This window comes from Bos grunniens, chromosome 10, assembly GCF_055505025.1.
Source record: "Bos grunniens cultivar Pamir isolate PY7600 chromosome 10, Bosgru_T2T1.0, whole genome shotgun sequence".
Taxonomy (NCBI): domain Eukaryota; kingdom Metazoa; phylum Chordata; class Mammalia; order Artiodactyla; family Bovidae; genus Bos; species Bos grunniens.
The window spans coordinates 77212456-77317406 of NC_141174.1; the positions used below are offsets into that span (position 1 = coordinate 77212456).

General features: G+C 45.3%; 6 protein-coding genes, 1 long non-coding RNA gene and 1 pseudogene across 27 annotated transcripts; 5 read left to right on the forward strand and 3 right to left on the reverse strand.

Annotated features, from left to right (window-relative positions):
- The first annotated feature begins 6877 nt into the window (after positions 1 to 6877).
- METTL17 (methyltransferase like 17) lies at positions 6878 to 13203 on the forward strand. 4 transcript variants are annotated; one of them, XM_086322167.1, is made up of 14 exons: positions 6878 to 6975; positions 7124 to 7277; positions 7364 to 7498; positions 8338 to 8448; positions 8703 to 8784; positions 9087 to 9160; positions 9620 to 9714; positions 10042 to 10112; positions 10300 to 10407; positions 10682 to 10750; positions 11450 to 11500; positions 11725 to 11817; positions 12042 to 12226; positions 12301 to 13203. In XM_086322167.1, the coding sequence occupies exons 5-14, from the start codon at positions 8731 to 8733 to the stop codon at positions 12401 to 12403; spliced, it is 903 nt and encodes a 300-aa protein (XP_086178293.1). In that variant the 5' UTR covers positions 6878 to 6975; positions 7124 to 7277; positions 7364 to 7498; positions 8338 to 8448; positions 8703 to 8730; the 3' UTR covers positions 12404 to 13203. The 4 variants fall into 4 exon arrangements, with proteins under 4 accessions (XP_086178293.1, XP_086178292.1, XP_086178295.1 ...); XM_086322166.1 differs by having other exon boundaries at positions 8370 to 8448; XM_086322169.1 differs by lacking the exon at positions 8703 to 8784.
- On the forward strand, positions 12301 to 37364 carry SLC39A2 (solute carrier family 39 member 2). 3 transcript variants are annotated; one of them, XM_086322172.1, is made up of 4 exons: positions 12301 to 13518; positions 35089 to 35219; positions 35453 to 35503; positions 36450 to 37364. In XM_086322172.1, exons 2-4 carry the CDS (start codon positions 35157 to 35159, stop codon positions 37080 to 37082), a joined length of 747 nt encoding a protein of 248 aa, XP_086178298.1. In that variant the 5' UTR covers positions 12301 to 13518; positions 35089 to 35156; the 3' UTR covers positions 37083 to 37364. The 3 variants fall into 3 exon arrangements, with proteins under 3 accessions (XP_086178298.1, XP_086178296.1, XP_086178299.1); XM_086322170.1 differs by lacking the exon at positions 12301 to 13518 and adding an exon at positions 32668 to 34898; XM_086322173.1 differs by lacking the exon at positions 12301 to 13518 and having other exon boundaries at positions 35134 to 35219; positions 35458 to 35503.
- Positions 37365 to 44722: 7358 nt separating this feature from the next.
- Positions 44723 to 53477, reverse strand: NDRG2 (NDRG family member 2). Of its 15 annotated transcripts, none has more exons than XM_086322178.1 (17): positions 53446 to 53477; positions 51748 to 51814; positions 50951 to 51031; positions 50568 to 50609; positions 50077 to 50182; positions 49698 to 49818; positions 49454 to 49516; positions 48523 to 48583; positions 48243 to 48329; positions 48006 to 48062; positions 47737 to 47840; positions 47226 to 47270; positions 46887 to 46938; positions 46452 to 46499; positions 46161 to 46196; positions 45956 to 46007; positions 44723 to 45713 (listed from the first exon to the last, which is right to left on the reverse strand). In XM_086322178.1, the coding sequence occupies exons 3-17, from the start codon at positions 51023 to 51025 to the stop codon at positions 45547 to 45549; spliced, it is 1116 nt and encodes a 371-aa protein (XP_086178304.1). In that variant the 5' UTR covers positions 51026 to 51031; positions 51748 to 51814; positions 53446 to 53477; the 3' UTR covers positions 44723 to 45546. The 15 variants fall into 15 exon arrangements, with proteins under 15 accessions (XP_086178304.1, XP_086178306.1, XP_086178309.1 ...); XM_086322180.1 differs by having other exon boundaries at positions 53418 to 53477; XM_086322183.1 differs by having other exon boundaries at positions 53192 to 53477.
- Positions 53478 to 53567: 90 nt separating this feature from the next.
- TPPP2 (tubulin polymerization promoting protein family member 2) lies at positions 53568 to 59364 on the forward strand. Of its 2 annotated transcripts, XM_086322194.1 has the most exons (5): positions 54859 to 55088; positions 55203 to 55319; positions 57416 to 57651; positions 57898 to 58051; positions 59084 to 59364. In XM_086322194.1, exons 2-5 carry the CDS (start codon positions 55284 to 55286, stop codon positions 59270 to 59272), a joined length of 615 nt encoding a protein of 204 aa, XP_086178320.1. In that variant the 5' UTR covers positions 54859 to 55088; positions 55203 to 55283; the 3' UTR covers positions 59273 to 59364. The 2 variants fall into 2 exon arrangements, with proteins under 2 accessions (XP_086178319.1, XP_086178320.1); XM_086322193.1 differs by having other exon boundaries at positions 53568 to 55319.
- Positions 59365 to 60254: 890 nt separating this feature from the next.
- RNASE13 (ribonuclease A family member 13 (inactive)) lies at positions 60255 to 61657 on the reverse strand. The gene has a single exon (XM_086322198.1). The coding sequence runs from the start codon at positions 61655 to 61657 to the stop codon at positions 61196 to 61198; it is 462 nt and encodes a 153-aa protein (XP_086178324.1). The 3' UTR covers positions 60255 to 61195.
- Positions 61658 to 72557: 10900 nt separating this feature from the next.
- Positions 72558 to 73865, forward strand: RNASE7 (ribonuclease A family member 7). The gene is made up of 2 exons (XM_086322197.1): positions 72558 to 72695; positions 73211 to 73865. Exon 2 carries the CDS (start codon positions 73251 to 73253, stop codon positions 73719 to 73721), a length of 471 nt encoding a protein of 156 aa, XP_086178323.1. The 5' UTR covers positions 72558 to 72695; positions 73211 to 73250; the 3' UTR covers positions 73722 to 73865.
- A 2297-nt stretch (positions 73866 to 76162) lies between these two features.
- LOC147365001 (uncharacterized) lies at positions 76163 to 92256 on the reverse strand. The gene is made up of 5 exons (XR_015135077.1): positions 91968 to 92256; positions 89240 to 89333; positions 82167 to 82308; positions 81328 to 81522; positions 76163 to 80392 (listed from the first exon to the last, which is right to left on the reverse strand). It is a non-coding gene; the product is annotated as an uncharacterized LOC147365001 (long non-coding RNA).
- An 879-nt stretch (positions 92257 to 93135) lies between these two features.
- Positions 93136 to 93754, forward strand: LOC147365002 (ribonuclease 7-like; annotated as a pseudogene).
- Positions 93755 to 104951: the final 11197 nt, after the last annotated feature.

Consider the following 104951-nt stretch of genomic DNA (forward strand, 5'->3'; position numbering starts at 1 on the left):
TCCTAAAGTAAATCAACCCTGAATATTCATTGGAAGGACCGATGCTAAAGCTGAAGCCCAATACTTTAGCCACCTGATGCAAAGAGCCAGCTCATTGGCAAAGACCCTGAGGCTGTGAAAGATTGAAGGCAGGAGGAGAAAGGGGCAACAGAGTATGAGATTTTGGGGCTGGATGGCATCACTGACTCAATGGACATGAGTTTGAGCAAGCTCTGGGAGATGGTGAAGGACAGGGAAGCTTGGAGCACTGCGGCCCATGGTGTCACAAAGAGACGGACACAACTTGGCGACTGAACAACAGCAACAACAAGGCCCTGCACTCCCTTAATCTTGTCTCAAACGGTCAGTCTCCTAATCTTGAGACTAGCATCTCTGGTCCTGTTAATATTGCTTCAGGGGGTTTCTTGATTGTTCCTCCTTTGGTTAGCAATTGTTTGAATCTGCCATTTGGAACTCAAGGAAGACATGGGGCTGGAATCTTGCCTATAAGGAATGGGAGACAGAAAATGCTTCCATGCCTAGGAGCCCCATACGGTTTCACTCAGTTTACCCACACATCTTGGATATTTCTCAAACTAATTCAGCAGGGCATATTTTAACTAAGAAAAGAAAATCCTTCTATTGAGGCAATTAAATACCGCAGTGAGATCCCACTTTCATTACCATGATAACCAGGGACAGTGCAAGAGGAAGAATGACACGGCCTTTGGCATCAAGACTATGGCTTGAGACCTCCTATGTAGCCTGCATCAGTGAGTTGTGTGAGGATAAATTATTTATCAAATCTGGGCAAGACAGAAGTCATATATCATAAGATGAAAAGTTAGTGCAGTCATCATCAGGTGGCTCTACTGGCTTGATAAGTAAAATCAAAGATATGGGGGATTATATCCAAGGAGAAGTAGCTAAACTACCACATTCTATTTTTAACCATAGTTCATAAGAACTCCCCTAATTTCTTTTGAAGTTATTTCAACAGTATCACTTACTTCTAAAGGAAAACAAAGGACTAATGCAAAGCATTAATTGGTACTGATGCCAAAATCTTGGCTCTCCATGCACAGATGTCCAATAGAAATATAGAGATAGAGTTATAAAGAAAAAAAGATACAGTGGCTTTATTTCCCTGCCAGGCAAAGAAGGAACACAGTAGGTTAGCACTTCAAATACTGTGCTCTCCTCCCTGGGGAATAGGGAGAAGTCTTATAGTCAAGTAAGTGATAAGGATCAAGGCAGTGACCGGTTTGCATTCTTCTAATGGGTTGGTAGTGAGGTAAGGATGAGTCAACATCATCAGCCTTCCAGTTCCAACTGGTCTGAGGTCTACGTGCTTCTTATCTGGGCAGCATACCATTGCTGATAGTTAACTTCTTCCTCTGGGAGGGGGTTTCAGTATCTGCAAAACAACTCAAAGATATTATTGTGTGTATCCTCTGATGGGGAACCAGGACCCTTCCCCAAGGCTGCACTATTGTTTCTCTTGACTATTTCTCCCTTGTCTTGCATCTTCTCCCTTCCCTAATTAGTAACTGCTGGATCTGGCCATTGAAACTCAGGGAAGTTCATGGAGGCTGAATGAAGGCTATTTCCTATAATCAAAGAAATTGGGGACACAGAAAGGCTTTCTACCCAGGAGTCCCATAGGGCCCTGCTCAGCATCAGTATTTGTTATTGCTTAGTGGCTAAGTTGCAAGCTGAAATCAAGATTGCCAGGAGAAATATCAATAACCTCAGATATGCAGATGACACCACCCTTATGGCAGAGAGTGAAGCAAAACTAAAAAGCCTCTTGATGAAAGTGAAAGAGGAGAGTGAAAAAGTTGACTTAAAGCTCAACATTCTTGCCTGGAGAATCCCATGGACAGAGGAGCCTGGTGGGCTGCCGTCTATGGGGTCGCACAGAGTCGGACACGACTGAAGCGACTTAGCAGCAGCAGCAGCAGCAGCAGCAGCAGCATTCAGAAAACTAAGATCATGGCATCTGGTCCCATCACTTCATGGGAAATAGATGGGGAAACAGTGGCAGACTTTACTTTTTTGGGCTCCAAAATCACTGCAGATGGTGATTTCAGCCATGAAATTAAAAGACGCTTACTCCTTGAAAGGAAAGTTATGACCAACCTAGATAGCGTATTGAAAAGCAGAGATATTACTTTGCCAACAAATGTCCATCTAGTCAAGGCTATGGTTTTCCCAGTGGTCATGTATGGATGTGAGAGTTGGACTGTGAAGAAAGCTGAGTGCTGAAGAATTGATGCTTTTGAGCTGTGGTGCCAGAGAAGACTCTTGAGAGTCCCTTGGACTGCAAGGAGATCCAACCAGTCCATCCTAAAGGAGACCAGTCCAGGGTATTCATTGGAAGGACTGATGCTGAGGCTGAAACTCCAATACTTTGGCCACCTCACGTGAAGAGTTGACTCATTTGAAAAAACCCTGATGCTGGGAGGAATTGGGGGCAGGAGAAGAAGGGGACGACAGAGGATGAGATGGCTGGATGGCATCACCGGATGCACATGAGTTTGGGTGAACTCCGGGAGTTGGTGATGGACAGGGAGGCCTGGCATACTGCGATTCATTGGATTGCAAAAAGTCAGACATGACTGAGTGACTGAACTGAACTGAGTGGCTAAGTTTTGTCCAACTCTGCTGACAAGGGAAGGAAAGAAAAAGGAAGGGAAGGGAAGAGGAAGGGAGGGTAGGAGAGGGGAAAGCTACAGGCTGGCTCTCTAAGGGCACAGCTGAAACAACAGCTTGGAGGGAACATTCTGAAAAGATGGGGTACCATCCTTCAGGATGCAGTGTACATATTGAATCAGAAAACTCTAAATAATACCCCAATATGATGATTACATAGGTCTGATAACCAAGGAGTAGAAGCAGGAATGGTTTCCTTTACCATCACTCCTTCTGACCCATGGAAATTTCATGCTTTCATCTCTGTAATGCTGGGCTCTGTCAAGTCAAAGGTTCAGGTCCCCAAAGAGGATGCATTCTTGTCAAGGGATATATCGAGGGTCTCACTGAACTACAATCTACAGCTGCTGCCATAACACTTTGGATTTCTTAGGTCTAGGGAGCAGAAGATGAGGAGTTACCGAACTGTCAGGGCTGCTCCTGCTGCTGCTGCTAAGTCGCTTCAGTCGTGTCCGACTCTGTGCGACCCCATAGACAGTAGCCCACCAGGCTCCCCCGTCCCTGGGATTCTCCAGGCAAGAACACTGGAGTGGGTTGCCATTTCCTTCTCCAATGCATGAAAGTGAAAAGTGAAAGTGAAGTTGCTCAGTCGTGTCCGACTCTTAGCAACCCCATGGACTGCAGCCCACCAGGTTCCTCCGTCCATGCGATTTTCCAGGCAAGAGTACTGGAGTGGGGTGCCATTGCCTTCTCCACTGTCAGAGCTAAGTAACAGTAATTAGAAGGAAGAGGTAGGACTCTTTTTTACACAATGAGAGCAGAGAAGAATTCATGCAGTGCTGGGAGCCAACACGGGAGTTCACACCCATGACAAGGTCGTGCGGGAGAGCCCTGATGGGCAAGGCGAGTCAGGGCTCAAGGGCGCCCCCTCCTGGACCTGCCCAAGCATCTACCCCAAAACCAGAATCTGTCTGTTTTACTATTTTATGACTTTTACCAACTCCCCTGACATTAAGGGGGAGCTATCCCTGACCACCTTTCTCTAAAGAAAATCAATTTAGACCTCTAGTTAATAATTCTCCTGGGCATAATAGGAGTGTTTCAATTCAAACCCCTCTGATGACTTTCTAGCTTGCCTGACAGGTTTGTTCAGATTCACAGCCTCCCAACCACAAGAGGCATGGGAAGCTTAAGATATTCTAGCAATGCAGAGCTTCTCAGAGAGTTAAAATTGTTAGAATAGAACTAGTAGAGGATTTCTTTGTTGAGCTAATGCTTGCTGCCAAGTTTTCATATCCCTTACCTACTGTGTCCCTGGGAGTGTATTGATTAATATAGTTGGTGTATAGAAATGTAAGTAGTAGCTTTAATATTTGTAACCTTGGACCCTTGAATTAATTCTTTTCTTGTTATAGCCCACCACACTTTTGCCCTATAGGAATGCAACTTTATCTAATGCTTTTGGAGGGTGGCGCCTGACTTTAGAATAATCACCTTTAGAGAAAAATAAGTTTTCTGAAGAAAGGTTCATAAAATGTTAACAAGCCTCCTGGCCAGAAGATGATGTAAGTCACCTAAAGCTTTTGCATATGATAAGTTTGCAGAAAGAAAGCCTGGCTTCGATAAGGATCAAGGACTGCTGACCTTGCATGACTCTACGCCCCCCCAACTCCCATTATCCTCTATGCACAACTTAAGGTATAAAAACTACTTTGGAAAATACAGTGTGGGCCTTGATCATCAGGCTTGGTCTCCCCATGTCATTCTTTCTCTTTCCTTTTCCTTTTCAGGCTGATTCCCTGGAGCCCAGAGGCCCTCTGCGTTCACTTTCTTGCCTGGGCTTCTAAGACCCACTCGAGAAGGTGCCTAAGGTGGGGCATCTTCCACGATTCGAGAGGGCGCCTGCAGCCTACGTGAACAGAGCAAGTCCCGTGCTGAGGCTTTATTGGCTTTCTGCGTAAACCAAGGAATATCAGCCTCTTTTCTCTCCTCTATTTTCTTAACTGCAAAATTCTTTCCTTATCTCTTTCTCTATTTCTCTTAATTGCCAACGCCATCCTCCCAAGGGAATCCCTGGATCCAACCAAGGCTGGACCCCAGCAATGCAAAACCAAAGTGATCTACTTGGGTGCTTCCCAGAATTCCCATGTAACTGTGAGGCTATATGTACTACAATGTCAGCTGGGGAAAGATATGACTATCAAGGGTTTGGACCATTCAGGATAGAGGGTTTGGGTTCTAATACCAGACATGCCACTGTCACAGCTGAGGGCAAGGGGGAATGAGAATTAATGTAAAGGAAGGAGAGGATAACTTCAGCCCTGAAATCAACCACAGTAACAGTGACTATATTTTCCCTCTCTTTCTTCCAAATTTCTCTTCAAAAACGGAGTCCCATATAAGGCTTGAAGGAATCGTCTCTTGAACCTATCAAAGCAGATCTGTGTGGTTCTAGGGCAAGTGTGAAAATGCACTACTCAGATCTCCTGCTGTAGTAATCATAATTAACTGATGACCCCAACTGCTAGCCTGTGAATCTGATATGCTTCTTATGGGCTGCTCTCAGACAGTGACTGAGTGTAGCTCGGATACTAAGTCAGGCCTATTTCTCAGGAAGCACAACTTCTCTGATAGCCACCTTGAGCTCAAAGACTCTCCATTAGCCTGGCTGAACCTTTTTAGAACTGTGCCTATCCAACCTGTTTTCTTTCCCTCCGTCTTTCACAGAGGTCAGACCTGCATCGCAGACTGTGATGAGTTGTGAATTAACTTTTATTTGGGGGCAAAATGAGAACTTAGAGGCCAGGAGACAGCATTTCAGATAGCTCTGAGAAACTGTTCTGAAGAGGCACGAGGCAAGGTCCGTATATATGTGATTTTGGTGAAGGAGGGGGAATACAAGCAATCAAGCACAAATTTTTGCAAAAGGTTGTTGCTAGTCATGTGAAGGTTACTGCTAGTCATGGGGAGCAGACATCACCATGAACGATGTTGGTGCTTTTCTAAATACGAGAAGATGCAAAAATTGGGCTCATGAAAATCATCTCCTGAAAACATATGGACTTTCTGCCAGTTTTCCCCAGAGCACAAAATGCCTCATTCTTGATCTCCATCCTGAAATCCTTTCAGAGGATGCTACCGGTCAGCAGCTACAGCAGGTCATAATTTAATCCTCATAGATGTAGATGGTGGCGGTGGTTTAGTTGCTAAGTCATGTCTGACTCTTGCAACCCCATGGACAGTAGCCTCCCAAGCTCCTCTGTCCATGGGACTCTCCAGGCAAGAATACTGGAGTGGGTTGCCATTCCCTTCTCCAGGGTATGTTCCCAACCCAGGAATCGAGCCCAGGTCTCCTACATTGCAGGCAGATTCTTTACCAACTGAGCTACCAGAGAAGCCCCCAGATAGAAAGTACCAATTTGTCATCAGCACTTGACAAATTGACACTTGCTAACTTGCCTTTTAAGTACCAATACTACCAGCAGAGCATATGTGTAAAGGTGAAGATCAGACTTAGATTGCCAAGGTTTAGAACTTGTTCTCACCTAACAAGCTCTTGGATCTCAAGCAGAATATTTAGCCACCTGAACTTTCACTTTCCTTGGGTGCAAAATCTATCCTTTAGAAGTATGGGGACTAAATAAGGTAGTACCATACCTTATTTATACCTGCCACACTACCTGTCACATAAGGTTCTCATGGTAGCTATTTACCTGGTTTAAAAGTACTGGTTTAATATTAAGAGAAACTAACAAGTAAGAAACATTATTATCTATTATTCCATCAATTTCGTCTCCTAAATCTGGTTTCCTTGTTCATCTTCCCATTACTGCAGTCTCTCCATTCCACACGGGAGGTAAAAACTCCAAGAATTCAGTGTTCTCCAGAAGGTAAAACAAAGAACACTGGTAGTTAATACAAACACAAATTCTTGGCCTTCCTGTGACGCGTTTCTGGGGAATCCAGCATAGGGCCAGCCCATACCTATCTAACCCCGCCCCTCCGATTTCTGGAGGCGGAGACAAATCACGACGCAGCGTGGAAGTCACCTAGCTTCCGGCTGGCTACGCTGGAATTGAGGTGCACAAACGGCCTCCAAGGCGATATACAGATCGATTGTTTATTGGCTACTAGCAAGCACTCGTTCTCCGCATTGGCTGTTGCTGCGCGGCGCCAATGTTCGCGCAGGATGTTCGCTGCAGCTAGTGAGAGTGACAGACTCCGCACCTAAATTTCCGGTTCCGGTTCACCGCTGGCTCCATGGCGACCGGGAGAGGGTCGCGGTATCTGCTGACAATAGGCAGATGGCGCCGCAGTTTTGGAATAGCTCCCCAGTTCCGAGTGAGTACCTATTTTCCCTGCTTTCAAAAGAGGCTGTGGATCTCAAGAACAGCTCCTCTCCGAGGAGGTGCGCTTTCGGCAGTTCCTCCTTTAGCCAGTGCCCGCAGCCATCCTCTGTGCCCCGCCATTAGCTTTTCTTTTTCTGCAGGCGCTTGCTGCCCTCGTGCCCGGCGTATCCCACGTGGATAACAAGTCCGATTTCCTGGGGAAGAGGCCCCATCGCCGGCACCCTGGAATCCTGCAGCTGTCATGCGTGCGGCTGCCGCAAGCATTGGCCGAAGCCGCGCAGTTACTGCTGCTAGGTGAGTAAAGGTGGGAAATGGAAGCTCAAGAAGCGGAGATTGGGCCCTGCGTACAAGTGATTCCTCTTTGCATCTTTGGTCCATAGGGAGCGCGATGCCCAATATGGAGAAGCAGGTGCAAGCCCTAACCAATTATCTCTGGAGCCGGCATTTACCTGTAGAGCCAGAGGAGCTACAAAGACGGGCAGTTCTTCTTGAGAAAAAAATCCTGGAAAACGCAGGTGGGTCTTAAAAATAAAGAGTAAGCCAAATAGAAAGAGCAGAGAGAAATGAAGAGCGAGTAATAATTCTGCAGCCTCTTAAATAAATACTGCAGTTTCTTATTTGACTTTCTAACCAGAGTAGTTATTCATAATGTTGCCTTTCTAAAAGAAGATAGGTAATTTCAGAGATTGCCTACTAAATTCAGGGCTTTAGTAAAGGTCAATGAGTGCTTCAGTCTACTGTTGAAATTTAGATCTTTTTTTTTTCCTCAAGTCCACTGGATTAAGACCGTCTAAGTTTTTGTTCAGGTAAAATAAAGTCCCTCTCCAGTACTACAGGGAAAGGAGAATTCGTTTGTCAAGTTATTTTCATGATTGTGAATTCCTTCCTATTAAGAGGCCTGCCTTTTGTTCATCTTGTATTCCCTGAACTTCTTGTAGTACCTGGTTCATAGTAGGCACTCCGTAGGTAAAACAGTACTGAACTGAACACAATTGTAAGACAAGTTTTTCAAGCCCCTTTCCTTCCTATAGGAACTTTGGAGACATCACATTATTAAATTTGGGGGAATTGAAGAAATCTACAAAGTACTGTCTTTATCCTATCCTTTAACTTTTTATTACACTTGCTTTTAATACAGAACAAAACCTGTGAGATAGAGTTGGTTGAATTGAAAGAACTGCTGTTAGAGGCAATATATTATCTGATATACTATGGTGGTGGTGGTGGTCATTATTATTCTTACCTGAAACTCTTCTCTAGTTTCGCTTCTCTCTTAAGCATTTTCCATGTGGGAACTGGTGGGGAATGGCAGGCAGTAAATTCAGATATTGTATCTGAGCCCTGTTCTTCCTAGGTCCTTACTTCCAGTCCTTGTTCTTACCCCAGACTCATGTCAGACAGAGAAACATCATGAAGAAATCCTGCATGCCTTGCGCAGAACTACCTATCATTGGCAAGAACTGAGGTAAGGGAGACTAAAAGGGCTGCAGGAGAAGGAAAAGTTTGGCTTTTGAGAAGGAGAGTTGGGGAAATACAATTACACCATTTAGTGTTTGAAAAAGTAATCTGGTTTGTAAGCCTCCCTAAGACGTTTCTGTGTTGATCAGTGAAAGGGTTGAGCTGGAAGAGCCCTTTGCAAAGATTTCATTTCCTAAAAGTCTGGAGGGTAGCTGCAGGATAGAGGTTAATTCCCAGTGGTATGTCTGATTTTTCTGGCAGCTACAGTGAGGGACTGAGCCTGGTGTATATGGCAGCAAGATTGGATGGTGGCTTTGCAGCAGTTTCCAGAGCTTTCCATGAGGTGAAATTCCCTCAACTTCCAACCAGAAACTTTTTACTATCAGTTCCCTTCTTCATAAAGTAATCTTCTGGGACAAGATTCTTGGGACATTACATGTGCATTTTTTTCGAGAGGTTGTCTTTATCGTCTGAAAGGAATTTTTGACCCAAAAAAGGTTTAGAATCACTGTTCTTAAGAGCTACACTGAATCTTAAAAGACATTCATGTCTCATTTCCTCTGTTGCGGTCCCCTAATTCATGTTTACCAAGACCCTAAATGTATGTCTGTCTTCCCCACTGTGGGGTATTGAATATTTCTTCAGATCCAAGCTCGCCTTCCAGAGTTCCAGCCACAAACCTTGATGGACTTTGGCTCAGGTACTGGCTCTGTCACCTGGTGAGTATCTTTCTCTGTGTCTGTCAGTTCCAACTCTATAGAGAGCTAGAGCTAGCTTATACCACGTCAATATCAAGAGATTGGAGAACCAAAGGAAGAAGAGGAAAATTGGGAACTGATGTGTTTCTTCCCTCAGATTAGACAAGGCATGAGAAGGTATATAAATTAGGGTCAGAACTTAAATGTCAAGTGAAAAAACCCACATTAAGAAGGATAAAAAAGGAAAGGAATTTGATCTCGGACAGGGATTTACGTATCATCAAGATTTTTGTGTGTGTGTTCATGTAGTTTTTGAGTCTTCTAAAGAGTTGTAGATGAAACAAGAAAATAAGATTGCTAGTTTTTCTAACTATTTTAACATAGCACTCTGTTTCCCCAAGGTTGGGTTAGGGACAGAGGGATCTCTTGTAGGGATAACTTTGTCATGAGAACGTGATGATTTATTTTTTGCCACTTTAGGGCTGCTCATAGTACTTGGGGCCAGAGCCTACGGGAGTATATGTGTGTGGACAGCTCAGCTGCCATGTTGGAATTGGCAGAAAAGCTGCTGAAAGGTGAGGACAAAATGTAAGGAAGGGCTTTTCCAAAGTTTAAGGCGTTTGTAAAGCAAAGGAGTACCAGAAAGGGTATTTTATTGGGGAGTAGAGGAGAGGCTTGAAAGTTAAAGATGTGTCTGATGCAATGACCCTGTTAAAGATGCTGGGGGCCTCTGTTGGACTGTGGATGGGTAGGGTAAGAATAACAGGACAAATGACCCAATATTCCCCCTGCCCTTTTTTTTCATAGTTGTCTACTCTGTTGCATCTCCTCCTCAGCTAGCATTTTGTCCCTTCAGTTTCTACCCACACTCACAGTTGCCACATCTCTACTTTCCTCCACAGGTGGTTCAGGATCTGGGATGCCTTGTGTTCCGGGTGTCTTTTTCAGACAGTTTCTACCTGTATCACCCAAGGCAAGTGGCGGTGTTTAAAGTATGCCAGATGTGGAGTATGCAGATGGAAAACTGGCCCTGGCTTTACAACCTAGCATTCTGTTAGAAAGTAAAAGAAAGCAGAAGAAATTTAATGGGATAGACCTTTGTTGTACTCTTTAAAAGAGGGAGATGTCAGGTCGGTCGTTTTCCTCGTCTTGTGCACCAGGTACAATTCGATGTGGTGGTAGCAGCCTTTTCTCTCAGTGAGCTGCCCAGCAAGGCCGACCGCACTGACGTAGTCCAGACCTTGTGGTGCAAGACAGGTCATTTTCTGGTAAGTGGAAGCCCCTTTATCCCTTCAAGTTTTTAAGCAGCTTCATGGGTTTGTTTCATGCCTTTCCTTGTCCCCATTGGAGCTTGTCTTCATTTTTAAGCATTTTCATCCTACATAGATCCCTTTGTCCCTCTTTTCAGGTCTCCACCTACATCATATATGTAATACCCGTTTCATTTAGAATCCCTATTCTATTTGGGAATGCTCTTCCAGAGCTACTGACATTTATGTTTTCATGTAATTCGAGGCTTCTTACTTCCCCTTTTATAATCAGGTATTGATAGAGAATGGAACAAAAGCTGGGCACTCCCTTCTCATGGACGCCAGGGACCTGGTCCTTAATGTAAGGTTCTTTCTCCTTCTTTCACCTTACCCTCCTTTCCCCACTTATTCTCACCAGTTCTTGGCACTCCCTTGAAAACTGAAGGGACTCGCATATAGTAATAAGGGTGACTCTGGAGATAGTAGGCACATGAAGTCATGATATAGGGTAGTAGTTGGCAAACTCCAGCCTATGGATCAGATCCAGCCTGCCACCTGTTTTTATATGAGCAGTGCTTATTTGTGCATCTATAACCATGTGTCTGTGGCTATACATCTGTTGCGTGTGGCTATTTTCACCATACAGATAGCAGTAGGAAACAGATTTTGCCTAGTCTCTGGACCTTAAAAATTTTTTTTTTTTGCCAGCCTCTGATCCAGGGCACTTCTGAGCCAAGAACCTTATCTGTTTAGGACCATATGAACCAGTGTATAATCGCAAATTTCATTGTCTTGAAATGGGATTTTTTTTTTTGAGAGTGAAGGTTACTGACAAGGGAGAGCACCATACTATGTGCCAAGTTTCTGCCTTTCTCTTGCTGCAAAGAGAAAGTTCTTTGTTTGGAGTATTAGAGAAACAGCCAGCTTAATTCAAAGAACATAGTTAATAATTACCATAATTGAATGTTAGAGGAGTGCCCAATTTATTGAGTGCAGAGATTGAGTTAGAACAGACCCCTCAGCTCAGCCTAAAATTTTTTTTCATTTCCTTTGATTTCAGGGAAAAGAAAAGTCACCTTTGGATCCTCGACCTGGTTTTGTCTTTGCCCCAGTGAGTATTACTTCTGCCTTTCCCAGCAAGCAAAGATCTGAACTCAGGAAAAGAGAGCTAACCACCATCCTCTACTCTTGATTCCTCCTTAGTGATTCCCCTGGCTTGCCCTTTCGCCTGCTCTGTGCTCCCTTATCCCTAGCCCTTCTTAACTCTATTACTCATAGTTTCTAGGTTTCATGATTGTGGTTCTTTTGTCTTACCTCATGTCTTTGTGTTCACAGTGTCCCCATGAACTTCCGTGTCCCCAGTTGACAGCCTCTAAGCCCCTGGCCTGTAGCTTTTCCCAGGCCTACTATCCCATCCCCTTCAGCTGGGTATGTACTCTGAGAATACTGTGGTAGGGAGAAAATAGCCTGGGAAAGCACAGTGAAAAAGATTCAGAGATGGGAGGATTTGGGAAATTCCAGAGAATGCTTAGAGATTTTAGGGTCTGAATGTATATGACTTATAGAAAATGAGAAGAGTCACAGGAATGAGGTTGGAAGAAATTTTTTTCCCTCATCTTTTCCCGCAAGCCATCTCTGTATCCTTGTCTTAGAACAAGAAGCCGAAGGAAGAAAAGTTCTCCTTGGTAATCCTTGCCCGAGGATCTCCAGAGAAGGCTAATCGCTGGCCCCGAATCACTCAGCCTGTTCTTAAACGGCCACGCCATGTGCATTGCCACCTGTGCTGTCCAGATGGGCATATGCAGCATGCTGTGATCACAGCCCGCAGACATGGCAGGTGTGGAGGTGTGACCAGAGTTGGTGGGAGGTAGGGAGAACCTGCAGCCCACATTGACCCTCTCTTTTCTGTAGGGATTTGTATCGCTGTGCCCGGGTCAGTTCCTGGGGAGATCTTTTACCTGTGATCGCACCATTGGAACTTCCTCCATCTGCTCAAGATGCCCCTGAGAGTTGACACAGATGTGTGACAAGTGTTTTCTTCTATCTTGATGGCCGAGGCGGAAGCTACCTGGTGTCCAGGATGGGAGTGCTATTACTGTTACGGCAAAAAAAAACTAGTTCAAATATCCTCCATTGTAGTAGACTGTATTCTTTGAGCTTACTCGGCCATCCTCTCGTGTCAGGGGACATTCAACTTTAAGGGATCCAATATGTTGCATTTTCTTTCTTTGTGTGCCATTTGTCAAGGACTCTGTTCCTTATCAGTTCCTGGGATACAGGAACGAGTAGAGCTGTACGCAATTCTCAGGACTGCTGGCTGCGGCTGCGGCTGCTGCTGCTGTTGAGTCACTTCAGTCGTGTCCGACTCTCTGTGACCCCATAGACGGCAGCCCACGAGGCTCCCCCATCCCTGGGATTCTCCAGGCAAGAACACAGGAGTGGGTTGCCATTTCCTTCTCCAATGCATGAAAGTGAAAAGTGAAAGTGAAGTCGTGTCCGACTCTTACCAACCCCAGGGACCGCAGCCTACCAGGCTCCACCATCCATGGGATTTTCCAGGCAAGAGTACTGGAGTTGGATGCCATCGCCTTCTCTGTCTCAGGACTGAGATCATGGGAAAGAGCACCTGCTTGGATTCCCTTCAGTGACTCTGTTCAGTGACTCTGTTCAGTGACCTTGTACTTATTAGACTATCCATTTTGTTGCAACTGGTGGAATTTCATTCTTTTTAACAGCTGAGTAATCATTTTACTGAAGATATATAAGCATGCATTTCTTACAAGCATGCTAATAAAATACCCTTGTTCCACTAGAGACTTGGGTCCCCCGCGTCCTTCTTTCTGTCTCCAGCTACTTCAGAGCGTGGAAACCTAACGAACTCACTTTCTCGCCCGGGCTTTCAAGACCTCCTTGAGAGGACACCCTGTGCCTTCGTGAGTGGTACAAGTCCTGTGTATGGGCTTTATTGGTTTTCCGCGTAGCCCGAGGGATATTGCTCTTTCTCTTTCTTTTTGTCGACTCCAGTCCCCAGGTCCCAGTCTGTAAAAGACCGCAACAAATGGCACCCGAAACGGACATGGTATTCACCCTTGGCAAACAGGACGGAGTGACTGGGACCTACGGAGGTTGGTAAGTGCGGGGTTATGGGACAAACAGCTGGAAAGCCTCACCATTTTTCTACTTTACTTCATCATTTAAAGTTCAAGGACTTCTGGGTTTGTGTCAACTTATAATTTGGCACCGGGTCAAAGAGAATGTTGGAACGAGCCACTAAATGGGGGAAAAATATTCCAATAGATTTCTGGCCCCTATGGACTCTCATTAAAGCTGTGATTCTGCCATTTCAAGATAATTCTAGCCCTCCTGATATTCGACAATAAGCGGAACGCTTGTTACATGAATATGAATTAGATGATGAAACTTTTCAAAAGGCCCAATTAGAACATAAAATATTTCAGAATTTTCCTACTAGCCCTGTTCCGGCAGCCCCAAGTGCTCCTCCTCTCGCAGTAGACACAAAACCGAAAGTCCCTTCAATTCAAGGACAAAATGACTCTGACAATGACTCTTCTGAGGCTCTCTTTGACACTAAAGCTGATAATGGTTTTTTGGATAACAACGATAAGCCTTTAGCACGCACTCGTATTTATGAGAAAAAACTATCTACTCATTCTCCTTCACGACGGAGGCTCTCTGAGTTGCTGGCTTTGCAATCTTGAGTCTCTGAGGCCAATACAGGCTTTTCCTATATTAAGAAATGTTAATGCCCAGGGGCAAATAATACCTCAATATGAAGGCTTTGATTTTTCTCACAGGCAACAAATGAAAAAGGCTGTAATTATGTATGGCCCTCATTCACCTTTTACTAAAGAACTTTTAAACACTATGGCATCTTCTATTGGAAATTTTGTTCCTTATGATTGGCAACTTTTGATAAGGGCTCTTCTTAAACCAGGAGAATATTTTCAATGGACAATGTGGTTTCAGGATATGGCCCAAGATGGTGCCAATTCTAATGCTCAAGCTGGCACTCTCCAAAACCAAATTACTCTTGAAATGTTAACCAATACAAGGCAATATGATTCTATAGAAGCTCAAATACAAAGCCCTCCTTGGTGGAAAACTATCTTGACTATAATAATTGTAGTCATCTTATTCTTGCTGTTTGCTTTTTATATCAGTAACTGTATAATGAACTTTGTATCTAAGTGGCTTAGGCATTTAAGTTACAAATGATTGTTCATGCTCCTGCAGTTTCCACTGCCTCAGGGCCCCTGGATCAGAGACCCTCAATATGAGGATAAGGAGACTGTATTGCCTCAACAATTTAGGGTCTACACCCCTTCCCAGCAGGAAGAAGTTACAGAACAATTTCTTCACCCCTTTCCCTGGCAACCATATTCTCCTAAAAGCAGGACGAAATGAAAGAATTAAAGCTTAGGCAAGCAATCCAGGGCCTTTTAAGGAAGAGACAAGCATTCTCACTCATGTTTTCCTTAAGCCTTGTGCAACAATGTATGTTGCCAGAGAACTGACCTTTCTTTAGGTCCAGAGCTAATGATTACACAGCACAATGTCTTACTCATGGAAATGCTTTTCCTAGGCCCTATGTTAATGATTTGAATTATAACAAATCTTTCCTGGGAACCTATATCTCAAGACTTGTACCCCTGATTACACAGCAACAATATATCTTGCCCAGAGACTTTGTCTGGAATCTGTTCTCCCTGGCTAATCTTGTGCCAAAGTTATCTCAGGATATATGTCTTGCTGCTGCTGCTGCTGCTGCAAAGTCACTTCAGTCGTGTCCGACTCTGTGCGACCCCAGAGACAGGAGCCCACCAGGCTCCTCCGTCCCTGGGATTCTCCAGGCGAGAACACTGGAGTGGGTTGCCATTTCCTTCTCCAGTGCATGAAAGTGAAAAGAGTGAAGTCGCTCAGTCGTGTCCGACTCTTAGCGACCCCATGGACTGCAGCCTACCAGGCTCCTCCATCCTTGGGATTTTCCAGGCAAGAGTACTGGAGTGGGGTGCCACTGGGAAAGGGCCTAATAGAACTCTTAAAATGTTGAGGTATTCTTTTCATCTATTATCAGCAGCTAGTTGAGAAATATACAAGGTCCCACTTAAACTAATGAGGCAGATACCCTTTCTACCCCCACAAACCTTCGACCTTTTACTTGGCCAATCTAGTTTGACTTCTAAAAGAATTACTGTTCACCCTAGAATAATTGATTTAGATTATAAGGGAGAAATTCAAATTATGATGTCATCTCAGATACTATGGCAATTCAAAAAGGGGGACAAAATTGCCCAGCTGCTTCTTTTACCTTGACAGATGGACTTGGCAATACAGATCAAAAATAATCCTTATGGACATCAATAATATCTGAATATGCTCAACCAAATATAAAAATCAAAATTAATGGCAAAAGATACTAGATCCAATATTACTGTTATTTTCAAATATTTATGGCCCAAATCTTGGCCGATGCAGAGAATTTCTTGCCAAATTACAGGAATTTCTCAAACCAAAATAACAAGAACTCTATCAAAATACTCAAATTTATCCTTGTGAGGGACTAGAAGGCCAACCGGCAACATTACAACCTTATGTGATAGATGCAACCCTTAATTTAATACAGATTTACTTATACAATGGCAAGCACAAATATATATTCCACATTTTTCCTAGGGGCCACTGCTCATTTAACAAACAATGCAATTATTAAAATAATTTGGAAGAATGATGACCCTATGTGGACAGATTGAAATTAAAACATATTGAGGAATCTTATTCCCCTTGGAACTCTCTCACTTTTGTTATAAGAAAGAAATCTAACAAATGGCATATCTTAACAGACCTTAGAAAAGTTAATGCAATATGAAACCTATGGATGCATTACAACCAGGAATTGTATCACCTACCACTATTCCTCAAAACTGGCATATTATTATTACAGATTTATCAGATCAGATCAGCTGCTCAGTCGTGTCCGACTCTTTGCGACCCCATGAATCGCAGCACGCCAGGCCTCCCTGTCCATCACCAACTCCCGGAGTTCACTCAGACTCACGTCCATCGAGTCAGTGATGCCATCCAGCCATCTCATCCTCTGTCGTCCCCTTCTCCTCCTGCCCCCAATCCCTCCCAGCATCAGAGTCTTTTCCAAGGAGTCAACTCTTCGCATGAGGTGGCCAAAGTACTGGAGTTTCAGCTTTAGCATCATTCCTTCCAAAGAACACCCAGGGCTGATCTCCTTCAGAATGGACTGGTTGGATCTCCTTTGCAGTCCACGGGACTCTCAAGAGTCTCCTCCAACACCACAGTTCAAAAGCATCAATTCTTCGGCACTCAGCCTTCACAGTCCAACTCACATCCATACATGATCACAGGAAAAACCATAGCCTTGACTAGACGAACCTTTGTTGTCAAAGTAATGTCTCTGCTTTTGAATATGCTATCTAGGTTGGTCATAACTTTCCTTCCAAGGAGTAAGCGTCTTTTAATATCATGGCTGCAGTCACCATCTGTAGTGATTTTGGAGCCCAGAAAAATAAAGTCTGACACTGTTTCCACTGTTTCCCCATCTATTTCCCATGAAGTGATGGAACCGGATGCCATGATCTTCGTTTTCTGAATGTTGAGCTTTAAGCCACTTTTTCACTCTCCACTTTCACCTTCATCAAGAGGCTTTTGAGTTCCTCTTCACTTTCTGCCATAAGGGTGGTGTCATCTGCATATCTGAGGTTATTGATATTTCTCCTGGCAATCTTGATTCCAGCTTGTGTTCCTTCCAGTCCAGTTCAGCGTTTCTCATGATGTACTCTGCATATAAGTTAAATAAACAGGGTGACAATATACAGCCTTGACGTCCTCCTTTTCCTATTTGGAACCAGTCTGTTGTTCCATGTCCAGTTCTAACGGTTGCTTCCTGACCTGCATACAAATTTCTCAAGAGGCAGATCAGGTGGTCTGGTATTCCCATCTCTTTCAGAATTTTCCACAGTTTATTGTGATCCACACAGCCAAATGCTTTGGCATAGTCAATAAAGCAGAAATAGATGTTTTTCTGGAACTCTCTTGCTTTTTCCATGATCCAGCGGATGTTGGCAATTTGACCTCTGGTTCCTCTGCCTTTTCTAAAACCAGCTTGAACATCAGGAAGTTCACAGTTCACATATTGCTGAAGCCTGGCTTGGAGAATTTGGAGCATTACTTTACTAGCGTGTGAGATGAGTGCAATTGTGTGGTAGTTTGAGCATTCTTTGGCATTGCCTTTCTTTGGGATTGGAATGAAAACTGACCTTTTCCAGTCCTGTGGCCACTGCTGAGTTTTCCAAATTTGCTGGCATATTGAGTGCAGCACTTTCACAGCATCATCTTTCAGGATTTGAAATAGCTCAACTGGAATTCCATCACCTCCACTAGCTTTGTTCGTAGTGATGCTTTCTAAGGCCCACTTGACTTCCCATTCCAGGATGTCTGGCTCTAGGTCAGTGATCACACCATCGTGATTATCTGGGTCGTGAAGCTCTTTTTTTGTACAGTTCTTCTGTGTATTCTTGCCATCTCTTCTTAATATCTTCTGCTTCTGTTCAGTCCATACCATTTCTGTCCTTTATCGAGCCCATCTTTGCATGAAATGTTCCTTTGGTATCTCTGATTTTCTTGAGGAGATCTCTAGTCTTTCCCATTCTGTTGTTTTCCTCTATTTCTTTGCATTGATCACTGAAGAAGGCTTTCTTATCTCTTCTTGCTATTGTTTGGAACTCTGCATTCGGATTGCTTTTTTACTATACCTTTACACCCTCTAGACCGAGAGAGATGTACTTTCTCTCTTCCTTATCCTAATCACACCAGGCCTCATAAACGATACCAATGGACTGTATTGCCTTAGGAATGATGAATTCTCCCACCATGTGCCAATACTATGTAGCCAAAGCCCTTGAACCTACAAGAAAACAATTTCCTAACTTTCTTGTTATTCATTATATGGATGATGTATTGTTTTCAGCTCCATCTGTTTTAGAAACTCAACACATGTTCTATACAGCTCAACAATGCTTGAAAGACTGGATTAATCATTGCCCCTGAAAAAACAAACCTCTACACATTACCATTACTTAAGATTTGATATTAATACACAACATATTACTCCCCAACTAAAACAGATTCGTACTGATAAATTATCAACCTTGAGATTTTCAAAAACTTTTAGGTGATATAAATTGGATTAGACCCTCTTTCAGTTCAGTTCAGTTCAGTTCAATCACTCAGTCGTCTCCAACTCTTTGTGACCCCATGAATCGCAGCACGCCAGGCCTTCCTGTCCATCACCAACTCCCGGAGTTCACTCAGACTCATTTCCATCGAGTCAGTGATGCCATCCAGCCATCTCATCCTCTGTCGTCCCCTTCTCCTCTTGCCCCCAATCCCTCCCAGCATCAGAGTCTTTTCCAATGAGTCAACTCTTCGCATGAGGTGGCCAAAGTACTGGAGTTTCAGCTTTAGCATCATTCCTTCCGAAGAAATCCCAGGGCTGATCTCCTTCAGAATGGACTGGTTGGATCTCCTTGCAGTCCAAGGGACTCTCTAGAGTCTTCTCCAACACCACAGTTCATAAGCATCAATTCTTCGGTGCTCAGCCTTCTTCACAGTCCAACTCTCACATCCATACATGATCACAGGAAAAACCATAGCCTTGACTAGATGGACCTTTGTTGTCAAAGTAATGTCTCTGTTTTTGAATATGCTATTTAGGTTGGTCATAACTTTCCTTCCAAAGAGTAAGCGTCTTTTAATTTCATGGCTGCAGTCACCATCTGTAGTGATTTTGGAGCCCAGAAAAATAAAGTCTGACACTGTTTCCACTGTTTCCCCATCTATTTCCCATGAAGTGATGGAACCGGATGCCATGATCTTCGTTTTCTGAATGTTGAGCTTTAAGCCACTTTTTCACTCTCCACTTTCACCTTCATCAAGAGGCTTTTGAGTTCCTCTTCACTTTCTGCCATAAGGGTGGTGTCATCTGCATATCTGAGGTTATTGATATTTCTCCTGGCAATCTTGATTCCAGCTTGTGTTCCTTCCAGTCCAGTTCAGCGTTTCTCATGATGTATTCTGCATATAAGTTAAATAAACAGGGTGACAATATACAGCCTTGACGTCCTCCTTTTCCTATTTGGAACCAGTCTGTTGTTCCATGTCCAGTTCTAACGGTTGCTTCCTGACCTGCATACAAATTTCTCAAGAGGCAGATCAGGTGGTCTGGTATTCCCATCTCTTTCAGAATTTTCCACAGTTTATTGTGATCCACACAGCCAAATGCTTTGGCATAGTCAATAAAGCAGAAATAGATGTTTTTCTGGAACTCTCTTGCTTTTTCCATGATCCAGCAGATGTTGGCAATTTGACCTCTGGTTCCTCTGCCTTTTCTAAAACCAGCTTGAACATCAGGAAGTTCACAGTTCACATATTGCTGAAGCCTGGCTTGGAGAATTTTGAGCATTACTTTACTAGCGTGTGAGATGAGTGCAATTGTGTGGTAGTTTGAGCATTCTTTGGCATTGCCTTTCTTTGGGATTGGAATGAAAACTGACCTTTTCCAGTCCTGTGGCCACTGCTGAGTTTTCCTAATTTGCTTGTATATTGAGTGCAGCACTTTCACAGCATCATCTTTCAGGATTTGAAATAGCTCAACTGGAATTCTATCACCTCCACTAGCTTTGTTCGTAGTGATGCTTTCTAAGGCCCACTTGACTTCCCATTCCAGGGTGTCTGGCTCTAGGTCAGTGATCACACCATCATGATTATCTGGGTCGTGAAGCTCTTTTTGGTACAGTTCTTCTGTGTATTCTTGCCATCTCTTCTTAATATCTTCTGCTTCTGTTCAGTCCATACAATTTCTGTCCTTTATCGAGCCCATCTTTGCATGAAATGTTCCTTTGGTATCTCTGATTTTCTTGAAGAGATCTCTAGTCTTTCCCATTCTGTTGTTTTCCTCTATTTCTTTGCATTGATCACTGAAGAAGGCTTTCTTATCTCTTCTTGCTATTTTTTGGAACTTTGCATTCAGATGTTTATATCTTTCCTTTTCTCCTTTGCTTTTCACTTCTCTTCTTTTCACAGCTATTTGTAAGCCCTCCCCAGACAGCTATTTTGCTTTTTTGCATTTCTTTTCCATGGGGATGGTCTTGATCCCTGTCTCCTGTACAATGTCACAAACCTCATTCCATAGCTCAGTAATGCTGAGGAAGCTGATCGGTTCTATGAAGACCTACAAGACCTTTTAGAACTAACACCCAAAAAATATGTCCTTTTCGTTATAGGGGACTGGAATGCAAAAGTAGGAAGTCTAGAAACACCTGGAGTAACAGGCAAATTTGGCCTTGGAATACAGAATGAAGCAGGGCAAAGACTAACAGAGTTTTACCAAGAAAATGCACTGGTCATAGCAAACACCCTCTTCCAACAACACAAGAGAAGACTCTATACATGGACATCACCAGATGGTCAACACCGAAATCAGATTGATTATATTCTTTGCAGCCAAAGATGGAGAAGCTCTATACAGTCAGCAAAAACAAGACCAGGAGCTGACTGTGGCTCAGACCATGAACTCCTTATTGCCAAATTCAGACTGAAATTGAAGAAGGTAGGGAAAACCACTAGACCATTCAGGTATGACCTAAATCAAATCCCTTATGATTATACAGTGGAAGTGAGAAATAGATTTAAGGGCCTAGATCTGATAGATAGAATGCCTGATGAACTATGGAATGAGAATTATTTATACTCCCCTCTTTTCATCCTCCCATGGGACTTCTTGCCCAACAAGAACACCCAATAGAATGAATCTATACCCATTTTAGAGGAATAAAGTCACTTACACCCTACCTTGATTTAATTGCTCTAATTATCAATGGAAGAAATAGACCTAAAACTCTAATTGGCTCTGATCCTCATAAAATTATAATACCTATTAATAAATCTCAATTTGAGAATGCATTACAAACCTACTGATTTCCAAATAGCTTTTCTGCAATATTTTGGAGAATTTTCATTTCATTATCCTTCTAACAAGCTCTGGAATTTCTTCAAAAATACTGAATTTATTATCTCTCACATTATCAGCTTGCAGCCTATACCTCAAGCTGATATTTTCTATATAGATGGGACTAAAAACTCCAAAGCTTCATTCTGGTCTCTCAAAGAACATAAAATTTTTTATACTAAATTTCATTCTGCTCAACAAAATGAATTATATGCTCTTATTCAAGTTATTCACCTTATCCCATTAATATAGTCTCTGACTCCTTATATTCAGCTTTTTTATTAAAAAATATAGAAACCTCCACTATAAACTCCAGTCAACCTATTATTCAACAACTTTTTTTCGAACTACAATCTATTATTAGAAACTGCACTTCTCCTATTTATATTTCCCATATTCAAACACATTCCTACCTTCCTGGCCCTATGACTCATGGTAATGAACAAGGTGATAAACTTATTTGTTTTGCTACTCCCGAGGAACAACGTGCTCTATTACACAATAATGCTGGCTCCTGGCACCAAATTTGGAAAATTCCATACCGACAAGCTAAAGAAATCATTAGTAATTGCTCTACTTGTAAACCCTTACATCTTCGACCCATTACACAGGGTGATAATCCTCGAGGATTACAACGCAAAGAATTATGGCAAATGGATGTAACTCATTGCCCTGAACTTTCTCCATCTTCTTTCCTATATATCTGTATCAACACAAATTCTTCTTTTATATAGGCCATACCTCTTCAAGGTCAGGCTACACAGCACGTTGTAACTCACCTTTTTTAGCTTGTTTTGCAGTAACGGGAACTCCTATAAAAACAGACAATGGCCCTGCCTATATTTCTAGGCAATTCAAACAATTTTTTACAATCATTTTCTATTAAGCACGTTACAGGTATTCCTTATAATCCACAAGCACAAGGCATAGTTGAACGAGCACATCACACACTGAAACTACAAATAAAAAAGTTTAAAAAGGGGGAATACACAAGAACACTTCTATCTTCCTTATCCAAAGCAGACTTTACTAGATTTCAATGTAAGATGTTATTTAAACCTATAACTATTGTTAATACAGCTTTATTTGTTTTAAATTTTTTATTTTTTTAATTTAAATTTATTTATTTTAATTGGAGGCTAACAACTTTACAATATTGTATTGGTTTTGCCATACATCAACAGGCACGGGTGTACACATGTTCCCCATCCTGAAGCCCCTTCCCACCTCCCTCCCCGTACCATCCCTCTGGGTCATCCCAGTGCACCAGCCCCAAGGATCCTGTATCCTGCATCAAACCTGGACTGGAGATTCATTTCTTATATGATATTATACATGTTTCAATGCCATTCTCCCAAATCACCCCACCCTTTCCCTCTCCCACAGAGTCCAAAAGACTGTTCTATACATCTGTATCTCTTTTGCTGTCTCACATACAGGGTTATTGTTACCATCTTTCTAAATTCCATATATATGCATTAGTATACTGTATTGGTGTTTTTCTTTCTAGCTTACTTCACTCCGTATAATAGGCTCCAGTTTCATCCACCTCATTAGAACTGATTCAAATGTATTCTTTTTAATGGCTGAGTAATACTCCATTGTGTATATGTACCACAGCTTTCTTATCCATTATCCATTCATCTGCTGATGGACATCTAGGTTGCTTCCATGTCCTGGCTATTATAAACAGTGCTGCGATGAACGTTGGGGTACACGTGTCCCTTTCCCTTCTGGTTTCCTCAGTGTGTATGCCCAGCAGTGGGATTGCTGGGTCATAAGGCAGTTCTATTTCCAGTTTTTAAGGAATCTCCACACTGTTCTCCATAGTGGCTGTACTAGTTTGCATTCCCACCAACAGTGTAAGAGGGTTCCCTTTTCTCCACATCCTCTCCAGCATTTATTGCTTGTAGACTTTTGGATTGTAGCCATTCTTCACGCCATGTGAGACTGGCATGAAATGGTACCTCACTGTGGTTTTGATTTGCATTTCTCTGATAATGAGTGATGTTGAGCATCTTTTCATGTGTTTGTTAGCCATCTGTATGTCTTCTTTGGAGAAATGTCTGTTTAGTTCTTTGACCCATTTTTTGATTGGGTCATTTATTTTTCTGGAATTGAGCTGCAGGAGTTCCTTGTATATTATTGAGATTAGTTCTTTGCCAGTTGCTTCATTTGCTATTATTTTCTCCCATTCTGACGGCTGTCTTTTCACCTTGCTTATAGTTTCCCTTGTTGTGCAGAAGCTTTTAATTTTAATTAGGTCCCATTTGTTTATTTTTGCTTTTATTTCCAATATTCTGGGAGATGGGTCATAGAGGATCCTGCTATGATTTATGTCGGAGAGTGTTTTGCCTATGTTCTCCTCTAAGAGTTTTATAGTTTCTGGTCTTAAATTTAGATCTTTAATCCATTTTGAGTTTATTTTTGTGTATGGTGTTAGAAAGTGTTCTAGTTTCATTCTTTTACAAGTGGTTGACCAGTTTTCCCAGCACCACTTGTTAAAGAGATTGTCTTTTCTCCATTGTATATTCTTGCTTCCTAGTCAAAGATAAGGTGTCCATAGGTGCATGGATTTATCTCTGGGCTTTCTATTTTGTTCCACTGATCTATATTTCTGTTGTTGTGCCAGTACCATACTGTCTTCATGACTGTGGCTTTGTAGTAGAGCCTGAAGTCAGGCAGGTTGATTCCTCCAGTTCCATTCTTCTTTCTCAAGATTGCTTTGGCTATTCGAGGTTTTTTGTATTTCCATACAAATTGTGAAATTATTTGTTTTAGCTCTGTGAAAAATACTGTTGGTAGCTTGCTAGGGATTGCATTGAATCTATAGATGCTTTGAGTAGTATACACATTTTCACTATATTGATTCTTCCAATCCATGAACATGGTATATTTCTCCATCTATTAGTGTCCTCTTTGATTTCTTTCACCAGTGTTTTATAGTTTTATATATATAGGTCTTTAGTTTCTTTAGGTAAATATATTCCTAAGTAAGATGTCCTTTTCATTATAGGGGACTGGAATGCAAAAGTAGGAAGTCAAGAAACACCTGGAGTAACAGGCAAATTTGGCCTTGGAATACGGAATGAAGCAGGGCAAAGACTAACAGAGTTTTGCCAAGAAAATGCACTGGTCATAGCAAACACCCTCTTCCAACAACACAAGAGAAGACTGTACACATGGACATCACCAGATGGTCAACACTGAAATCAGATTGATTATATTCTTTGCAACCAAAAATGGAGAAGCTCTATACAGTCAGCAAAAACAAGACCAGGAGCTGACTGTGGCTCAGACCATGAACTCCTTATTGCCAAATTCAGACTGAAATTGAAGAAAGTAGGGAAAACCACTAGACCATTCAGGTATGACCTAAATCAAATCCCTTATGATTATACAGTGGAAGTGAGAAATAGATTTAAGGGACTAGATCTGATAGAATGCCTGATGAGCTATGGACGGAGGTTCGTGACATTGCACAGGAGACAGGGATCAAGACCATCCCCATGGAAAAGAAATGCAAAAAAGCAAAATGGCTGTCTGGGGAGGCCTTACAAATAGCTGTGAAAAGAAGAGAAGCGAAAAGCAAAGGAGAAAAGGAAAGATATAAACATCTGAATGCAGAGTTCCAAAGAATAGCAAGAAGAGATAAGAAAGCCTTCCTCAGCGATCAATGCAAAGAAATAGAGGAAAACAACAGAATGGGAAAGACTAGAGACCTCTTCAAGAAAATCAGAGATACCAAAGGAACATTTCATGCAAAGATGGGCTCAATAAAGGACAGAAATAGTATGGACTGAACAGAAGCAGAAGATATTAAGAAGAGATGGCGAGAATACACAGAAGAACTGTACAAAAAAGAGCTTCACGACCCAGATAATCACGATGGTGTGATCACTGACCTAGAGCCAGACATCCTGGAATGGAAAGTCAAGTGGGCCTTAGAAAGCATCACTACAAACAAAGCTAGTGGAGGTGATGGAATTCCAGTTGAGCTATTCCAAATCCTGAAAGATGATGCTGTGAAAGTGCTGCACTCAATATGCCAGCAAATTTGGAAAACTCAGCAGTGGCCACAGGACTGGAAAAGGTCAGTTTTCATTCCAATCCCAAAGAAAGGCAATGCCAAAGAATGCTCAAACTACCGCACAATTGCACTCATCTCACACGCTAGTAAAGTAATGCTCCAAATTCTCCAAGCCAGGCTTCAGCAATATGTGAACTGTGAACTTCCTGATGTTCAAGCTGGTTTTAGAAAAGGCAGAGGAACCAGAGGTCAAATTGCCAACATCCGCTGGATCATGGAAAAAGCAAGAGAGTTCCAGAAAAACATCTATTTCTGCTTTATTGACTATGCCAAAGCCTTTGACTGTGTGGATCACAATAAACTGTGGAAAATTCTGAAAGAGATGGGAATACCAGACCACCTGTCCTGCCTCTTGAGAAATCTGTATGCAGGTCAGGAAGCAACAGTTAGAACTGGACATGGAACAACAGACTGGTTCCAAATAGGAAAAGGAGGACGTCAAGGTTGTATATTGTCACCCTGTTTATTTAACTTATATGCAGAGTACGTCATGAGAAACGCTGGACTGGACTGGAAGGAACACAAGCTGGAATCAGGATTGCTGGGAGAAATATCAATAACCTCAGATATGCAGATGACACCACCCTTATGGCAGAAGGTGAAGAGGAACTCAAAAGCCTCTTGATGAAGGTGAAAGTGGAGAGTGAAAAAATTGGCTTAAAGCTCAACATTCAGAAAATGAAGATTATGGCATCCGGTCCCATCACTTCATGGGAAATAGATGGGGAAACAGTGGAAACAGTGTCAGACTTTATTTTTCTGGGCTCCAAAATCACTGCAGATGATGACTGCAGCCATGAAATTAAAAGACGCTTACTCCTTGGAAGGAAAGTTATGACCAACCTAGATAGCATATTCAAAAGCAGAGACATTACTTTGACAACAAAGGTTCGTCTAGTCAAGGCTATGGTTTTTCCTGTGGTCATGTATGGATGTGAGAGTTGGACTGTGAAGAAGGCTGAGCGCCGAAGAATTGATGCTTTTGAACTGTGGTGTTGGAGAAGACTCTTGAGAGTCCCTTGGACTGCAAGGAGATCCAACCAGTCCATTCTAAAGGACATCAGCCCTGGGATTTCTTTGGAAGGAATGATGCTAAAGCTGAAACTCCAGTACTTTGGCCACCTCATGCGAAGAGTTGACTCATTGGAAAAGACTCTGATGCTGGGAGGGATTGGGGGCAAGAGGAGAAGGGGACGACAGAGGATGAGATGGCTGGATGGCATCACTGACTCGATGGACATGAGTCTGAGTGAACTCCGGGAGTTGGTGATGGACAGGGAGGCCTGGCTTGCTGTGATTCATGCGGTGGCAAAGAGTCGGACATGACTGAGTGACTGATCTGATCTGATCTGATTCCTAAGTATTTTATTCTTTTCATTGCATTGGTGAATGGAATTGTTTCTTTAATTTCTCTTTCAATTTCTCATTATTAGTGTATAGGAATGCAAGGGATTTCTGTGTATTGATTTTATATCCTGCAACTTTACTATATTCATTGATTAGCTCTAGTAAATTTTTTAAACTTACCACAGGGAGATATCTTAACAAGAGCAGAAAAACATTTTGAAGGATTACAGGATACCTCTCCTCCTCTGCCCATTTGGTATCAAGACGGGCTGACTAAACAATGGAAATCTGGGAAATCTTACAGGGAAAGGGATATGCTTGTATTTCTCCAGATGGATCCAACAAACTCAATTGGCTTCCTCTTCGGAAAATCCGCCCCAGGGGAGCCTCCAGTATTCAAAATAAAGACAAAAAGACAAAACCCCCAGGAGGAAGAAATTCCAATACAGGCCATGGCTGCTCTAAAACTCTCCAAGAAGCACCGCCCTCGATGTCATCAACCTCATGATCTCCTGTCACTGCTCCTGCTAAGTCACTTCAGTCATTTCCGACTCTGTGCTACCCCAGAAACGGCAGCCCACCAGGCTCCCCCGTCCCTGGGATTCTCCAGGCAAGAACACTGGAGTGGGTTGCCATTTCCTTCTCCAATGCATGAAAGTGAAAAGTGAAAGTGAAGTTGTTCATTCATGTCCAACTCTTAGTGATCCCATGGACTACGGCCCACCAGGCTCCTCCATCCATGGGATTTTCCAGGCATGATCTCCCTACTTGGGGACAAATAAAAACCCTTACTAATCAAGCTGAAAATCTGGTTTCTCAACAGGAAATGCCTCAGAATCCAGAAAATATTTTTATTGCTATGCTTGCTTTGCTTGCTTTTGCTTCCCCTGCTCACGCTGAATTAATTAATCATACTTACTGGGCCTATATACCCAACCCCCCTTTACTGCAGGTTATAAAATGGACAGATAAAGGACCAATCATATCCACTGATGACTCAGTACATATGCCTCCTCCTTGGAGCTTGGAGGGGCCTTCTCATCCTGAGAAAAAAGGAAGACTAATTAATATTTCTCTAGGGTATGAAGTCCTTCGTCTATGCATGGGTCCAAAAGAATTATGCATTAACTTTAGCTGACAAACATGGGCTTTCATTCTGCCTCCAAAGAAGAACTTTTGGACATTGCTTGGACAGTTTACTGCCCTTTCTTTCTATGAGAACCATGTCAACACTACTGAAACTCTAGGGAAAAAACAAAAATCATTATGTAAAGGATTTACATATAAAAACTTTAAATATACTCCTATTCATTGGGACAGATGTCAGGCTAAATCAGGAAAATTAATGTTTGTGGCCAATTACACCATTGATTGGATGCAATCTCAAAAATGACAGAATGATCTCTGTTCGTTTCCAAGGCAAACCATTCAATATCACAGTAATCCAAGTCTATGCCCCAACCAGTAACGCTGAAGAAGATGAAGTTGAACTGTCCTATGAAGACCTACAAGACCTTCTAGAACTAACACCCAAAAAAGATATCCTTTTCATTATAGGGGACTGGAATGCAAAAGTAGGAAGTCAAGAAACACCTGAAGTAACAGGCAAATTTGGCCTTGGAATACGGAATGAAGCAGGGCAAACACTAATAGAGTTTTGCCAAGAAAATGCACTGGTCATAGCAAACACCCTCTTCCAACAACACAAGAGAAGACTGTACACATGGACATCACCAGATGGTCAACACCAAAATCAGATTGATTATATTCTTTGCAGCCAAAAATGGAGAAGCTCTATACAGTCAGCAAAAACAAGACTAGGAGCTGACTGTGGCTCAGACCATGAACTCCTTATTGCCAAATTCAGACTGAAATTGAAGAAAGTAGGGAAAACCACTAGACCATTCAGGTATGACCTAAATCAAATCCCTTATGATTATACAGTGGAAGTGAGAAATAGATTTAAGGGACTAGATATGATAGAGTGCCTGATGAACTATGGACAGAGGTTCGTGACATTGCACAGGAGACAGGGATCAAGACCATCCCCATGGAAAAGAAATGCAAAAAAGCAAAATGGCTGTCTGGGGAGGCCTTACAAATAGCTGTGAAAAGAAGAGAAGTGAAAAGCAAAGGAGAAAAGGAAAGATATAAGCATCTGAATGCAGAGTTCCAAAGAATAGCAAGAAGAGATAAGAAAGCCTTCCTCAGCAATCAATGCAAAGAAATAGAGGAAAACAACAGAATGGGAAAGACTAGAGATCTCTTCAAGAAAATTAGATATACCAAGGGACATTTCATGCAAAGATGGGCTCAATAAAGGACAGAAATGGTATGGACCTAACAGAAGCAGAAGATATTAAAAAGAGGTGGCAGGAATACACAGAAGAACTATACAAAAAAGATCTTCATGACCCAGATAATCATGATGGTGTGATCACTCACCTAGGGCCAGACATCCTGGAATGGGAAGTCAAGTGGGCCTTAGAAAGCATCACTACAAACAAAGCTAGTGGAGATGATGGAATTCCAGTTGAGCTATTTCAAATCCTGAAAGATGATGCTGTGAAAGTGCTGCACTCAATATACAAGCAAATTAGGAAAACTCAGCAGTGGCCACAGGACTGGAAAAGGTCAGTTTTCATTCCAATCCCAAAGAAAGGCAATGCCAAAGAATGCTCAAACTACCGCACAATTGCACTCATCTCACACGCTAGTAAAGTAATGCTCCAAATTCTCCAAGCCAGGCTTCAGCAATACGTGAACCGTGAACTTCCGGATGTTCATGCTGGTTTTAGAAAAGGCAGAGGAACCAGAGGTCAAATTGCCAACATCCGCTGGATCATGGAAAAAGCAAGAAAGTTCCAGAAAAACATCTATTTCTGCCTTATTGACTATGCCAAAGCCTTTGACTGTGTGGATCACAATAAACTGTGGAAAATTCTGAAAGAGATGGGAATACCAGACCACCTGATCTGCCTCTTGAGAAATTTGTATGCAGGTCAGGAAGCAACCGTTAGAACTGGACATGGAACAACAGACTAGTTCCAAATAGGAAAAGGAGTACATCAAGGCTGTACATTGTCACCCTGCCTATTTAAATTATATGCAGAGTACATCATGAGAAACACTGGTCTGGAAGAAGCACAAGCTGGAATCAAGATTGCCAGGAGAATATCAATAACCTCAGATATGCAGATGACACCACCCTTATGGCAGAAAGTGAAGAGGAACTAAAAAGCCTCTTGATGAAAGTGAAAGAGGAGAGTGAAAAAGTTGGCTTAAAGCTCAACATTCAGAAAATGATCATGGCATCTGGTCCCATCACTTCATGGGAAATAGATGGGATAACAGTGAAAACAGTGTCAGACTTTATTTTTTGGGCTCCAAAATCACTACAGATGGTGACTGCAGCCATGAAATTAAAAGACGCTTACTGCTTGGAAGGAAAGTTATGACCAACTAGATAGCATATTCAAAAGCAGAGACATTACTTTGCTAACAAAGGTCCGTCTAGTCAAGGCTATGGTTTTTCCAGTGGTCATGTATGGATGTGAGAGTTGGACTGTGAAGAAAGCTGAGCACCGAAGAATTCATGCTTTTGAACTGTGGTGTTGGAGAAGACTCTTGAGAGTCCCTTGGACTGCAAGGAGATCCAACCAGTCCATTCTAAAGGACATCAGCCCTGGGTGTTCTTTGGAAGGAATGATGCTAAAGCTGAAACTCCAGTACTTTGGCCACCTCATGCGAAGAGTTGACTCATTGGAAAAGACTCTGATGCTGGGAGGGACAGGGGGCAGGAGGAGAAGGGGACGACAGAGGATGAGACGGCTGGATGGCATCACTGACTCGATGGACGTGAGTCTGAGTGAACTCCGGGAGTTGGTGATGGACAGGGAGGCCTGGCATGCTGTGATTCATAGGGTTGCAAAGAGTCAGACACGACTGAGTGACTAAACTGAACACCATTGATTATTGGGGACCCCATGGTATGTAGTTGTCTAACTGCTCAGATGATATTAACACCACTGTATATGATTATACTACTCAAGTAGCATAAAAGGTTACTAATACTACAATGGACTTCATTGTATTAACAAAGGACCCTTGGGTGGCTTGACGGTGGAATGGCACCCCCTCGACCTCGAATCATCCTCAATAAACGGATTGGGCCTGAACAATGGGACATCTGGAAACTTGCCACAAACACCAAAGAACTTGGAACTTGGACTGGATATTTTATGGGGACCAGTCATAGTCATAGTAACTATTTCTTTCATTATAATCATTCATATTTCATACAAGCTTGTGTTCCCCTTCCTTTTGTTATAGCTATAGGGAACTTGCAGTTTAATAAGACTTTATGTTTTGTGCCTTGTATAGATTGCAAATTATATGCTTGTTTTAATTCCTCTGTCTCTTTGAAAAATGAATCCCTTTTGATTCTTCATTTGTGACGTAATCTATGGTTGCCAATAGATCTCCAATGACCCTGGGAAGAGGGTCCCATGGCAGGATTTGCCTCCCAGCTACTTACTAAATCACTTCGATGATCTAAACAATTCATTGGATGGTTAATTCTTGGCATTTGGGGATTAATGGCCATTTGCACTACTGCCGCTGTTGCAGGCATTGCTTTACAAACCTCAATTCAAACACACAACTTTATTCAAAATTGGACCAAAGATGCTCATACTATGTGGACCATTCAGACTCAGGTAAATGAGGAAATTCAAGATGAAATACAAGAAATAAAAAGAGCCATCCAATAAGTTGAAGATCAATTAATAGATTTGCAAAAACAAGCTATACTAAAATATAACTGAAATTCTACTCAATTTTGTATGACCCCTGTTCGGTTCAACTATAGTGCCTACAATTGGGAACAAATCAAATTTCATTTGCAAGACTTACATGATAATGCTTCCTTAAATGTACAATTATTACCAAAAGAAATCTTTGAAACTTTCTCTAACAGTCTACCCGCTTTCAAAAATCTGGAAACCTTAGCTGAACAGCTAGCTGATTAATTATCTGGGCTAGACCCTCGAGGATGATTTCAAAGCATTATACATAGTATTGGATCTGGAGCTATGACACTGATAATTATCCTGATGGTTATATTTGTAGTATACCAATGCCTTTCAACTAAAATTGTTCAAACTAAACAAACTCATTTCGTCAGGGTCTTTTTCACAAAAGTATCTACAGTCACCCCGAATTATGAAAAAATTAAAAAAGGAATTGTCAGGGGACGGTCAACTTTAAGGGATCCAATATGTTGCATTTTCTTCCTTTGTGTGCCGTTTCTCAAGGACTGTCTGTTCCTTATCAGTTCCTGGGATACAGGAACGAGTAGAGCTGCATGCAGTTCTCAGGACTGAGATCATGGGAAAGAGCACCTGCTTGGATTCCCTTCAAGTGACTCCCTTCAGTGACTCTCTTCAGCGACCTTGTACTTATTAGACTATCCTTCCAACTGGTGGAATTTCATTCTTTTTAATGGCTGAGTAATCATTTTACTGAAGATATATAAGCATGCATTTCTTATAAGCATGCTAATAAAATACCCTTGTTTCACTAGAGACTTGGGTCCCCTGCGTCCTTCTTTCTATCTCCGGCTACTTCTTCAGAGCATGGAAACCTACTGAGCTCACTTTCTCACCCGGGCTTTCTGACCTCCTTGAGAGGACGCCCTGTGCCTTCGTGAGTGGTACAAGTCCTGTGTATGGGCTTTATTGGTTTTCCACGTAACCCAAGGGATATTGCTCTTTCTCTCTTTTTCTCTCTTTCTTTTCGTCGACTCCAGTCCCCAGGTCCCGGTCTGTAAAAGACTGCAACACTCTCACAGCTGCTTTTCTTTCTTAATTGCACTTCTCAAATGATTGCCTTCTAGCCAGAATTGTGCTGTGCACCTGGTGTTTACTTCTCCAAGAAAACACTCCCTAAAACTCCCTTCCCTTGTGAGCATCATTCATTCCAGAAAGAAAGGTCATGCGTGGTGTGATCATCTCAAGGACCACCAGAATCAGTCCCAGGAGCACCTAACACCAACTGTGACAATTTTGAAAATTTCTGAAGTGAAGAATGCAAGCTTGATCTACCCTGATCCTTATCTATGGTCTTGGTTTCCACCCTCAAACTATAAGACCCCTTGCTGTTCTCTTTCGAGGGAAGGCACAGTCTGTAGGACATTAACCTGCAGTGGCCTCCTTTGCCTGGCACAATAAAAAAAACTACTCTTTTATACTTCACCCAAAACTGTCTTTATGTTTCTGTTCACTCTGGTGAACAGAGATGAGTTTCAGCAACAGTACCCCTATATACCTGTGTTCACTTGAAGCTTTAATAATAATAAAAAGTTTTCAAAGAATGGAAAGGAATCTTGCGATTTCTTAAAAGGTAGAGAGGTCTGTTGTCATGGCCTATCCTATAATGAAGAGAATCCTCAGATTTTCAGTGGTCCCCACATAAGTCTCCAGCTCATCCTGTCCTGGAAGAATCCTGCTGCTTCCACCAGATAATGGGGGGAGGGGGGATGGGGAAAGTCACCCCCAGCTTCCTGAGAACTGGCTTAACAGGTCTCAGGATTGTTAGGCAGTCCACCTGAACAGGGTAATCAACAGCTGCTTGGCTTCTATTTTTTTCTGCCTTCTCCCCTTTCAACTTTCTCAACTCACTCATAGTTAACCCCATACACATTTGCCTCAAGAGTCGGTTCCCCTCAGGCCTCAATGTTCCATCTCCATCTTTACATGTCCAGGCAGGAGCCTTCAGTATACCTGGTTCGTTTCTGTTTTCCTCTAAGCCTTGCTGTTTCAGAACTAGAGCAACTTTCTTCATCTTAAAACTCTCGTTCCCTTTTCTATAATTTATATCAGGAAAAAGGCATAGTCAAAAGTTGTAACAGTATCACTGTTGTAATACTAGAAATCTCAACTTCCTTCTAGACATTTCCATGCCTGGAGCTATTTCTCTAGAGTGACAGGATAGGGAAGTCCCCTCCTCTACTAGTTCTCACAGAGTGGTGGCAGCTCTACTTGCCAGCCCCACCTCTTTATTCCTGCTGCTGCTGCTGCTGCTAAGTCACTTCAGTCGTGTCCAACTCTGTGTGACCCCATAGACAGCAGCCCACCAGGCTCCTCCGTCCCTGGGATTCTCCAAGCAAGAACACTGGAGTGGGTTGCCATTTCCTTCTCCAATGCATGAAAGTAAAAAGAGAAAGTGAAGTCGCTCAGTCGTGTCTGACTCTCAGTGACCCCATGGACTGTAGCCCACCAGGTTTCTCTCTCCATGGGATTTTCCAGGCAAGAGTACTGGAGTGGAGTGCCGTTTCCTTCTCTCCTTCTTATCCCAAGTGGCCCCAAATCCCCTTTGAAAGGATGCAGTTCAGGTATCAACAGAGCAACCTAAAGGACTTGAGGCGGAGTAGACAGGGTATGAAAGGCTTAGATCAAATGTCCTGAGTGAGGCAAGATCAGATTGTCCCCAGGACAAAACAGCTGGGGAGAGCTACTATACACTCTGGATTAGAACAGCCCCAAGCCAGAACTAAGACTCGACAGCCCCTGGATTAGTCACAGCATTGAAGAGGAGGAGAAGACACTGCACCAGGCCATGCCTGGCAGAGAGTCTGGAGTTTCTGGTTTCTAAATTCAGGAAGGCGTCAGCCAGGGGAGGGGCCTGCATGTAGGGGAAGAGCGAGAAACCGGGGTTGGGCAAGCTTCCTATGTAAGGCTACACAAGAAGAGGCAACATAGACCAGAAAGAGGATTCCTGATAGCCTCCTGAAACTCAGGAGGGTGAACACTCCAGCTCTGACCACCTGAGACACCCCTCCTGCTCCAAAGACTATAACTCCACTTGTCTTTCTGAGCCTCTACTAACGCTGTACCACAAGGATGGAACCACTACTAGGAACAAAAATTGGCTGCCTATTTGCCCTGCTGGTGCTCACTCTGGTCTGTGGCCTTATTCCCATCTGCTTCAAGTGGTTCCAGACTACTACAGCCACAGGTACAGCCCTATCACATTTTTGTCCCCACAACCTAAGTCTGACTTCAGCCTTGTCACCCTGTCCTGATATCTTGCTCTGATTCTCTCATCATCCCCAGTCTTCGGACACTGAGTGCTGCCTGTGGCTCCTTAGTCACCTTCTTCTTATCTCCTCTTTGCGAACTGGATTGTAACTCCTGCTTTTAATTAGGTTGTCACCGCCGGGTTCTCAGTTTCCTGGGCTGCACGTCTGCTGGTGTTTTCCTGGGAGCAGGGTTCATGCACATGACTGCTGAAGCCTTGGAGGGGATTAAATCAGAGATCCAGAACTTGGTGATACAGGTGAGTGGCAGACCTCCAAGGCTGCGAGGCCAGAATGATGAACAGAACGAGGGGAAGAAAGAGGGGGAAGTGACAAGGTCAAGGACAGAAGGAACCACGAGGAAGATGATGGCTATTGTGTGGAGTGATGGCAACAGGTCAGATTGGCCTTGAAGGAAAGTGGTAGAGCCAACGGCATAGAACAGGAAGCTGAGCTGCTTTCCCTCATCTAATTTGTGCTTTTTTCTCCCTAGAACAGGACAAAGAGTGAGGGGCATTCTGATGATGATGCTGATTCAGCTTATGTGAGTGTCTCCCACCAGCCCTTACCTGGACAGTAAGGAGAACCAGAGATTGCTTTCATGCCCAGACCTTTTTGAGAGGATTTGTGTGTGGAATTCTAAGAATTCCTCCTGCCCCTCAGCTCTAACATTGTTGTTGGCAAGGAAAGGTGGAGCCACTCAATCCTTCTGGGCTTATGAAACCCAGAGAGAACTCTTGTTTAACCTTCCATTCTTTCTCTGGACCCTTTGATACATGCTTCTTATCATTTCCCTGTATTTCTAACTCTATTGATATTCTTTCCCTTATTTCCTCAGGTTTTCTTGTGGTCAAACGTCCATGTCTCCTCTTGGCTTCATTCCCCTTTTTATGTTCTGTTACCACACTTCCCATTCTCTTCAGCCCAGTCCCTGCTGCTGCTACTGCTGCTAAGCCGCTTCAGTCATGTCCGACTCTGTGCGACCCCATAGACGGCAGCCCACCAGGCTCCCCCATCCCTGGGATTCTCCAGGCAAGAACACTGGAGTGGGTTGCCATTTCCTTCTCCAATGCATGAAAGTGAAAAGTGAAAGTGAAGTCGCTCAGTCGTGTCTGACTCTTCGTGACCCCATGGACTGCAGCCTACCAGGCTCCTCCATCCATGGGATTTTCCAGGCAAGAGTGCTGGAGTGGGTTGCCATTGCCTTCTCTGTCAGCCCAGTCCCAATCCTGTGCAATTTCTTCCCTTCCTTACTTCCCCCAGGGCTTAGCAGTAAAGAAACCACCATCAACGCAGGAGACTCGAATTCGATCCCTGGGTGGGGAAGAACCCCTGGAAAAGGAAATGGCAACCCACTCCAGTATCTTTGCCTGGAAAATCCCATGGAACCTGGCGGGCTACAGTCCAGAGGATCACAAACAGTTGGATATGACTGAGCACAAGCACAGCACACTTTGCCATCTCACAACACCTCTTTCTGTTCCCACCAGATGGAGTATCCCTACGGAGAGCTCATCATCTCCCTGGGCTTCTTCCTTGTCTTCCTTTTGGAGTCGCTGGCATTGCAGTGCTGTCCTGGGACTGCTGAAACACCCAAAGTGCAGGAGCAGGAATTGGGTACAGCTCATGAGCTTGCACCTCACAGCCATGGACCTCTACCCTCACCCTCAGGGGGTCCCTTTCGAGCCCTCATCCTTTTGCTCTCGCTCTCCTTTCACTCCGTGTTTGAAGGTCTGGCTGTGGGGCTGCAGCTCACAGTCGCATCTACTGTGCAGCTCTGTCTTGCTGTCCTGGCTCACAAGGGGATCGTGGTGTTTGGTGTAGGACTGCGGCTGGTGCAGGTAGGCACTAAATCACGTTGGGCCGTGCTCTCCATCCTGTCTTTAGCTCTCATGTCCCCCCTGGGCCTAGCCATAGGGCTGGCCGTGCCTCAAGGAGACTCTAAAGCTGGGCAAGGTTTGGCGCAGTCTGTGTTAGAAGGCATGGCAGCTGGTACATTCCTGTATGTCACCTTCCTGGAAATTCTGCCCCGGGAACTTGCAAGTCCTGAAGCCCCTCTGGCCAAGTGGAGCTGTGTAGCTGCTGGTTTTGCTTTTATGGCTGTCATTGCCTTGTGGGCATGAGAGATTCCTGACTTTTCTGGTGGACCCAAGATGACCTCCCTACCCCCAGGAAAAGCTGCTCAAATGACTTCACCCTCTGACATTTCTTCCCTGAGACACAGTGACATTTACTAGGCATTGTGCCGTAACCTGGACCCCAACTTTTCACCACGTGAGATGCCATTTCTCATACAGGACTGAGAAAAAGTTGTTTTGGTTGAGTGCTTATAAATGAGAGTATTTGACTCTTGTCCCATTTGTGCTGTTATGTGTAATAAAATGTCATTTTGTCCTTCCTCTTCAGCTGTGCTGTGCTTCATTTCTCTGGGTTGCCTAGGAGGGTCAGGAGGTGGTGGAGTGGCGAGCGGGAAGGGTGAGTGTGGGATACAGTCTTGTTTTCTGGAATTGGGCCCCCAGTCATTCATTCTGTCAGTTGCAGGCCCAGCCCCTCCAATTACAGGAGCATTGCTGAAATTCCAACAACTCACTACCACCTTATGCACGTATGTGTGTCTGTGTGTAAGTCGCTTCAGTCATGTCTGACTCTTTGCAATGCTATGGACCATAGCCCACAAGGCTCCTCTGTCCAGGGAGTTTCTCCAGGCAAGAATACAGGAGTAGTTTACCATGCCCTCCTCCAGGGGATCTTCCCAACCCAAGGATTGAACCTGCATCTCTTACATCTCCTGCATTGGCAGGAGTGTGGTTTACCACTGGCACCACCTAGGAATCCTCCTTATGCACAAATTTGAGAAACTGAGCCAGAGCTCCCACATTCAGAGGGAAGAGGTTTAGGGATCTAGATTTTTCTCCTATGCTATCCACACCCACCCTACTCCCTGTGCCTGTTATCAGCCTCCCACAAAGTATCCAACAGACTCTTGAGATAAAGCTAAATGGAAGCTATTTCCATATGCTTCCTCTGTTTCATGCTGAGCCCCATGTGGCTTCAGGGACATTCTTGCTCTTCTTGGAGTCTCTGTCTCCTCCCAGCAGCCTCGTGCTGAGGGATTAAGAAACAGTGTTTGGAGAGAGAGAGAGAGAGATGCCAGATAGATGTCTGGGGTGATTACTGGGCTCAGCCCATGACTTAATGACTTTCTTTCTGCCTGTCTTACCTGCCACTATGGCTGCAGCCCCCCCCCCCCCTTTCTAGACCATTTGCCTTTCAGTTTGAGTAACTCTTACAGTGTATTGCTTCTCTTAAGAACTGCTGAGGACATATACATTATCTAAAACCGAGGGGGAGCAGATGACCATTGCCCAGCCACTGACCCATGGGATGGAGGAATATATCAGACTTAGTGGAGAAATAGGGAAAGAGAAGGTGTGCCCTGTGCGCTCAACTGCTCACCAGCTTGCTCCTTCTCATATTTTTGGTATTTAACTGGCCTTAACACCGACAAGGTCTCCTGAGTTTCATTCTTGTCTCAGTCTATCTCCTGTCCATCCCATTACCCTTCCCATAAATTAAGATACATAAACCTCCCCACCAACCCAGCTTACACTCATAGGGACCAGTGAGAAGGCAAGCCTCGGGCAAAGCTAAATAAAAATGTCTGACAAGGGAAATCATTTCCCTGAAGCATCATCCAATTTTGTCTTCCCTTTGGTACTAATTGCACTTCATGGAGTACACTCTAATGTAGTAATGATAGAATTTCTATGCTGAGCATCTGGCACAGTTCTATTGCTTTCACGTATATTATCTCACCTTCCCAACTCTACCAGGTAAATATTATCCCTATGGTAAGTCAAGGGAAGTACTAGAAAAGTTAAATAACTTGGTAGCTAAGTGGGCTTCAAACCCATGTTTCTTCAAACCCATATAAGAAAAACTCAAGATGTAGCTTTTCTTCTCCTACCTTACCTTTCCCTCCCCATCTTCCACATTAGGGTTTCAAAAGAAAGCAGAGAGCACATTGGATAAGTGAGGCAAGCTTAATAAAGGGAGTATATAGAAGGGTATTGGAGAAGACTCTTGAGAGCCCCTTGGACTGCAAGGAGATCCAAACAGTCCATTCTGAAGGAGATCAGCCCTGGGATTTCTTTGGAAGGAATGATGCTAAAGCTGAAACTCCAGTACTTTGGTCACCTCATGCAAAGAGTTGACTCATTGGAAAAGACTCTGATGCTGGGAGGCATTGGGGGCAGGAGGAGAAGGGGACGACAGAGGATGAGATGGCTGGATGACATCACTGACTGGATGGACGTGAGTCTGAGTGAACTCCGGGAGTTGGTGATGGACAGGGAGGCCTGGCATGCTGCGATTCGTGGGGTCGCAAAGAGTCTGACACGACTGAGCGACTGAACTGAACTGAACTGATAGAAAGGTGTGGGCAGGGTTTAGACAGAACAAGGGATGGTGCAATTCCTTGGGGCTGAGTAATAACAATGCTGTTACCTGGGCTGAACAGAGGGAGTAGCAACCAGAAACTAGAGGGCTGTCCAATAAGAGCTGTGGCCTTGGTTCAAGGATACAACCAACCTGCAGGGACCAGGAGGAAGTCAGAGGAATATCCTCACTCTCCTTCTCCTCTGTGGTCTGCTGCCAGTGTCTCCTGTCGGCCATACATAAACAGGAACCAAGGACAAAAATGTCTACGGGTGATTGCGCATAGGTCAGCCTTGTGAGGCACAGGTCCTAAAGAACTCTGGAAGGGCAAATAGAAGACATTCCACACACCATCGATTCTCTGTTTCCTTCGACTCCAATGATCTTGCCAGGACTTTGGAAGGGACACGATTATATGGAAGTTAGCTATTTCTGGTACTGAGGATTTGTATGCCTATAGAAAGGAGGCTTGAGGAGTACATTAGACTCTAGGGCTCTCCATATGTTTCTGGGTCACTGATGCTATCAGCGTTTGACGACAATGAGCAGAGGCTGGAGATTTCAAGCGTGAGTGGTTCGTGCATTTTTTTGCTTCCTCCCAACCCACGGGCCTTTAGATTTCCCTTCTCCTCCTCTGCTTTCAGCCATCCTTCCAAAGTCCATTTCCTTTTCCTTTCTCAAGATTCTTATCAACCAGGAACCATCTTTGGTTTGAACCATATTGTATCAAGAGCTGGAATAGAGCTAGGGAATGCCACATGGAGAGAACACTGGGATGAAGAAAAGGAACAATCTTGATCATTTTCAAAAGTTCTGAATCCCCAGCCAGGAGCCAGAAAGGGCTCTAAGGGAGCAGAAGATGAGTGTGATTTCTGAATGAGCTAGAAATGAGGAAGAATGGAATAAGAACCATAGGACAGGAGGGAGAGCTCAGTTAACTGGGGCCTGGTGACTAGAAGCCAGATTCAGGAGTGAACCCTGATTCACACAGCCTTGAAAGATAGATTGTAACTGAAGAAAATTAGAATAATGAGAGTTGAAATATAAAAATCAGAGGGAAGATATACAGGTTGGAAGAGTGAATAATAGGAGAAACTAGTTGGAATAATCACAAGAGAATTTATACAAATAGTTTTTCAAATCTTCTCAAGTTTTCTTTCTGTGTCTCTTCCTCACCCGTCTTCTCCACGCCATCTATTTTTTACATATTTAAACAGGAAAAAACAATCTGAAACAAAAGAATGAAACCTCCAACTTCCTTCCCACTTTGAGCCAGCTTTCCATTTTTGCACCAATAAATGATTCTCTGGGAGAGTTCCTTGGTGATCTAGTGGTTACTTTCACTGCCAAAGCCTGGGTTCAATCTCTGCTCAGGGAACAGATTCCACAAGTCTCGTGGAGTGACCAAAAAATAAATTAATTACAAATAAGAAAAACAAATAATTCTTTGAAGTAAAACTTGGGAGCTCCCCACCTTTCCTTTGCTTATGAGCTAAGGGTTGGGTTTGGATATTGCTGTTGTATGAAAAAAGGGAGATGGGGAACAGCATACTGAACAGTATTCAGTGAATACCTCAGAGTCAGGTGGGAGGCCAGGCAGAGAACAACACATGTGAACAAGATACACCCAGGACAAAAACCAAAGTGCTCTGAACTAATTCTTATGAGGCAATTCATGCCATTTCACCCCTCCCCTAAAGGACAGTTTTCCAATGTCTTGCCAGAGGAAATGGTCCCTTGCTCCTGGCTCTGGATGATAGAGTAAGAAACAGCTAATTGGGGTGGGTTGGTAACGTGAGTGTGCCAATCGGCCAGATACCCTCACATTTCAACCCCCACACCCCAGCCCCGAACCTGAGGGAGAAGCCCTTGGTTACTAGCAAAGGTGAAGTAAAAAGGAGTACAGACAGGGGTGACACCCACCCCCACCCTTAGTCTGTGAAGATGCTAAAAACACCAGTTGTCAATTATTTCCTTTTTTATTTCAGTTTTGGTTGTGAGTTACTTTTTTATATAACTTTATTTAAATAAATAATTAATGTTTAAATAAATAAAATTATATTTAAAAAGTAACAACAAAAACTGAAATAAAAAAGGAAATAATTGACAACTGGTGTATTTAATAATCTCCACAGACTGGAAGTGGAGGTGGTAACTTTATTTATTTGGCCTTCCCTGGTGGCTCAGATGGTAAAGAATCTGCCTGCAGTGCAGGAGGTCCAGGTTCAATCCCTGGGTTGGGAAGATCCCCTGGAGAAGGAAATGGCAACCCACTCCAGTATCCTTGCCTAGGAAATCCCATGGACACAGGAGCCTGGAGGGCTGCAGTGTATGGGGTCTCAAAGAGTCGGACACAACTGAGCAGCTAACAGATTGATTTATTTGGCTGTGCAGGGTCTTCACTGCTGTGTGAAGGCTTTCTCTAACTCTATAATGGAGACTGCGGGGGGCTACTCTCTAGTTGCGGCGCATGGGCTTCTCATTGCGGTGGCTTCTCTTGTTTCGGAGCACAGGCTCTAGACTCGCGGGCTTCAGCAGTTGCAGCACAGAGGTTTATCAGTTGTGGCTCTCAGGCCGTAGAGCTCACTGGCTGCAAGAGTTGTGGTGCGTGGGCTTCAGCGGTTTCAGCTCCTGGGCTCTACGGACTCAGTACTTGTGGCGCACAGGCTTAGTTGCTTCACAGCAAGTAGGATCTTCCCAGACCAGGGATTGAACCCATGTTTCCCTGCATTGGCAGGCAAACTTTTATCCACTGTACCACCAGGAAAGTCCCTGAGTTACTTTCTTTAGATTCATTGAAAGTGAAAAAAACAGGAAGGAAGCATTCTATTTTTACTGTATTTATCCAGCTGGAGGAAAATTCTAATGTTGGTGAGAAGAGAAGGTTATGTGGTGTCTCTGGGCACTGTTTACCCTGACCACGCCCCTGGCCTGTGGTCAGAATTGACTCACACTTTCCACTTTAGTCCTAAAATCTCTGTAGAAAGGTGCTGTTCCCTGTTAGAGGAGTGCTCTCTAAAGCTTAACACCTATCCTCCCGCTGCAGTTTCACTGTTTTGTGTGTTCCTTCAGAGAATCAACCTTTCATATCTCTTTAGTAGTTCCAGAATTTTTAAGGGCTCTCATCACTGTGTTCTAGTTTTAATCTCCTTCCCATGGCACCCTTGCTTAGCTGTCTTGGGCTTCTGTCCCTAAAGTCAGGGAAACATTCCTCGAGAACAAGAGAAAGAGAGAAACAAGAGTCCTAAGCCTGAAGCCAAGACAAAAGAGAGGTAGTTTGTGGTTTGACATCTGTAAAGTCCCTTCACCTCTCCTCTAAGCTCTGATCTTGAGAATGGGCAAGAGCCACAGACCACTGCTGACCATGGTATCAGGCCTTCCCTCCAGAGCTACCACTAGAATCACAAAGAGCTATGGGAGACTTTGGAAGGGACCTGGGAGCTGGGAAAAGTTAGGAAGAACCATGCCAACCACAGGGGGGCACTGCATCCCTGGAGTGTGCAAGACCAACAAAGCAGAGAGGTCAGTCAAGGACAGCAAAGCCCCTCTCCCTTGCTCCCAGCAGACAGCATCTCTCCCTCTACTTAATTCTTGGGTTTCCTAAAGATGCAGACACATCTGTAGGAGAGAGAGAGAGACAGTCAACACCCATTCACACCCACCTCCATGGCAGATACACTGTCTGATATGTATACACAAATGTAATTTACTCCCTCTTCTGAGGAGTACCCTGATAACAGTGTTATCTTTTCAGGTAACTGTACTGAGAAGACTGGCCTTCCCTTCCATAATGAACAACAGCAGGTATTGCTGGTCAAGGCTGTAAGTTCTCTGCCTTTTCTGCATGTTTATCTAGGAGCTGGTTGGTCCAATGTTCCAATTATGCTGTTTTGTTTCTTTAGCATGGCATTTAAGCCCTGCTTGCTGTCTACCCTGTGTGTGGTTGGTCAACACCCTCACCATCCATAGCCAGCTCTGTAACTTCTGTATTTCTGTGTGTGTGCACGCGTGCTGTCACTTCCATCATGTCCAACTCTTTGCGACCCAATGGACTACAGCCTGCCAGGCTTCTCTGTCCATGGGATTCTCCAGGCAAGAATACTGGAGTGGGTTGCCATTCCTTTCTCCAGGGTCTGTATCTCTGCTAGTCACCTAATACTGCCCCCTTCTGATCCTGGCCTACTGCATTTAAGATACAGTTCATCCTGTGTTAGACAGTGAGGAAATGCTCAAGATTCAAGCATACATTCCACACTCCACTTTGATGCCAACGTGTCAGCACCAGATCTCAAGCTACATTAGTCCTTAGCTCAGTTCCAGAGGAAAGTGCAATTGCCTATGGCGTTTCTATTATATGAAGTAATCTAACAAATGACCTTGTAACAATCCATCTACAATCCTCTTGCCAGTAACACTATATGGTGCCTTCTCATTTTCACTTCTTGTGTCCCAAGAGCATAAGAATCAGCCTGCAACAGCCACAGACTATCTGAAGTCCTCTTGATCATTGTTCTTACTTGAAAAGCTTCTCAGAGAACCACACGCATAGTCTAATTAACTCCCTGATTCACAGAAGAGGAGAAATTCCTGAGAGGAAGTCCTCTCTTTTGCTGTAACTCTCCTGAAGGAGTCTTCAGATTGGGATCGACTATGAGCAATCCAACCTTTCTAGCAACTGCATGAGGCCTTGTCTACTGACTGTATCGATCAATCGAAAATGAAATCTACAGAACCTTAGGGAGGATCCCGCCAGAAAATGAGTCAAAAGATGTCCTTGGACACTTGCGTCAGTTTTCTATGCTTCCTTCTTTAAATCACGATCTTGGTGATGTCTCTAAAATCCTATGGCATTTCTCAGTGAGCCAGTCTCTTAAGATCTGAGTTCCTCCTCTGGTCCCCAACTGGGATACCCTATCAATATCAAGGGCAATACCATGCTATTGGAGTAGGGACCAGTGACCATGAGGTCACATTTTATAGTGTGTCTATGCTATACAGGGGCTTCCCTGGTGGCTTAGACAGTAAAGAATCTGCCTCAAGAGTCCGGGGTTCAATCCCTGTGTCAGGAAGATCCCCTGGAAGAGGACATGGCAACCCACTCCAGTATCCTTGCCTGGAGAATTTCATGGACAGAGGAGCCTGGCGGGCTACACACAGTCCATGAGGTCCACAAAGAGTTGAACACGACCGCGCGACTAACACTTTTGCTATACAAGCCCTGTCCTGTGGTTTTGTCACCTTGAGAAGGGAAATGTAAGGGCTGAGCAGGGAGAGGCAGAAAAGGGGCACAAGGCAGGCATATTCAGACCCAGAAGAATAATGGAGCTCAGATTCCTCTATAGTTTATTGTTACAGCAGAAGTTGTGGGAGACAGGAGGGCACCCCCCACATATAACACACTGTGGTCAGAGCCCCAAGGCAGCCCTTCCCACCCCCATGCCAAGCCCCAAGCAGCCATGCCCAGCTTGGCTCCCCCCCACCCCCCTCTAGACACACGCTGTCTAGATAGCTACCAAAGTTAGAGCAGCCGGTGGCCCCAGTCCCCTTCCTACTGCCCAGCTCCAGCCCTTCCGTCACATTTGTTCACCGCCCACCACCTCCCATTCCAACTTCCATTTCCACACTGAACGTTTCTGGCATGTCCTGAGGACCACTAACCCACCAGCAGCTCTCCCCTGTCACACGTTCATTGAGGCCCATGCCCTTCAGAGGCACGAAGGATTAATGCGACACCATGCCAGCTTTGGTGAGAGGAGCCCCAGCCCAAAGCCCCTTACCCTTGCAATCTGGGATAAGGAGGGAGAGTCTGGGGGAGTCACCACGGACAACTTCCACAACCTCTTGTCCCTTAGCTACAGACACCCAGATTAGGGAGCAGGGATACGTGCCTTCTCCGCCTAACACCAAGATGAAGGAGAGGGATCATTTAGGGGTCTGGGTCCCTAAGAGATATTAGGACATCTCTCCCAGGAGCTGAGGGAAATCACAGGTTAGAGGTCAAGGTTAGGGTAGCAATCAAAGATCAAGGTCATCTCCCCACATGATCTGCCCAGCTTCCTGTGCTCACTTGGGCCCAGTGCCCTGGGCACCTCCCAGGTTAGTACTGGGGGAGGTGAGGGCTGGGTCCCACACCAGGACAACAAGGATCATTCAACAGGAGACCTCCATGGTGTGCCCCGGGGGCCCTGAAGAGAGAGTCCCAGACTCGCTGCTCTGGGACAGGGTGCGAGAGCGGGACCGGTTGCCATCAATGGATGCTGCGCTGGTCAGGGAGGCCGTGCGAGATCGGGACAGGCGAGTCATGCAGGATGAAGCCACTGTGGAGACGGAAGGGAAAGCCAGCAGTCAGAGCGGAGGTGGGGAGAGAAGCAGGCAACTCAGAGTGGGGTGCTTGGGTGGAGACGAGAGTTACAAATGGGGCCAGGGGTCAATGAGCTTGATTTGACAGACGGCGGTAAATCCAGGAACTAGCCTGAAGTGGTTCCTGCCCCCCGTGGCCCTCCCTCCTCCTATGCCACAACCTCTTGTCTTCATGACAGCCTCTGACCCCCATACTCACTATAGCCCATGCCCTGCAGGAAGTACTTGAAGGCCTCGGTCAGCTTGCCTGGCTGTGAAAGTAAAATGAGGAAAGGGAGACAGCAAAGTGAGGTTAGAAACTGAGCTGGAGCCCATAGCCATGGCAGGTTAGAGATGGGGTGTGTAGCAAAGGGTATAGTTCAGGGCCACTAATATCCCACCCCACGAATGGCAGGGGCGCTCACCTGAGTCAGCTGGGGCTGCCCCCCAGAGTCAGCCATCTGTTCAGGAGAGAGTCATCCAGAAAAAGTGATATACATATACACCAATGAGCCATGCCGAGAGGTACGAGAGGGCTCTCTTCCCTAGGCTTCCCACTCCAGGCCGTTGGGGTGTTTTCTGTTTCTTTTACTCCACCCACCCACTTGCTCCCATGTAGGACCCTGGAAGCCAGCCTAGCAGCTGAATCTGGAGAAGATCTATGGCTCTGGACCGGGGGCCAAGAGTCAGGCTGAATGTGGAATAGGGTTACTGACCTTGAGGAAAGAAGTCTGGGTGGGGTCCAGTTTTGAGTTACATTCCACCTGGAGTAGGGAGAAGGTTGAATGAATGAAGTCACACTCCCAGTGGCCCCTCCCAACCAAAGAACCCAGAGGCCCAGACCCAATTCTTTTTTTTTTTTTTTTTTTAATTTTATTTTGCCCATACCCACAACATATGGAATCTTAGTTCCCCGACCAGGGATCAAACCCATGCCCCCCGCATTGGGAGCATGCAGTCTTAACCACTGGACCACCAGAAGAGTCCTCCAAATTCCTTTCTTATCAAGCCTCTGCCCATTTCCTTCTTGTCAGGAATCAACCTCTTATGCCCCAAAGTTACTCTCCCCGTCCCCAAACAGAGCTTGCTTCTTGGCAAGATAGCCCTCTGACTGCCACCCTCCTTCACCCACCCCAAGACTCCCTACTGACCACTGCATCTTCATGGGGTGCTTGGTCTCCTACCACCAGCATCACAGGGCACCTAGAGGCATAGTGTTGGGGAGCAGGTGGTGAGCCCCTGGCACTCCCTCCTCCGCCTCCTCCCAGAAGAACAGTTGGCTCCAAAGAGAAAATAACCTTCTGAACCCTGCTGACCCCACCAACAGAGTTCAAAGGGGTAGGACCTAGAGGGTGGTGGTTTGCTAAACAGGATAGGGGAAGAGGTGACAAGAAAATTCCCTGGCAAAAGACTCTCCTTCTAAAGGGTATAAGCGTCTACTAGGGGAAGATCCAGGGAGAGAGGCAAAGCTTTATCCCTTAAAGTCTTACTTGAGGGTGGTATCGCCTCCACGCACAAAGTTCAGGTCTCGGCGACTAAACAGGGTTTAAAAGAAGAGTAGAAATTTTAGGCAAGCAGTGCTACCCACCCAGATGTAAGCCAGCTTCCCCATGAGGAAGCAATCTTCCTCCCCTAAATTAGAGTTGAATATTGGTGATTACAAGTGAGAACCGAAGGAGAAGGTGGCAGACAGGCCTCAAGCATGAGCCCTATGGTCACTTGTGCCCAAGTCCCTGGTCAGAGGGCAGTGAAGGGGATGAAGGGCATGAGGACCAGAGATCATCTTACTTCAGGGAATCCAAAAATCCAAGGAAGTAACAAGAGAGAGATGGCCGGCTTCTCACAATTCTACCCCCCAAACCCCCGTCTGTCCTGCAGCTGCCCCCTACTGCCCAACAATCCCTGCCCACCTCGCACAGCCTGCTTCCCCTCCCCTTGGCCCCTCTGTGCCTCCCATGACCCCCATTCCCGCTTCTACATTTCTCATCCATGCCCACTTACTTGTTGTAGCTGTTCCAGTACAGTTCAATGTTATCCAGGTTGGGGGCATGTGCAATGATATTTCTATACTTTTGTATCAACTCAGAATTTCCGGACAGCTCTTCCTGAAGGAAAATAGAGGGAGAATAAATAGGGCTGGGAAGAGAACTCAAAAACAGTTACTAGATGCAAACTTCCCTCCCCAAATCAGTCCCAAGTAAGGAAATCACCCCACACATTCCAGTCCTTGCTGGTTCCCTCTACTTCTTCCATCTTCCACAACCACTTACCTGGCTGAAAAGATGTCCAAGGATCATCTCCGAAATGGAAGAGGTGAGACCTGTTAGCTATGAGGACAGGGCAGGTGAAAAAGCTCAGGACATTATGAGGAGTAGAGACCCAAGTTTCTTTCCTGCTCCTTCCCCCCTCCCTGAAGCTCACAGGCCAGCCAGTTATGTTGTTAGAGCCTAAATGGACCCACACAAGGGGAAGCCCCCTAAGATCTCAGTGCACAGGCCCCCCCAAACCTTGTGGGCTGCCCAATCCATCCAGCCTTTGGCGTTGGGATCAATGTTGATGAGGACAAGACCCTCGACGGTATCAGGGTGGGTAAGCTGAGGGGCAGCAGAGGGAAGTTAGAGGCAGGCATGGACTTATCCCCTCCCCACTGAGCTCTGCCCACCCCAGGCTCCATGGGGCCTGCTTCCCACCCTCGTACGCACAGCCTCCCCCCAAGCACACACTGTTAACACTGCCTGGGCCTTGGACCCGCCTTTTGCTTATCTGGGTTTTTTTTTAATTTCTTACAGCATATCGCGACAGGACGTAGGCCCCAGCTCCAACACCAATTCCAATTATTGTGGAGAAACTGTGAAAGGTAAATGTAGGTCTAATGGGTCCGGGTATCCAAAACTTTGACTCTCCAAACTCCTCACCCTCCTTCCTAAGGCCATGGACATAAAGGACAGAAAGGGACCTTCCTTTGGGGGGATGCTGAAAAAGAAGGTGCTAAGGAGCTAAAAAATGGACACTGTAGTCTTTTCCCAGCTCCCTCCAGGGAGAGTGAGTGTCTTGAAACACCCACATGCCAACCAACCAGACACTGCTTCCTATGTAGCTCTTTGTCCATTCTCAATTTTCAGGAGCTAGTTCAACTAGTTCTGTTTTCCTTCCTGGTTCCTCTAGAGGAACTGGGAAGGGGGGCACTTAAAGCAAGATATTAAAAAAGATACAACTTTGGTGAACAACAGGAAGTATCAGGAGAAAGAGCCCAAGAGGTGAACCACAGCTGCCCAGGGCCCTGATGCCCAGGAAAAGCCAAGGCAAGGACAGAGCCCAGGTGTCATCAGCACTAAGTATGCACCGAAGAGGCCACACCCGGCTTTCTTTTCCTTCTCTCACCCACTCTGCCTCGGTCTGGAGGAGGCACAGGGAGTGGGAGGGAAAGACAGGCTTGTCAGGTTCCTCAGGGACTGTGTCGCCCACTCCTCTTCTTCTCTAGCTTCCAGATCAGAGCAGACCCTCCTCAGCCTGAGGCAAGGCTAGGCACACAGCTCCCTTTTCTTCTCCTCCTCCCTTAGGGCTACTCTGCTGACTCAAGTCAGCTTTCCAAAGCCACCCACTTCCTCTCAACTGGAATAGACAACATCTAGTCCAGACAGAACTCGCTCAGGAGTTCTACGGGCCGTCTTGTGCTGGAAAGAGAACTCTGGCTCAGAGGGGTCCCCAGGCCTCTCACTTTAAGTACTGCAGGATGCAAGGGATCATGTCCGCAAGCTGGTCCAGAGATGGGTACTGATACCTGGGGAAGAAAAGAACGTTAAGGAAAACACCAACCTGCCCCCATGGCCCCCACCTCCATGTCCTACTCATTCTCTCCCAGGGTCACCATTTGCCCTCCCCTTCCTCCTCCCTGATCCAATCTACTCCATACCTGCCATGTGCCTCACAGCCTGATGAGGAGGGAAGGAGCTAATTCTCACCCCAAAGGGAACACGGGAGCCCCCTCTTCCATGCCAGGGGCATCCACATGAACCCGCACGAAGTTCTGAATGATTTCCTGCATATCCGCAAATTGAAACAGCGGCTGGAAGCAGGATTTATCTAAAGAGAATCCCCATCACCCCAACAGTAGAGTCAGACGGGGAAAATGTCCCCAGGTCAGAATCCACCCTCTTTCTTTCATGCCACATTCAGACCAGGAGAGAACTTCCCCTTGACATGCCACATGGCTCCTTTCCCATACTGGCCCTTCCCCTCACACTGGAGTCTTGCCCTTCCCCTCACACTGGAGTCTTACCCTCCCCCTGCCCCACCAGCCTCTTCCCAGAAAGAAATGGGAGAGGAAGTGAAGGTCCTTACAGTTGAGTCCCACATCATGGTAGGTGAGTATCGCTGGCCGCTTGGGTTTGGGGGTGCCATAGACAGTAAAAGTGACAGAGCCATAAGGTGTCTCCACAGAGTGAGTCTGCAGGAAAACAGGTCACCATCAGGCAGGAGTCAGGCTGAGAGGAAAAGAGGCACGAGAGGAGCCTCCATGAAAGTCGGGGCGTTGAAGGGGTAGGGGCAAAAGAGAGGAAACTGGAGCCAAAAAGTAGAAGTAGGATCAGCAAGAATTTAGGTAAAAATGACACTGGAAGATGATTTAGGGGGTGGGAAAGAATAATGAAAGATTGAAGAGCATCAGGGAACTCAGAAAAGAGGGAGGAGAAGGCAGGAAAGCAGGGAGATGGGGACAGGAAAGGACTGGAATAGAAGGAGAAGAAGCAGAGAGAAGAAAACCAGGCAGGGGCCCCTCCTTCCTGGGGCGAGAAGAGCCCCTCCTCCCACCTGAGGCTGCCCCAAACTGTTACCTGTCCCTGGTCCAGGAGGATTCGGGCAGCTAACTCAGCCTCCTGGAGAGATACACACAGACAGATACACACAGAAACACACAGTAGAGTCACAGACAGAGAGACAGACACAGATAAAAGAAAGGTAGGCAAAGAGGCCAACGGAGACCAATGACAGAAAGAGATTGACGAAAAAGAGACATGGAGAGGATGAAGGTTAGCATAGTGACAGGAAAAAAGCCTGGACTCTGAGCCGTGGTGTTTGGGGAGAGATAACATGGGGAGACGTGGAGAGCGTAGTGGGGTGTGAGTGACAATGAGATCATGAGTCCAGGAGGGGAAGAAGTGAGGGCTATGCTTCGAGGTCTGGGATTCCGGACTGGGAGTCAGGGGTCTCTGATAACCTTGGCCACCTCGGGTGTCTGCCCTGGCAACAGCGGCTTCTCCTCCGTGATCTGCACTTCCCGCAGCTCTGCCATGGTGACCTGGCAGGGTGAGGAAACACAGAGACTGGGGAGGCTGCCCCTACACCGCACGCCTCCCCCAACCCCTGGCTTCCTCTCAACACTGGACACTGCTGAGTGCGGAGGGCCCCAGGAGCTGAAGACTACTCCAGGACACAGAGAGAGGTGGTCCGGCACCCCCAGCTGTAGGGCCAGGCCGCTAGGAAAGAGGGCTTGGGGAAGAGGACTCAGGACACCACTTCCTTTCAGCCTGGCCATCCAAACACCCCTCACAACCGACACCTTCCGTACCCCCTCCCGTATCCTGGATGGAAATATCAGGGTGGGGCAGCAGGGCAGCTCAGGTTTCCCAGGCTATATTTAGGGGCCACCCCACACTCCTAGTTAGGTAGGGGGTGAAACTCGTGGCTCAGCGACTGGGTGCTCTAAAGATACCAAGGGATGGGTATCGAGAGTTCACCACTGACTGTGACCTTCGACTAAAGCGCCAAGGTCAGCAGCGCAAAGAGAAAGGGGCTAAAAATGACCTGAGTAACATGACTAAGGGGGGGAGGGGGAAACCAGAAAAGAAGGACAAGGGACATCTGTGTCCAACAGACCCAATGCCTCCCTTCCTCCCAAGACTCCTGACTTGGAATAAAGTAGCATGTATTCAACCTTTGGGGCCAGTGAGGAGCAGAGCACCTGTGCAGACCAGCAGAGTAAAAGACCAGCAGCCCGGAGGTGGGGTCACTTACTTGGCTCCTATTGGCTGGATGAAGTAGGGTTAGGGGTCAGGGTTCTCACTCCTCCTGGCTCTGGGGTCTGAGAAAACAAGGCAATGAGGTCAATGACATGGGAGACAAATCCTGGATCTTTTAGAGACAAAAAACCTAAGCCAAGACCTGGACTATCTGGGTCACCAATCCCTGCCAGGTCACTAACCCTCCCAATCTGTACCCACGAGTCCAGTGAACAAGTCTTCTCCAGGCTTCAGCTAGAATCAATACAGGCTGCCGTGGTCTGCCGGGCAACACAGCAGGTATCAGTCCAGGCTTGGGAAGCGGGGCGGGGGGCCGGGGGCGGGGCGGGGAGAGGAGAGAAGGAAGTGCTGATGTGGAGGAAAGAGCGTGTCTTATGTCAGAACCTCTGGATTCTACCCCAGGCTCTGCTGCTCCCACTGTGACCTTGGCTCTGTCTGTCACTACTCTTGCGCTCAATTTCTTATTTGCAAATTAAAGTGGGGACTAAGGGATCCCCAAGATTTTTGACAGCTCTCGAGTGAGATGGGGTGGCAGAGCACGACTGTTTCTTTCCACCATTAAAAAAAATTTTTTTTAAGCCTCGTGCTTTCGCTTCTCTCCTCCACCCAGTTTCGGTGTGGGTCCCGAAAGTGGAGAAGGGGTGTGTAGGGGGCGTTTCCACAGTCTCTCCCCAGCGTGCCCCGACGACCCGCAAGGGCCGAGAGCCAGCTGGGAAGGGATGGGGAGGACAGATGGAACTGACTGGGCCCAGCCCCCGGAACCTGTCCCTCCGAGTCCCCTCGCTGCCATCCGCGTGGGGACTGACAATTCGCGCGGCTGGCGCGGAGAGCCCTGGACCCCGAACTCAACTTCGTGCACGCCCTAAACACGCCCTGCAGCCCGCGGAGCCTCCGCCTCTGTGCGCCGCGGCCTCGCGGCCCTGTGGGCCGGCTCCTGCCCACAAGCCGTACTCTCCGAGACGTTGGGATCCAAGCGCCTCCCGGCACCCCCAGGTGCCAGCCTGGCCCCGCGGCCCCACTCCCGCCCTTCCCCCTACCTGCTGCCGCCGCCGCCGCTTCCACCTTCACTTGCCTTTGACTCCCCGGCCCGCCCCGGCTCGGGCTCCCCACAGACCCGCCCCCGGCCCGCCCCAGCCCGCCCACCGGCCGCCAGCTCCCCGCAGATCCGCCCCAGACCCCTGGTAAACACGCCCCCCTTCACCCCGCCCGGAGCCTCCCACAGCTCCGGGAGGGGCAGCGCTGGGGGCCCGAGGGGAACTCTAAAGAAAGCCAACTGCTGGGTGCTTCCAGACTCCGGCCCGCGCTCCCCACAACATTCACTACCCGCCCCCGCCCCGACCCCGGCAACCGGGCGGCTGTGGGTGTGGGGGATCCCTTAGTCCCGTGGGGGATCCCCACGCCCGCTCTCAGCACCGCCCCCACCCGTGATCTGGCCCTGCCTGTAGCACTCAGGCTCCTTCCTGCGCCCCGACTCCGAGGTGGGAACGGGTAAAAGGGAGACGAAGCCAGGGTGCTGGCACCCCACGATTTTGACTCCACCCGCCTGGAAACAGAGGGCTAGGCCAAAGAAGGATCGCTGCTGAGGAGGCGAGGGTCTCGACCGCGGAGAGGGGAGGTGTGCCTGCACCGACTAGGGAGTGGGGGCGTCGAGGGCGCGGGAGTTACAATTTCTGGGCGCCCAGGGTCCTGGTACCTCCTCTCTCTGCAGTGTCCGGGCGACTGCTCTCCGGGTTGCTCCCTGAGAAGTTGGAAAACAAGGCGGGGAGGGAGGGGGGGGATGCGGGGGGCCGCTATAAATAGAGGGAGATCGCGGGAGGGTGGGGAAAGGATGGCCAACGGGGACTCCCGGGTCAAGGCCCCAAGGAGGGGCGGAGGAGGGGCCAGGACCCCCAGGGGTGCTGACTCTTGGGTAAACAGGCACAGAGGTGGAGTTAACTCTGTGGAAGTGGGGTGGGGGTTTAGGGAGGACGCAGTGTCCCGGGCTGGGACCCAAGAGACCCTGTGGCTTCAGTGCTAACCCCTTCTATTCTGGCCCAGAGAAGGAGGCCGGCTAGGGCCAGCCAAGGCAATGGTTTCTCAGGGACTGTGGCGTCTCTTAGGGCCTGGGTGGGTGTGACGGCCTGGATCCCTCACTCACCCTGCTCCCTCCCCACCTATATGCACCCTCCCTGTGCCCCTCGGGGAAAAGTCACCCAGAATGAGATAGTTATGAGGCTAAAGGGATTCAAAGTTGTCTTACACAAAAGGACACAGACTGGATTTCTCCCCACCTGCGCCCTTTCCAGGTTCCCTTCCCCCAGAGGTCCCCACCCCATCCTCCTTCAGCCTGGTTCCTGAGTTGCCATTTCAGGGGCTGGGCGCCAGGCCAGTTGGGAACAATGGCCAATGGAACTGGAGCTGCCAACTGCAACACCAGCTCAGACTGCCCCCCCAAGACCCCTAAATTGCTTTCCCCCTCCTGCCTGGGAACCACCCCCCACAACCACCCTCACCACCCCCTCCCATCCAAGGAACATCAATGCCCCTTTCATCCCCACTTGGCAGGGTCTATTGGAAAGGAGGGGCCAAGAGGGAGGAGGTGACCCAGAGTAGATCCCGACTAATCAAATCCAGCTTTTAACAACCCCAAACCTAAAGGATTCCCTCTAGACTCCCCAATTTGGGGCACCCAAGTTTTCCTCCATTCCCTTCCCCACTCCCTTCATAACCATTTACCCAGAAACTGACACAGAAGCTGGGCACCCCTGGCTCCTTGCCTAGTCCCCTCTCCCCTCTGGATGCCAGTTTAACACTCTCCTGGACAAGGAAAAGCCTGCTGGAATTGGGACTGTAGATAAAAATGCATAGGACAGAAGAGACCTCTCCCAGCCCAGCTGGAACTGGGGGAGAAAAGAGAGCCTACAGTGAGAAATTCTGCCTGCTGCCTCCTCTGATGTATCTAAAGTAGGTCTTACTTGGAGTGGGGGAGGGAAGGACCTGGAGGTTCCAGCATCTAAATCCGTCTCTGGGTCAGGATGACTCAGGGGGAACCTGATAAGGGGCCTACGCAGGGGCGTAGGGCAGGCAGGAGTCAGGAAATTTCCACTGGAATCTGTTTGCTTCCTAGGCTAGGGGTCTCAGCCTGCCACAGGCAGTAAGAGGCTGCTTCTGCTCTAAGATGGGGTCCCTCCTTATCAGGGCAGATCTCAGCCTGGTCCAGTGTCAGTGGCCCAACAAGAACAATTTCCCTAACTTCCTTCTCTTGGACCAAGAAGCAGCTTCAAACTATACCTTCCAGTTGGCAACAATAAGGACCTGCTCTGCGCAAGCCACTGTATAGATGGAATTCAAAGAAGTGTGAGTCTAGTCATACCTCTCTAGAGCTTAGGATCCAGTAGTTGAGAGAAGATACAAAGATAGAAAACGTTCAGAATGACGTAATAATATAAGATTAATTGTTTACACAATAAGTGCTATAGGAAGAGTTTCCCATCCTTTTCAAGTGGGAGATCAGAGACTTCCATTCCCAAATGATGATTTTAAAATCCCCTGATGGAGACCAACTGTGAATTCAGCAAATACTTTCAGGTAAGTTTGTTCAGTCTTCTGGTAATTGTAACATCTATGCATGTATGCACTTACATGTGCAAAGTTTATTATTTACTCAATGACCAGTCTTCTGTGTGTGTGTATATATATATATATATATATATATATATATATATATATATAGGTTCCACAGGCCCTCAATAACTCAGAAACCCTTGCCCAAAGAGGCTTCAGCCCACAGGCTAAGAACCATTATCTTAGTATAATTCAGAGAAGGAAAGGGTTTTGTTCTTAGGGTAAAGCATCCTATGAGAAGTACAGTACAGTACTTGCGTGAGAAGGAGGGGCATTCTATTAAGGCAGAGAGATCATAAAGGAAAGTTTAGGGACAGAAATACACAAGTTAATTTGATGAACTGCATAGTAGCTACTACGTGGAAGATAATTCCTACATAGTATCCCCCCCCAATACTATAAGATAAATATTATTGTCCTCACTGTACAGATGAAGAAATTAAAGCTCAGAGGTGTTTAGTCTCTTGCTCAAGGCCACTCACTAGTAAATGATTTATCTAGGACTTAAATCCCTGGATTCAATCCTCTCCAAAGTTATTCTGTCTCTACCAGGCTTCAGGTAGCCTCTGCAGCATAGAGTGATTAGGTCATTATGGCCACAAATGCAGAGTAATACTGATGAAATGTGACATCTGGTAAGGTGGATTGGAGCCAAGTGTGAAGGTCCTTGAATGACAGGTGAAAAGGGTTGACTCTTCAAAAAATTTTGAAGATCCAGAGTGTTCTTGATCAGGAACAATGGATAAGTAATTGTTTTGTGAAAATAATCTGATTGGGAGCGGAGGGTTAAGAAGAGATGGATTATGGAGTGGTTGAGGGTAAGGCATTTGACTTAGGAAAGAGGTCATTTAGAAGCCAGAATAATCAACTAGATATGAGATGACAGGGACTTGAATAAAGAGTGGGAGTAACAGGAATGGAAAGGAAGGAGTGGATTTATAAGACAAGGGAATTACAGAAATTGGTGACTGATTAGATGGGATGGGGAGGGAAGTCACCGACCTAGTGGCTCTATTTTAGGAGCCATGAAGTTCATTGCTCTAGATGGTTTCCAGCAAGAGAAAAGGCCAAAGAGAAACTCCTTCTGAAAGAAGAAACAACACATGTAGTAAAAACTGAGTAAAATTACAGCATTACTTTAAAAAGAGAGGGGAGGGCATTCCCTAGTGGTCCAGTAGTTACTCAGAGCCTTCACTGCCGAGAGCCTAGGTTCAGTCCCTGGTCAGTGAACTAAGATTCCAGAAGCCATGTGGCATGGGAAGAAAAAAATATCCCTGACCTGCATAGAAAATTAAAATTATCTGGAAGATTTTGAGAGTCTGAGGCTCACCCTCACCCTAACCCAGCCAGGTGTGTGACCCTACAAGGCCCACACTCTTTCCGTGTGGGGCCCAAACTGGAAGCCATTTCAAGTTCCTATTGAGCCTGGTCTGCCAAAGCCAGTGGGATTCTCCATGTGGGTCATTAACCCGGCCAGGAGATGAAAAAGGGACAGTGCTAGACTGATGTCAACCTGTTTCCCTTAACTCCTTCCCTGAGCTCTCCTCAACTTTTGTTGAGGGACAGAGTATAAGACAGTTTAACTAGGACCAGAGGACTGGTTCAAGCAGGGCTGAACCAATGAGGGAAGCTTGGTCACTTGCAGAGATCAGGAGTTTGGTAACATGCTCAATGCAGCATGCAAGGTAGGGACCCAAGACCCCCTCCCCCAAGATTAGAGCTGTAACAGGGGCTGAAAATGATGTCACATAAACACTGCTGAGGTCACAGAAACTTCCCTCTCCTCCCCTGTCTCCCTCCCCACTGCCCCCCAGTCTCCTCAGCCAGCCGGCTCCCACGGATCTGCACACACTTACCTACAGAGGCTGGTTAGGGTCAGACACCATCCAGGCACTCTCAGGTACACAGAAGTGGTGGGGAAGTGGTTGGCAGTGGTGATTATTCAGTATGTAGGATCCACACTAGTATCCCTCGTACTGGGAACAGTAGGTCGGACGGGTGTGTTTGTTGCTGTTGCTGATTCTGATTTTACTGTAACCTTCATCATTCTTACTCCTCAGTCCTCCCCCCTCCCTCACCCCCAAGCCTCCCCCCTTACTGTCCTCCCCTACCTCCCGTTGACCATGGCATCAGAAGCAGAAAGAACGTTCCAGCGGTTTGCTGTCTTTGGAGAATCGTCAAGCAGTGGCACTGAAATGAACAACAAGAACTTCTCCAAGCTGTGCAAAGACTGTGGCATCATGGATGGCAAGACGGTCACCTCCACTGACGTGGACATCGTTTTCAGCAAAGTCAAGTAAGGGACCACGGACGGGTGTGGGGGTGGTGAGTAAAACAAGCAAGGTCATGGGATGTGGCAGGGTTTCTGCAGTAGAACATTTGTAACAGGTCTCCTGAGCACCTACTGGGTGCCTGGCTCTGCTAGGCCCTGACCTCAAGACATTCAGTGTATAGAGGCCCCGTCTGAGTAAGAGGAGGGCTGGACCTTGGAAAGCAATGACTTCATGTTCCCCAGTTCCTGGATTTCTGTCTTACTGACCAGGGCCAAGAATGCCCGAACCATCACATTCCAACAGTTCCAGGAAGCAATGAAGGAACTGGGCCAGAAGCGATTCAAGGGTAAAAGCCCGGATGAAGCCCTGGAGAACATTTATAAGCTCATGGAGGGCAAGGACCCAGCTACCACTGGTGTTACTGTGAGTGACAGACTTCATTCCTAACCCTGACTCTGCTTCCCTGAGTCCCTGCTGCTCTCATCTCCCCTCCTCTGCACCAATGTCCCCAACCCTTTTCAATAGCAGAAGGGAGACGGGGCAGAAGGCCTTTGGGCACTTTTAGAGATCATCGAGTCATTTCAGAAGTGAGGAAACCGTGAGAAGTGACTTACCCAAGGTCCACAGCGATTTTATTTATTTGCTTATTTTTCTTTTCACACCTATTTTAATAGTAAAACTTAGACTCATTCCCAAGTATCCAGGATCTGGGCCAAGCCACCAGGGCCAGGTGGCTTTGGGGAAACACTGAGCACAGAGCACATGCTACCTGCTCCCTACTCCTCTTTGCGCTCTTATGTAAGGTCTAATATCTGACCTCTTGCCTCGACCCACCTTTCTGTTCCCTATTTATCCCCTCTCTACTAAAAGCTCTTTCTACTGTGGGTTTCAAATAGGGCCTTCCCAGCAGGACAGAGGGGCTTCCCTGATGGCTCAGATGGTAAAGAATTTGCTTGCAATGCTGGAGACCTGGGTTTGATCCCTGGGTTGGAAAGATCCCATAGAGGAGGGCATGGCAACCCACTCCAGTATTCTTGCCTGGAGAATCCCCATGGATAGAGGAGCCTGGAGGGCTACAGTCCATGGGGTCACAAAGAGCTGGACAAGACTGAGCGACTAAGCACAGCACAGCAGGACAGAACTTGTGTTTTAGGTCTGCGATTGAAGTCCTCTGGCTGCAGCCTAGTCAAAATAGCTTCTCTGGAAGCAGAAAAATCCACACACACCTCCCTACTCATTCCCATGCCCCGGATTCCTTTCTCACGAGTGGATGGCTTTTATCATAGTTCCTCCTCTCGTCTGCACCTGAGCCCTAAGCAGGCAGCACCATGCCAGGGGTTGAACATGGGCTCAGACAACTAATAAAACTACTCGAAGGCCATTTCTAGAGAAGGGCTGTGACAGTGGAGGGGAAGGAAGGGAGAAGGCTCAGGCTCCTCACCCTCTGGCCCACAGAAAGCGACAACAGGGGGCGGGGTGAGCCGGCTGACGGACACCAGCAAGTACACCGGTACCCACAAGGAGCGCTTTGACGAGAGTGGCAAGGGGAAAGGCATCGCGGGACGGGAAGACGTGACTGACAACTCAGGCTACGTGAGTGGCTACAAGGGTGCTGGCACGTATGATAAGAAGGGCAGCAACTAGGGAGTAGCCTCATCTTCGCCTGTTGGCCCTTGACCCTGCATCTTGAACACCAGGGAGCTTGGAGGGGACAATAAACATCTGTGTGTACAGCAGTTCATGAGCTCCGTCTTCCACCCGGGGAAGGATGAGGGACCCTTGGTGCAGAAACAGAGAGAAGAGCCGAGAAACCCAAGGGTAGGCCTTCCCAGAAGCACGTCCTTCGTTCTACTTGGCCTCCTCATCACTGGGTAGCATCCCCCTCAACAGCTCCTTCTAAGAACATGGCTGAGGAATATACTTGGAGATAAGCGATAAACTAGCTGTGGAGGCAAAAGTATTTGTTAGTTGTGCTCACACATTACCAGTATCCATCACCCCCAGCATCCCAAAGGGGAGTAGCAGTTCCCGATTTGACATAGCATGGCCCAAATACTAGCAATGAGACCGTTCCCTGTCCCTCCACCTTCCTCATCTGCTGCAGTCCATGTTCTGTTGGGGAAGAAATAAACACCAGAGATCTGGTGGCCAAGGATCAAGGATCTACTTAGCCTAACTCCTGTTATGAGCTTATTCTAGAGCTAAGGGTTTCCCTGGTGGCTCGAGAATGTGCCTGCATTGCTGGAGATGTGCAGGAGACATGGGTTCTATCCTTGGGTCAGGAAGATCCCCTGGAGTAGGAAATGACAATCCACTCCAATATACTTGCCTGGAAAATTCCATAGACAGAGGAGCCTGGTGGGCTACAGTCCATGGGGTCGCAAGAGTCAAATACGACTGAGCACACAACACAACAAGGGTAAGGAGACTTCATTTTCAACCCAGTCCAGAGCTGAGTCTTACCCCACCCACCTCCATCGTGGTAGATGTGGAACAGAAGATCCTACTGACCCTACTGCCAAAGGGTGGCCCAGGAAGATGGCCAGAGGTGGGTGACTTCCAGGACTCTGAGAGTAGGAGTTCTGATGCATTGCAGGAAAAGTAATGAAATCAGAACTAATTCAGATGTGCTTTTTATCTTTTTATTTTGCAATGATTAGACTCACAGGCAGATGTAAAAAAAAAAAATACAGAGAGATCCCATGTACCCTTCTCCCAATTTCATCCAATGGTTGTATCTTACATAATTCAAATATGGTTTTAAAACCTTCTGTGACCACAGCTGAGCCCACTTCATCCCTGCCTTGTCAGAGGCAGATCCTGGATTTGGGGGGATATCAGAAGGAGCTTCAGGAAGGAAAAGGATGCAGGAATCTCTGGGAGAACAGGTCAGAGAAGATAACTTAAAACTCCAGTGGTCCAAGGCGAGAAGGATGGAAGGAAAAGAGGTCAGAGAAAGAATACAGGATGACTAAAGAGGTTGGAGGAGTTGGGGAGAGACTGAGAGCTGAGGGGGATGGCCTGGAGAAATGAAGCTGATATGAGTCTAAGACTCTTAGGGAGGGTCCTACAGCTAGAGATAGCCACCATACGGGTGAGCGAGTGGAGGGAATCGTAAGGGACATGGGGAAGACCGAGAAGGGAAAGGTGGCAGGGAGAGGATTTGAGACTCGGAACCGGTGCCATGGTGTGAGCTGAGGCTCTGGGACTCCGGCCAGGATTCAGAATCTGGCCCAGTAGATGGACAGTCGCTGCCAACTGGACACAGTCAGCTTCTTGGGTGGGTAAAACGGTCTGTGGGAGAGCGAGAACGGTGGCGGGGGTGGTGGGGGGAGGGAAACAAGACGGAAAAGGCCTAAAAGACAGTACAATGTTGCATGGTGACCAAAAGTCTGGACATACTTCCTGCTTCCCTGGTCTCTTGGGAGGGGACTCTGCCTGCCTGTGAAGCCAGAAAGGAAGCCTTGTACCAGGAATCTGAGCTTCAGGAGTGGGGACAGGCTAGTGTGTAGCAGTGGCCATGCACGGGGAGTTGCGGGGGTGGTTTTAGACCAAAGGCTTCCCTTCCTAGTAGAGGCCAATGATATCTATGGGTTCACCATCATACTTTTCAGAGCAGAGCAGATAGAGCCTTTGGTTGGTCAGGGTGCTGTTGTAACGGCAGCTGGTCGGCGGCTGTCTGGGGTACAGGGAGCAAATTGTGAGCGGGATGGAGTCCTTGGTGAGCGTGCAGTATTCATTGTAATTCTCACAGAAGCTCTCACTGTATTTGCAGAACTTCCAGATGACTGTCCAAGGGGCATGTAAGACATAATGGATCCTTGGGCAATACCAGCTTTCTTGCCTGCCCCGAACATAGGACATCAGACCATTGCAGTAACCTTGGAAACCTTGGGCGTAGGTAACCTTGGGATAGTCAACGTGTAAGGTACGGAAGTTCTTGATGGCAAGCTGAGTCTTGATGTTTTCAAGCAAAGCTGTCCCTAGAACAACCTGGAGGAAGAGGAGCTGGGCCACAAGTGGTGCCATTCTTCCTGCTGGCAGAGTTAAGGTGGTTGGAGACAGAGGTGGCTGGCTGTCCCTGCCCAGAGCCTCCAGTGTGCCCCCAGCCTCCCCAGTGCACCCTCCCCTATGCCCTCAAGGCCCAACTGTCCCTCAGAGATCATGCAGCCCAAGTCCTCATGCATCAGAGAGAGGAGACATTTGCCCAAGGTCACCCCGCTGGTCGGCCACCTCTAACCATTCCCCATGTCCCTGGGTCTACCTTAGAATCTCAGCTTCACCCCATCCATCTGGGAGCTGTGACACTTACGAAATAAGAGGTCCAACTGGTCCTTGGGTAAGAGGCTCTTCCTGGTTACCCTGGCCTGGTTAGTCCTTCTGGTAAAAATGCAGAGGGTCCAGAAGTGACAGGCTCAGCAGCACTTCCCTGACTGCAGCTTAGGAGGGATGGGAGCTGGAAGGCAGCAGGACAGAGGCGGAGTCTTCCTGCCTGAGGCTAAGGACAGCCAACAGGTGAGAGAAGAGGCTAGAAAGATTGGTGGATAAAGACTGGTGTGGGAGGAGGGCATGTCCCCTGGGATTGAGGAGCCCCTTGGGCTGAGGGGGCTGGATGAGGAGGAGGAAAGAGCCATTTACCTTCTGCTCTCCTCCTCTCTGGTGTCATCAGAACACTAAGTTCCAGTCTCCTTGCCAGAAATCCCCCGGTTCTTAGGCTTCCTTTGATGTCTTCTCTGGTTCACAGGCCCTGCTCCCGTGGAAAGGTGATAAGGAAAGCACTGTCATGTTTCTGAGAAACAAGGTGATGCTTATTCCTGACCCTCAGAGAACAGCGGGTCTCCCACTCTCTCATCCCACTCCTGGGGGCCCTGGGGCCACATATACAAGGGAGCCTCCCTGCCGCCTGAGTGCTGGGCTAAGAACCAAAGACCATTCTGTGGACCCCTCACCATCTCCGTCACCGACTGCACTCCAGTGGTGATCACGCTGACCTTGTAACCTCAGGCCCTTTAGCATCAGGGCACTCCTGGAAACTTATGAGTGCTGACCCGGAAGGCTCAAACTTGTCAGGTGGAAGTAGACAGCGTCGCCTGGGCTGGAGGCGGTGTGGGCCGGTGCCCAGTAGATCAGATTCTTGCTGTTTAAAAAAAAAAAAAAAGGGCCAGGCTACTAAATGGTTTTCATCAACCCCTGCCCCTTCACAGTCCTGGACTTCCACGGGCTTCTCGGCCTTGCCTCCAGCACCTGTTGTCCAGGTTGTGTCTTAGGACAGCTTACCATTCTCTCCCTGGAGAGCAGGAAAGGGGAGTCAGAACAGAACCCTGAGTGTTCCAAAGCTGGTGTGTGATTCACAAGGGGTAGGGGGCATGGGGAGATCCACGGGTGTTCCTCATTCACAGCCCCCCTTAACCTTGCTCTTTGTTTTTTCTTTTAAGAAATTTTCTTTTTATTTATTTATTTATGGCTGTGCTGGGTCTTCATTGCTGTGCACAGGCTTTCCCTACTTGCAAAGAGCAGGGGTTACTCTCTGGTCATGACGCACAGGCTTCTCTTTGCAGTGGCTTCTCTCGTTGCAGAGCGTGGGCATACAGGCTTCAGTAGTTGCGAGACTTAGTTGCCCCAAGCCATGTGGAATCTTCCTGTGCCAGGGACCAAACCGGTCACTCCTGCATTGGCAGAGGATTCTTATTCACCGCGCCACCAGCAAAGTCCAAACTTGCTCTTTCCGACAACACAAGGCAGACTCCAAAACCAAACCCATCCTCCTCCAGCTTGCTTTCCCTCCTGCCGTGTCTGTTTCCTCAGTTACCTCTGCAAGAAATCTGAGAATGATCCTCCACCTTACCCTCTCCCGAATCCCATCCATTTGGAGGCAGTACTACAAGATGGTTAAGAGCAAAGCTTTTGAGCCAAACAGACCAGGAATTGAATCCTGGCTCTGATGCTTCCAGGCTGTGCACCATGGATCTTAGTTCACTAAACCAGTATAAGTTTCAGTTTCTTCATCTGTCAGTGAGGATAATATTCCATACCTCGAAGAAGTATTAGGATTCATGAAGATGTATATCAGGAGCTCTTAGCTCAGGGCCTGGCACTGGTATGAGCTCGAGTCCATCAGTCACGCAGCCCTGACAATCTCTTAACTAAAATTTTCCTCGAACCTGTCTCTTCCATTCCTATTCCTTCTCCTGCTCAGGATCTCCTTCTCTTGGACACGACACACTCTCCAACCACAAGAGGACTCTCCATCTCATAGGGCAGAAGACCTCCGTGACGTGGCCCCCACCATGTCTCCAACTGAATCTCCATCCCTGCCTGCTTCCACCACATCTTGTTCATCTTATCTCCTCTACCTAGAATGCTGCTCTCTCCTCCCACTCTCACCCCCACCCTCAGTTCTTCTGAACCAGTTCATGTGGAGATCAACCCAGAGGTCATGTTTAAGAAGCCTCTGTTTGGAGCATCTCCTTAGGGAAGTGTGCACAGCTAGGCAGGTGAGGGGAAAGCCCACACAGGCAGGTGGTTCATCTGTATCCTTCAGGCTGGTCTATCAGCCAACACCCTGTGGGAGCCCATGCAGGGTGGTGCCAGAGCCTGGCTGACTCAAGTCTTTGTTTTGAGGAAGCTAGCATTATGTGGCCCCAGTCTCAGAGCATGCCATCTCTTCCTTATTTGCTCAAGGCTGCAACTTCCCTTGGAAGAGAAAGGGGCTTTTTGTGCCTCTTTGTCTTCCACTTCCTTCATTTGCTACTCCCCCTTCATCACTGACCTCCACTTGCACAATTACAGAAATGGAACAACACATCATAAAAAGTTTAGGATATGATCTCAGGTTAACCTACTGAGCTTCTGTTTCCTCTTCTGGAGAACGGGATTGATGCCTTCCTTTCCTCATGAGGCTGTGAGAATAAAATGAGACAGTTAGTATGGAAATGCCTTTTAGTCATTCAGTTCAGTTCAGTTCAGTTGCTCAGTTATGTCCGACTCTTTGTGACCCCATGAATCACAGCACGCCAGGCCTCCCTGTCCATCACTAACTCCTGGAGTTCACTCAGACTCACGTCCATCGAGTCAGTGATGCCATCCAGCCATCTCATCCTCTGTCGTCCCCTTCTCCTCCTGCCCCCAATCCCTCCCAGCATCAGAGTCTTTTCCAATGAGTCAACTCTTCGCATGAGGTGGCCAAAGTACTGGAGTTTCAGCTTTAGCATCAGTCCTTCCAAAGAACACCCAGGACTGATCTTCAGAATGGACTGGTTGGATCTCCTTGCAGTCCAAGGGACTCTCAAGAGTCTTCTCCAACACCACAGTTTAAAAGCATCAATTCTTTGGCACTCAGCTTTCTTCACAGTCCAACTCTCACATCCATACATGACTACTGGAAAAACCATAGCCTTGACTAGACGGACCTTTGTTGGCAAAGTAATGTCTCTGCTTTTCAATACGCTATCTAGTTGGTCATAACTTTCCTTCCAAGGAGTAAGCGTCTTTTAGTCACTAAACAATATATAATTGGATATCTAGTTATGGTCCTATACCAACTTACTTTTTATTCCCAACTCACTCAACATTGGCAAGTCTTATATTCCCCAAATGAGCCAAGTGACCTCCCTACATCCCCACTGCCAATCTAGAGCCCTCTGTAATGCCTGACTTAAATTCATCTTCACCAAGCTTTCTATTAATCATGCCCCATGCTAATTGCTTGAAAATATTTTAAAATTGTTAAATACTACCTGAAAAGCACTACAACAAATATTGGGGGAAATAGAAAAGTAAATGAGACAGTTCCAGTCCAGATTAAATTTACAATTCAGTAGGAACAACACACGGATAAACATATGTTACAAAGTCATGATCATGGAACCGGAAAAAAGTGCTGAGTGTATGATTGGCCTTTGAGTTTCAATCTTCAATCCTTGTGGTTTGGTCTTTAAAATCCCATCCTGATCCATAGTATTGCTTCATCCATTCTGACATCCTTGTGATGGTTTCATCTGCACCTGAGGCCTGAGATTTGTTAAATTGTTACCCGGTTATACTGGACTTTACTTATACAACAATCATCCTAGAGATGAAGAAACTAACTTTTAGAGAGGGACAGCAGCTTGCTTGAGGCCACCTGTCTAATTCAGTGGTTCTCAAGGGGGAGCAGTTAATCATGTCTGGAGACTTTTTTGGTTGTCACAACTGGGAGGTGCTACTGGCATCTAATGGGTAGAGGCCAGAGATGCTGCTCAACGTCTTCCATTGCACAAGGACAGCTCCCACAACAAAGACGAACCCAGACCAAAGTGTAGCTTGTGCTGAGGTTGAAAACTTCTGGTCTAATGACAGAATCAGATTCCCTAACAAGAGCAAACTTACTTATACCTTACATATTGAAAAGGATTGGTAAATATCTAAGACTTAGAGATTTTTTGTTTGTTTGACTTTGCTTGTGATGGTGCTGGTTCTTCTGCCAGCCAAAGGAGTACTGACCATTCATCACTGGAGCACGCTTTTGTTATTTTTCCCCTGAAACTGACTCTCTGCACACAGCCATGTACACATTCTCTCCCTCCTCCCCTTCCCAATGGTAGGATTCTAGAACCACTGGCTAGACTGACAAGTGCAAAGATGATTCCCTATGATCAAGGGGGAGCCCTAAGTGAGCTCACTACAATCTTGGTGGCTTTACCTTTGCCCTTTCCAAATCAAATGGTTCCAATAGCAAACTGTCCTGGGTTGTCCTTGAACTCAAAGGATTGTTTCAGCCACTTCAACCTCCTTGTCATAATTTGACCTTCACCCCAGGGTTAGAGTTCAGCAGCTGCACTGTCAGTTCCTCAACTGGGACTGGGATCATTCAGGTGATACCACCTGGGAATGGGATCACCCAAGGCCAGGACAAATGCCTTCTAACATTGAATTTGAATCCTTTAGGGTCACTAACTGTGCTCTATCCTGTGGGAATAGTCTAACAGATGGTCCGTGTCTTCTGGGAATTGACAGTCAAAACTGGAGGAAAACAAATGTATATGAAGAAATAACCAATGATTCAAGGCAGAAAATTATACATTTTGAAGACAGTAAATGTAGGAATTTAAAGATGAGAGAGATCCCTCTGAATTAGGAAGGCCAAAGAAAGCTTTTTGGAGGGAAATTGAAACCTTTGGATGGATCTCAAGGAACAATTAGGTGGAGATAAAGAGAGTTATGAGCCTACTGTATAGCACATGGAACCCTGCTCAATGTTATGTAGACACCTGGATGCAAGGGGAGTTTGGGAGAGAATGGATATAAGTATATGTATGTCTGAGTCCCTTTGCTGTTCACCTGAAAGTATCACAATATTGTTAATTGGTTATATTCCAATACAAAATAAAAATTTTAAAAATATAAATAGCATGTATAACATATATTTTAGAAAATGTATGAATTTTTGCCCAAAAAATTTGTGACATTTTGATTCCACTTGTTTGACTTAGTATGAATAGAATACTAAATTTCTAATTAAAAGAAATAGATATGCATCAAGCAACAAAGTTTTACTGTATAGCACAGGGAACTATAGTCAGTATCTTGTAATAACCTATAATGGAAAATAATCTGAAAATAATGTATGTGTATATGTATAACTGAATCACCTTCCTGTGTACCTGAAACACTGTAAGTCAACTGTACTTCAATAAAATATACTGAAGGAGGAAGAAAAGCGAGATAGTTGCAGCCTCAAAGCTTGAAAAAAAAAAAAAGAGGGGGTGGGGAAAATTATGAAAGGCATGTTTGAGGAAAGAAAAAAAACCATCCTGGCTGAGACTGAGGCACTCAGTGGGAGAAAAGTCAGAGACAAAGTTAGAAAGGTAGGTTTGCCAGATTGTGGCAGACCTTGAGTATCAAGCTAAGGAATTTCTAACTTACTCCATAGACAAATGGGGAACAGGCAATGGCTTACGGGACAGAGTGACCTGGTGAGGCCTCTCAAGCCCACACCAGGTTCCCCACCCCTACATCCTGGCTGGTCTAAAGGCACTGGTCTAGGAGCCAAGGATTCCAAACTTCCGTCACTGCTGCCTCCTACAGATCCCAGCTGTTCCAAAAGAGGTCATGAGAATTCAAAGACCCAAAGTGAATCCCACATCTGACCCCAACTTGCTATTTGTTTCACTTTTTCCTCGTCTGCAAAAATGAGTCCATTACCTTTATATATCCTAGGAGCGACACAGAATAACAGAACTTGGATCTGCTCCTGCTTGGAGGGAAAGGCTCATGGACTTTCCATGGGTCTCCAGAGGCTGTGTAGAACTCCAGAAGAGAGAGAGCCTGGGCTCTGAAGGGTGGGCACCAATCCAAGTTCGGCCTCCTCTCTCCCAGCCCCCTTCAACCCCTCCCAGCGAGGGCTAGAGGAAGTAGCAGCTGTCGTCCTGAGGGGAAGACAGGCAGAGGTCCACCTGACACTGTTGGGATTTTTACAACACCCACCCCAACAACTTTAAACACACACACACATGCACCATGCACCACACACATGCACAGCAGTGGCCCAGGGAAAGGTTAGGCCCAGAGCAGACTGTGACACTGAAGGAGGAGGTGGCTACCTTACAGCCCTGCACAGAGGCTTGCTTCCCTCTCATCTTCTCTCCCACCATTCTGTCTTCTTCTCTCCCCTCTTTAATTTTTCTCTTCTCCCTTCTGCCAGCCTTCCCGACCAGTCCTTGGCCTGATGCCTGACTCCTTTTGTTCTCCCTAACCTTATTCCCCTTCCTCCATCCTTTCTCGCCCTGTGAATGCAGTGAAGGAAACATGGCAAAGTTATCCTACCGAGTGCAAAGTGAAGCAGATCTTGGAAACTGTATGGTTTCAGTGAATAAATAAATGAAATCACCTGGCTTATCCAAATAACGGAGGCAAAGTAAGGGTTTCAGCCTGAACTGTGTAAACAGTTTTCACAGTGCAAATCTAAACGTTGACTCCCTCTTCCCTTTGACCTGAGACAGCGTGGTTGTGTTTACTTTCACAGAGCACTAAGGTAGACTTTTTTTAGAACCCCACACGATGAAGTCGAAGAGCAAACTAGATAATTATGTTAACAGGAAAACACAAGAGCAGAGGGCAAGCTGTGGTTTGGAATCATCTCACTCTAGAATAATAAGAAGTGAGGAGGAGTCCGGCAGGAGAGGAATCCAAATGAGCTCTTGGCCTTTCCACCCCCTCTCTAACCCCAGCCTCCGGCCCAGGGCAGGACTGGCCTGGGCTGATCTGCATTCTGTCCACATTCTGCTTTAACCCTTGGATTCCTACAGCAGCAGAGGCATAATTCTCTACCCAGAAGTCCAAACTACAAAGAATCAGGCACCTGAACAAAGCAGTGAATGCTGTTACCACCGCCAAGGCCTCACCAAGGGGGAGCCAGGGGAGTCAGAGGCCTGTTAACCTGCTCCTGGTTCTCTGCTGCCATCTAGTGGTGTTTCTCACTCCAACACCATTGTTTCTTCCAAAGATTCTCCATTCTGACCCACAGCTGTGTTCTCGAGCTACTAAAATGACGTCCCCAACCTCAAAACAAACACCCCACCTCCCTGACTCAAAATCCTAACTTCTGGACCAGAACACAGACTGTATGGCTCAGGTTTGTACGACCTGGATGGTTCGTGTGGCTTCTCTGCAGCCACATACACACAACAGCCAGGGAATCTTTAAACAGATAGATCTTCTACTCCTCTGGGTTTTTGTTGTTTTTTTTTTTAACTACGCAGCTTGCAGGATCTGCTTCCTGACCAGGGATTGAACTCAGGCCATGGCAATGAAAGTCTGGACTCCTAGCCACTATGCCACCTGGAAACTCTCTTTATTCCTCTGCTTAGCAAAACTTGTGTGTGCATGCTCAGTTGCTCAGCCATGTTCGACTCTTTGCAACCCCATGGACTGTAATCTGCCAGGTTCTTCTGTTCATGGAAACTTCCAAGCAAGAATACTGGAGCAGGTTGCTATTTCCTATTCTAGGGGATCTTCCCAGCCCAGGAATCAAATCTGTGCTTCCTGTGTTTCCTGCATTGGCAGGCGACTCTTTACCACTGAGCCACCACAGTCCTTTCTTTTTTTTCTTTTTTCAGCCCTCCACCACAGTCCTTCTAATGGTCTCTGAGGCTTCCGTGATCTGGCCTCTGGACCGCTCTGACCCTATCACTCACCCGCTCCAGCCACACTGGACTCTTTACTGTTCCTCCAACCCCTCACCCACCCATCTGCTATAGGGCCTCTGCAGTGCTGTCCCCTCTGCTTTTTCATACTGGAGAGGGGACAATATCACTATGAACAAGGCTAGTGGAGGTGGTGGAATTCCAGTTGAGCTATTTCAAATCCTAAAAGATAATGCTATTAAAGGGCTGCGCTCAATATGCCAGCAAATTTGGAAAACTCAGCAGTGGCCACAGGACTGGAAAAGGTCAGTTTTCATTCCAATGCCAAAGAAAGGCAATGCCAAAGAATGTTCAAACTACCACACCATTGTACTCATCTTACATGCTAGCAAAGTAATGCTCAGAATTCTCCAAGCCAGGCTTCAACAGTACGTGAACCATGAACTTCCAGTTGTTAAAGCTGGTTTTAGAAAAGGCAGAGAAAACCAGAGATCATATTGCCAACATCCGCTGGATCATTGAAAAAGCAAGAGAGTTCCAGAAAAACATTTACTTCTGCTTTATTGATTACACCAAAGCCTTTGACTGTGTGGATCACAACAAGCTGTGGAAAATTCTACAGAGATGGGAATACCAGACCACCTGACCTGCCTCCTGAGAAATCTGTATTCACGTCAAGAAGCAACAGTTAGAACTGGACATGGAATAACAGACTGGTTCCAAACAGGAAAAGGAGTACGTCAAGGCTGTATATTGTCACCCTGCTTATTTAACTTATATGCAGAGTACATCATGAGAAACGCTGGTTGGAATCAAGATTGCTGGGAGAAATATCAGTAACCTCAGATATGCAGATAACACCATCCTTATGGCAGAAAGTGAAGAGGAACTAAAGAGCCTCTTGGTGAAAGTGAAAGAGGAGAGTGAAAAAGTTGGCTTAAAACTCAACATTCAAAAATCTAAGATCATGGCATCCAGTCTTATCACTTCATGGCAAATAGATGGAGAAACAGTGGAAACAGTGACAGACTTTATTTTCTTGGGCTCCAAAATTGCTGCAGCTGGTGACTGCAGCCATGAAATTAAAAGACGCTTGCTCCTTGGGAGAAAAGCTATGACCAACCTAGACAGCATATTAAAAAGCAGAGACATCATTTTGCCAACAAAGGTCCATCTAGTCAAAGCTATGGTTTTTCCAGTAGTCATGTATGGATGTGAGAGTTGGGCTATAAAGAAAGCTGAGCACAGAAGGATTGATGTTTTTGAACTGTGGTGTTGGAGAAGACTCTTGAGAGTCACTTGGACTGCAAGGAAATCCAACCAGTTAATCCTAAAGGAAATCAGTCCTGAATATTCATTGGAAGGACTGATGCTGAAGCTGAAACTCCAATACTTTGGCCACCTGATGCAAAGAACTGACTCATGGGGAAAGATCCTGATGCTGGGAAAAATTGAAGGCAGGAGAAGGGGACGACAGAGGATAAGATGGTTGGATGGCATCACCAACTCAATGGTCATGGGTTTCAGCAATGGACAGGGAAGCCTGGCCTGCTGTAGTCCATGGGATCGCAAAGAGTTGGACACGACTGAGTGACTGAATTGAACTGAATCCCTCAGCTTGGAGCCTTCTTCCCCAAACAAGCATAAGTTCACTTTCTCACCTTCAAGTGTTTTTCCAGTCACCTACTTCAATGACACTGTTTAAAAATCACTGCCTACCAATCTCCATTTGTTCTTTTTTCCTTAGCAATGATCACTTTGAGCAAAATATGTATTTTTTAACTGTCTTTCCTCCAATGTAATGTAAAGATTCTCTTCCCCAGTGAAACGTAAGCATTCCAAAGGTAGGGACTTTGACTCTTTTATTCACTGGTATATCCCAAGCTCCTTGGCCCATAGTAGATGCTCAATAAATACTGACTACGTGAACGAACCTGAATCCACTATTCTGAGATCACTTACTGCTTACAAGTAAATCCTGAGAAGAAGAACACTGTTCGTGTCCATTTTCTAGGCCTTCCCATCCACCTGCAGTGATGCTTCTCTGCCTTGGTATCTCGGTTCTTCTGAGTCTCATGTACCAAGCTCATTGGAGCCACAGGAGCAGCATTGACTCCAGCTCTCCGCACAGCTGTAACTGCCACGAGGAACAGGGAACACCAGTGGAGGAAGGTCTAGTTAGCTGTGGAGCAGCATCCCCACCAGCAGCATTCTCAAATTTGGACACTAAGTGCTGAAAATTTTAACAGAGCAGTAAGGGAAAGAGTGAAGGATGAGAGGTGTTGGGCATCATCTCCAGGTAAAGCCAGGTGACCTTGCTTGACCCTGGAACAGGAGGGACCCAGAAGGATGAATCACTGTAGAATGGTTGAGTTGGAATGGTGCTGGGAATAGGGGCTGTGATGATTGGTCCACTTCCCTGTCTCCTCCAAAAGATTAGCAAAAAGTCCTGATGAAAGGAAGTCACGCAAAGTAACCACCTAGGCTATTCCATCTATATAGAAAAAAAGCAACCCTTACCACCACAGCCATGGGCTTTTCCCAGAATAAGAATCAGAGGTGTATATAGGAGAGGATAAATGACAGCTCTCATTTGGGGTAGACGCCTGGGTCAAGTGTTTTATCAGAGTCATGACAACCTTGTGGCTAGAGGCCAGATCTACTCTTTGAGTATGCCGATTCAGACTTCCTCATTGCTAAATATGTTTAGGCAGGTGTACTAGCCCTATTTACTATACTTGGAATATGTAAGTGGAAAGGCATGAACCTGATTCATTTCCTGATCCAGGGCTGCTCCCCAGCCCACACCCAAATAAAGGCACCACAGGCCAGGCCAGCTCTTAAGGAGTTCGTGGTGGGAAAGGAGGCCCTCAGACATCTGAAGACCAGCGGACGGAAGCTGTGTTCACTGAGCCAGCGTTGCAACAGGAAGACTCATTGACGAGGTGAGGCCACAGTAGAACGTGGGTGAGGAGAGAAGACAGGGAAGGGATGGGTTCTGGCCAGATAAGAGTACCCTCAGGTGAGTGACAAGGTGGACAAAGGAAGGACTCAATGTGGAGGGATGAGGACACAAAGGAGAGAGAGGAGAGAGATGCTAGGGGCTGGGGGCACAAACTGGGGCTTTGGAGGAGATGGGGATGGAGTCATGGAGGGTACAAAACACAGAGAAAAGGATATAAACAGGGACACAGAAGGATGGATGTGAGGGAGAAGAGACAAAGCAAGGAGTGGGAGACGTGTGGGACAGAATGAATGAAAGAAGATAGGGACACAAGATGAGGGGGACAGAGCCCTAGGATCATGGGAAGGGGTCATAGCAGCTGTGGGGACACCGAGAGGAGAGGAGGTGAAAGATATGGGCAGAGGGAAGAGGAGACAGATGGGGAGGGAGACGGTGATCAGCTGGAAGGAGCAGGTTCAGGAGGGCTAATTTCCACCTCCTGCTCTCCATCCCCAGAGACCCCACTCCTCCCTTCTAACTGTGCCCCCTAAGAGAGATGGCTCCAGCCAGAGCAGGATTCTGCCCTCTGCTGCTGCTCCTGCTGTTGGGGCTGTGGGTGGCCGAGGACGCAGTCAGTGCCAGGCCCGGGAACATGACCCCAGCTCAGTGGTTTGAAACTCAGCACGTGCAGCCCAGTCCTCAAGGCTGCAATGCTGCGATGCGCAAAATCAACAAGTTCTCCAAACACTGCAAAGACCTCAACACCTTCCTGCATGAGTCCTTCTCCAGTGTGGCCACCACTTGTCAGACTCCCAACATAACCTGCAAGAATCATGAGAATAACTGCCACCAAAGCCAGAAGCCTGTATCCCTGACCGAGTGTAAGCTCACCTCAAGGAGATACCCAGACTGCAAGTACAAGGAGAAGAAACAGATCACTTCTTACATCGTGGCCTGTAAGCCTCCCAAGAAAGGGGACACTGGGAAATTCAAGCTGGTTCCAGTCCACTTGGAAAAAGTCCTTTAGTTTTCCAGCCTTCCTTGTGCTTGAGTTAATTCCCTCTCCAGGCCTCTGGACCACTCCTCCACCCAGAAGTTTCTCTTCTGACATCTCTTGGGACCCTTCCTGGCTCAAGCTCCTCTGAAAAGATAGGGGCCTGGAGGGTTGAGGTGATACCTTAGCAAGCTAAGCTCTAGAAGAGGTGGTGATCTCTCTACTTTTTATTGCTGTTTTTTCAGAAGTTTATCTGCAAAAAGTTTAGGGGTTTGGGTTCCTTGGTCTGTGCCTCATACATCTCTCCCGTGCCCCATCTTCTTATGGCAGCATGGCACGAGGAAGAAAGGACTGGAAAGAGAGTGTATGGGATTTAGGAAAGAGTTACTCCTGTTCCTAAACTGGGCCTCTTCCCCAGCCCTGATGTGGTAGTGAGGTGGCCTGTGTGCAGGGAGGCGGCCAGAAGGGAAGAGGAGGAGGCTCATCACAATGACATGGCATTTCAGGCTCTTCACGGCGTGTCCACGTGCATCCCTTGTGAGACAGACTTGACAGGGATTACTTCCTTCTTTAGGGATGAGGAAATTGAGGTTTCAGATGGCTTTATTAATTAAAGAGCTTGTCAGGGTGGTTAGTAGCAGCATTTGGACTTGAAACTGGGTCTCCTGACTCTGCATGCAGTGCACTTTCTATTTAATCACTGGGCCAGAAATGGAGACCTCTGCAGGGACCAGAGGGCCACTGGGTGAGAGTTCACCTGTGAGGCAATGTCGGAGAGCTCTGAAGAGCCAGTTACACCATGTTGGCTGCAATAAAGGTCATTACCTCTCTAGCCAAGGGACTGTTGATGAGGTGTTCCAAGGATTGTAATCCTCTCTCTTCTCTCCACCCCACCCCTACCCCGCCTCTCTGCCCTCCCCCTTCTCCAGCCCACTACTCTTTCGTCCTGGGCCCTGGGCCTGGCTCTGGCTGGCTTGATCGCTTAGCCCTGAAGGCACAGTGTCAGGGGAGTGTCCCAGCTTCATCCCGCTGTTCCAGGATCACATTTCCCTTGACCTCAAGGGACTTCCGTGGCCCAGTGCCTGCTTGTCACAAACAAGCTAGTGGGAGCTGCCAGAGCTTCCTTCCTCCTGATAATGATCTCTCCTGCCTTGGTGCTTCCCTGGCTCTCTGCTCTGGCTGTCCGCCCAGGCCAGAGGGGTTGAGATGTGGAAATGCCGCCTCCCTGTCCCCCAAGGGCTGCAGACACCAGTTCTCCCTTCCTGGTGAGCAGAACTGGAGAAACTATGGGTTTCCGTCGGCTCAGTCCTCATAGCCTCCCACTCATAGCCCCCACCCAGCATTGCCTGCAGCCCTGACCATCACCAACCCCTTCTCTCTCCCTTAATCTCAGTCCCAAACTTCACTATGCCCATGTCTACCCTAGCTGAGCACCTAAAGACTACCTTGTTAGACCTTCCCTTCCCAGCTGCGGAGTCTACCACCTACCTGTCTCTCCCCAACACTCCAGTGTTCCTTTATGCCTTCCCAGAGTCAGGTAAGCTTTGGAGCCAGATACAATTGGGTATAAATCTTGGCTCAGTTCTTTGTGACTACATGTCCTCAAGAAAACCCACACCCCTTTGCAACTACATTTCCATATATATTGGAGTAATACCGCCTACCCAATAGGATTTCAGAAAGACTTAGAAATGACACTTTTGAAGCATCAGTCAACCCCAGGTACTGTTAGGCAGTCAATAATAATAGCTACTAGCAGGGAGTAGTAGCAGTAACCCTATTATATTCACCTTTGGTAGATAGACTGGGTGGTTTGAGATGGTGAGGGAAGGGATGACAAAAAGAATGGGGAGCAAAACATTGAACACTTCAAGCCAAGTGTGGGGCCAATACATTGATGAGCCTTAAAAGTAGAGGGGCAATAAGTCTACTTTATAGCCAAATGACTGAATGTAAAGTCTACATATCTATGGTCACTGTGCTACACATTCATCACTCTAAATAGATGATTTTCAACTGAGGCATATGGATAATCAAGACTGACGGGTAGCTGATCTTTTTCTTTTCACTTTTTTCTTTTTTAACAACTCTTTTTATACTCTTTATTGATGACTTTTCTTATGGATATTATGGTTTTGGAAGACATCCTCCTCACAAACTTCTTAAGTGGCTAAAATTAATGTAGTCTCTCAAAATAAAAAGAATTTCCAAATATAATTTTTTTCTTGAAGGACTCATAATCTCAATAGTAGCTAAAAATTAAACATAATTTTAAAGCAATCTATGATGATAGTGGTCAGAATAGTGCTAGCCTTAGGGAGTACTAACTGGGAAGGTGTGGGAAGTAAGCTGGAAATGTTTGATTCCTGCTCTGGATATGCTTGCTTTGTGAAAATTTACTGAGTTGCACACTTATGATGTGTGTACTTTACTGCATGGAAATTATACCTCAATTTTAAAATCTTCCAAAAAAGTATAGTTTTTAAAGATTAGTTTATTTAACATGAGAAATGCTAATATATCAATTCACAATTATTATAATAAAATCACAGAATCATGATCTAATCCATTTCTATTGTCCCACTTTGTACTATTTGTTAAATTAAATAGTAGTTGTACTATTTACCCACATCTGGGTATGGCATAAGCTCTCTTGGAGGAGGTCATCACTGACCCCATAGAGCCACCAGAACTTACACAGGACTGGAGAAACAGACTCTTGGAGGGCACAAACAAAATTCTGTGTGCACCAGGACCCAGGAGAAAGGAGAAGTAAACCCACAAGAGACTGACTCAGATTTGCCTGTGAATGTCCAGGAGTCTCCGGCAGCAGTGTGGGTCGGCCATGGCTGCTGCAGGGTCAGGGGCACTGAGTGTGGCAGTGCATGCACAGGACCTTTTGAAGGAGGTTGCCATCATCCCCAGGTCAGTAGGTGCCCAACATGCTACTGGAGAAGAGTGGAAAAATAACTCCAGAAAGAATGAAGAGACAGAGCCAAAGCAAAAACAACGCCCAGATGTGGATGTGACTGGTGATGGAAGTAAAGTCCAATGCTGTAAAGAGCAATCCTGCATAGGAACCTGGAATGTTAGGTCCATGAATCAAGGCAAATGGAAGTGGTCAAACAGGATGGCAAGAGTGAACATCAACATTTTAGGAATCAGTGAACTAAAATGGACAGGAATGGGCAAATTTAACTCAGATGACCATTATATCTACTACTGTGGGCAAGAATCCCTTAGAAGAAATGGAGTAGCCCTCATAGTCAACAAAAGAGTCCAAAATGCAGTACTTGGGTGCAATCTCAAAAATGACAGAATGATCTCTGTTCATTTCCAAGGCAAACCATTCAATATCACAGTAATCCAAGTCTATGCCCCAACCAGTAACACTGAAGAAGCTGAAGTTAAACGGTTCTATGAAGACCTACAAGACCTTCTAGAACTAACACCCTTTTCATTAAAGGGGACTGGAATGCAAAAGTAGGAAGTCAAGAGTTACTTGGAGTAACAGGCAAGTTTGGTCTTGGAGTACAAAATGAAGCAGGGCAAAGGCTGACAGAGTTTTGCCAAGATAATGCACTTGGTCATAGTAAATACCCTCTTCCAACAACACAAGAGAAGACTCTACACGTGGACATCACCAGGTAGTCAATACCAAAATCAGATTGATTCTATTCTTTGCAGCCAAAGATGGCTAGAAGCTCTATACAGTCAGCAAAAACAAGACAGGGAGCTGACTGTGGCTCAGATCATGAACTCCTTATTGCCAAATTCAGACTGAAATTGAAGAAAGTAGGGAAAACCACTAGACCATTCATGTATGACCTAAATCAAATCCCTTACAATTATACAGTGGAAGTGACAAATAGACTCAAGGGATTAGATCTGAGAGAGTGCCTGAAGAACTATGGATGGAGGTTCATGACACTGTACAGGAAGCAGTGATCAAGACCATCCCCAAGAAAAAGAAATGCAAAAAGGCAAAATAGTTGTCTGAGGAAGCCTTCAAATAGCTGAGAATAGAAGATAAGCAAAAGGGAAAGGAGAAAAGGAAAGATATACCCATTTGAATGCAGAGTTCCAAAGAATAGCAAGGAGAGATAAGAAAGCCTTCCTCAAAGATCAATGCAAAGAAATAGAGAAAAATAGAATAGGAAAGACTAGAGATAGCTTCAAGAAAATTAGAGATACAAAAGGAACATTTCATGCAAAGACGGGCACAATAAAAGACAGAAATGGTATACACCTAACAGAAGCAGAAGATATTAAGAAGAGGTGGTAAGAATACACAGAACTGTACAAAAAATATCTTCACTACCCAGATAACCACAATGGTGTGATTACTCACCTAGAGTCAGACATTCTGGAATGCGAAGTCAAGTGGGCCTTAGGAAACATCGTTACAAACAAAGCAAGTGGAAGTGATGGAATTCCAGTTGAGCTATTTCAAATCCTAAAAGATAATGCTATTAAAGTGCTGCACTCAGTATGCCAGCAAATTTGGAAAACTCAGCAGTGGGCACAGGACTGGAAAAGGTCAGTTTTCATTTCAATGCTAAAGAAAGGCAATGCCAAAGAATGTTCAAACTACCGCACAATTGCATTCATCTCAAACGCTAGCAAAGTAATGCTTAAAATTATCCAAGCAGGCTTCAACAGTTCGTGAACTGTGATCTTCCAGATGTTCAAGCTGGATTTAGAAGAGCCAGAGGAACCAGGGATCAAACTGCCAACATCTGTTGGATCATCAAAAAAGCAAAAGAGTTCCAGAAAAACATTTACTTCCGCTTTATTGATTACACCAATGCCTTTGACTGGGTGGATCACAACAAACTGTTGAAAATTCTTGAAAAGATGGGAATACCAGACCACCTGACCTGCCTCCTGACAAATCTGTATGCAGGTCAAGAAGCAATAGTTAGAACTGGACATGGAACAACAAACTGATTCCAAATTGGGAAAGGAGTACATCAAGGCTGTATATTGTCACCCTGCTTATTTAACTCATATGCAGAGTACATCATGTGAAATACCAGGCTGGATGAAGCACAAACTGCAATCAAGATTGCCAGGAGAAATATCAATAACCTCAGATATGCAGATGACACCACCCTTATTGCATAAAATGAAGAACTAAAGAGCCCCTTGATGAAAGTGAAAGAGGAGAGTGGAAAAAGTAGGCTTAAAACTCAACATCCCCAAAACTAAGATCATGGCATCCTGTCCCATCACTTCATGGCAAATAGATGGGGAAACAATGGGAATAGTGACAGACTTTATTTTGGGGAGCTCCAAAATCACTGCAGATGGTCACTGCATCTATGAAATTAAAAGATACTCCTTGGAAGAAAAGCTATGACCAACCTAGACAGCATATTAAAAAGCAGAGACATTGCTTTGCCAACAAAGGTCCATCTAGTCAAAGCTATGGTTTTCCAGTAGTCATGTATGGATGTGAGAGTTGGACTACAAAGAAAGCTGAGCACCGAAGGATTGATGTTTTTGAACTGTGGTGTTGGAGAGGACTCTTGAGAGTCCCTTGAACTGCAAGGAGATCAAACCAGTCAATCTTAAAGGAAATCAGTCCTGAATGTTCATTGGATGGACTGATTCTGAAGCTGAAACTCCAATACTTTGGCCACCTGATGAGAACTGACTCATTTGAAAAGACCTTGATGCTGGGAAAGATTGAAGGTGGGAGGAGAAGGGGCCGACATAGGATGAGATGGTTGGATGGCATCACTGACTCAGTGGACATGAGTTTGAGCAAGCTCTGGGATTTGGTGATGAACAGGAAAGCCTGGCGTGCTGCAGTCCATAGGATCACAAAGAGTTGGACACGACTGAGCGGCTGAACTGAACTGTACTATTTATTGAAATATTGTAAATATTTTTGGCTCAAAAAGTATATAAGGTTTTTTTCCAAAGTTATCCAGGTAATCCATTCTCTTCTACTACTTATCCAACTACTTATTACAACTAATGAAAATTAAAAAATAAAATGTAAATATAAATAAGAAACTATTTTTAACTGAAAATTCTTAATGAATTTTATATGTAGTATAAGCTTTTGTGCTTGTACAAAAGCTCATGCTCAGTTGCTCAATTGTGTTCAACTCTTTGTGATCCTTTGGACTGTAGCCCGCCAGGCTCCTCTGTGCGTAGGATTCTTCAGGCAAGAATGCTGGAGTGGGTTGTCTGCCTTCTCCACGGGGTCATCCCTACCCAGGGATCAAACCATCGTCTCCTGCATCTCCTGCATTGCAGGCATTCTTTACCTCTGAGCTATAGGGGAAGCCAAGTATAAGCTTTTACAATCAATTATTACATTTTTTAAAAAATAATAATCATGTATTTGTATTTCCACCGACTAACAGAATTTCAACTTTTAAAGTTCATAAGGAAAATTTCACTTCCAGTTACATTCAGAGTGCTCACCAATACTTGAAAGAGATTATTCTATTAACAATGAACCCAAATGACCTGACTTGTTTTCATACTAAAGCATTAACTGATTAGATTTGACAGTCACCCATTCCTTCACATGATCTTGATCACAGCCAAGTTCAGGGATGCCAGGAATTATGTTGAAATAAGCATTGGGCTATTCAGACTTTCAAAGGCCAAAGCTGAGGTCCAAAATGAATAATAGGTTTGCACCAATTACCAAGGCTGCATCTTGACACATTCTTACTTGAAGGCTGAAAAATGGGAAAAGAAGACTGATTAGTTGTGAAATTTCTGTTCCTGGGGGTGGCAGCATGGAGAGGGGAGGAGGGTGTCCAGGGAGGTATTGCCCAGCCTTGGGTAGATGGCTTTAAAGGAAATTGTTTTGCCCTGGATCTGTCTAAGGAGCAAAAATGGCATCCCATAAAGAACATAACCCAAGAACTGGAGCTAGTGTGAGCTAACTTTCTAGGAGTGAGACTATCTGAGGTAGACTAGGTAGGAGACTTTTTGACGTGACTCTAGTTGCTCCAAAGGCACCATGCTCTGAAGAAAATGACCCACAGACACTATGAAGAGGGCCAGCTGAGTCAAAGCAGAGAGAAGGGTCCTGATCTCAAGGGCATGGTGTAGGAAGAGGAAATGCCCTTGAGACTGGAAACTTTTTCTGCACATCCATTCGGATGGCCTTCTTCATAGTGCCTATGGCCCTAAGGGGTGACCTTAGAGCTACAGCAGCAGAAAACAAACCAATAACAATACTCAGGGAAGAGCCTTCTTGGCAAGAACCTTGCCCAATTTCACCACATTTCTCCTGTGCTACTTCACAACTGGGCCTCCAAGAGAGCTTTGAAAACTTCAGATCCTCATTCTAAAGTCCTCTTTCTATCCCCTCTCCACCTGGAGAGAGATAAACAGCAATCACAGCTCTTACCAGGATGTTTTCCTGTGCAGGATTTCAAAGCCAGTAAGCATGGGAATATCCATGAAGCCACAGAGGCATGAGAAAACATTGCCGGAGAGGCTTTGAAGGAAGTTCACAAGAGGAGAGGCAAGGAAAGATGTCTACCCGTAATGGAAATATGCCCATGATGGAAAGTCCTCTTGACTTAGAGAAATTGGAATTTCCTCATCTGTGTGAAGGTCATCTACTTCAGAGTATTAACGCAGATTAAATGTGATAACATACACAAAGCACTTAGTACAGTGGCTGGTGTGCAGGAAAAGTTTGAGAGATGTAGTCATTTATATTTATTACTCTGATGTCAAATGTTGAGTGGCCAGATCTCTGATGGAACAGGCCCGACTTCCGTAACAGAAGAACAAAGGACTTAAACAAAGAAGGCCGAGCTCCTCCTCAGCCTCCTCTTGTCCAAAACAATTCCTAGCAAAGAGGAGATAAGGTAAGGTTCAAGATTAGACACAAAGGACAATATGCATTAATTTCTCTGCTCTCTCTGGAGTGAAGTGGGAGCAATGTTTTCAATTAGAGGGGACAGAAAGCTATTGAGCATTTCTATTAAGACTATGCAATGGGTTTTTCTCATCTCTACCATCCATGAATCCAAAGATGTGAAAACAAGGCAGAGGAAATAAGGTCACTCGCTTTTGAGAGTGTCCTCCTTACAGCTCCTCTCCAAAGGGTTCAATTATCACAGCAGTTGATGGAGAGAAGTTCCTAGTTACATTTCCGTTTCCCTTCCTGAGTCATTTAAACTAGTCCTTAGGTAAGCTTACTGTCCCTTCATTCCATCATGGAAGACGTCTTGTATTTTTCCCACCGTCTGATTCAGTTTCATTTGCTAGTCTGTCTCCCATTACACAAAACTACCACCAAGGGTGGTCCACTGCTTTCCGATGGATTGTTTACAATGGGAAAATATCAGCATTGTTATTTTCTGTGATCTTCACCTGGAAACTTAGTTGAAGTTACACATTTAAAACATAAACTGTACACCTGAAATTAATACAACATTGTAAACCAACCATATTTTCATTATAAATAAATAAACTAGCAAACAAACTGACCTGGTGTGAATCAGTACAAATTCCCGCTTGGGCCATGGCATTCACATCCACATAGCTTTAGGCTCTTTCAGTCGATATTCATAAAACGATGTCATAAGATGTTGTATCCAGTGACCTCAGAGATCATCTAGTACCGCCCTCCCTATTTTGCAAATGAGAAAAATGAGACCCAGGGAACCTAAGACCCTGTGATTAGTTTAAGTAAGAACTCATGTTTCTTGAACCAGTCCAATGACATTTCCAAAGTGTTATTCCAGTTAAGGCTCCCAAATGGATCTCAGACATCCTCCAAGGTCAAACTCATGATATATGACTGGCAAATCAATCAGCAAATGGGCAGGTTCCCAGACTGAGACAAAAGCATGTTCATCCAAAACAGAGCGTCCAGTGTCCATGATCCTGAGGCGTTTACCTTTCTGCTGCTCACCTGTGGACTACATCCCCTTCACCTGAATGCTTACATTGTATCAGTGAGATGGAAAAAACAAAATAGCACCCAAGAACTTGATGGTAAACTCGTCAAGCATATCCCTGGGCCATGCCTGTTGGAGACATAAATAAGGGCACACAGCAAGAACAAAGGTCTTTACTCTCCATCTGCTATTTGGGGCCAAGGTGAAAACATTGCAGAGATCCCTTTGGGTGATCTACAGATGGGCCTGAAACATCCAAAATATTTTATCTTTGGTAAGGGTTATCATTCTCTACCCTCAAGGTTGACACATCCAGGGCTGGGTTTTCATGGTCAACTAGAGCCCCCAGAGCAATGTTTCTCAGACTTTTCCCTGAAGTGCTAGTAATGGCAGAGGAGAATTAATTAAACACTAAGTCATATCCAGCAGGCATGAGCTTTCTCTAAAGCCTTTTTATTTCACTTAATTGATATTTATAAAATAGCCACATGCATAGATGTTTTATATCCTAGAATTTAATTTGTGATAATAATGAATCAATGTTAATTTCCTGGTTTTGATGCCTATGCTGTGGTTACGTAGGCAGGCATACTTGTAATTAGGAAATGTTCGTTTTGGTATGAAGGGGCAATGGAGCATTTGGTCTGTAACTTAGTCCCAAATAGTCCAGAAATGTTAATAAAAATTAGGAAATTTGGGTGAAGTACATAGGGGAGCTCGGTGTACTATTCCTAAAACATATATAAATTTGAAATTATGTCAGAGCAGAAACATTTGAAAATTATTTTTTAAATAATTGACTTCAATGTTTTAATAAACCCTATCATAGTTTTATTCTGTGTAAAGAACAGTGCTTCAAATTACTTCCTTTCCCCTCCAAAATAGTTTTGGTAAAACTGGGAAAGAAGACACTTATCTCATGGCTTTGCGTGCACTTTGTGCATATCTGCATTCAACCTAGACTAGGAATACACTCGCCCTAATGAGGTTTTCTTTAATTCGCTCTCTGTGGACTGTGCCTCTGACCGATACTTCTCTTAAAGAACTGTTTCATTTTGGCTTGTTCTTTAACTGCATAATGTAGTCCTGTATTATTTAGAGTATTATTAATTTATGCCCTTTTTTCCTTAATTTTGTAAATAGAATTGAAAAAGACAACTTGTGCTGCTATTTTAAAACTACAAGCCAAAATTCAGAACTTTTTTGAGCAATAGAGAGTGAATGCCCACCTTTCACTCATTCTCTAAAAATTTCACTTTAAAATTTTTAAATATAGCCCAAATATCATTTACCAATGTTTATTCATACTTTAAAAGGGAATCATATTTGGTTCTGATTTGCTTTGCATTCTTCCCCTCAAGGCTTACAATTTTTAGAAATTTCCTTATGTGTGAATCACTATGATAATAAAAAACAAAAGGCTTATCAGGGAAAAAATAAGAACTGGATGAGGAAGATATGATAACCACAGAGCCAGAGCAGTAGGAAGGTATTTCACACCTAAAAATGAGAAAATAAACGTGGAGCACTTGAAGCTGGGACCTAGACTCCCTCAGTACGTGTTCACTCTGACTGTTTTTACCGTTGTCATCATCACCCCTGGGAGGTCTGAATACGGAACACAGGCTTGAAGTAAGTCAAAAGCCACAAAACACATGCAAGGGGAGACACAGACCCCCAGGCTTGTTGGATTGAAGACCGCATCCTCTCCTGCTTGAGGACAGATCCAATAGAAAGGAACAAAGGGAGGCAGTCCACCTGCTGAAGCACGATCATGGTGGACTGGACGCCCTGAGAAGGCCCCAAAGAGCTTCACGGTACAGAAAAATGAAGCTGGTAAGAGAGAGGGTCAGTCACTGGGAACAGAGATTTCCTGTGATAGCACTCGGAGGCTCAAAGTTTAGAAACCAGAATCCAGGACATCTTATGCCATGGGTCTTCTCCTCCAGTTGTCTTGGAGGAGAATCCTTCTTGGAGAGATTCCTTGTCAAAGTTTCTGGCAAGCTCCTGCCTCCGCCTGAGACCAACCCAGCTCCTCTATCTAGCCTGGCTGTAGACTCAGTGCCAAGTCCATGAGTCCCAGCAAGCAGAGCAAGGAGAACATTCAGAGAATCATGGGCAAGGTAGCCCTATGGTCCTTCAGAGATACCCTGGAGCAGGGCGCTGCCCTTCGGGCTGCTCATCCTTCTAGCTTCCCTCTGGGTTTTTCCAGCCTGAGCTTGCATCTACCCGGCTTCCTGGACTTTCATTCTATTTGCATTTTTCTCTTTTCTCCCTCTTCCCTCTCTCTTGAGGATATCTTTATATATATTTACAAAGTAATTGAGGAGCTGAATATTCACAATCTCAGTCTCCTTTCTGAATTAGAAGTGCAATAGTGTTTCTATTTCTCTAGCCGGAGAAGGCAATGGCACCGCACTCCAGTACTCTTGCTTGAAAAATTCCATGGACGGAGGAGCCTGGTAGGCTGCCATGGGGTCGCTAACAGTTGGACACGACTGAGCGACTTTACTGTCATTTTTCACTTTCATGCATTGGAGAAGGAAATGGCAACCCACTCCAGTGTTCTTGCCTGGAGAATCCCAGGGACGGGGGAGCCTGGTGGGCTGCCGTCTATGGGGTCGCACAGAGTCGGACACGACTGAAGCGACTTAGCAGCAGCAGCAGTGTTTCACAGCAGAGCTGTGGGGCGTCAGGGCATCCATCTGCAGGGCATCCACGGTCAGGACTTCCGTCATTAGGAGTAAGTGCTGCAAACTCACCTGTCCTGGCCCCACGTGGTACTCATGGATGTGTGAGCTGTTTGGCAGAAAGTTAGCTGAGAATCTCTCATACTGAGCCCAGAGAACCTGAACACTATCAGCAGCCACCTGCCTCCTGAAGTTAACATTATACCTTCATTCAGCTTGCCTCTTGGTGAATTTTACCTCAAGGCATCTGCACCCCAGCCTGCCTCATCTTTAGCACCTACGGAAAACATAGTCAGCAATAGCTCCTCTCACGCATAGTCAGGAGTAACTTAGCCAAGCAAGTGAAGCTTCCCGCTGGCTACTCAAGCTGAAACTGTCCTCAGAGACCTCTATGAATAGATCCCACCAAGGCCCTCTACTGAGGTGCCAGGAATCGGTTCTGGGCAATTGCACACAAGATCCAAGCAGAGGATCAGAAAATGTACATACAGCCCCCTTTCCACTTAGCCACTTGTGGCCATTTGTAGTGGTCCCGGCCGCTCCTACACCAGTCCTGCTCTTCCAGAACCCCCTTCTTCCTGAAGAGGCTGCCCCTTGCCTCCAGGGTAAAGCCTGACAACCATACTGAAGGTGGCATTTGTAGCTCAAAGACTACCTCAGGCCAGCAACCCAGATAGACTTTTCTGGCCCCCTCACCCACATCTCCTCAGTTCAGTTTAGTTCAGTCGCTCAGTCATGTCCGACTCTTTGCAACCACATGGACTGCACGTGGACATCACCAGATGGTCAACACTGAAATCAGATTGATTATATTCTTTGTAGCCAAAGATGGAGAAGCTCTATACGGTCAGCAAAAACAAGACCAGGAGCTGACTGTGGGTCAGACCATGAACTCCTTATTGCCAAATTCAGACTGAAATTGAAGAAAGTAGGGAAAACCACTAGACCATTCAGGTATGACCTAAATCAAATCCCTTATGATTATACAGTGGAAGTGAGAAATAGATTTAAGGGCCTAGATCTGATAGAGTGCCAGATGAACTATGGACAGAGGTTCGTGACATTGTACAGGAGACAGGGATCAAGATCATTCCCATAGAAACGAAATGCAAAAAAGCAGAATGGCTGTCTGAGGAGGCCTTACAAATAGCTGTGAAAAGAAGAGAAGAGAAAAGCAAAGGAGAAAAGGAAAGATATAAACATCTGAATGCAGAGTTCCAAAGAATAGCAAAAAGAGATAAGAAAGCCTTCTTCAGCGATCAATGCAAAGAAATAGAGGAAAACAACAGAATGGGAAAGACTAGGGATCTCTTCAAGAAAATCAGAAATACCAAAGGAACATTTCATGCAAAGATGAGTTCGATAAAGGACAGAAATGGTATGGACCTAACAGAAGCAGAAGATATTACAAAGAGGTGGCAAGAATACACAGAAGAACTGTACAAAAAAGATCTTCATGACCCAGATAATCACGATGGTGTGATCACTGACCTAGAGCCAGACAACCTGGAATGTGAAGTCAAGTGGGCCTTAGAAAGCATCACTACAAACAAAGCAAGTGGAGGTGATAGAATTCCAGTTGAGCTATTCCAAATCCTGAAAGATGATGCTGTGAAAGTGCTGCACTCAATATGCCAGCAAATTTGGAAAACTCAGCAGTGGCCACAGGATCGGAAAAGGTCAGTTTTCATTCCAATCCCAAAGAAAGGCAATGCCAAAGAATGCTCAAACTACCGCACAATTGCACTCATCTCACACGCTAGTAAAGTAATGCTCAAAATTCTCCAAGCCAGGCTTCAGCAATATGTGAACTGTGAACCTCCTGATGTTCAAGCTGGTTTTGGAAAAGGCAGAGGAACCAGAGATCAAATTGCCAACATCCACTGGATCATAGAAAAAGCAAGAGAGTTCCAGAAAAACATCTATTTCTGCTTTACTGACTATGCCAAAGCCTTTGACTGTGTGGATCACAATAAACTGGAAAATTCTGAAAGAGATGGGAATACCAGACCACCTGATCTGCCTCTTGAGAAATTTGTATGCAGGTCAGGAAGCAACAGTTAGAACTGGACATGGAACAACAGACTGGTTCCAAATAGGAAAAGGAGTACGTCAAGGCTGTATATTGTCCCCCTGTTTATTTAACTTCTATGCAGAGTACATTATGAGAAACGCTGGACTGGAAGAAATACAAGCTGGAATCAAGATTGCCGGGAGAAATATCAATAACCTCAGATATGCAGATGACATCACCCTTATGGCAGAAAGTGAAGAGGAACTCAAAAGCCTCTTGATGAAAGTGAAAGTGGAGAGTGAAAAAGTTTGCCTAAAGCTCAACATTCAGAAAACGAAGATCATGGCAACTGGTCCCACCACTTCATGGGAAATAGATGGGGAAACAGTGGAAACAGTGTCAGACTTTATTTTTCTGGGCTCCAAAATCACTACAGATGGTGACTGCAGCCATGAAATTAAAAGACGCTTACTCCTTGGAAGGAAAGTTATGACCAACCTAGATAGCATATTCAAAAGCAGAGACATTACTTTGACAACAAAGGTTCGTCTAGTCAAGGCTATGGTTTTTCCTGTGGTCATGTATGGATGTGAGAGTTGGACTCTGAAGAAGGCTGAACGCCGAAGAATTGATGCTTTTGAACTGTGGTGTTGAAGAAGACTCTTGAGAGTCCCTTGGACTGCAAGGAGATCCAACCAGTCCATTCTGAAGGAGATCAGCCCTGGGATTTCTTTGGAAGGACTGATGCTAAAGCTGAAACTCCAGTACTTTGGCCACCTCATGCGAAGAGTTCATTCATTGGAAAAGACTCTGATGCTGGGAGGGATTGGGGGCAGGAGGAGAAGGGGACGACAGAGGATGAGATGGCTGGATGGCATCACTGCTTCGATGGATGTGAGTCTCAGTGAACTCCGGGAGTTGGTGATGGACAGGGAGGCCTGGCGTGCTGCGATTCATGGGGTCGCAAAGAGTCGGACACGACTGAGTGACTGATCTGATCTGATGCCAAGCCTCCCTGTCCATCACCAACTCCCAACTCCCGGAGCTTACTCAAACTCATGTCCATTGAGTCGGTGATGCCATCCAACCATCTTATCCTTTGTTGTCCCCTTCTCCTCCCACCTTCAATCAGTCCCAGCATCAGGGTCTTTTCAAATGAGTCAGTTCTTCACACCTCCTAGGCTATCCTGAGAAAACTGGTCTCTACAGGATCAGTGCTTATTCTCCACTCGCCCTCTTGGAGCTACCTTTGGGGTCTTCCTGCAGGATCTCTTTTCACATTCTAGTCTGGCCACTAGCACTTTGATGCTTCCTCTTGTTTCACAGAGTCTTTTAGAAATTTTTCTTTTTAGAAAATATTTAGAAATTATTATACTTTTTAGAAATTACTCAACTGAAACTCTTTAGGCTACAAATGATGAGGAGACTAAGAGGACAAGAGTGGCGATTCAGTTCAACACACAGTTACTGAGTATCCCTCTGAGCTATCCCGGCTTTATGGAGATTGAGAAGCATGAAATGAGCTGATTTCTGCCCACAAGTTCACCATTTAGTTGGGAAGCTTGGATACACACATCAGAGTCAAATAATAGAACAAGGTAGTACCTGACTGAGCATCCAAGTGAGTGGTACCAGGAGTTAATACTGAAGGAGGTATATTCAGAAAAGAGTCACCCCAGGTAGAGTTGTACAGGAAGGTTCAAGCACAAGCTCAGGGGACCAAGCTGAGCACTGAAGGATGGATAAGAGTTGAGGGAGAACTTTTAGGGAAGAGGGAAAAAAAAAGCAGAAATAAAGTTGAAGAAAACAGAACACGTCCAAGAGATGAAAAGAAGCCCAATCTATTAGTCACACAGTAACTGTCAGCCCATAAGGTAACTCTCAGAAAGCAGTGTGGGGACTTCCCACACTGGGCCAGGAATCTGCCTGCCAATGCAGGGGACAAGGGTTCCATACCTGGTCCAGGAAGATCCCACATGCCACAGAGAAACGAAGTCCGCGTGCCACACGTGCTGCAACTACTGAAGCCCGTGGGCCTGGAGCCTGTGCTCTGCAACGACAGAAGCACTGCAATGAGAAGCCCGTGCGCAGCAATGAAGACTCAATGCAACAAAAAATAAAATAAGGAAATAAGAGGAAATAAGTATCCCTCTGAGCTAGCCACATGCCCAGCTCTGTGGAGACTGAGAAGCATGAAAGGACCTGATTCCTGTCCCACAAGTTCATCAGCCAGCTGGGAAGACTGAATACACATGTAAGAGTCAAATAATAGAACAAGGTAGTACCTGACTGAGCATCCGAATGAGTGGTACCAGGAAATGCAGGAAATAATAAAATAGGGAAACAATAGATTCGAAAAGCACATTTATAAAACTTAAAAAGCAGTGTGGTGAGGAGGGAACAACACAACACTTGAGCCAGCCCTCCCTCCTTTTCTGTCCTAGGCCTGCCGCTTAACACATCTGTGAACTTAGCCTCTCCAAGCCTCAGTTTCCTTTTCTATAAAATGGAAAAAATAACATGGAACACACAATATTGTTTTGCAAATTGAATTGTACATAAAGCACAAGGCCTTGGCACACAGTGAGCATTTTTTAAAAAAAAAAAATTTGGCCATACACTGCAGCATGCAGAATCTTAGTTCCCCAACCAGGGATCAGACCACCTGCAGTGGAAGTACAGAGTCTTAACCACTGGACCACAGGGAAGTCCCCAAGCACTTTTAAACAATAGCTGTAATCCTTAGCAGAATACCTAGCACTGTGCCAAGCACGTGCTATATCTTCACTGAACGGTGGTTAGCGTACACTTTCCTCCTGTTGCTGCAGCACAGCCCTGGGCTGACTCAACTCTAAAGCAATGTAGTGCGTATCATCCAGGCTGCCTTTAGGAAAGCGGTAAACGATACACCCAAGGCAACTAGCTCTAGAATGTCAAGGGCTGTGTTTAATACCCCCATACCACACTAGGCATTTCAACATTTCGTCATGCCACATTGAATATATAAAATGTATGTTCCTCATTCAATATCATTCTTGCAGAAACGTATCTGAAATGATTTTTAAAGTTTTACTTCTGAAATCATTTGACTCCAAGTAATTTGGGATTGGCACTTCTCCTTCTCCAATCGTGGTATTGAGAATTCCAGTAAAAGGATGGGAAAAAAAAAAAAAAATCTAACCTAAGTCTGTTTTCCAAAGTAATAGACTTCTTATGGGTGCCAAATTCCAAAATAAGTGAAATCAACTTTATGTTACTGTGGTAGCAGGTAAGTAAATATTTTAAATTTGATTTTATAGTTGACTTTTCCTATATTGGAGCCAATATATTTTTTTCCTAGTCTCAAATATTGTAGGCCCTTGAAAACCTCCCAGACCCTAGGCACTGGGCTTTTAGTGCTTAATGGATAAAACAGCCCTGAGACTGTGACCACTGGGAAGACTTGTGATGAATAACTAGGATCAAACACACAATTAAAGGAACCCTTTCCTCAGACCTCCCTGAGTGGGACTGGCCAGTTGCACGGTCAGTACCTACTTGAGGAAAGCATGTTTGCAACTTAACTAGATTCAGAGCTTGCGAAGTCCATGGTCAGTCACTTGGTTGGCATGAAATGTTCCTGCCAATCCTTGGCTCCTGCTGCCATCCCTACCCTCTCACACAAAAAGCCCAGAGGCTTGGGTCTGCAACAGGTAATGAACAATCACATGGCAATCCAACCATCCCAATGGGAAAGGTTCAGCTGCTGCTGCTCCTGCTAAGTCACTTCAGTCGTGGCAGCTGACAGCCTGCAAAAGGGAAATATATATATTGGGTTGGCCAAAAAATTAGTTAGAGATCTTCTGTAACATCTGATGGAAAAAATGAATGAAATGAACTTTTTGAACAACTCAATATATTTTCTCTCTGAGGTCCAAATCAACTATTTGCTGGATAATGCTCTACTGGGATCAAAAAGCAGTGTTTCGTTAGCTTTGTGGGGAGAAGTGCAGGAGAAGGGTGAGCTTGGTTGATGAACCAGGCTCCACCTTGAAGATAGAAAGGAAAACATCTCCAAAGTTTCCCATCTGGAAATCCAGATCATAGGAGTCTAAGTGTTTTTTGCCACTTTGCAGAGCATTTTATCTCAAAGGCAGTGAAGTCACACAGAAGTCAAGGTAGGGCTCAACATGCCAGCACAGACCTGAGAGGCTATAGCTAAAGCAAGATCCCCCACTTCAGTCATTTGCTTCCTCCCTTGATAATTGCTGTAATACTGCCAGTATTATCATTTACTAAATTTATATTTATATGCATTTAGTTCAAAGAGTTCTTTGAATATGAAACTGTGTAACATCATATTTCAAAGAATACTAGAGTGTCACTGGATAAATAGAAGTAAAAATAAACAATGTCATCAAATTGTTTAAAATTCTGGTGATCTTCCCTGGTGGTCCAGTGGTTGAGAATCTGCCTTCCAAGCAGAGAATGTGGGTTTGATCCCTGGTCAGGGAATTAAGATCCCACATGCCATGGGGCAACTAAGCCCACTGCTCCACAAAAGAAGCCTGCATGCTGCAACAAACCCAGTGCAGCCAAAAGAAAAAAAAGATTTTAAAGTTCTATCCAGATACTGTTTTCAGTTGAAGGCTCAGCCTGAGATTTGTTGTCTGTACTGAAAAGTGGGTAGAAACAAAGGCTTTACCTTCTTGTCCTAATAGGAACTGCTGCTGCTGCTAAGTCGCTTCAGTCGTGTCCGACTCTGTGCGATCCCAAAGACGGCAACCCACCAGGCTCCCCCATCCCTGGGATTCTTCAGGCAAGAACACTGAAATGGGTTGCCATTTCCTTATCCAATGCATGAAAGTGAAAAGTGAAAGTGAAGTCGCTCAGTCGTGTCCAGTAGGAGACTTTCTCCTAAAGTCATCAGAAGGATTAGAAGAGAATTATCAAAGGCAATGGTCATGTTTCACTTAAACCACAAACAGACACACTCACTAGGCCCTGTCTCTATGGGAAACACGTTCTCCTTCCCTTTTCAGCCTGGCACTAGACCAAAGGGATGGGTTGAAAGTCAGGAAGCTCCAGTCCCAGCTCTGACACTCAGTTGGTGGCCTTGGGAAGGGCACTTGCTCTTTCAGGCCCTCCAGCTCTTTCCTCTGTAAAGCAGAGTTGATTGAGATGATCTTAAAGAAACTCCTCTGCTCTGATTCTGTCATTCCAAAACTTTCTCCACTTAGGGTGATATGTCAGTCCCAGAAAGAACCCAATTCACAGAATCCTGCTTGGCTGGCTGGAACACTGAGAGTGACTGTTTTTCTAGCTTCAGTGAGAAACTCGACCACAGAGCAGAGAGGAATTAGCCTGACACCACAACCTTAATATTGATTTTCAGGAATGTCTGAGCTAGCCTGGAAGAGCAAGGTATGGACCCTTGACCTACTTTCTTTCAAGACTGGTTTCCTTTTGTGGTCTGATTTCTCAGAGTTTCAAACCAGAAACATGGGAATGTGGAAAGAATAGGGGCTTTGGAAGCTGAGAAGCATCGATTCAAAGCCTGTAACACTCCCTAGCTGTATGATGATGGGCAATTTCCTTAACTTTTCTGAGCTTCAGTTTGCTTGCCTATTAAAAAAAAGAGTTCATACCTCATAAAACTCTTATGAAGGAAAAACTGTATACGTATTTATTGGGGGACATAAAATGTATCATTAAATAAAATGTATCTGCTGGGACCGAACAATTAAATGCCAGTAGTGTTTTTAAATATCTGAGGCTGTAGGAACCCTGCAATACTTGATTTACAGTATGAAATTTTTAGAAGGGCTAGCAGGGCACCCCCATGGTGACCTAGTCACCCACCTCCCACTTCTTCTGTGCCCCCTGTGCCCCCTGGGAGCAATGGCGCCAGCCAGAGCAGGATTCTGCGCTCTGTGGCTGCTCCTGTTGCTGGGGCTGTGGGTGGCCAAGGACCAGTCAGCGCCAAGCCTGGGAACATGACCCCAGCTCAGTGGTTTGAAACTCAGCATGTGCAGCCCAGACCTCAAGGATGCAACACAGCGATACACAAAATCAACAAGTTCTCTAAGCACTGCAAAGACTTCAACACCTTTCTGCATGAATCCATCTACTGCATGGTCACCACTTGTCAGACCCCCAACTTAGCCTGCAAGAATGGTCATAAAAACTGCCACCAGAGCCAAAGCCTATATCCCTGACTACATGTGAGCTCATCTCAGGAAGGTGTCCAGACTGCAGAAACAAGGAGAAGCAACTGGAGGCATTCTTCATCGTAGCCTGTGACCTGCCACAACAGAAGGATGACCTGAGGTACCACTGGTCCTGTACTTTTGGATAATGTTGTCTAAGGCCAAGTGTTCCCCTCACCCCAAGCCGTGCAGACTCCTGACACTGCGGCTGCCTTTTCCTCCCTTGAGTTCTTCACTAATCCTCACCCTTTTTGCAAATACCACTTCTCTCCCACGCAGCCAACTCCACATACTCTTAATTCCTTACGGGGTTTTGTGGATGCTCCAAATGATGAGGGAAGAGAGGTGATTCTCCTTAACCCTTCACTGCTGCTTACATTGTTTTCTGAGTGTGGATGCCCTGTGGCTCTTCAGGCACTAAGGCTCTTGGCATGGGTGGATCCAGGTTTTGTGGGGCTTATGGCACATGCAATTTTAGAGACCATCTTAAAGAAGAAGAACACAAAACTACAAATGCAAAGTAAAGTCAGGACCTTGGTAGAGCTGTGGTTGGACCATTCAGAGGGAACCCTAGGGGAGATCATTCAAGGAAGGAGGCCAGAAGCGTCTGTGCCCTGTTCACTGTACTGGACAAAGGAATGTGTCTGACTTTGCTACAATGAAAAACCTTTCTTTTCCTGATTGAGCGTGTGCGCTACTGACCAGGGGAAGCATGGAGGTTTGGAAGCCCCTCTTTATCTCTGTGAAGCTTCAGCATCGTGTACCCTGCAGGCAGAAGAGACGGCAGCACCCTGAGCAGGCTCAGGCTGGAAGGCGCAGTTACTCTAGGGGGCTCTGCCTTCCACCCCCTTAAAAATTGCCTGGTGGGCCCACGTCACATGAAGGGGAGGATGGCAGGGAAGGGCAGGCTGAGCCCCAGGATGGTAGTCAGACCTAAGGTGGAACCCCTTGTTTATGTTCAAGACCTGACCTCATGCCTCACTGTTATGACCCAGAGCAGGAATCTCGGATTTTTGAAGTGAACTTACCTCCCTTGGAAATTTCAGAACCAGGACCTTCTAAAAATCTTGATCTGGTTCTAATTAGTGCTTCTCCAACTAACTGCAGTGAAGGATCAGTTTTGTATGCAAAATCTGCCACAGATCAGCACTTTCATAAAATACAATAAAATGAATTACTGGAAAAATGAAATAGAATATACAGATATAGAAAACACAAGGTCGAATTTTTTTATAATCAAATTCAGTGAACATAAAAGTGGTGTATCAGATTGGGATAAAAGTTTCTCGATGCTGCCTTTGATTTATGCTGCTTATGCTGCAAATTATGCTGCCCATAATTTCTATACTTATGATAGATACACAGAGGAAAATACTATATACATATACACCCATAAATTAAACACCAGCATAAGACATACACACCCATACATATATACATATAATGGGCACGTACTCACACATGTGCACGTGTGCACACAACACACACACTCAACAGTAAGGCGACACCGTCCTTCCCTCTGCTGATTCTGCCTCGCCCATACTGCTCCCTTTCCATACTTAGAAAGAGACTTTTCTACATCGACTAGAGTTCATAATAAGGAAAGCATGATTGGTGAAACATGAAGTGGCAAGAAAAGCAGAAAATCCAAAAATTCTGACTCCCAGCCCCCATCCCTGCTACCTAGAAAGAGATCTAAAGCAGAGCTCCTTGCTACCTATCACACCCACACTATCCTACCCAAATATAGCTTTCCCCACAGCGCCCAGCCTTCCCACATCACACTCTGCCCATCACTACCACTACTGTACCCACCCTGTGCTTCTGACCAAGGAAGATATACTGGAAATGAGAGGAAAACAACATCCTTCTACTCCTCTCTTTGCCCGGGTGTTGTGGGCAGGCTTCACTTCCTCTGTCTGCACCTTAAATGATGGTGTTTCTCAGGCTCCTATTCTTAGCTCTCTTTTCCTCTCACACTGAACTCTCTTGAATGACTTGATACAGTCCCATAGCTTCAACTTCCACTTATTTGCTCCCAAAAGCATCTCTCCGGCCCTGTCTCCCAAGTTCCAGGCACATATACTCATCTCAGCATCTTGCAGACATTATTAAAAAAAAAAAAAAAACACTCAGAACTGGGCTCAGATCTGCCTGGCTGCCAAACTTGCCCCTTCTCCTGGCATCTCTCAGTCTTGGTGAGGGGAAACATCAGAGCCAGTCATTCAAAGTCTTAATCTAAGAGACACCTATGTCTACACATTCTTTTTCTGTTTGCTGGCATTGCCAGTAACTCCCCATCTACCCCATGCTTACCTGCTAACTTGTTTCAGTTATGTCTCTTTGCGACCCCAGTGGACTGTAGCCCTCCAGGTTCCTCTGTCCAGGGGATTTCCCAGGCAAGAATACTGGAGTGAGTTGCCATTTCCTTCTCCAGAATATCTTCCCCACCTAGGGATCCAACCCACATCTCTCTCTTACATCTCCTGTTTGGCAATTGGGTTCTTCACCACTAGCGCCACCTGAGACCACCCAGGTAATCCCAGGTATTACCTTAAGAGGGCGCACAAGTTCTTGGATTTTCTTTTTTCCAACTATCACTAAGTTCCTAACATTGGTTCAACAGACATAATGATTTTGGAGGCGGCTGTGATTTGAAGCTAAGCAAATACACCTAAGTGGTTGCAATCAAGGATTTACTGTCTAGCTACAGAGGGAAGAAAAAATAATACCTTTAGAACTTTATCGAACAGTAACAGAGTAGGAACTTCCCTGGTGGTCCAGTAGTTAAGACTCCACCTCCCAATGCAGGAGGTGCAGGTTCAGTCTCTGGTGGTGGAACCCTACATGCCGAGGGGTGGGGCCAAAAAGTTAAGGAAAAAAAAGGCAGCAGTAGAAGAGTATAATGAATCAAGTGGATTCTGTAACATTTCTCTCCCACCTCCCCCAAGGTTTCATTCATCCTAACCTATAGGTTAGGTTCTCTGTTCTCTGTTAAATGCTAATATTCCTGATACATGTCTCTGACATAATATTAGGTCTGTAATTAGAGTCAGGCAACACCAGGAGAAATCAAACCACTGAATATATGTAAGAGTTATGGCTCCAGAAGCTGGCAAGAGTGTGGAACGAGTTCAGAATAGAATGGATCTTTAAATAGACTAATTATATCCAAACAAGTAATGTAGCAGCTTGGGTGGGAGTTTCTGACTTCCGTGTGTAGGTTGAAGAATTAAATGCAGTGTAACTTGAATCCAGGGGCCATGCATCATGAACCTGGCCCATTCAGAGACTAATGACACAGAATACAGGGCCCACTGGGGCAGTTGGGGGCCTGAGAAGAGCCACGCAAAAGCCTTGGGACCAAATCTCTGCTGGTTATATTCTCTGAGAACGGATTTCCAAAAAGTCAACTCGGAAAGGCACTCCCCAGATATTTAGGATGACATAATTATTTCCTGGTCGGTAAGTTTGCTTTACTAGCCATAAAATTGTAAGAATAGAAATATTTACGCAAATCAAGTACTTGGCATTAGTGTGTTTGTGTTAAAGACTTCCTGTGTATTTTGTATTTTAAGTATTTACAGTGTTTAAGAGAATCTAGCCTGTTACAGTAACAAATTGGTCTTGCTATTTTAAATGTGTAATTAGTTTAGATGTGTGGTTTGAAATAGAGTTTTCCTTTATTTTTTTCTTCAAGTTAAAAAACCAATTTTTATATTTATTTATTTATTTGGTTACATTGGGTCTTTAGTTGTGGTGTGCAGGGTCTTTGTTCCAGTGTGAAGGCTCCTCTAGGTGTGCAAGCTCCAGAGAGCACAGGCTCAGTCGTTGTGGCACACGGGCTTCTGCATTGGAAAGTGAATTTTTAACCACTGGTCCACCAGAGAAGTCCCCAATTTTTTTTTTACTAAAGTGTAGTTGATTTACAATGTTGTGCTGATCTCCACTGTACAGCAAAGTAACTCAGTTTATATATATATATATATATGTACACATCCTTTTTATGTATAGAATTTCCCTTTAAAACTAGTTTGGGGACATTTTAAAAACTTAGGAATTTAATCACTATATTCATAAATTGTCAGATTTCTAAGAATTTTTTTAGGTATTCAGGAATGTGTGGTTGGTTAGCTCAGGTAACCAAATTACTTTGTAAGGACATGGAATATGTTAAACTTATAAAGTATACTTTTAAGTGTTTAAAGGAGTCATTAACTACATTTATAAGTGGTACCAAACAGTTCATCAAGTACAATCATTTAAAGTGATTATTAAAATATACTTGTTTGCAAGTTGAACATAAACTTAAGGAAGAACTGAGCTTCTGATTTGCATCTTTAACATAGGGAACACAAATTTCAAAAAGCCAAAGTAGACCCTACTCAGCCATATAGTCTTTGAGTTTTACTTTTTCTTGGAGCGTATTTAGCTGAATTCATCTGCCACCACCGCAGTGGCCTTTATAGCCTTCTTTTCTGGCACAAAAAGGACATTTAAAAAATTCACACCAACACTGCAAGACTGGTCCATTTTCTGGACTGCTTTCATCTACCCAGTACAGAGCAGATTGGGTGGTTATATTTCCTGCTCTTGCCATGTTTGCTGGTTTTACTACTAAGCCTTCAGAAGGGAGAATGGCTCTGCTGATGAAATAGCAGAGGCCGGGCTCAAGGCACAGAGCTGGCAGGGACTGACTCCGAAATTGTCTCTCCTCAGCGCCCTCCTTTCTCTCCATTGTTCCACCTCCAGATGGGTCATTCTGCATTCTGGAGGAACTGAGAAAGGGGAGTAGGGCTTCCCTGAGGCCACTGCGGTGGTGGCAGACGAATTCAGCTAAATACGCTCCAAGAAAAAGTAAAACTCTGAGACTATATAGCTGAGTCTCCATCCTCAATAGGGACTTTTCCTCCCTGGCCAAATTTGGAATTTTGAGACTACATATTTCCAAGTAAGATGGCTTTTTAAAAACAACAGATTGTTAAGCAACTGTTTCCTTCAATAAATCAGGCTGCTTGCCTGGAAATGTGTGTGTGTGTGTGTAAACACATGTGTTCATGGTGAGGAGGAGAAGTTATGTTAGTGGGATTAGGACTGCTGTATTTTACCAGTTACAGATTCTCTGGGGACCAGAATGCCTCGTGTGAAATACAAATATTTTTTAGTAGAAATAAAAAACAAGATAATGTTGGGAGTTCCCTGGTGGTCCAGTGGTTAAGAGTTCACCTTGCAATGCAGGGTACACAGGTTCTATCCTTAGTCTGGGAACTAAGATCCCACATGCCATGGAGTAACTAAGCCTGCTGCAAGCTGCAACTACGGAGCCCATGCACCACAACTGGAGAGCCCGTGTGCTGCATCTAAGACCTGATGCAGCCTATGCTATGCTATGTTAAGTCGCTTCAGTCATGTCTGACTCTGTGCAACCCCAAAGACGGCAGCCCACCAGGCTCCCCCGCCCCTGGGATTCTCCAGGCAAGAACACTGGAGTGGGTTGCCATTAACTGAAAACAACAATATAATGTAACAATTACTTGGAATCAGTCACTTGGGTACTGGGTGCATTTGGCTTGGGCTTTTTGTTTGTTTATTTTTTAAATTTTATTGGAGTATAGTTGATTTACAACATTGTGTTAGTTTCAGGTGTACAGCAGAGTGATTCAGTAATACATATACATATATTCATTCTTTTCCAGATTCTTTTCCCATATAAGTTATTACAGAGTATTGAGTAGAGTTACCTGTGCTGTTAAGTAGGTCCTTGTTGGTTATTTATTTTATTGATATGTATAGCAGTGCATGTGTGCGTTAGTCCCATGGCTTGGGAGCTGTTGGATGTATGTCATAGTGTATTGAAAGGTTTGTAACAAAGATCTTAAGAATAGGTGGAATAGAGGCAGAGACGTGGAAGGAGAAGATGAGCATAGAAAACGAGATGTCAAGGAGCTGGAGACAAATTTGTGCCCGCTAGCTTAGCAGTTCTGAAGACTAAGGGGTTGGGAGGTATGATTTCAAGGTGCTATAATTCCCAGGTTGCCTGCCCCTGGAGGCTCAGCTGGGAGCCTGCCAATGAGTGCTCCAGCTGCCACTGGGCATACCTGGCACATTGAAGTCTTAATAAATGTTCACTGAACACAATTTGTTTTCAGAGCAAAGGAATGGGGCTAGGGAAATATACAAATCACAACTCTGGAAAGCTTATAAAACAATTTATTTTAAAACTCTCCAGAGAGGGGGAATTTACTACCTATCGAGACAGCCTGTCCCATTTTCTGGCAGCTCTAAATATTAAAAATTCTCCTATAGAGAACCTAATCTATTTCTCTGTCACTGCAGCAATTTGCTGATGCCCTATCACTTTGAGCCATTCAGAGTAAATCCAATTCCTCATCACACCCAACTTTGTAAATATTTTCAGTGTTTCATGCCCCCTTCCCTCCAAAATTGCCTCAACAGACAATAACACGAGCTATAAAATGGCTTCTAAAGTTTGACCCAATAATTTTCAGTTGGTAAAATATGCTAAATGGAAATCAGTCAAAGTGATAAGGAGTAAATTTGTGCAACCTGTCTATATTTGTCTTTGTGTGGCAAAAAAAAAAATATAGAAATTGTAGAAATAATACAAATTTCCCCAAACTGAGAATGACTAAACAAATGATGGGGCAGCTATTTATAATGCATTAACTGAAGCATCAAGTCATCACTTTAGCTGAAGACAAATATACAAAAATTATATTGATGCATAGAAATTTGTGTGGGGAATGATAAATGAAGAAAAGAGAACATTAGGACCTCCCTGCTGGTCCAGTGTTTAAGAATCTGCTTTCCAATGCAGGCGGCACGGGTTTGATCCTTGGGTCACTAAGAGTCGGACAGAACTGAGAGACTTCACTTTCACTTTTCACTTTCATGCATTGGAGAAGGAAATGGCAACCCAGTCCAGTGTTCTTGCCTGGAGAATCCCAGGGGGGAGCCTGGTGGGCTGCCGTCTATGGGGTCACACAGAGTCGGACACGACTGAAGCGACTTAGCAGCAGCAGCAAAGTCCATAAGTGAATTTGGAGCCTTTCCAGAACTCTGTCTCCAAACCAGTGCTTCCTTCAAATTCATCTAGCCCAGTGAACTATGCCTGACACAGAAGACATTCCACATGTGTTGTTTTTTTAAAGTATAATTGAATATAACATCATACCAGCTTCAGGTATAGGACACAATAGTTCAATATTTGTATGTGCTGCAAAATGATTACCAGAATAAGTCTACATCTGTCACCGTACATAGTTACACAAAATTTTTTTCTTGTGATGAGAACTTTTAAGAACTACTCTCTAGGCAACTTTCAAATATGTAATACAGTGTTATAAATTATTGTCATCAGTAATTACAATATATGTTCAGTTCAGTCACTCAGTCATGTCCGACTCTCTGCGACCCCATGAACTGCAGCACGCCAGGCCTCCCCCTCCATCACCAACTCCCAGAGTCTACCCAAACTCATGTCCACTGAGTCAGTGATGCCATCCAACCATCTCATCCTCTGTTGTCCACTTCTCCTCCTGCCCTCAATCTTTCCCAGTATCAGGGTCTTTTCAAATGAGTCAGCTCTCTGCATCAGGTGGCCAAAGTACCGGAGTTTCAGCTTCAACATCAGTCCTTCCAAGGAACACCCAAGACTGATCTCCTTTAGGATGGACTGGTTGGATCTCCTTGCAGTCCAAGGGACTCTCAAGAGTCTTCTCCAACACCACAGTTCAAAAGCATCAATTCTTCTGCACTCAGCTTGCTTTATAGTGCAACTCACATCCATACATGACAATTGGAAAAACCATAGCCTTGACTAGACGGACCTTTGTTGGCAAAGTAATGTCTCTGCTTTTTAATATGCTGTCTAGGTTGGTCATAACTTTCCTTCCAAGGAGTAAGCGTCTTTTAATTTCATGGCTGCAATCACCATCTGCAGTGATTTTACAGCCCCCAAAAATAAAGTCTGATATTGTTTCCCCATCTATTTGCCATGAAGTGATGGGACTGGATGCCATGATCTTAGTTTTCTGAATGTTGAGCTTTAAGGCAGCTTTTTCACTCTCCTCTTTCACTTTCATCAAGACGCTCTTTAATTCTTCTTCACTTTCTGCCATAAGGGTGGTGTCATCTGCATATCTGAGGTTATTGATATTTCTCCCGGCAATCTTGATTCCAGCCTGTGCTTCCTCCAGCCAAGCATTTCTCATGATGTATTCTGCATATAAGTTAAATAAGCAGGGTGACAATATACAGCCTTGATGTACTTCTTTTCCTATTTGGAACCAGTCTGTTGTTCCATGTCCAGTTCTAACTGTTGCTTCCGAACCTGCATACAGGTTTCTCAAGAGGCAGGTCAGGTGGTCTGGTATTCCCATCTCTGTCAGAATTTTCCACAGTTTGTTGTGATCCACACAGTCAAAGGCTTTGGCATTGCTTTTTTGATGATCCAGTGGATGTTGGCAATTTGATCTCTGGTTCCTCTGCCTTTTCTAAAACCAGCTTGAATATCTGGAAGTTCACGGTTCACATATTGCTGAAGCCTGGCTTGAGAATTTTGAGCATTACTTTATTAGCATGTGAGATGATGTCACCAATAATGTACATTGCATACTCATGACTTATTGTGTAAGTTTGTATCTTTTGATTCGCTTCATCCACTTCACCCACCTACCCACCCACCTCTTGCAAGGCAACCAGCAATCTGTACTCCGTATCTACAAGATTTTTTTTAAAGTGAGATCACATGACGTCTTTCTCATACTTATTTTACTTAGCATAATGCCTCCCCTGGTGGCTCAGAGGGTAAAGAATTCACCTGCAATGTGGGAAACCTGGTTCAATCCCTGGGTTGGGAAGATCCCCTGGAGAAGGGCATGGCAACCCACTCCAGTATTCTTCCCTGGATAATCCCCATGGACAAAGAAGCCTGGCAGACTACAGTCCATGGGGTTGCAAAGAGATGGACACAACTGAGCAACTAAGTACACACACTCACACACACATATATACCATATTTCCTTTGTCCATCTATCAACAGATAGTTGGGCAGTTTCTGTGTCTTGGCTATTGTAAGTAATTCAGCAATGAACATAGACATTCACATATCTTTTCTCCAGGAAGAAATGAAAGCTAAGCAGTGGACTCCACGCCTTGGCCTACTCACTTGTTCCTGGTTTCTATCTCTCACCTGTTCCCACCACCATTCCTATTATGTGGGGATTTCTGCTCTCTTTACAGTCTTCAGAGCTTCCCTGGTAGCACAGCTGGTAAAGAATCTGCCTGCAATTCAGGAGACCCTGGTTCAATTCCTGAGTTGGGAAGATCTGTTGGAGAAGGGCTAGGCTACCCACTCCAGTATTCTTGGATTTCCCTGGTGGCTCAGCTGGTAAAGAATCTGCCTGCAATGCAAGACCTGGGTTCAATCCTTGGGTTGGGAAGATCCCCTGGAGAAGGGAACAGCTACCCACTCCAGTATTCTGGCCTGGAGAATTCCATAGACTCTATAGTCCATGGGGTTGCAAAGAGTCAGACACGACCGAGTGACTTTCACTTTACAGTCTTCACCTAGTTTGGTGACATCTTTTGGACACTAGCTGGGATACAGCAGTGATAAAAGAGACAAGATCCTTGACTTTTTATGAAGCTTAATTTCAAATGATATGTGGTGGTAGAGGTGAGTCTATTGAGAAACAGGAAATAATCAAAGAAATAATCAGATAGAGACAAATGCTGGAAGGAAAACAAGACAGAAAACATACATTATTTGGAGGGACAACAGATGAGAGACCAGTTTAGCCCACTTTAGTTGAGGGAAGACATTTGAGAATGCAACATTTTAGTTATGATCGAAAGATGAGAGCCAGACCCTAGAACTGTGAAAAGAAGCCTCCAGGGAGAAGGAATATTCCAAATTAGGAATAAGCAAGGCCTGTGTGAAGAACTGAAAGGCCGCATGACTGGAGGCTCACTAGTGGCTTCCCACATCAGTGGAGTGGTAAGAGGTGAGGCTGGAGAGAGGAGAAAAGCAGTCATGATACAAAGGGGAGGCCATTAGAAGAGGCTGATGGGATCTGATTGGAGTATTTTTTTTTTAACTGAAAGATAATTGCTTTACAATGTTGTGTTGATTTCTGCTGTACATCAATGAGGATCAGCCATAGTTATATATGTATATCCCCTCCTTTTTGAGCCTCTCTCCCTCCATCTTCCCATCCCACCTCTCTAGGTCACTACAGAGCACCTGGCTAGGCTCCTTGTGTTATACATCAGCTTCCCACCAACTATCTATTTTACACATGATAGTGCATATATGTCAGGGCTACTTTCTCAACTCGTCCTTCCCCAGCTTTGTCCACAAGTCCATTGTCTACATGTGCATCCCCATTTCATCCACACAAACGGGTTCATCGGTATTATTTTTCTAGATTCCATACATATGAATTAATATACAATATGTGTTTTTCTCTTTCTGACTTACTTCACTCTGTATAACAGGTTCTAGGTTCATCCACCTCTCTACAACTGACTCAAATTTGTTCTTTTATGACTTAGTAATATTCCATTATATATGTGTACCACAACTTCTTTGATCCATGGGGGTGGCAGTTTAGTCGCTAAGTCGTGTCCAATTCTCGTGACCCTATGGACTGTAGCCTTCCAATTGCCTCTCTCCATAGGATTTCCCAGGCAAGAATACTGGAGTGGGTTGTCATTTCCTTCTCCAGGGGATCTTCCTGACCCAGGGATCAAACCCAGGTCTCCTGCATTGCAGGCAGTCTCCTGCATTGCAAGTGGATTCTTTACCAGCTGAGCTACCAGGGAAGATTCTTTATCCATATACCTTGAGAAAACCACAATTTAAAAAGACACATGTGCCCCAATGTTCATTGCAGCATTATTCACCATAGCCAGGACATGGAAGCAACTTAGATGTCCAATGACAGATGAATGGATAATGATCAGGGTTTTTAGAAGATCACTCTGGTGAGGGTGCAGAGAACAGCTTCTTAGGTGGCAAGAGTGGAGCAGGTAGGCCAGTACGGAAATGAATGCATTAGTATAGGCAAGATGGTGGTGGTGTGGGCTTTGGTGTCACCTCGTTCAAAGCAGACAAGCTATAAATGTTTAAAGGAATATTACCAATAAAATAAAACCAAACCTGAGGGGAAATTAAACAAAAAATAGAATCAGCACATATATACTACACAGATTTCTTATCCTGAAATACCTAAGGTTTGGCCCCCAGTTTCCTTGGAAAGCACGAGTAACAAGAATATGTTCTCTCAAACCAATACAATATTGTAATTAGCCTCCAATTAACACAAATTAATTTATATTTTAAAAAAAAGAATCTGTTCTCTCCAGTCTGTCCCTTCCTGTCCCCCAAATTCCCCTTTGTGGTCCTTCACTAATTCCCCCTTACCTTGAGGCATGCAGCTCAAGCAGAGCCCTAG

Coding starts and splice junctions, on each gene's coding strand:
- METTL17 (XM_086322166.1), top strand. CDS start 6,895: ATGGCGACCGGGAGAGGGTCGCGGTATCTGCTGACAATAGGCAGATGG. Junction 6,976..7,123: donor GAATAGCTCCCCAGTTCCGA/GTGAGTACCTAT, acceptor CTTTTTCTGCAG/GCGCTTGCTGCCCTCGTGCC. Junction 8,785..9,086: donor TTTCCAGAGCTTTCCATGAG/GTGAAATTCCCT, acceptor ATATTTCTTCAG/ATCCAAGCTCGCCTTCCAGA.
- SLC39A2 (XM_086322170.1), top strand. CDS start 34,784: ATGGAACCACTACTAGGAACAAAAATTGGCTGCCTATTTGCCCTGCTG. Junction 35,220..35,452: donor TCCAGAACTTGGTGATACAG/GTGAGTGGCAGA, acceptor TTTTCTCCCTAG/AACAGGACAAAGAGTGAGGG. Junction 35,504..36,449: donor ATGATGCTGATTCAGCTTAT/GTGAGTGTCTCC, acceptor TGTTCCCACCAG/ATGGAGTATCCCTACGGAGA.
- NDRG2 (XM_086322178.1), bottom strand. CDS start 51,025: ATGGCAGAGCTGCGGGAAGTGCAGATCACGGAGGAGAAGCCGCTGTTG. Junction 48,584..49,453: donor TGCATCCTGCAGTACTTAAA/GTGAGAGGCCTG, acceptor TACCTTTCACAG/TTTCTCCACAATAATTGGAA. Junction 46,008..46,160: donor GGCAGCCCCAGCTGACTCAG/GTGAGCGCCCCT, acceptor TTACTTTCACAG/CCAGGCAAGCTGACCGAGGC.
- TPPP2 (XM_086322193.1), top strand. CDS start 55,284: ATGGAGACCAACTGTGAATTCAGCAAATACTTTCAG. Junction 57,652..57,897: donor ATCGTTTTCAGCAAAGTCAA/GTAAGGGACCAC, acceptor CTTACTGACCAG/GGCCAAGAATGCCCGAACCA. Junction 58,052..59,083: donor CAGCTACCACTGGTGTTACT/GTGAGTGACAGA, acceptor TCTGGCCCACAG/AAAGCGACAACAGGGGGCGG.
- RNASE13 (XM_086322198.1), bottom strand. CDS start 61,657: ATGGCACCACTTGTGGCCCAGCTCCTCTTCCTCCAGGTTGTTCTAGGG.
- RNASE7 (XM_086322197.1), top strand. CDS start 73,251: ATGGCTCCAGCCAGAGCAGGATTCTGCCCTCTGCTGCTGCTCCTGCTG.